This window comes from Salvia hispanica, chromosome 4, assembly GCF_023119035.1.
Source record: "Salvia hispanica cultivar TCC Black 2014 chromosome 4, UniMelb_Shisp_WGS_1.0, whole genome shotgun sequence".
NCBI lineage: Eukaryota > Viridiplantae > Streptophyta > Magnoliopsida > Lamiales > Lamiaceae > Salvia > Salvia hispanica.
This window is the reverse complement of record NC_062968.1, coordinates 56642512-56757323: the sequence shown is the minus strand read 5'-3', so window position 1 is coordinate 56757323 and position 114812 is coordinate 56642512. Positions and strand designations below refer to the sequence as shown.

The 114812-nt window shown below is 35.3% G+C and overlaps 19 protein-coding genes across 23 annotated transcripts; 9 read left to right on the top strand and 10 right to left on the bottom strand.

Annotated features, from left to right (window-relative positions):
- The first annotated feature begins 8710 nt into the window (after positions 1-8710).
- LOC125218779 (8-hydroxygeraniol dehydrogenase-like) lies at positions 8711-9970 on the top strand. Its single transcript, XM_048120537.1, has one exon. It carries the CDS (start codon positions 8732-8734, stop codon positions 9797-9799), a length of 1068 nt encoding a protein of 355 aa, XP_047976494.1. The 5' UTR covers positions 8711-8731; the 3' UTR covers positions 9800-9970.
- Positions 9971-13265: 3295 nt separating this feature from the next.
- Positions 13266-15454, top strand: LOC125221498 (coatomer subunit gamma-like). The gene is made up of 10 exons (XM_048123617.1): positions 13266-13314; positions 13402-13496; positions 13582-13632; positions 13847-13960; positions 14045-14245; positions 14340-14444; positions 14578-14745; positions 14832-15056; positions 15146-15238; positions 15311-15454. The coding sequence occupies exons 1-10, from the start codon at positions 13266-13268 to the stop codon at positions 15419-15421; spliced, it is 1212 nt and encodes a 403-aa protein (XP_047979574.1). The 3' UTR covers positions 15422-15454.
- An 8176-nt stretch (positions 15455-23630) lies between these two features.
- Positions 23631-24151, bottom strand: LOC125217948 (E3 ubiquitin-protein ligase ATL23-like). The gene has a single exon (XM_048119529.1). It carries the CDS (start codon positions 24077-24079, stop codon positions 23684-23686), a length of 396 nt encoding a protein of 131 aa, XP_047975486.1. The 5' UTR covers positions 24080-24151; the 3' UTR covers positions 23631-23683.
- A 2117-nt stretch (positions 24152-26268) lies between these two features.
- LOC125219424 lies at positions 26269-27965 on the top strand. The gene is made up of 4 exons (XM_048121399.1): positions 26269-26744; positions 27203-27305; positions 27455-27619; positions 27709-27965. The coding sequence occupies exons 1-4, from the start codon at positions 26479-26481 to the stop codon at positions 27871-27873; spliced, it is 699 nt and encodes a 232-aa protein (XP_047977356.1). The 5' UTR covers positions 26269-26478; the 3' UTR covers positions 27874-27965.
- Positions 27966-30151: 2186 nt separating this feature from the next.
- Positions 30152-33193, top strand: LOC125222670 (ribonuclease P protein subunit p25-like protein). 2 transcript variants are annotated; one of them, XM_048125410.1, is made up of 9 exons: positions 30152-30267; positions 30453-30578; positions 31234-31314; positions 31409-31497; positions 31622-31696; positions 32265-32329; positions 32414-32482; positions 32560-32742; positions 32842-33193. In XM_048125410.1, the coding sequence occupies exons 2-9, from the start codon at positions 30456-30458 to the stop codon at positions 32916-32918; spliced, it is 762 nt and encodes a 253-aa protein (XP_047981367.1). In that variant the 5' UTR covers positions 30152-30267; positions 30453-30455; the 3' UTR covers positions 32919-33193. The 2 variants fall into 2 exon arrangements, with proteins under 2 accessions (XP_047981367.1, XP_047981368.1); XM_048125411.1 differs by having other exon boundaries at positions 30196-30346.
- A 2944-nt stretch (positions 33194-36137) lies between these two features.
- LOC125222669 (expansin-A11-like) lies at positions 36138-37662 on the top strand. Its single transcript, XM_048125409.1, has 3 exons — positions 36138-36331; positions 36420-36741; positions 37046-37662. Exons 1-3 carry the CDS (start codon positions 36190-36192, stop codon positions 37350-37352), a joined length of 771 nt encoding a protein of 256 aa, XP_047981366.1. The 5' UTR covers positions 36138-36189; the 3' UTR covers positions 37353-37662.
- Positions 37663-38646: 984 nt separating this feature from the next.
- Positions 38647-40859, top strand: LOC125223381 (protein Abitram). The gene is made up of 6 exons (XM_048126506.1): positions 38647-38948; positions 39036-39084; positions 39183-39309; positions 40122-40192; positions 40272-40344; positions 40577-40859. Exons 1-6 carry the CDS (start codon positions 38708-38710, stop codon positions 40688-40690), a joined length of 675 nt encoding a protein of 224 aa, XP_047982463.1. The 5' UTR covers positions 38647-38707; the 3' UTR covers positions 40691-40859.
- A 234-nt stretch (positions 40860-41093) lies between these two features.
- On the bottom strand, positions 41094-42566 carry LOC125221497 (UPF0496 protein At1g20180-like). Its single transcript, XM_048123616.1, has 2 exons — positions 42509-42566; positions 41094-42112 (listed from the first exon to the last, which is right to left on the bottom strand). The coding sequence occupies exons 1-2, from the start codon at positions 42564-42566 to the stop codon at positions 41094-41096; spliced, it is 1077 nt and encodes a 358-aa protein (XP_047979573.1).
- Positions 42567-44082: 1516 nt separating this feature from the next.
- LOC125217846 (probable cinnamyl alcohol dehydrogenase 6) lies at positions 44083-46701 on the bottom strand. Its single transcript, XM_048119404.1, has 6 exons — positions 46493-46701; positions 46118-46231; positions 45741-45968; positions 44858-45146; positions 44622-44775; positions 44083-44496 (listed from the first exon to the last, which is right to left on the bottom strand). The coding sequence occupies exons 1-6, from the start codon at positions 46585-46587 to the stop codon at positions 44288-44290; spliced, it is 1089 nt and encodes a 362-aa protein (XP_047975361.1). The 5' UTR covers positions 46588-46701; the 3' UTR covers positions 44083-44287.
- A 4829-nt stretch (positions 46702-51530) lies between these two features.
- On the top strand, positions 51531-55160 carry LOC125218048 (CO(2)-response secreted protease-like). 2 transcript variants are annotated; one of them, XM_048119644.1, is made up of 8 exons: positions 51531-51727; positions 52277-52518; positions 52584-52695; positions 52921-53455; positions 53572-53675; positions 53799-54156; positions 54233-54443; positions 54527-55160. In XM_048119644.1, exons 1-8 carry the CDS (start codon positions 51561-51563, stop codon positions 55084-55086), a joined length of 2289 nt encoding a protein of 762 aa, XP_047975601.1. In that variant the 5' UTR covers positions 51531-51560; the 3' UTR covers positions 55087-55160. The 2 variants fall into 2 exon arrangements, with proteins under 2 accessions (XP_047975601.1, XP_047975602.1); XM_048119645.1 differs by lacking the exon at positions 51531-51727 and adding an exon at positions 51935-51970.
- Positions 55161-55243: 83 nt separating this feature from the next.
- LOC125218051 (SKP1-like protein 1) lies at positions 55244-57147 on the bottom strand. The gene is made up of 2 exons (XM_048119647.1): positions 56064-57147; positions 55244-55550 (listed from the first exon to the last, which is right to left on the bottom strand). Exons 1-2 carry the CDS (start codon positions 56376-56378, stop codon positions 55377-55379), a joined length of 489 nt encoding a protein of 162 aa, XP_047975604.1. The 5' UTR covers positions 56379-57147; the 3' UTR covers positions 55244-55376.
- A 328-nt stretch (positions 57148-57475) lies between these two features.
- LOC125218050 (protein MID1-COMPLEMENTING ACTIVITY 1-like) lies at positions 57476-59887 on the bottom strand. The gene is made up of 7 exons (XM_048119646.1): positions 59343-59887; positions 58560-58933; positions 58369-58475; positions 58167-58238; positions 57959-58065; positions 57795-57879; positions 57476-57697 (listed from the first exon to the last, which is right to left on the bottom strand). Exons 1-7 carry the CDS (start codon positions 59748-59750, stop codon positions 57642-57644), a joined length of 1209 nt encoding a protein of 402 aa, XP_047975603.1. The 5' UTR covers positions 59751-59887; the 3' UTR covers positions 57476-57641.
- Positions 59888-75118: 15231 nt separating this feature from the next.
- On the bottom strand, positions 75119-77160 carry LOC125219932 (GDSL esterase/lipase EXL1-like). Its single transcript, XM_048122027.1, has 5 exons — positions 76836-77160; positions 76454-76584; positions 75779-76012; positions 75445-75700; positions 75119-75372 (listed from the first exon to the last, which is right to left on the bottom strand). Exons 1-5 carry the CDS (start codon positions 77092-77094, stop codon positions 75188-75190), a joined length of 1065 nt encoding a protein of 354 aa, XP_047977984.1. The 5' UTR covers positions 77095-77160; the 3' UTR covers positions 75119-75187.
- A 2772-nt stretch (positions 77161-79932) lies between these two features.
- On the bottom strand, positions 79933-81891 carry LOC125217547 (8-hydroxygeraniol oxidoreductase-like). Its single transcript, XM_048119064.1, has 7 exons — positions 81817-81891; positions 81600-81742; positions 81455-81492; positions 80986-81379; positions 80600-80836; positions 80278-80436; positions 79933-80216 (listed from the first exon to the last, which is right to left on the bottom strand). The coding sequence occupies exons 1-7, from the start codon at positions 81854-81856 to the stop codon at positions 80103-80105; spliced, it is 1125 nt and encodes a 374-aa protein (XP_047975021.1). The 5' UTR covers positions 81857-81891; the 3' UTR covers positions 79933-80102.
- A 3245-nt stretch (positions 81892-85136) lies between these two features.
- LOC125217546 (8-hydroxygeraniol oxidoreductase-like) lies at positions 85137-87585 on the bottom strand. Its single transcript, XM_048119063.1, has 7 exons — positions 87474-87585; positions 87254-87399; positions 87137-87174; positions 86669-87062; positions 86315-86551; positions 85440-85598; positions 85137-85376 (listed from the first exon to the last, which is right to left on the bottom strand). Exons 1-7 carry the CDS (start codon positions 87511-87513, stop codon positions 85263-85265), a joined length of 1128 nt encoding a protein of 375 aa, XP_047975020.1. The 5' UTR covers positions 87514-87585; the 3' UTR covers positions 85137-85262.
- A 2397-nt stretch (positions 87586-89982) lies between these two features.
- LOC125217545 (8-hydroxygeraniol oxidoreductase-like) lies at positions 89983-91915 on the bottom strand. Its single transcript, XM_048119062.1, has 7 exons — positions 91727-91915; positions 91519-91664; positions 91388-91425; positions 90918-91311; positions 90541-90777; positions 90305-90463; positions 89983-90241 (listed from the first exon to the last, which is right to left on the bottom strand). The coding sequence occupies exons 1-7, from the start codon at positions 91764-91766 to the stop codon at positions 90128-90130; spliced, it is 1128 nt and encodes a 375-aa protein (XP_047975019.1). The 5' UTR covers positions 91767-91915; the 3' UTR covers positions 89983-90127.
- Positions 91916-95633: 3718 nt separating this feature from the next.
- LOC125221842 (ATP-dependent RNA helicase dbp-3-like) lies at positions 95634-98541 on the top strand. Of its 2 annotated transcripts, XM_048124134.1 has the most exons (4): positions 95634-95910; positions 97264-97591; positions 97675-97857; positions 97972-98541. In XM_048124134.1, exons 1-4 carry the CDS (start codon positions 95830-95832, stop codon positions 98343-98345), a joined length of 966 nt encoding a protein of 321 aa, XP_047980091.1. In that variant the 5' UTR covers positions 95634-95829; the 3' UTR covers positions 98346-98541. The 2 variants fall into 2 exon arrangements, with proteins under 2 accessions (XP_047980091.1, XP_047980090.1); XM_048124133.1 differs by having other exon boundaries at positions 97675-98541.
- Positions 98542-99113: 572 nt separating this feature from the next.
- On the top strand, positions 99114-108587 carry LOC125221718 (vacuolar protein sorting-associated protein 35B-like). 2 transcript variants are annotated; one of them, XM_048123932.1, is made up of 22 exons: positions 99114-99279; positions 99397-99493; positions 99622-99745; positions 100325-100510; positions 101429-101516; positions 101690-101746; positions 101842-101931; positions 102014-102136; positions 102965-103039; positions 103109-103168; positions 103276-103392; positions 103723-103962; positions 104036-104101; positions 104256-104345; positions 104948-105037; positions 105799-105888; positions 106342-106410; positions 107275-107355; positions 107463-107570; positions 107648-107751; positions 107859-107972; positions 108083-108587. In XM_048123932.1, the coding sequence occupies exons 1-22, from the start codon at positions 99184-99186 to the stop codon at positions 108297-108299; spliced, it is 2382 nt and encodes a 793-aa protein (XP_047979889.1). In that variant the 5' UTR covers positions 99114-99183; the 3' UTR covers positions 108300-108587. The 2 variants fall into 2 exon arrangements, with proteins under 2 accessions (XP_047979889.1, XP_047979890.1); XM_048123933.1 differs by lacking the exon at positions 99114-99279 and having other exon boundaries at positions 99397-99518.
- A 31-nt stretch (positions 108588-108618) lies between these two features.
- Positions 108619-112522, bottom strand: LOC125221720 (sialyltransferase-like protein 2). Its single transcript, XM_048123934.1, has 12 exons — positions 112361-112522; positions 112207-112280; positions 111526-111615; positions 111282-111359; positions 110965-111065; positions 110297-110489; positions 110131-110221; positions 109996-110060; positions 109588-109742; positions 109424-109505; positions 109173-109282; positions 108619-109049 (listed from the first exon to the last, which is right to left on the bottom strand). Exons 1-12 carry the CDS (start codon positions 112446-112448, stop codon positions 108854-108856), a joined length of 1323 nt encoding a protein of 440 aa, XP_047979891.1. The 5' UTR covers positions 112449-112522; the 3' UTR covers positions 108619-108853.
- Positions 112523-114812: the final 2290 nt, after the last annotated feature.

Here is a 114812-nt window from a genome sequence, read left to right as displayed (position 1 = left end):
TTAACATCCATTAAATGTAAAACATAACAACATTATGACAAAAATAATCTGTTTTATTCATTGGAAAATAAAATAAGAGTTTTACAGTATTCAATCACTCGAAACGTGATTTCTAGTATACAAACTCTAACAAGTAATACTATGACCAAGAACGGGAAACAGAACCATAGCGAACCCTATCTTTCATAGGGGGCGAATTCCCATGTCTCTGATTTCTTAACAAAGCATGGTGTGGCGCTGCATCCGACGCCGCCGTTTCATTGCTAATTGATTCCCTTGTTTTTTTATTTCTTATTTCCCTTGTACTATTAGATAGTAAGTAGTAGTACTTTATTAATTTTGTTTAAACTTCTTCTTAACGTAGATCTACTTTATTAATTTTGTGAAGTTCTAATGCCTTTGGACAACGTGAAGCTGCATAAAGCGGAGCTTCATCAACATGCTTTGTGTTAGGTATGGGTTGGTGTTGATGTGGTAACGTTTTCTATTGATGCAACATCATCATTCATCCAACTCTGTGTTTTGTAATCTGCTTCTTGGTTTTGGATGTTGATGAATGATGATGCTGCATCAATAGAAAACGTTAACACATCAACACCAACACCAACACATACCTAACACAAAGCATGTTGATGAATCTCCACTTTAGGCAGCTTCACGATGAAGAAAAGTGAGAGTCTCATTCATGGACGACACGGGTTTCAACCTTGCTGAGCATTTGTATAAGGTTGAAGTGGTTGAGGATGAGAACGACATGAATGTCAGCCATGTGGTGCATCGGGGCTGTGACCTGGTTGTACGTCTTCTCGAGCATGTGCTGATTTAATTCTAGGTGCATTTATGTTTCTTGTCTTTCTTAGCTAGCTAGTTAGTAAGTACTCCCTCTGTCCGCAATTAGGAGTTCCATTCATGGACGACACGGGTTTCCACCTTGTTGAGCATCTGTATAAGGTTGAAGTGGTTGAGGATGAGAACGACATGAATGTCAGCCATGTGGTGCATCGGGGCTGTGACCTGGTTGTACGTCTTCTCGAGCATGTGCTGATTTAATTCTAGGTGCATTTATGTTTCTTGTCTTTCTTAGCTAGCTAGTTAGTAAGTACTCCCTCTGTCCGCCATTAGGAGTCCCATTCATGGACGGCACGGGTTTCAAACACAAAGTTGGATGAATGATGATGTTGCATCAATAGAAAACGTTACCACATCAACACCAACCAAATACCTAACACAAAGCATGTTGATGAAGCTCCACTTTAGGCATTCTTCATTACGTTGATCTAATTTTTTTATTTTATGATTTTCTTATGCTTTTCTTTATTGCAGCGAACGACCCTTTGGACAAAGTGAAGCTGCACACCCTCCATGATCAAGATAACTTGGAAGACCTCAGGCGCAGCTTCGACGGCATGGATGCCCGGCAGGGTGGCCCGCATATGAGCAGTATCATAACCACCGTTAGAGACGCGGTCAACCACCGCGTCGTCGGTTGTGGAGTAAACGCGGAGAAGGTCGCTCTGTATTCCGTGTCCAAGCTGGACGATGCTGACGTCAGTGTCGTCGTTCCCAGTGCTGGGCTGACAACTGTGAAGGCCAACTTTACGATCGCCGCTACTGCTGCCGCCGCGGTCAACAAGAACGCCCGCGGGAACATCACTTACTACCGCCGATTCAGGTATTGGAGCGCACGGCTTCTTTCTCGTGCTGCTGTCTCTGCTCACCTGGATCGTGCTAGCCAACTCCAGCGGTACGTGGAAGGAGATTACCGCCGCCTTCTTCCCTCAGCTCTACATGCTCGTCTTCAACCTCATTGAGCTTCTCTACAAGGTTCAAGTCGCAGAGCACGAGAAAGACCTGAGCGTTAGCAATGTGGTGCATCGCGGTTGTAATTTGGTGTTGCGTCTCCTCGAGCATGCGTTTCCTTAGTTCTAACTTCCTTTGTTATGTCTTTCTTTAGCTGGCTAGGTAGTAGGTGGAGTCGTACTTTCTGCTAGGGTTTGATTAGGGTTTCCTTAGGTTTCGGTTTGTGTTGCTCTGGTTCCTTTTTATATTGATGCAGCATCAAACCTAATATGATTCTTGTCTGTACTCATCTTCCATGAATACATTTCGATGCACGAAGCATTTCTATAATTTTGTGTTTGCTGTGTTTCTTATTTTTGGACTCTGCTAACACATCAACACCAACCCATACCTAACACAAAGCATGTTGATGAAGCTCCACTCTAGACAGCTTCACGATAAAGAAAAGTGGGAGTCCCATTCATGGACGACACGGGTTTCAACCTTTTTGAGCATTTGTATAAGGTTGAAGTGGTTGAGGATGAGAACGACATGAATGTCAGCCATGTGGTGCATCGGGGCTGTGACCTGGTTGTACGTCTTCTCGAGCATGTGCTGATTTAATTTTAGGTGCATTTATGTTTCTTGTCTTTCTTATCTAGCTAGTTAGTAAGTACTCCCTTTGTCCGCAATTAGGAGTTCCATTCATCGACGACACGGGTTTCCACCTTGTTGAGCATCTGTATAAGGTTGAAGTGGTTGAGGATGAGAACGACATGAATGTCAGCCATGTGGTGCATCGGGGCTGTGACCTGGTTGTACGTCTTCTCGAGCATGTGCTGATTTAATTCTAGGTGCATTTATGTTTCTTGTCTTTCTTAGCTAGCTAGTTAGTAAGTACTCCCTCTGTCCGCCATTAGGAGTCCCATTCATGGACGACACGGGTTTCAAACACAAAGTTGGATGAATGATGATGTTGCATCAATAGAAAACGTTACCACATCAACACCAACCAAATACCTAACACAAAGCATGTTGATGAAGCTCCACTTTAGGAATTCTTCATTACGTTGATCTAATTTTTTTTATTTTATGATTTTCTTGTGCTTTTCTTTATTGCAGCGAACGACCCTTTGGACAAAGTGAAGCTGCACACCCTCCACGATCAAGATAACTTGGAAGACCTCAGGCGCAGCTTCGACGGCATGGATGCCCGGCAGCGTGGCCCGTATATGAGCAGTATCATAACCACCGTCAGAGACGCGGTCAACCACCGCGTCGTCGGTTTTGGAGTAAACGCGGAGAAGGTCGCTCTGTATTCCGTGTCCAAGCTGGAGGATGCTGACGTCAGTGTCGTCGTTCCCAGTGCTGGGCTGACAACTGTGAGGGCCAACCTTACGATCGCCGCTACTGCTGCCGCCGCGGTCAACAAGAACGCCCGCGGGAACATCACTTACTACCGCCGATTCAGGTATGGAGCGCACGGCTTCTTTCTCGTGCTGCTGTCTCTGCTCACCTAGATCGTGCTAGCCAACTCCAGCGGTACGTGGAAGGAGATTACCGCCGCCTTCTTCCCTCAGCTCTACATGCTCGTCTTCAACCTCACTGAGCTTCTCTACAAGGTTCAAGTCGCAGAGCACGAGAAGGACCTGGGCGTTAGCAATGTGGTGCATCGCGGTTGTGATTTGGTGCTGCGTCTCCTCGAGCATGCGTTTCCTTAGTTCCAGCTTCCTTTGTTATGTCTTTCTTTAGCTGGCTAGGTAGTAGGTGGAGTCGTACTTTCTGCTAGGGTTTGATTAGGGTTTCCTTAGGTTTCGGTTTGTGTTGCTCTGGTTCCTTTTTATATTGATGCAGCATCAAACCTAATATGATTCTTGTCTGTACTCATCTTCCATGAATACATTTCAATGCACGAAGCATTTCTATAATTTTGTGTTTGCTGTGTTTCTTATTTTTGGACTCTGTTAACACATCAACACCAACCCATACCTAACACAAAGCATGTTGATGAAGCTCCACTCTAGACAGCTTCACGATGAAGAAAAGTGGGAGTCCCATTCATGGACGACACGGGTTTCAACCTTGTTGAGCATTTGTATAAGGTTGAAGTGGTTGAGGATGAGAACGACATGAATGTCAGCCATGTGGTGCATCGGGGCTGTGACCTGGTTGTACGTCTTCTCGAGCATGTGCTGATTTAATTCTAGGTGCTTTTATGTTTCTTGTCTTTGTTAGCTTGCTAGTTAGTAAGTACTCCTTCTGTCTGCCATTAGGAGTGAATGGACGACACGGGTTTCAACCTTGTTGAGCATCTGTATAAGGTTGAAGTGGTCGAGGATGAGAACGACATGAATGTCAGCCATGTGGTGCATCGGGGCTGTACGCTGTTGAAGTGGAACAGCATGAGAACGACCTGGCTGTTAGCAATGTGGTCAATCGCGGCTGTGACATGGTGGTGCGTCTTCTCGGGGCTGTGCTGGGTTGATTCAAGCTTCCTTTGTTATGTTTCTGGTCTTTCTTTAGCTGGCTAGGTAGTAAGTGGAGTAGTACTTTCTGCTAGGGTTTAATTAGGGTTTCTTTTCTTGTACATGGGTTCGGTTTCCTTAGGTATGGGTTGGTGTTGATGTGGTAACGTTTTCTATTGATGCAACATCATCATTCATTCAACTCTGTGTTTTGTAATCTGCTTCTTGTTTTTGGATGTTGATGAATGATGATGTTGCATCACTAGAAAACGTTAACACATCAACACCAACCCATACCATCGGAAACCGCTTGTTCAGAACTGAAACCGGTGGTTTAGGAATCAGAACCTCGAAATACTCTTGCGGTTTGGTTCCGGTTCAAAAATTTCCATAACAAGAATGGGCGGTTTCGAACTTTAAACCCCGGTTCCGGAATCGTGAGCACCTCTACTTATTACAAAAGGTGACAAATCGTGCGTGTTGTGTCGTTATCGTGTCGACACGATAACGACACGACACGATAACAACAAACACGAACACGACCAGTTAAGAAAACTCCAAACATGAACACGAACACGAACGGCTACCCTCAGACACTAACACGACACGAACCACTTCGGGTCAACACGACACGATAACAACACATATATGACACGACACAATAACGATACTATAAAAAATAATTATTCAGGGTTTAGGGTTTAGAAAAGATTAATTTCTCATAATCAATATTTAAGTCTTTCATTAACAAAAATGAGGATTTTTCTTCTCCTTTTTTATAAATATTTAAACTCTCCCCTACAAAATAGCTAGATTCATATGGTTCATGATTTCATAATCTTCGGATGAATATTTTTATTAGGAAAAAATTAAAATAAATTTAATTATAAATTTACAATGCGTTTAGTAAGATATTTTAGATTCACTTAAAACTTTCTAAATAATAAAACGATTTGAGTTGAATGTTTCATTTCTAAGAGTATGGATGGAGTATAAAATTAGCTTGTTTTTGTTGAAATAAAATTAGTTTGTAGTAGTAATACTATGAATTGGTTTGGCAAGAATGGGAAACAGAACCATAGCAAACCCTATGTACACGTATCGCTTTCATAGGGGGCGAATTCCCATGTCTCTGATTTCTTAACAAAGCATGGTGTGGCGCTTCATCCGCCGCCGCCGTTTTATTGCTAATTGATTCTCTTGTTTTTTTTTTATTTCTTATTTCCCTTGTACTATTAGATAGTATAGTACTTTGATTTGTGTTAATTGCCCTGTATTTCCTTCGTCCGCTGTTAAGAGTCTCGTTTTTTGTGACACAAGTTTTAAGAAATGTTAAGAAAAATGAGTTGAAAAAAAATGAGTGTAATATGAGTCTCACTTGTACATAATATTAGTGTTAAATTTAATGAGAGTAAATGAGCTGGTTAAATGTGAGACCTTATTACCATTTATAGTAAAATTGAATCGGGACTCATATTTACGGACATACTAAAATTTAAAACAGGACTCCTTTTCGCGAACAGATGGAGAATTTTGTTTATCTTTCTGTTTTCTGCGTGCAATTAAATACTTCGGTGGTTCGGAACCGTGAAAACCACCGGAAACAGCTAGTTCAGAACTAAAACCGGTGGTTTAGGAATCAGAACCTCGAAATACTCTTGCGGTTTGGTTCCGGTTCGAAAATTTCCAAAACAAGAATGGGCGGTTTCGAACTGTAACCCTCGGTTCCGGAATCGTGAGCACCTCTACTTATTACAAAAGGTGACAAATCGTGCGTGTTGTGTCGTTATCGTATCGACACGATAACGACACGACACGAACACGACCAGTTAAGAAAACTCCAAACATGAACACGAACGGCTACCCTCAGACACGAACACGACACGAACCACTTCGGGTCAACACAACACGATAACAACACATATATGACACGACACAATAACGATACTATAAAAAATAATAATATTATAGTATCTTAACATTATTTCTAATATTAAATTTTAAATTTTAATTTAAAATAAATAAAAATATAAAATATTATAATATATTAATATTATTTCTTAACGTGAAACAAGAACACGACACGAAGTTTTCGTGTCGTTATCGTGTCGACACGAACCCAATAATTTCGTGCGGATTCATGTCGTGTTATCGTGTCGTGCCAAAAATTGTCAGCCCACTTATTATTCCCTCCGTTTCTTCATAGTTGAGTCATTTTTCCATTTCGGGAAGTTTATTCATAGTTGAGTTATTTCCATTTAATAATTTTATATAGAAAATAATATGTGTTTTACACTTTATATTTAAATTTGATAATCAATTCCCACTTCATTACATTAGTGGTTGATTTTATTTATAGTATGGCAAAAAATGAAAATATTCTGGCGTAGTGGATTAAGAAAGTATGGATTAACTTACAAGCTTTAGTAAACTTTCCTAATATGCGCACTTAGTTGAATTAAGAAAGTATAATACAAAGAATATAAAAGAACGAACCAACGGCATTAGTCTCCACTTTTTGTAACATTCTGTGTACCATTTTCATTATTTGTGTATTTTTTATTTTTTAAGTTGATAGTAGAGCTTATAATTTTTTAAATTTCTAGTTTTTCAAATAAATTTTAATTATAATTTCAAATAATTAACCAAGCTTAATATTGATCCTTAAAAAATCACTCATTGAGGTATAACGTTTCACCTAAAATCCATTTTTAACAAAAAAGGCTAACATAGATATAATACTCCACCAAATTAATTAATTAATAGCTTATATATACTCTGTCGAACTAGCTTACGAATATATTAACAAATTTATTCAACCTTATAAGTCAATCATTATCAACGCATATGCCAGAATATTATTCCTCGAGTCTCCCAATAGTGTACAACAATTACTAGATTTTGTGTACGTCCACTAAAAATAGTACTAATACATTTTTTATATTTTATGATATGATCTCATACTCTAATTTATATTTCTCATAAATACCTCTGACCAACCAAAAATCAGGAGTACTTATTTACATAATGCATGTAATCATTAGTAAAATATTATATATACACTCAAAGCAAATCAAATGCTGTACAAACTCTTGGGGAACAGGTGTTTAAACAATCCATCGGTATTAATTTAAGTGACACCAAACTATGGAAAAACTTTGCATTTTTATTCGAATCAAATTTTTTGAACACCTAAAAATAGTATCGCTAGAATTTAATATGTCAAAGAATTTAAAGAATTGTTAACGTGGGCTAGCCGCTATTAGAGATGCTCTAATAGACTCAACAGTAAATAAATGTAGTTGAGAATAATCAGATCAGAAGACTCATACTCATTAACTTTATCAAGTTTGTTTTGAGCTTAATCGAGATTAAAATTCTCTATAAATATAAAATTAAAATTTACTAAAATTAAATTCATAGATTTTGGGTCATATTGGGCCAAGCATATATTGGGTATCATGAACAGGCCTACACCCTTTCAAAATGGGCCCGATCTTGTTTCTTCTTCCGTGCCATAGATTTAGTTTGCCCAACAATTTTAAGACTTGGGTGAATCTAAAAATTTTGGACAATCATAAAATTCAAATCTTGATACTAAAGTCTAAACTCACACGGCAAAAAGGGTAGCACATTCTCCGGTAAATCCTTAAACGACATTCTCGTACGTTCAAAATTGCCATTATTTAGGTTCTATCCCTGTTTATATCAAATTCAAACTCAAACGTCACATATGAAATATTGATTTTACTCAACTATTTATACACTCTCTTTCTTCCATTAAGAAATATAAAAGAAAATGAATAGAAAAAATGGAGTAGTAAAAAAATATTTTTCTTCCACTTACTTTTTATAGTATCATTAGAACTATTTTACTTCTACTACTCTATTTTTTTTAATTTAAAACATCGCATATTTGCAATGTGAAAAGTTTAATATCATTTCTATATACAATTATACAGAGACAAAAATATTGGACCCGTAAAATGACACGAAAATGAAACCGACCAAATCATTTGTAAATATTGGACCCAAAAAAGGACACGAAAATGAAGCACACCAAATCTCAGCAGTGACGTGTCCATACACCAAGATCTCATCGCTGACGTCACAAACGACATTCTCCTACCTTCTTCTACTCTCTCGTCTAGAATAATTTGTCCCAGTTTTTTAATTTCGATCTCCCACTTAATTTGTCTCATTTCACTTTTTACCATTATTTTTTAATGTACCACATATTTTACTAATTCATTCATACTTACATTTTATTATAAAATTAATATATAAAAGTAGTACTTATATTCCATTAACTTTTTCAACTCACTTTTTATTACATTTCATAAAATTCATTCTGATCAAAGTAGGACGAATTATACGGAACAGAGGGAGGGAGTATAATCTATACACCCCCACTCCTATCTATATATAGCTCACCATATTCCACACATTTCTCCACCACATTCCACTCATTTCTCTACTCCGCTACCATGTCGAAATCCGTGAACGCAATCGGCTGGGCCGCCCGCGACCCCTCCGGCGTCCTCTCCCCCTTCAAATTCTCCCGCCCCGCGGCCGCCGCCCGCGACGTCCACTTCAAGGTCCTCTACTGCGGCATCTGTCACTCCGACCTCCACACCGTCAGGAACGAGTGGGGCAACACCCGCTACCCCGTCGTCCCCGGCCACGAGATCGTCGGCGTCGTCACCGCCGTCGGCCCCTCCGTCACCAAATTCTCCCCCGGCGACAAGGTCGGCGCCGGCTGCCTCGTCAACTCCTGCCGCAGCTGCGACCAATGCGCCGCCAATCTCGAGAATTACTGCCCTGATTTAGTCCTCACCTACAACTCCCTCCTCCCCGGCTCCGCCTTCGTCACCTACGGCGGCTACTCGGACGTCATGGCCGCGGACGAGGACTTCCTCGTCCGCTGGCCCGACAGCCTCCCCATGGATAAAGGCGCCCCGCTATTATGCGCCGGGATCACCACGTACAGCCCGCTCCGCTACTTCGAGCTGGACCAACCCGGCCAAAAATTAGGCGTGGTCGGGTTGGGCGGGCTGGGACACGTGGCGGTCAAGCTGGCGAAGGCCTTCGGCCTCCGCGTGACCGTCGTCAGCACCTCGTCCGGGAAGCGGGACGAGGCGCTGGGGCGGCTCGGCGCCGACGCGTTCCTGGTCAGCGGGGACGCGGCGGGGATGGCGGCGGCGGCGGGGACGCTGGACGGGATCATCGACACCGTCTCGGCGCAGCACGCGCTGCCGCCGCTGCTGGGCCTGCTGAAGCCGCACGGGAAGCTGATTCTGGTCGGCGCGCCGGAGAAGCCGCTGGAGCTGGCGGCGTTCCCGCTCATCATGGGGCGGAAGACGGTGGCGGGGAGCATGATCGGCGGGATCAGGGAGACGCAGGAGATGATCGATTTCGCGGCGGAGCATGGGATTGTGGCGGATGTGGAGGTTATCCCGATTGATTACGTGAACGCGGCGATGGAGCGGCTCGCGAGAGCCGACGTCAAGTATCGGTTCGTGATCGATGTCGGGAATACGCTCAAAGCCGAGTGATTCGGCTCGGCTCGGCTCGGTTCGGTTCTAAAAAAATATTTGCCGATTGCGAGAGGATTCTATGTGATTTCGAATTTTTAATTCCGTATTTGGGAAACAGAAGCTCTTGTAATTTATGATTTTGGTATGATTAATCATTAAGCTTTATAATAAAGTATGATTCGCAATGCATATATTATTCCTTTTCTGGCCTGTGGGAGTGTATCTCTGATTCATTGCAATTATCTAAAAATACTATAGAAGCTGGCAATTTTTATAGCCTAATAATTGTAGTACTAATAAACTCTGAAAATCGAATAATCTACTTTCCGTAAATCTTTGCGATATAGTGGGAATATATATCATTTAAATTCATTGCTGGACCACAAAATTAAACTAAATCTGACTTTTGATTAACTTTTCTTTTCATTGAGTCTCACGAGTGTGAGACGAACTAGCGGCCAAGCGTACCACAACGTGGGAGGTTAAAGGTAACAAATTTCATCAGATCTGTTATTTGGGAAGAAGCTAGTATATTCGAGACATTTTAGGATTACAAAATTTAATAAATACCCCTAGTAATTAAAATTGGTACTTATTATAATTATAGTCAAAACATAATTCCGTACTAAAGATTTTGAAATTATATTTTTGCAAGTTTTTCAATTAACAATATTCCCCCTTTTCCCATATTTCCTTCTTTCATTTCTTAACAACGACCGAGGATCTGGCATGCGTATTTTGGGGTAGTCGGGTCGAACAACGACATCAACGTCCTCAACTTGTCACCCCTCTTCAACGAGCAGTGTCAGGGCATCGGTTCACCCGTCAGTTTTGTGGCCAATAGCAACCGGCATGATATGAGCTACTATTTGGCGGATGAGATATACCCTAGGTGGCCCGTCTTTGTGAAGACGATCAGGCACGCAAATGATGACAAGAAGGCCTACTTTGCGGAACAGCAGGAGTTGGCGCGCAAGGACGTGGCGCGCATTTGGTGTGCTCCAGTCTCGATGGGCGACAATTAGGGGTCCAACGCGATTGTGGCATTGATATAATGTACACTTGCATTATCATGCACAACATGATCGTCGAAGACGAAGGCGTAAAACTGACTAATTGGGCCAATGACGATACTGATGCAGCCGGTCCAAGCCACAGAATGGCCACCCTTAACGTACGACGTGGGGTACCTTACGATGAAGCCAACCGTCTCCAGGCACATGCCGACATGCGCCAAGTGGATGCTCATATTCAACTCCAAAAGGATTTAATTGAAGAGTTGTGGGCACGGAAGACTGCACGGCGATAGTTTTTTTCGTTATCATGTAATTTTTTTTAATGAATGTAATTTTTTTAAAATGAAATTAATGAATTTTCCCGTATATGTCTCGTAAATTTAATTCCGTAAATATTTAGTAGTTTTTTGAATTATTTTTATTACAGCTAGCCTATTTAATTAAAATGATGATGTGGCTGGTGGATAGTGCTGATGACGTGGCAGGCTGGCCTGTCTCTCTTGCAATTATGTTCAAGGAAAACCATCTTTCTCTGCCGATTTCATCGGAGGGTTTGTGATCGGAGAACTCAGGTAAACTTATCAGCTTCAGTGCTACATTCATGTGATAATCACAATGCCAGCTCTTTCTGGTTTCCCTTCTACCCTAACAATGGTTTAAATACAAGATAATGTAGTTGGTTGTATTTATTTAATTATTATTTTACTAATATTACATTTTGTATTAATAAAATAAAATATAAACATATTTTAAAGCGAGTTTTAGAAATTTAAATATTTTTTTTGAATTTGAAGACTCTAATTTATTTATTTATTTATTATTTTACTAAAAAACTTAACATATAATGTCTATTTAATATAAAAACTGAAAGTTATGTTTTTAAGTTATTTATAGTACTGTATAAAATTAATTAATAGAGTTTTGAATTAGAAATCATATAAAGAGAATAATAAAGAGTTTATTCGTACTGGATCCAGCGGCGCCGCCACCTTCCACCTCAATACCGCCGGCCGTTTATATCTCACTGGTAGCGGTAATTGAGGATAATTTGAGCTATATGTTTATGGCATCTATAATACCTTTTGTGTTTATAGTATCTATAAATCTTTTGCATTAGGTTATGAATTCATGAATTGATTGAAACCGTTGTGATGTAGTTCATTTTTGTGTTCTTCCTTGGTTTCTGTTAATCCATTTAAATTTTATCACTCATTATTTGCTTATGTTTGGATCTTTTATTGGATGGAGGATTGTGCATGTGTTTAGTGCTCTACGATTTCTCATCTGTGTGAACTACTACGTTTCTTGAAGTGTGTGGACATAAATTAGTTATTTTATTGTTTCTGTTTACTCATGCGGAAATTTATGTTTGTACCGTGGCAGGTGGTCTCTAGGCAAACCAAAGGAGGTATGTACAACATTTTATAATGCCTTGATCACTTTATTTCTTATGGAAAAAATGCAAGAATTGCAAGGAGAGGTGTAGTGATACTTACCCAAACACCAATTCTATATGTGGAATTATGGATGATGATTTTTGGATCATGCTACCATCTGATCTCTCTTGCTCTTTTGTTTATATGTACTCCGAGTCCCGTTTTTCCATTTTAGTTCGTCCGCGAATAGGAGTCCCGGTTTACTTTTACCATAAATGGTAATAGAGTCTCACCTTCACCTAACTCATTCCACTCACATTTCATTTAAAACTAGTATATACAAGTGGGACCACTGTTCCACTAACTTTTTTCCACTCACTTTTCTTAACATTTCTTAAAACTCGTGCCGTCAAGAAATGGGACTCCTAATGGCGGACGGAGGGAGTATCTATGTATTATGTCCTGAATCATTTTGTTTCTTGACATCTTGTTTTGAGGGGGAAATTTAACTTAGGGAACATGTCTTCCTGCTACACAGATAGCTTCTTAGTCCTGCCTATATTTCCTTAGTCAAAATTTGTGGTTTTTTCCTAATAGTCTAATTGTTTTGATGTTAAACATGTAGAATGTCATTATCTGTTATTTAGGTTTTATCTTTTGAGTTTCTTGTATAATCAGATTCCTTGTGTTTATTTCCTCAAGCTGTTGTGTTTATATCCTTAAGATATAAGGCTTTAAAGTTTTAGTTGAGTTTATGTAGGACGCAATCATTTTGATTTATTGTGTTTATCTCATCAAAATATCATGCAAGTTTATCTTCCTATGAGATTAAGCTCTAATTGAGTTTCTTGTGTTTATCTCCTCAATGTATTAGTATTTACTAGTTATCAAGTTGTGTTTTTGTAGGATTTGATCAATATCCTGTGAATAGGTGGAGGGTTGTTCAAATTTTGAATCAATTTACTTTCTTTGATCCGTTTCAACCCTCGAAAAGTTTCAGACGTGCCCTCGGAGAGAAGTGACAGATTGTGCCCATACTTGGATGTATGTTTTGGCCTTGTTTTCTGTGAGCGTCAGTATACGTTGAATACAATGCAGTGGCAGTGTGTGAAGAGAGATCATGATCTCTCTACTAACAAAGGTCGAATAATTCCATATATTGTTTTGATTTTGTTCATTTTATATTGAAATAGAAATACTAAATTTTGAACTTGTTAATATTTCCCAGATTGCTCTTGGTTTGTGGTGATTGAGAAACATGCTGTTTTAACTGAAGTGAGGGGTTTTAGTGATCCACATATTGATAAAACAAGATGTTTGGAAGTACTTTTTTCTGCAACGTCAAATATAACTACAACAGTTTTTAGCTAAAATATTATATAATTATTTCGGTTTATGTCTTCTTTAGATCATTAAAAGGCTTCTGTATCTTCTCAATCAAGGTGAAATATTCACAAAGGTCACTCTCTCAACTTTGGTATTTGAGTTAGTTCCATTTTATTGGGCAATTGATATTTATGAACCTCGGTAACTATTTATAACAGTGGTACATATCTATTTGCACACGATATTCCAATCGAGTAGAGGTTTACAATTTTCTTATATATTCGTAAGAAAGTGGCATGTGTTAGGACTTGGATAGTATTGGACATTTAGTGTAATATGTTTTGTAGAGTGAAGCTGCAGCTATACTTTCTTCCGCGGTTAATCTGTATCGGTTTCAAGATGCTCATTTGAGAAGAATGTTTCATCAAATTGCAAGGGATCTTTGCCCTATTGCAGATGAGGTTTACATTTCTTCTATTTTTACATTTACATGTTTCTCTTGTACCTATTGGGGGCTAATTTTTTTTTAATTTTTTGCTAACAAGGTTTCTCTAGTTACTAGTGCCTTACTTAAAGACGTCAACACCGGTAATGTTGCATATCGGGCGAATGCTATTCGTTTGCTTTGTCATATTACAAATGACGCATCCTTAAACAAAGTTGTGAAATTCCTCTATGAGGATCTTTGTGATGACAATCCTACTCTTCAAATTGCTTCCCTTGTGTGTTCAATCAATCTGGTAAAGGTATTACTATTACATCATATTTGAAGAATTACAAAAGTATTACTACCTAGCCAGTTGAAGTATTTATAATTTTTATAATTGTATATTCTTATAGAGAGATCCAAGGATGGCCATCACACTCAATCAAGTATACCCTGAGACCTCTTTTTTCGATAAAGGAAAACACGTTCAGTTCCATGCCATATATCTAGAATTTGTGGTAAGAAAAGATGTTTTCCATGGGGTGTTAGATGATGACACTTGTTGTTCATTTTCATGTCTATATACACAAATACATCATGCATCACATATGATGTATGGCGGTTGGATTTACAAGTTACAAGAGCATGCAGATGGGAGAAGTACGTCATGCGGGAGAAGTACGTCATACGGGAGAAGTAAATCCTACGGCAGAAGTACGCCGTTATCATTTCGGCGAATTATTGGAAAAATTATATAGGCTTTGCTCTTGGTGTTCTTCGCCATTGGGGACTTACATCCTGATTCGCGGTATTCATCAGGTATTGCATCGTTGGTAGTCTAAAAATAATGTGTATGGTTGGGATGGTTGTCTCAAGTGCTGATATATATAGATTGAGATATGTAGGCTACACGAGGTCGGTCTTGCTACGGGGTTGGTGGTATCGCCGAACTCATATGGTCTTGTATCAATGGTAAAGATAAAATGTTGGCAATAGAAGGATTCTGGTCACTAGAAGGGGTGGACCTCCAGCCTGGTTGTAAACTGAAAGATGGCATAGATGTTATGCGCCGAATTCTTCGTTCTCACAAGCCTGTGGTGAGGTTTAGTGCTTACAGGGCATTGCAGAAGGTTATTGCTATATTCTTAAGGCATACTATACTTTGATCTACTAAATCTTTGTTTAGTACTAATGGATTATTTAATATTTGATGTAGCAGGCGAGGATTGTGCACAATGTGGAATGGATTACTCCAGAGGATCATAGATTAATGGGTTCCTCTAAGTTATATATGGAGGAATTCAACCATCGTGTAAGTCATCTCATATCTGCATATTTATTTACAACCATAAGCCTAAGCCTTGTTTATTTTTGTAACATGCAGGATGATGAGCTTGAAGCTGAACATGTACCTCAAATTATTAAATCTCAATCATTTGCAGTCAAGGAAGCTTCAACTCATCACTGCAACCTCATGCCTAGGCACAATGTATAATTAATTAATTATGGTTTCTATTTCACACTTTGTTTTGAGCAATATAAAAAGCCATGATTGAGACGATTAGAAAATTAATTAGTGAATAGATTTTAGAGCATGACACATATTTTTACTAATATTTTATGATATGTTTTTATACTCCTAGTATTTATCAAATCAAAGAGTTATTATCAGCTATTATTGATTTTTTATAATAATGGGCATCACATAAAAATTAATTTTATTAATATCATATGGTTATATTTTATAATATTTATAAAACCAAAGAATTATTTGATAATATTAAGTTATAAAAATCATTCTTTTATGATTATAAATTAAAATGATTTATGTAAAAAATTACTAGTGAAAAATTAATGTGAGAAAATTCATAACACATAAATGAATATGAAGAAACTAACAAAAGTTACTAATTTCATAAAATAAAAACGTCACAAATGAATTATGTGTATAGATTTTAAAATGAAATTTACTAATATTATAGTCCTACATAGTATTTATTATGATAAGTAAATATTATTTATACAAATTACTAACATATAAACCTAATTTGAATACAAACAGAAGAAATAGAGTCCACTACCTCACTTAGAGTTGTCAACTGGGCCGGGCCAGCCCGGCCCAGCTCAGGCCAGTCCCGGTATGGGCCGGTCCACCAGTGAAACGAAGTGGGCCTGGGCTGGGCTCATTAGTTGTGATGGGCTCCAATTGGCCATTTTGTAAACCCAGACCCAAGACTATCTGAAGCCAGGCCCAGGACCAGCCCAGGCCGGGCCCATCAGAGGCCCACCTTCTATAATTAGTGTTTTTTAATATAATTAGGTGATTAATTACTAATAATAGTATATTTCCCTATTTATGCATGTCATCTTGTGCACGAGACATGTTAATTTTGTCTATTATTCCAATTTTTTTGGTGTCTCCGAATGGATTCAAACAGTAATAGTTTAATATCAACAAAAGTTTCCTACTAAATCATGATTGCGACATTCAATTTTGACTATATCTAATTTTTTTCTTATATTTTTTTTTATCTAATAGGTAAAAAAGATGGTTTTAATTTGAAGTTTAACTTTAAGAATATTATTTAAATTTAGATTTAGTTAATGGGATATAAATACAAATTATATCTTTTATTTTTGCATATAATACATTTAAGATATTTTAAAAATGACTACATGATTTCAAATTTTTAATTCCGTAGTTGGAAACAGAAACTCTTGTTATTTATGATTTTCGTATAATTAATCATTAAGCTTTATAATAAAAATATGATTTGCTATGCATATATTATTCCTTTTCTGGCCATACTAACTATATGTGGGACTGTATCTCCTGATTCATTGCAATTATCTAAAAATACTATAGAAGCTGGCAATTTTTTTGGATGTATCATGAAATTTCAAAATTCAAATTGACATGGTATATTTGCAAAGAATTTCAAATAATTCTTTCAATAGCCAAATAACTTTGAAAATCGAATAATCTTATCCGTAAATCTTTGCAATATTGGGGAAATTTATTTCATTTCATGAATTCATCGCTGGACCACAAAATTAAATTAAATCTTTCTTTGATTAACGTTTCTTTTAAGGAAAATGTTTTGGAGACATAATGTCTCCAAGCCATAATGCTTAAAATGGTAAGTATATATTATATCATATTTTTAATTAAATTTATATTTTGTATATGTACTTTATTACCCCTACATTAATTTGTTTACTAAATACACCTATTTAAGGATATAAATTTTGATTATGCATAGATGATGCATGCATTTAATAACATGTTGCAATCATCTAATTGTTTAAAACATGATTTGATAACTTTTTTTATATATGCCCATTTTAATGCATTTACTTAAAGATATTTCTTTAAAATTTTAAATATTAATTTTATTAGCTTTATATATTTAGTGTACATTTTGTCTACAAATAAAATAAGATTTATCAGCAAACAAATAATTTCAGACTTCTTAATGAATTAGTCTTTATAAATGTGAATTTAAATAATTTTTAACAAATAATTAGCGCTATAAAATATAAATAATTAGTTATCTAATATTTTTTAACTGTAAATACTTAGAGTTACTATAACATGTGACAAAAAATAATTACTTTGTAATTATAATACTATAATCTTCAATATTGATAAACTTATTCTTTTAATCACTTTTTATTCACAATAATCTTTAAAAAATAATAAATTTTTTAGCTCACTTTAATATAACACCCAACACATTAAAATTTGATAATACTATATTATATATTAATACTACTAATTAAGTGAGTATATGGTTTTGATTTTAAGAATTCTCTAGTTCTAATTTTTTATTTTTTAATTTTGATTTTTTTAAATTCTTAAATCTTGGACCATTATAGTTGAACCTCGATAAAATCATATGTTCTTATATCATTTATTTCATATTTTAAATATATTAAAATATTTAACTATAACATGCAATAAATTAAATTTGATACATGGTGTACGAATGCTAATTGAGTCTAGTGTTTATGATTTTAAGTTTAATTCTTTATTTTACAAAATTATAATTTCTTTAATTTATAATTTTTGAAAGATTATGTTTAACAGTGATCAATAAATAATCGCATGTTCTTAACTTATATATTTAACATTTTAAAGCTACATATTTAATATTCCCTCACTCTTTTTTTTGCAAATATTAGAATTCCTAACTCTAAACAAATAATACTCCGCACTATCTTATAATATTAGCAGAGTTTATGATTTTTATTACTTTTAATTAGTAATCAATTAGTAGTAGTTGACATGTGGTATATTAAAATAATCTAAAATGAGAAAAGTAGATTCATCCAATTATTTTTGTATTAAATTAATAATTTCTTTGATTTTTAACATTTAAAACGATAGATTTGAATCTGAATAAAAATTAATTGTATTTTCTTAACTCATCTATTTAGTATTTTAAAACTAAATAGTTATATTAAAACATTAGACGCCCTAGCTTAATTAAATAAAAAATATTAAATTTAGTTAAAGCAAAGAAAAATAACAAAAAAATTGAAAAGATAATGAAAAAATAGTATATTATTTTATTATATAAACCAATTTGAATAAGATAAATGTTTAATTTTTTACATATTTTTTCATATACTATTAAATGAATGATTTCATTGTTACTATATTGACAAAATGTTTCAGAAAATTTAAGGAAAAAAATAAGTTATGAAAGAATAGCACAACGTAAAATCTATTTGAAAAAGCATATGATGCTATTTAAGTAATCAAATTATTTTACAATTAAATATAATAATTTAGTTATGTAGTGTGTTAATTAATACTGGTAATCTAAATTACTGATTTTTTAATTAATTGTTTTAAAAATTTACACGACAAGAATGGTTTTGATTGAAAAAATTTTAAATTCATTACTCTAGTTGCATGATTAAGTTTATCTCCAATTAACATATATGCATTTAGATAAGAATAATTAATTTGGTTAAATTTTCCTTAATTAGGTATATATCTATTTAATACTTTAATGTTAGGGTAAATTAGTCACAATGTTATTATGGCTTGGAGACATTATATCTCTAAATCACTACTCTTCTTTTAATTGATGTCACGAGTGTTATTTGTGGAAGAAGCTGTTAGTATGTTCGAGATATTACAGGATAATAAAATTTAATTAATACCCCTAGTAATTAGAATTGGTACTTATGATAATTATAGTCAAAACATAATTCCATTTTAGTTCTAGTACTCTGTTTTAGTTCTAGTATATTTAAAGCGAAAGTTCTAGAACTAGAACGCACACACATCGAAGCTAATAAAAACCGAACACAAGCAAAATAGTCGGTTGATTAGACATAAAAACCAATATAAAGCAAAAGAGGTGGAAAAACATTTCTAGAACACGCCGCCATTGAAACTAATAAAACACGAAAAATGGGGGTTGATTAAACACAAAAATCGAGGGAAAATATGATTACGGAACACGCTCGGATGAAAAGGAGCAAAAACAGTGTTGAATTTACACGAAAATTCTCTAAAACGAAGAAAAGTAGAAGGGTTTAACCGGAATACGAGGCTCCGGAGAAGTGCCAGTATGCATTTTGAACAGTGCTTGAAGAATTAAGAAGAACAATTGAATTTATATGAGTGTAGTCAGCGCACGTTAGTGAAAAAATAGGGAATAATAGTGCCAGGCGCAAATTAACAGAGAGCTCACATATTGTTAGTTGTTGTGCGCAGGTTAACAAAGAGCTGGGTGATTTTTTGTGTTGAGCGCATTTTAACAGGAAAATCACCCTCAAAATAACGCGGTAATGTGCGTCAAGGAACACAAAACAATTGTTAGTGCACAAAATAAACAAAAACCGAAATTAGTGATGCACAAGATAAAAGATTTTTAAATAATAAAGATATATTAATTTAAAATGAATAATATAGAGTAAAAAAGTATAAAAATATATTTGTAGATAAGAACTAATTAAATAATAATCTGTAATATTATTAACAACAACAAAAGAATATTTATACAATTGTACTTCTCTCAACCCACTCTCAACAACATTTCATATTTTCGTAGATGGTTGTATAATATTTTAATATTTGACATGAGTGCAGTATAAAATAAAAGAAATAACAAAAGATAAGATGTGTGGATGAAATAGAATACCTCGCAGATTTCACGCCCACTAAACATTAGTCTCCCCACCGCTGCAAGGCACAATACCTCGCTCGCTGCCCCGCCTGCACAGCCATGTCGCCTACTCTTCTATCTATCTCTTTCCTCTCTTCTTCTCATCTCTCTCTCTCTCTCTTTCTTACGCAGCAGCCGCTACTGCCGTCCGCTTCCACGCCGGCGGGTAAAAATTGGATCTTTGGATGAATTTGTAGATGGGCGAAGTGGCGGCTGGAAATGCCATGATAGGGAGATGGAGGTGGTGTCGTCGCCGCCGGGCTTCTCTCTTCTTCCTTCCTATTCTTTTTCAGCAAGCACAATTAATAGTGCTTTATTATGTGTAATAATTTTACAAAATGCAGATTCTAACCTTTCTATTTAAAAGTGTTTTAAATCTTCGTCAAGAAGTTTGCATTTGATTGGACTCATTTTCCTTCAATAGGAGTTGCCTTTTTTCTATCCAATGGTAGAAATTTCTCAAAATAGCCAAAAGGTAAAAAAAATAGCTTCATATTTTCCCTCCAAAAAGGATAAAATTGTCTTTTCATCAAACTGTCACTTTTAGGGATGTCAATATAGCCCGTAACCCGTGGGTTGGCCCGAATAGCCCGCCAAATTTATAGGGTTAGGGCCGTAAATTTCTAGCCCGATAAAATCAAAATCGGATTAGCCCACACCCGATTAACCCGCAACCTGTTAGGGCCAGACTCGAAAACCTGATAAAATTTCTATTATTCTATTTTTTTACTCCTAATTCGACACTTCATTAATTAATTTTAACTAAAAAAATAACTTTCAATTTTATAATTAAATATACAAATTATATATTGAATTTTTATTAAATAATAATTGATAAATAAATTAAAAACTTCAAATTAACTACAAAAATATTTAAATTTCTAAAACATGCATTAAAATTCCACGAAATATCTACGAAATATCTCAAATATTAGTAACTTTGATCATGTTTATGATTGAGTTTAAGCATATATCTCAAACATATCATAATTAAATGTTCTACATTGTATGAATATTAGTAATTTTAATCATTAATTATTGGATTGATCGCATGTTAATATTATCGGTAGCAACCCGATTAACCCGTTGGGCTAGCCCGAAACCCGAGCTTTTAGGGTTAGGGTTGAACTTTTATAACCCAAAAGAAATCACAACCCGATTAGCCCGCAACCCGAGTAGGGTTGGCTCGAAACCCGACGAACCGGCCCTATTGACATCTCTAGGCACTTTAGATTAGTAAGATAAAATAAGATAATATTCCAATGGGAGCCGTTTATGGTTTGAACTTATTGGGCTTTCCTCTATGATGGCTCACTCCCTTGATCCATATATAATGGAGTAGTATGTCAGACTATCAGTACATGGCCATCTTAAAACAAAAAAAAATAAATTAATTGAGAGGCCAGCCCATTATAAGTCCATTTAAAAAAATATCAATTGTATCCCTTAGAATTTAGATAGTAGTAGTAACAATAGTAGAAATAAAAAAATGGAAATAATTGATGACCGAACATTTGTCTAATAAGAGATGGTTGTGGCTTTACTACAGAGTTTCAGTTGGAAACAGTGTTCAGAGTTCTGCAATTATTTTTTTATCATTCTTTTAAGCGATTACATATTTCAACTTTCAAAATTATGCGAATCTTTTTGGGTTTTTCCTATCGAATATTCCGGCACCGACTAAACCTCTCCGTCCATAGGATGGCTAGGTGGAATTATAACGACAGAGAGTCAAAACTCAAAATCTTTGTTAATTTTAAATTTTAATAAATGAGATACAAAAAAAAATAGAATAAGATCTTTGAAAATATTTTATGTATTTAATTTGAGATTGTCATCATCATAAACATTAATATGCAATGGTATACTATGTGACAACAATAACCTGCGCCAAACAACCGCTCAACACCAAAAGATTTATTCCCAAATAAATTTATACATTTTAAAATAAAATACTAGAAGAAATCCCAAACCATCATCATAGTTCTTAATTTCGACTTTTTTTTATAATCGATCAGTTACACAATTGATAGCGATGAATTAGAAAGTTTCTTCCTCTTTGAATTACAGTAGTTGCTATAATTTTGCTCCTATTTGAATTTGATTTTAGTATGTGACATTTCTCCCACATAGATAGCTAATAAATATATTGAATTATTTGCCGTTTAAGACGTAATACTCCCTCCGTTTCGCCATAATTGAGTCATTTTACCATTTCGGAAAGTTTCTTCATAGTTGAGTCAATTCCATATTTGGTCACTTTTTTCTCTCTCTTACCTTTTTATCTACTCCCTCCGTCCTAGATAATTCGTCTCAGTTTTCCATTTCGGTCCGTCCCACATAATTTGTCCGATTTCACTTTTACCATTTTTGATAGTGGACCTCATTTTCCACTAACTCATTACTACTCACATTTTATTATAAAACTAATATATAAATGTAGGACCCATATTCCACTAACTTTTTCAACCCACTTTTCATTACAATTCTTAAAACCCGTGTCCGGTCAAAGTGACCCGAATTATCTGGGACGGGGGAAGTATTTATTTAACATATTCAATATTTATTTCTAAAACTCCGTGCCGCTCAAAAGTTCCGCCTCAACTATAGCGAAACGGAGGGAGTATTAGATTACATTTATGATTTCCCAAAAAAATGCTGGTTAAATGAACATGAATTTTCACTTATTCAAGCATGCCACTCCACTTACAGCTGGTTTACATTAATTTAATTGCAGTTATGATTTCTCCTCAAAATTATCATCAATTTTAGTTTAAAGAGGGAACATCATTTTTGGTCCACGAACTTTGCCAAAGTATCATTTTAGGTCCGTGAACTTTGAAAATATCATTTGAGGTCCATCAACTATGAAGTAATATCATTTGAAGTACTTTTTTACTATTTCCAAAAAAATTTAGACGAAAATACCCTCAATATTTTTAAGGGTATATATTTTTAATAAACTTATGATATACTCATATTTTTTATAAATATCTTTACTATATATTTTTGATGAAATTTCTAAATATAATTTGACCTTCAATATTATCACTTAATTTTGTGACATGCAAGAAATAATCCTTATTCAATTTTTTTATTATTAAAGAAGTTCTATATTCAATTTTAAAATTCTTTAATACAAATAATTGAAGAAGCAATTTAACTTGCATGTCACAAAATTAAGTGATAATATTGAAGGTCAAATTATATTAGAAAATTCGTCAAAAATATATTGTAAAGATATTTATAAAAAATATGTGTATATGATAAGTTTATTAAAAATATATACCCTTTAAGGTATTGAGGGTATTTTCGTCCAGAAAAACTTGGAAATAGTAAAAGAGTACTTCAAATGATATTATCTCATAGTTGATGGACCTCAAATGATATTTTCAAAGTTCACGGACCTAAAATGATACTTTGGCAAAGTTCGTAGACCAAAAAAGAAGTTCCCTCTAGTTTAAAACAGGATACTCAAATTTTTACTATGTGATAATTGAAAATAAATCTGAATTTACCAAAAAAAAATCTATACATGATCATCTAAAATGAGATACAAAATTGTGAAAATATCAGCATTGAGTGATTTGAGAGGGATTGGAATCGAATAGGCGAGGGGCGATTTTGGCTCTGCAGAGAGGGCAGATGGGGTTTTTGGAGAGCCAGGCGTCGGCGCATTTTAGATGGAAGCCGTGATTGCAACCGGGAACCATCCTGGCCGGTTGCTCGGGCTCGATTTCGTCCAGGCAGATGGCGCAGTCGGTGGCCAGCACCAGGTCTCTGCCGGTCACCGCCGCCAGCTTCTGGAGATCGGAGGCGGAGAGGCCCCGCTTCTGCCACGGCTTCGCCGGCGCAGCCTCGTCGATGCCTGCACGCGCAGAATAGCACAGCAGGCACATGTACACCACGAAAATGGCGCTCATTCCGGCGCATGGTAGAAATAGAGCAATAAATATTGACACCTGCATCTTTTTTTTTTTGTTTTTTTTTTGGTGAATTATAGTGATTTTGGAGTGTATGTTTTTGGGTGGGATTTATAAATGGGGTGTTGTGTGGGAAAACGAGATGTCATTAATTTTGAGCAAGTTTAGTTTGGGTTAATTGTCAATAAAAACATGGAACTTAGTCAGATTTTAGTTTGTCTAGTACGGAGGAGTGAAGACGTTTCTTTTCGGCACACGATTTAAGAAAAAATGTTAAGTAAAGGAAGAATAAAGTAGGAAATGAAATAGATAGAAAGATGAAAAAAAATACACTAACTAACAAAGGGAGAGTAAAGTAAGTGAGAAAAAATATGTTTATAGACTTTTACCGTAAAAGAAAATGACTCAACTATTATGAAACGCACCAAAATGACTCCATTTATATGAAACGGAGGGAATAATTTTTTAAATTTTAATAACAATTTTTTAAAAAATTTCAATTGTCTTATTTGACAAAATTTATTTTATTTTATTCTTTTCGTATATGTTAATTTATTAGTCTCTAAATGACATAGCTTAGTTGTCCACTTCATAACATTAATACAGTATGCACTTTACTACTCTGTTAACATTAACTTTTTTTGCATGTGTTCATCGATTTAGTATTGAATTTACTTGGAAATTATCGTGGGACAGTTGAGAGTTATTTAAATTTCATGATTTGTTTCTTAAATTTTAAAAGGTGCGGGACAGCTAAGAATTAAGCAAAAATTCATACGTTTACATACATTTAACCATTTTATTTTTAATATTATATTGATATTAATTCATTCGTGTGTGTGAAATTTTTTTTAACATATATTCCCTCGATGGTTAGTACTATATTTTATAATGGACCACACATATTTTAATATAAAATATAATTAACTTTTTTTATAAATGAGAGATTTTTACATAGTACTATTACTAATAAAGTTTGGGGGAAGTTGTTTCGTGAAAATCAAGAAAGAGTTACGAATTAGAAGCTCAAATTTTTAAATCTAAGTCACGCCATGTGAATGGAATATTTATTTACTCGGTGCTCAAGCATGAAATACTAATTATAGGAATAATAAAAAAATAAGGACTCCAAAGAGGCATGGAAAATTGGAATTTGGACAACTCTCAAAAATCACACCCCAACTATTATTTGATTTATGTAGAAGTTTAACTTTAATAAATTTTCGAGGCCGACGTAATTAATTTGAATTATATATAATCTTGGCCATTCTTCACTATATGGAGTATCAATTACGGATCTCCCCACCGGCGTGCCTTTATTTTTTAAACTAATATTTTTATTTATCGTTATTATTTTATTAAAATAATAACTACATCCTTTTTATATGTTATTATACTCTAATTTAGAATTTTAATTTCAACTCTAATTGATTTTAATATAGTTTATTCAAAATTAATACCAAATTCACTAATAATTTCTGCATGACAACAGAAATTAGTCGTTTGTATTAACGACACTATCACGCCTAAAATATGGATATTAAATGAATTTAAAGTGGTACAATTATATGAGGACGATTTAGGACCAAAGAATCAAATTCCGGATATACATTTACATGAAATGCATGTCACATGCAATTGGTGTCGTTCAAGGTGTAGACGAATAGGAGAGAATTAATCATACAGTAAAATTTATTGATTGAATACTTTATTATTGAATGATGAAATGGCAAGTAATTTACATTACTAATCAACAAAAAAGAATTTGCAAAAAAATGTAGTATTAACTATAATTCAACGTATTAATTAGAACTTTAGAATCATGCCAAGCACTCAATTTTGTTTAAATGAAGTATACATTGTATGCAATTTTTTTTATACAGAACTCTGTGAATAAATCTAAATATTATTCGTATGATCTGTCAGTTTCACTCCTCACAAAATTATAACCAAATGAAATCGGCTAAAATTATGTATATGGATTAATAATAAAAGATATAGTACCAAATTTAGCATGAAGCAAAAATAATGAGATTAATTCCTTTTACAACCCCCGATTATATTTTATTTTAATATTCAAACATTTATATACTAAACTTTTTTAATTAAATATATATAGCATATAATTAAATTGCTAATATTAGCAAACTCATAAATAACGATTTCTGGAAACATCATTCCTTTATCAGCATTCAGCTCTGCACAGTTACTGAGGCAAAATCAGCACCCAAAATCGGAGTGCTAAATGCTGATTCTCTGCATCTGGACGCATTGCTGGATCATCTACCATCGTCACATCTCCTGACATCAATTCCAGTATGGATTTTGTGCGCCAATTTCGGATAAACACCACGCCGATTAAATCGACGCATATACATAGCTGCTCCGCACGCCTCTCCCCTGCATCACCACCGCGATCCTCCAGCAAAATCCAAATCTGAGAGATGGATTTCAAGTCAGTATTTCTCCGATTTGTGACGCTGTTGTGTTTGCTGCGCCCGATCGCGAGCCAGCTCTCGATTCCGCCGCTGCTGGACGGGTTCCGCTACGGCGAGGCGGCGACGGCGGGAAAGGAGGAGAAGAAGGTGCTGATTGAGGCGTTTTTCGACCCTGTTTGCCCCGATAGCCGCGATTCGTGGCCGCCGCTCAAGCAAGCCGTGGAGGAGCTCGCCTCGCGCGTTAGGCTCGTCGTCCACACCTTCCCGCTACCGTGAGTGATTAAACCCTCTCAATTTTCAATTCGTTATCCTGCTACTGTGAATTTCTCATTCAGCTGTAGAATTGATTGAATTCGTTGCAATTTCAAACGATTAGGTCATTCGATCGAGGTTTGCGTTGTGCTGGTAGATTCCTTTAGTTTTTGATTGCTTGTGTTACGTGTGTGATTTGCATAAGTTGAGAGATGTTTCGTACATTCATCCATTGATAAATCTGATTGGATTGCAGTTTCAATTCGTTATCCTGCTACGGTGAATTTTTCATTTAGCTGTAGAATTGATTGAATTCGTTGCAATTTCAAACGATTAGGTCATTCGATTGTGTATTTTGTCACGAGGTTTGTGTTTTGCTGGTAGATTCCTTTAGTTTCTGATTGCTTGTGTGTGTAATTTGCATAATTTGAGAGATGTTTCATACATTCATCCATTGATATATCTGATTGAATTGCAGTTACCATGACAATTCATTTGCCACTTCTAAGGCTTTGCACATAGCTAATAAGATCGACTCTACAAAAACATTCCATGTATTGGAAGCCTTCTTCCACCATCAGGTACGTTGTGAATTTCCTGTATCACTTCTTAATCTTACTGTTATTCATGAAATCTTGCATATATAAAGCTCGAATTACTTAGTTGAAGATTGGAATGAAGCATAACATGTTAATTGCACTTGAGATTGATTGATGGAAAATTGAAACAGGAACTATTTTATGGGAAGGTGACATTCAACAAGTCTAAAGCAGCTGTCAGGGTGCGTATAGTGGACTTCACAGCAAAGGCGCTTGGATCGTCATCGTATCGTTCTGCAGTCAAATCCGGCTTCAACAACACCAGCATCGATAGTGAAAACAGATATGCTTTCAAGGTAAACCTGGTTTGCACGGACGAAATAACATAGAACACGAGATGAAATAGAGGATTCGAATTGATCTAGTGGTTTCTTCGTGTGTGCAGTATGGCTGCATACGAGGTGTATATGCGACGCCTTTTTTCTTCGTGAACGGGTTTCCGTTGGCCGACACAGGATCGGCGCTGGACTATGAAGGATGGAGAAGTGTGCTGGATCCTTTAATTAGCAAAGAGAGTAGATACAGGCAGCGGCACGCACATTTCTTATAAATCTATGCCTTTTGGAATGGTTCTTATTTTGCTCATGTAATAATCTATGACTACAAATATAATTATCAAATAAATCATTATGTTTGGTCAAATTTGGGTTGGTCTCACGCTTTTTAAAATTGAATAAGAAATCATCATATTTGAAGATTTTGCAATCATTCCATACATTAATTTGGGTGAAACTGATATTGATGCGTAATCGAAATATCTATGTAGTTAAAACAGGGATATGACAAAATGACATCAACCGACAATGTTTTGTCAAATAAATCATCAAAGTTTCATTAAACTCTAATGAATCTCAATTATTTCGATTATTTCATGTATATCTTCACTCGGGCAAAATCGAGATTGATGCGTCAAATAAAAATATTTGTGCAGACAAAACTAGATAGCTCGATAATACACTAATGCTAAAAAAGTACTCCCTCCGTCCGCGAATAGGAGTCCCAGTTGAGTTGGGTGCGGGTTTTAAGAAAATTTTGAGTGTAATAATTTAAGTATGTGATAGTGGAATATGGTACCCATTTATATTATTATTTGCAATCAAAGTGGATTAAAATTAATTACGGCTTCTAAATTAAGGGAAAAGTGGGGTCATTTTTTATACTTCCAAGATAAAATGTCTAACCGGGACTCCTAATGGCGGACGGATGAAAATGGCCAACCGGGACTCCTATTCGCGGACGGAGGGAGTAAGTTTTTTCCCCTTTTCTTTTCTTTTCTTTTCTTTTTCACTTCATATCTCTTGCATCTTTACTCTCACCCTCACTTCCTTTTATTCTTTGTCGATTAATTGACAGAGAGCAGAGTATTTACGGTGAATGAGAAAATATGAGGTGGAAAGAGATAGTACTAGTATTAGTTAATACAATTAATATGTGATTTAAGTGATTAATGTTAGTTAGTATGCATATACGTCATATCGTTTAAATCAGTACACATATGTAATGCTATTCAAATATGTAAACATAGTCAACTAGAAAAATTTGGATAGTATATTTGAGAATTTTTCAAACCTAATGATTTATTATTCCATTTTTGAATACTATGAGATCGATTCAAATTGATCAAACTTTATAAAATTTACTACTCATGTACCCAAAATGTAAAGAGGCGGGTTTGTAGAGCCAAAACTGCCCACCACGGCACCACCTATTAAATCCCCTCTACAAATCGTGTATGCTGAAATAATTATAGCTATTTTCCATTTTTGAGTGAACTAGTAGATGATAATGTATGAATTAATGACCAAACACATAATTTAAATTCATCTCATTATTTGGTAAGTTTACTTTATAGAGGTGGCCCAAACCTAAGTATGTCGACAAGTTGCAAAATATCTGATATTTTCCACATTAAAATGTTCCATTTAATATCCATATGGTCTGCAAGAAAAATGTGAAAGAACCTTTTGGGAAACTATGATTTTTTTTTCGCAAAATAAGCCATTTCTATCTAATTAGATAGATCCCAATTTTCATTAACATAATACACTAACATTTTCTTAATATAATACAATAATTCTTTTTTGATTTATATTATGCATGAACACTCGTATAATTCTAAAGTTTTTCATTTTTTTAAAGACAAAGGGTACTAGGGATGTATTAAGAATCATAACCTAAATAGTGTTCAAAGTCAAAACACTTTGTAGTCCATTGGATCTTGTGATCTAACGGTTAGATTAATGTCACGTATCATCTAATAATGTAACTTAGTTAATAATGTACTGTTTTAGTAAAATAATGTATCAATTTAGTCTAATAATACAACTCGGCTAGTAATGTACCATCTTAGGCTAATAATGGACCTTATCACAACCATTCAATCCAAGAATCTAAGGGTTGTGATTTATGTTATGTTTGATACTCCCTCCGTCCCGGCTAAGATGATACATTGCTTAGCCGGCACGGGGTTTTAAGAGTTATTGGTTAAAGTGTTTAATTGGAGAGAGAGAAAGTGGGTGTAAGTATTAAAGTAGAGAGATAAAGAAAGATGAATATTTTAATAGGAGAGAGAAAAAGTGGTTGAGTGTATTAATTGAAAAGAGAAAGTTACCAAAAAAGGAGATGTGTCATCTTAGTTGAGACAAACTAAAAAGAAAAACGTGTCATTTTAAGCAGGACGGAGGGATTACTAAAGAACAGTAAGGACTCTATCCTAATACAGATAAGTACTATATAAATATAAAAAAAAAAAAAACATAAAATTAGGAAGAAAACAACAGCCGGTCGGACCGGGTAAGATAAACTAGGTCAGAAAGAGGAACCGGACCAATAAATAGCTGCGGAGGGCGCAGAAATTAAGGTTAGGGCGTAACGAAGATACGAAGCCGGAGAAGAGGGCTGGAGCCTTTAATCTTATCTTTACTTGCAATTGCACTGCACCAACGTAATTCACTGCCTAAATTTCCCAATTCGATTCAGCAATTTCAGATCCGTAGCTCTTCCGTTTCACCTCCAAAACCCTAGTTATTTCCCCCTTTCATTAGTTAATCAATCGTGTTTGCAATGTTGCTTTGATTCCTTGTTTATGCAATCGATTCGCTGCGCTAATTGCGTTTTTCGATTTCGCAGAGCATGGATCGGTACCAGAAAGTGGAGAAGCCGAAGGTCGAGACTCCGATTGATGAGAATGAGATTCGGATTACGAGCCAAGGCAGGATGCGGAGCTACATTACTTACGCCATGACGCTGCTTCAGGTATTTCTGCATCTATTTTGGTATTTTCTTGTTTCATTTTGCTGGAATTGTTTCACGCATTAAATAGATTGCTTTGTCCTTTGCATTTATTTCGTTGTTTAGGATTTTATATTATTCAGGGGCACTTTATGAGTGTGCTAATTAATTGCAGTTGATTGAGTTTAATACGCAGCAAATTCTGAATAAATTTAATGTTGGAATTTAGAAACTGTTGTGCTCATATTTCCTCTTGCTCTGAGGCTCATGGTAGGAATGATTTACTAGATATCTACTAATTTTCTTCTCAAACGACGCCGACTTTGCTCGAGTGCCAAATATTAGTATGAGGCTATGAGCTGATGATTGTCTTGTATATTTGCATGTTGATTATGTATTAGGCGTCTGGAAAATGCTTATGTGATGTGCGCTTTTTATCGATACTTACCGTAAATTTGGGACCTTTTTTTACCTGTTAGTTGTTTCCAGGTTCTGTACCATGGAGAGATACATCTAAACTAGAGTTTTCTGTTTGTATTGTTTGCTATTCGACGTTATGAGATTATGATCGACTGTACTGCATTCTTCATGTGCATGTTTATATATGTGTAAACAGTGATTAATATGTTTTATAATGTGGGATACTTGTCGGCGAGTCTAATTATTCAATGCCTTGTAGGAGAAAGGTTCGGATGATATAGTGTTTAAGGCAATGGGCAGAGCCATTAACAAAACTGTGACGATCGTGGAGCTGATCAAGGTTTTTTATCTAGTGGCTATTTTTGGTTTGATTTCAGAAGTTGATTTTTTTATGGTTCTCTTCTCTGAAGATATTGCAATTGTCTTTTGTTCAGAGGAGAATTGTTGGTCTTCACCAGATTACTGTTATTCAATCTACTGACATAACAGACACATGGGAACCCCTGGAGGAAGGGCTTCAAATGTAAGGACCAAATTTGATGGAAAAAAGAAAACATTTTTGAAGTTGTAAATTTATACATCTTTTTTTTGTCTGAGATATTGAAGAACAACTGGATTCCTTATAAATTGTGTTCTCTCTTTCTCAGTCTGGAAACCACTAGGAAAGTTTCAATGGTTACAATAACACTCTCAAAAAAGGAGCTGGATACGAAAAACGTCGGGTAAGTTATTGAATCTTTCTGCTGTGTGAGAGTTTTGTTTCTTTTATGTAGTCTGTGCTGTATCTTTGATAGGCTGTTTGTTTTTCGTCTTGCATGATGCATATGGCATGTTTGTGTAGACTTTATTCAGGATGAGTCTATATTCAAGTGCTGCTGTTTTTATTTTAGTGTCGAATAAAAAATTACGCCAGGTGTCAAGTCTATATACTTTTCATTAGGTTGGAACTTGAACTCAATAAATTTTTAATTATTTTTCTTATCCTTTGGTAAGAGAGGTAGGTTTATTGTGAACTATTTCTATGAAAGTATTTTGTTTTGTTTGAGTTCGAGACAAGTACACTTTTGATATCAATTCAAAATTTTCTTTATTTGGTAAATCAAACGAGAAAATTCTTTTTCAATTTATTTTCTAGTAAATTAAAAGGTGGAAGTGGAAAAATATGATAGGTAGCAAGGAACAAAATAGAGATATAGCTTTATAAAAAATAAGCCATTATTTGGTGTTTCTCTAGAGCGATATAATTATCCAGACATTTATGCAACGATACTGACTTGCCATCATGTTTAGGTACCAACAGCCAATACCAGAAGATCAGGTGAAGGTGTTGTCTCCAGATGTAGACTATGATGGAGGTGGTGTCACATTCTACTTCCTGTGTTCTTTAGAATTACAACTAAATTTTTTGTTGTTTTGACGTCTTTCTTTTTTGGGTCCAGAGGGATCGCCTCCTACCCGTGGAAGAGGCCGAGGTGGCAGAGGGAGGGGAAGACCTAGATTCCAGTCTGGTATACATTTTGTTGAGCTCCAGCGTTCTGCAAGTTTGTCAATTTTTCCTATACTAAACGAGCTGTTGTTTCTATAGGGAATGGCTTTGCTTATGCTGAGTACGATGACGGAGGCTATGAAAGGAACCGTGGCTACCCCAGAGGTAGGGGACGAGGCAGAGGCCGTGGCTTCCGTGGCCGTGGAAGGGGTGGTGGCTACAATGGTCCTCAGGGGGATGCTCAGCATGACGCTGGAAGCTACAATCAAGAAGCACCACGAGGTACAGTTATTGTTATAGCTTCCATTTAGAAAAGAGTTAAGTACTACTCGTGCCTCGCTGCTTCGTCTTATTTATGGAAGTGAATTTGTTGTGGTGCAGGTCGTGGGCGTGGGAGGGGAATTCGGGGAAGGGGTCGTGGGTTCAGAGCAAATGTGCCGGTCCAAGCAGCTGCTTGAGATGCGTAGGTGTCGAAAACTGGGGTTTATTATTGTATGAGGACAGTATGGTTCTATAAGCTTGATATGTATCCAACCCCATCTCTATGTTTGTTTTTAGTTTTATTGATATTTATTATTTTTCCACCAATTCTAGTTGTAATTTTAGGGTGTAATCATTTTAGACTTGCTTGAGCCGCTCTAGCGTGCTGAGTCGTTTTTGTTCTCTTTGTCACGCATATTTTTCATTTGGACATCCATATTTCTTTAATGCAACGTGATTGGTCAGGACCACATTCTTTTATTCTTATATTTTTGATAATTTGCTACTATTTGCTTATGTTTGTGTAATGATAGAGTATTGTTATTGTTATTTTTGTGTAATGATAGAGTATTAGTTCCTAAATTTTGTGTTTTTTTGTTCAAGTTCAGTACCATCACTCATCACTAATCTCAACACTTAAATGGGCACTAGATTGTTAAATAGGAGTAATATAAATAGTATTGACCAAAATTGGTCTTGAACATATGTCCATTTTATGATTTTGGTCCTATACTCTTATCTTTTGAATTTTTGCATTCTGAACATTTCAACTCAGATCACAATTGGTCTGACACTAACAATTTTGTCAATTTTTAAACGGTTTTAAACCGAATAGAATTGTTAAAACCAATTGGTCAAAATCGAGTTAAAATCGTTTAAAAATTGACAGAATTGTTGGTGCCTAATGTGATCCGACTTGAATTGTCCAGGATGCAAAAATTCAAAAGATAAAGTATATGACTAAAATCATAAAATGGGCGTATGTTCAGAACTAATTTTGGCATTTACTCTAATATAAAATGTGAAGTTATCTTGGTTTGGAATTTACTCTATGCTAGACCTAGACCTTGAATAAGTTCATCAAGAATCCAACTGTTAAATATTTTAATGAGTAGAGACTTTGTTGTCTTATTTTGATGCATTTTCTTTGCCACTAGCAATTGCATGAGTCTTTGTTACACCATTAAACAATTTTTTCAAATACAAGTTGGATGAAGTGAATTAGTTTGCAACACAACAATGCCATCATTCTAATTCCATGTGTTAGCTGTAATTTTATAACTAAATACTTATCTAACAAATTATTCTTCCAACCGTTATATATGCAACAGTTTATATTAATCTATAATTTAAATACATTGTTTGATTACATATAAGTACGTATACATATACTTGTACGACTTAGACAGCGTCAATTAGTAACTACATTAACCTTAACTAATTCAAGAATCATGATATTCCAATGATTGGATTTATAACTTATTGAGTCGGTTGATTTATAATTATAGGTCAATTATATAGAATTCCTCCTTATTTTCGTTTATATGATAAAGTCACCATATAGTATATAATTAATATATTCGACTTTGCTTAAAAACTGGTTTTAGCACATGGCAATGATCATCATTAATGGCGTACGAATTGTACATGTTATTATGTACAATTTCTTTCTATTTTACGCGTCGCCAAAATAATTACAAAATAGGAAATTATATAGAAATGTCACCTCTTTTAGTCAACCATAATTGCCAATAATAAAAAATTTACAGGTGCATCAGATTTCAATTCAACATATATGTGAACATCTTGAAACCAGGCGCTTCATCCGGCATAATTGAATTATGACTTAAGTGGTCACAATTGAAATAAAATAAAATAAAAACATTAGGTATTATTAGTTTCTAGACGTATTACTTCACAATTGATAATTGATGATTCGGTTATCTTATTTTTTGCTAGTATTTTGGATTCTCTAGTTCCCTATCCCAACACAAAATTAATCTCTATTTTTGCAATGTTAAAATCTTTAAAATGTTGCAATAATGTCATTAATTAATTTTCGATTTGTTACAATATTTCAGAAGTTTTGTTGAAATAACAAAATGGGTAAATTATCGTGCATTACTAAATTAAAGATCATCCCAAAAATAAAATAATAAAAATTGACAATGGTAATTGTATACTATCACTGTGAACCTCTCAATTTCTTTAGTCGATTTTAAGAAAAATTATTCGAGTAATTATAATGTGTTTCTTATCAAATATCTTAAGAAAAAATTGACCTTTTAATTTGAACTACTTATGCATCTAGTTAAATTTACAGATGAGATTAGCTAGCTTCGCCAACTATTATTAATTTATTAGGTTTCAAGTCAAACCATAAAGTTGGAACAAAAACTTAGTCTTGATAGATAATTAATATGACTGATCATCAATCAATCATATTTCTATAGTTATATGTTTACTAACTTAATTCTTAAGGTGAATGAAATGATTCCAGCTTAATATATTAGAGACATGCATTAATGGTAACAACAGAACTGAACCTAAGTAATTAATTTACTAATTCGATTAGGCAGAGAAATTAACAACACCAAGCAATGTTAATGCCAATGACATGTGCGTAACACATGAGAATAAATATGGTGGTAAATAAATATGGTCGAAACAATGCACATGACATGTTGCAATACGTACACATAAAAGGCATAAATCATACGGGCTTGGTAATTATATGATCGATTTGATAACGCTTCAATCCGATAAAGTCTAATCCGACCTCGATCTGTTAAGAAAGCTCTCAACCTTATACAAACTCGACTTACTATCTTCAAACCCAAACAAGACATATACATGATACAAAGCTGTTAATGATATAATTTGGATTGGCACGACACGATAACAACACGATAACGAGACAGAACTAATTTACATCATTAAAATATGTTATTTAAACATGATTTGCATGATCTTAATAAAACTAAAGTATAATTTTTTTTAAATGAATAAAAATAAATTAAATAACTGATCATCAAGAGTACTTGACCAGACCCATTAATTTCATGCATATTCGTGTTAGATTTTCGTGTCGTGTGGAAAATTGTCAGACCTATGTACGCGTCTTACTCTGCCAAAAATAATATACAAGTCATTGAAACTAAAATAGGGATATATATATGATTTTCCTTAAAAGAATGTGATGTGAGAAATGAAATTATTTTGGGGTGGGAAATTGGATGCACTGATGGCTGATCCATGTGGGAGGAGAACGTGGGAAATTATTGATTGAGATTCAAAGATAATCCAAAATTCATAAAATATTGAGTTTTCATGGCTACTTGCACCTCTGTTACATGTGGTGCCTACCTATATAATTCCCCCTAAATCTTGTGATTCTCATCATTAAATCTCACAAACAATTTTAATCTATTCTTCTTCTCATTTGTCTCTTTACTCCAACTACAAAACATGGTGAAAAGTGGAGTCTTGATGCTTGTGTTTGCAGTTGGATTTTGTAGCCTTTTCTTGAATGCCAATGCCCTCACAGCTTCTAGATGGTATAAGGCTTTTGCAACCTTCTATGGAGGCAGTGATGCTTCTGGAACAATGGGTATAAATTTATAACAATTAGTATATGTCAAAAATTGATTTCTTGATTTTTTGTTGAAATTAATGTTGTACTATTTTGGTTGGTGTAGGTGGTGCTTGTGGATATGGGAATTTGTACACAACTGGATATGGTACTAGAACTGCAGCATTGAGCACAGCATTGTTCAATGATGGGGGATCATGTGGGCAGTGTTACAAGATTATTTGTGACTACCTAACCAACCCTCAATTTTGCAAGAAGGGCTACTCGGTGACCGTCACCGCCACCAACTTCTGCCCCCCGAACTACGCCCTCCCCAGCAACAACGGGGGGTGGTGCAACCCTCCCCGCCAGCATTTCGACATGGCTCAGCCCGCTTGGGAGAAGATCGGCATCTATCGAGGCGGCATCATCCCCGTCATCTACCAAAGGTACTTAATCGTTACATGTTACAACGATCATATACATTTAGCCTATTCTGTTATGGAGTCTCTAGACATTGCACTAATATCATCTGCGGTTCCTATTCTTTATAAATATCACTAGATGTGTCTGGACATTGATATAATATCGCTGAAAAGACTTTTACATTTTTTTATTTCAACATGTTTGTAACATACCTCAACATTTGAGACTACTTACTTAAATGACTATACTCAACATTTAAGCCACATAAACAAACAAATAAAATTATCTATATATACACTTGACGTATAATCGTATATGATGCTGCAGGGTGCCTTGCAAGAAGCACGGGGGAGTGCGATTCACGATCAACGGGAGGGACTACTTCGAGCTAGTGACGATCACCAACGTGGGCAACGCGGGTTCGATCCGATCGGTCCAAGTGAAGGGGTCCAAGACGAATTGGATGGGCATGTCAAGAAATTGGGGTGCAAATTGGCAATCAGCAGCATATCTAAATGGCCAATCCCTATCATTCATGGTCACAACAACTGATGGCATAACAAAGCAATTCCTCAACATAGTCCCATCCAACTGGGCTTTCGGCCAGACATATTCAAGCCCGACCCAGTTTTGAGGCCCAATGGGCCCTCCTATTCTGGCTGGTTTCGGGCTTTCAGTGCTCAAAGGCCGCGGCGTGCTTTTCTATTTTATACTGAAAGCAGCCCGCCGGAATATAATAAGAGGACTTTTTTTCACACTGTAATTTTACAAAATCATCTTTCTTTTTTCAATTTTATAATTTCAATTACACATTTGATGATATAGAAAGTGAAATAAGAAGTTGGATGAAAAATGCAGCTTCGGAATGTATCGGATTTGTTCACGTTGACAGCTTGTAATTATGATTTGATATATAAATTAAAGTTATGATTGTTTGTGTTTTAGCAATGCTTCATGTGCTCTTTAATCTATAGACTAAAAAGGCCATTTGTGGGCATAATCATATGACGATTTTATGATTTTGGTCCAAAACATTATCTTTTGAATTATTACATTCTGAACAAATGAAAAAAAAGGCCATTTGTGGGCATAATCATATGACGATTTTATGATTTTGGTCCAAAACATTATCTTTTGAATTATTACATTCTGAACAAATGAAAACTGTCCGGATTTAGTCCATTTTGGATGGAGCCGTCAAATTTTTAACGGCCAACAACAATTATGTAAATTTTAGCTGGTTTAACAACTTTTAATTAGAATATGAAGTAAGAGAATCCTCAATTTTCTTTTAATACTATAACCTAACATTTGTTATTATTTTGTTATAAAAAGACTAAAGACCATTTGTGGTCCTAAATATTCTAATTAAAAGTTGTTAATCTAGTCAAAATTCACTTAATTACCGCTGACCGTTAAAAATTTGACGGCTCCATCCAAAATGGACTAAATCCGAACCATTTTCATTTGTTCAGGATGCAATAATTCAAAATATAATGTTCTAGACCAAAATCGTAAAATCGTCGTATGTTTATGACTACAAATGACCTTTAGTCTAATATATGGTATGATGGAATAGAATGGGGGTGGAATGGAAGGAGATTGGAATGGAATGAAGATAGGAATGAAATGTCAATTTCCTTGGATTTCCTTTGCATTTTCATCCACTCCACTCTTTCATTCCATCACACCAAGCAAATGAATAGAATGGAAGTAGGAATCACATTCCATTCCATCATTCAAATCGTACCAAGAAGCCCCTAAAACTTTTTGCATGTTTGTAACTGTGATATTATGGCCCATAAATTCGGCCCACTCTCTATTTAAGTATTATTGGGCCAAAATTGATTGGGCTTTACTAACAGAAGCCCAAGCCCAATCTAATGTTCTCCACCCTGAAGGCTGAAATCATTCCTTCAACAGTAGCTTCGATTCTGAATTGCAAACCGAAGAAGTTTCACTGCAAAAGTGCAAAAATTCAAACATTCAATGACAGCAGCAGCTGGAGAAGATGAGCAACGCCATCCCGATCAAAATCTCAGAATTTGTAGCGTGATTCGCAACTCTACAAGCGAAGATTCTGAGATTGAGCAAAAGCAACTGATAAAAGGAGAAGAAGATGAAGCAGAAGAAGAAGAATTGCGGCGCCTCTTGTTGCCTAATGTGGATGAGTTGCCGCAAGTTCCCCCTTCCTCTATTGAAGCCAATTTCACGACCTATTTCGCTCCAGGTATAGTCGATGCTGCTCTGTTATTTGTAGAAAAGGGGGAAAATAGGTTGTTTTTTATATAATTGTTTAACCTATTTTATTTGTCAGATTTTATGAAGCCTGGGCATGATCAGTATGTTCATCGTCATGCCAATGGGTATGTTCTTCCTATAAGCCATGTGCTTATTGATATCATTGTGGAATGTGTGATATTTATGTATGTGATTTCGATTTTATTCTGATTGAATTTGGCAGGCTGTGTGTAATTGGTTTGGCTCCGCATCATGTGGCATTGAAGGAGAACGGGGGAATCGTTTCTGTCGATTTTAATGTAGGGAAATCCGACCGGAGCGGAATTAAAGTAACCGGAAAGCGAAAAAAGGTGAAATCTTCACCTTTTTCTGTGTTCGTTGTGCAATTGTTTTGGATCATGATTGAAATCATTTCACTTTCTCATGTAGTGGAATGAGGATTAAATGCAACTGTACTGACTCCGTAGGTTAAGTGTTATCGAACTAGTTATAGGAGATGTTCTGTTTCGTGCTTATCGTGTGCTTGATTTTGCTTCAACTGTGCTAAATATATGAGTTTCTGTAGCTCCTATTGATCAGTTGTCAATTGTTCGTAAGGCACTTGGTTCTTCCGATGAAGTTCTGTGCGCAGATTGTTATCTGAGATTGGCTGACTATGGCGAACTATGGCTGTCAGATATGGTTACATAAATTTGATTAACCTTGACAAATATGTTGCTTGTCATGTTCAATGATGGAAGTCTTTCTTTGGCTGCATAACTACTAAGAATATGAAGTGTGTGGAAAGTTTGTTGTTTTGTTGTCAAAGAAGTTCAGTTTTAGCCATAATAAACAGATTACAAACTTAGATATTCAGTAAAGAACAATATACAAAATCTAGAGAACTTTAGAAGGCCTCAAATTACGCATATCAGTAAGCTTTAAACGTCTCTTTCACGTAAGGATCTGTAGTTATCGATTTTTTTTATCATTGGCAAGGTGGCTTCGTTCCTAGAACTTAAGTCATTCCCTTTTAGTGTAGATATATTTTGTTTGCCTCTTTGGACGGGTTACAGAAATAAATGACATGGTACTTATACGCAAGAAGAGCAATATCACAATTGAAGGTCGAGTCTCACTATATGTATTTGACAGATTGGAGTTTATGTTTCTGTTTTTTCAGAATGCACAGCATTTTGAATCCAACACGGCATTATGTAAAGTCTTCACTGCTGAGAGTTCTTACATAGTGAGGTCGAAATTGTTGTATTCCTACCTTTAAATTATGCTGGTCTTGATTGATCATTGACTAACATATTATTCACTCTTTCAGATGTTGTGTAAAAGGGTCTCTATTGGAAGTAAATGAAAGGCTAATCAAGCAACCAGAATTGCTTAACACAATGGTAGGTGTCATATTTAATGGCTTTCCGTTCTCTGCTCGTGTTTGTGATCACCCCTGTTAAAGTATCTTCTGAAAGCTTTTAACAACGTAACGCAGGCATTCTTAATAAGTGCTATGACTTTTATTCCCCAAATAGGAAATGGAACGAAATATGTAAAGTTGTGCTTATTTTATAGTCCATCCATGCTTTCCTGATCATCATCGAAAAGTAACACTATCGTATGTGATTGTAGCCAGAGAGAGAGGGATACATTGCGATTATGATGCCAAGACCTGCAGATTGGCTCAAAGCAAAGGCTTCTCTGCTGGACTTTGAAAGCTATCGAAAGCTGAGAACGGAGCAGTGACTTGGTTTATCCCCGCCAATGCTTTCTTGTGTTGCGGTGAGTTTTGAGCGCTTGTTGCAACAAACTGCATTCTAAACTTATTGAAATGTGGATGAAACTTGTTAACTTATTTTATTACTTGATATAAAAATAGTGATCCAACTTGATCTTATATATTCACTTCTGTCAATTATTCTGTTTTTTGTAGTAGTATTTTATTGTTCTTGAAACCAAGATCACTGCAACAACATCCAAGTTCAAGCTCAAGTAAACAAGAACTATATACTTGAAATATTATTTATATAAAAGATACAACTACAATTGATTTGAAGATCACAACGTGTATATCTGTAGTACAAAAAGAATGAATTCAATAAAACATAGCTACTCATGATTGATGTATACTCTGATATTTGCCATCCGATCACTTATCCAGTTCTTGTATAAGCAGCTTTCTCGATCGATTTATGTCGAGAAAACACAAATATATCTGTTTCTCGAGCTCCTCCAACTGTTCGAGAAACCCTAACTCATCCCGAACCACCTCCTTCAACGCCTCCTTCTTCCCCTTCCTCACACAAACCCCGGCCGCGAACTTCCTATGCTCCATTTCATCGCGCAACCTCTGCACCAGCCGGCTCATCATGTCAAAATCGTTGATCAGTATATACACACCTCTCGCTGCAGCATCGAGCTGCGCCTCCACCCCTCCCTGCTGTTTCCCCTTCGCCTCTTCCTTCCCCCGCCTGTCGAAGAGCACCAAACTCGACACCACCAGCACGGGCGCTGCCACCACGCCCGCCGCCCCGTGCACCACGAGGAGCAAAAGAGCGAGGGCCAGTGCTCCGCACCCTGTGATCGCCAGTGCCCTCTTGATGAACTTAGTGAGCTTCTTGCGTTTCTTCGTTTTTGCGCGTTTTGATGTGAGCCGATGGAGAAAGCGTTGGTGGTTTTCGTGGAGGTTGTTGAATTTCTGCGGTGTCATGGAGGCGAAGGGGTCTCCGTGGAGGGCGAACGAGGCTAGGGTTTTCAAGAGTCGGGAGTGGGTATTGTTGTCTGGTTCTGGCTCGATCGAGCTCCGTATGGCGTGATAATCGACGCGAACTTGGTAGATTTTCTCGAGGATCGATTCACAGATTCTGCCTGCTTCTAGGCTCGTGTCGAAGTAATCGGTGAGGAGATGGTGGTATTTGGAGATCGAAACTAGGGTTTCGCGGCGGGGCTCCACCAAATACTCCGATAAATGGAGGTGCTCCGGTGGCGACGACGACGAAGAGGACGAGAGAGAGGTGGCGCCGGCTTCAAGAACTGCTCTTGATTCGAGTTGGCTTTGAATCTTGTCAAAAAATTCTGTGTAAGACTTTGTCCTAAACGCTTCTTTGTATTCTTCGTTGATTGCTGTCTTAACCCTTAAGTTACTTGTATTGCCTTTCCCATTTCCACCTGAAAAAAATACCAAATTTAGAAAATTCTAACATCATAATTAGATAATGTATTTGTACATAGAATTAGCAATTAATTAACCTTCTTGGTGATCACAACATGAACAAGAACCCTAACTCCAACAAAAACCTAAATCAGCCACTCGCATAAATCATGTAAATTTGAGAAATTAGAGACTGAAAAAAAGGAAAAAGTAAAGGAAACACATATCATAAATACATGTCAATAGCATGCATATATATTTACTAACACTACAAAAAAAAAAGCGCGGTTTATCGAGGGAAATTCCGATGACATTATATCGACGGAAATGCCATTGGTAACTGCAATTTTTTTTGTAGTGCCAACAAAATATATACTAATAACAAAAATGGAATAGCTAGATTGGTAACACACCTTCCTTTTCGAAGGAGGATTTGAGCTTTTTCATCAAGATTTTTCTGAGAGACAACATTGAAACTAATCACAACAAATAGATGAATGTATAACTAAAATGTAGTATTTCACAAAACCACAACACGATATATATAAATTTCAGATATGAGATGTAATTAATGTGATACAAAACCAAAATAAATCTAAACAGAGAGAATTAATTAATCAAATATGAATATGAACTGCACCGACTAATGCATGATATATATATAGCTGTGGATTTCTGTTCATCTCTTCATCCAATTCACATAGTAACGTTGCTTGCACGCCAAAGACTACGTGTAAATCGCCTAGAAAAAATGCCACATGAAAAAGAGGCAATTAATTAAATTTGGGAAAAGGGTTTTAGGCCATTTAATTAAGAGAAAAGGCCACTTTTGCTAAATTCTAGCATTATCTTACTTATATTACACCCTCGTTTTTTTGGATTAATTTGCGAGTTGAAGGGGAAATCATGTATGTGGCGAATGAAAAGCGAAGTTAGTTATGTTGCTTTCGATTTGATCGTTTTACGATACGTGTACAAAAATACAAAAATGATCTTGCAATAGAGGATAAAGTGGTTTTTTGTATAGGAAAATATTGCTTTTTTTATACATACTTTACCTATTTTTTAAACTTGTTTGGTGTGTTTGTTGAATCCTTGTAATCGAATTTGGTTACTACTTACTTGATTACAATGAGATAGTTTTAAATTTTTAATGAAATCTCGAGACAATTACAGCTCAATCTTTAATTTCTGTCCCTTTTAAAAGAATGGGTAAAAAATTTACGTGTAATGAAAGTAAAAGTCTTAACATGTAAGTAAGTTTTAGTACTCACCCCGTTCCACTGTAGTAATTGGGTTTCACTTTGAACACTCGTTTTGAAAAAGTAAAAATATATAATTAAAATGAAGAGGGAGTAAAGCATGAGAGATAATAATATAGAGAAGAAACGCCTAGAGAATATTATTATAGTATATCTTTTGGACGAGCAATAAAATAAATAAATAATTAAGGAATCATACTTCACTTTTTATTTCAAAAAATGAAGTTAAATTTAGGGGGGAATTGAAGTTTTTGGCCCAAGTATCCTAACAGAATAGCGTAGTCGAGAGAAAGAAAATGGATATTATTAGAATTGATTTAATCGATGATGAGTTATGCTCAATTACATGTATCATTTTAGGAATATATGTTGGAAATATCACTTTAATTGTAATCAGAATTATATGCCATAGAAGTCTTTACCAAAGACACCACATAAGTTGTAGACTGGTCGCAAGACTAATTTCAGACATCTCAAAATGTAGGAATATCCAGGACGACGTACTATAAAGAATTAACTCCCTCGTTGCGACGTACCAAAGACACCATGATCATTGTGATCTCATCTGAGCCCTCAATTTAAAATACTCCATTTATTATTAGAATTGATAAATCAAAACGATTTAGAGGGAACACTTTCTCTCAATTTTTGTTTTATAAAAATAAATAACTAAATGATTCGAGTAGCTTTAGATGTACGTCTAGGGCAATAAAAGTCAATCCACATGAAGATAGAAAATTGAAGCCACTATAACTATTTAAATGAGGGTAGTCTTTTCCCAACACCAACATAAGAACATCAATTACAACGATTGAGTGGTTAATGCCCGAGTACAAAGGTCTCGAGTTCGAATCTATCGAGACGCTCCAACAATAGAAAACAACGACTAATGATAAAAATTCAAAGAAACATCATATGCTTTGAAGAATTCTAGAGCTTTGATGGGGAAAATGCATCGGCAATATCGATCACGAAACGATACTTAACGTCGTTCTTGGCCAAACGATCAAAAGCTTCATTGATACTATCGGTTCGAACAACCTCAACGTCGCATGTTATGTTGTGTTTCCCACACAAGTCCATCATATCTTGTGTCTCCTTGATGCTCCCTATCATGCTCCCCTTCACCACTCTCTTCCCTATTGTTTTCCCACACCAAAACACACATTTAAATTCAACTAATAAGCTTCACTTCAAATAAATATTTGAACTTGAAATAAGTAGACAAAAAAAATATAAGAATTGAAGAACATTTAATTATTACCAAAAATCAATGGAAAAGATGGTAGGTCAATAGGCTTATCTGGAGCACCCACAATCACTAAAGTCCCATTCACTTTCAACAACTCAAGAGTTGGCCCAAGAGAGTGATGGGCTGAGACAGTGTCCAAAATAAAATCTAGACTCCTTTTCTTTAACTGTCCAAAAAAAATCCAACCACCATGTGTTAATAGCATTCATTCACAAAAAGACAACTTTAAAATGAATGAACAAACAAACCTTCATTTGGTCATCATTAGTGCTCAAGATGAAATCATCTGCCCCAAGTCTTTCCTTAGCTTCCTTCTCTTTAGAGGGAGAGGTGCTAATGATAGTCACATGGTGATTGAAGGCCTTAGCGAATTTCACGGCAATGTGGCCGAGGCCTCCTAGCCCGACTATGCCTACACGCTTCCCCTTCGTCTCCAACAAGTTGTTGTCTTTCATAGGAGAAAACACCGTGATCCCCGCGCATAGGAGGGGAGCGGCTGCATCCATTGCTAAGTTTTCCGGGACACGAACAACGTACCTGAAGAGTTTTCACACAACCCATCACCTACCTAAATCCTAATATTACTACACTTGATTTATGTAATGAATTCTCATTAATCATAGTACTCTTTGGACCACCTATTTTTTAATTTTGATTAGTGGCTATAGCTTACCAATTTTCATTAGTGGATATAGCTTACCAATATTAGTCAAGAGAAGTAATGCAGCAATGGAAAAATAGTTAATGCATTTATATAATTGCGGTGCAATTAAATGGGGTAGGTTGATCCAACAACATATTATCAATTAGAAATAGTAGTATCATAGATATAATTAATTAGCACATGTACGTCTTGTGAATGTGTCACCTAGATTGCATATGTTACTTGACAAAGCTATAAATGTTGGTGATCCTAATTTAAATAGTGAAAATACTAGTACTACCTATGTTAGTCTACTAATGACCAAGATATATGGAGCTAGAAACTTGAGATACTATTATTGATTAGATAATTTCTAAATGTAAAAACAACTTGTTTGATTCATGATCATGTTAAAAGAGCTAGGATATAAAACAAAATATTATCAATCATGAATAGTAAACGCGATCTAAGTAGTAGTAGCACGTTACCTATGATCCATGACGAGAAACTCAGAGTAACCGCCATAAGTGATGCTACCATCCCAGAAAATGCCATTGTACACAAATTGGACCTGATCACAGTAATTCTCCTGGCCTTCTTGGCAAAACTCGCATTTCAAGCATGTCGCGGCTAGGCATCCCACTCCCGCCCGATCCCCCTCTTTGAAATTCGTCACGTTGCTTCCTACCTTGGTGATTATGCCAACGATTTCGTGCCTAATTATCACATGATTCAACCAAATAATACATATTTTAGTCTAATTACAATTGAAACGTAGTAGGATGAGTGATTTATACAAATTAAAAAACAGACTAAAGTAACTTGGGACAACTTAAAATGAAATACGACAAGTATATAATCTTACCCGGGAACACAAGGGTACATCGTTATGCCCCAATCATTCTTGGCATGGTGAAGATCAGTGTGACATATACCACAGTAGAGGATTTTGATGGTTACATCGTCTGCCCCATTTTCTCTACATCAATATCACAAAATATTTCATTAATTTTGAGACAATAATCTTCCCAAAATTATTGCACTATTTGCAAGCACAAAATAAATAGACCATGCTTAAGTAAGTGTCATATCTATACCTCGGCTGGAATTGAAATAATTGTAACATAGTTTTATTTTTTTTTTCATAGTTGTTGAATATTTAGTAATCAAAACAACTTTCAACTATTTATGTACATAGAAATAGGAAAAAATTATGAAGAAATAAGTGTAGATTTATTACCTGCGCTTGAAGGTGTATGGAGTGATCTTGCCCGATTTGTCATGAGCTGCCCAACCAGAAACTGTCTGTGTGTGGTTTGGTGTTGTTTGAGCCATCACACACAGTGAGAGTCTATGTGTGTGTGTGTTATTGTGTGTGTATGTGTGTGTGAGATATAGAGAGAGAGAGGTGAGGTGCAAAGACTAGTGGGAGAGCAAATGCTTATTTATTGGAAGAGAGGGATAATGGGAGAGAGAATAGTTGTTGTTTGTTTAGTGGGAATGGAGATTTTTCACATTAGAAAAATCAAGATTTATTTGTATACATGTGATCAGAAAAACATGTGTGTAGCACAAAAAGATTCTTAGGATTTAGAGGTTTCTAACTAATTACATTTGATTGTTCCTTCGTAGCAAAATAATGAAATTACTTAATTATTTTAATGAGAAATTGAGATTTCCAGACAATAAAGGTTTTGTTCTAAACATTGCAGTAAAATGTATGGAGGTGCGGTCAATGTTGTCTGCCATCAAAGTTCATTGGTCGAAATAAGATCATATACTATTAAGCAAATTATAATGAAATTGAAGAATTATGTGTTTCATGAATTATAATGAGATTGAAGAATATGTGTTTCATGAACTTTATTTATTTTTCTTTGTTTATTGGAATTTTTTACGACAAAATGTCTTTGCAATTATGTCTTATCTACCAATTAAATAATTTGCTTCGTCGGTAGGAAAAGCCTGTATTAACCTCTGTCCCCATTGCATTTTAAATGATTGACAAGCTTTCACATAAAAATTTCTGTATTATGGGACCATATTAGTCGCATGAGTAAGGATTATTCTTTGTAGTCGATAAGTTTCTACTTAAATTACTAGCTATTTCTTTTTAAAATCGAAGCATAAAGACAAATTTAGACCTCAATTTACAGGAATCTTTGGGTTTAATAATCGTCAGTATTTAACAATTAATTTCTCTCTCCCGTGACAGTGAAACACCTATTATCATTAAAGAAGAGCGTTACGAGTGCCACTGATATTTAATCCATATATTCAATACATATGAATATGACAACAAAATCAAGACAAAATTGATAAAATAAAAAAGGAAGAGAATGGTATGGTAAAGTAAGAGAATAGTGGACAATGAGATCTGCATTATCAAATTGATATAAGTTTTTTAAAATGGAATGCACATATTTTTGTGGGACGGACGAAAAGGAAATGTGCACATATTTTTATGGGACGAACGGAGTATTATTTAATTAGGATAGTGACAAAATGCAAACTTATATATTGTACAAACTCAAAACTCCTCAACACTCAAAACTCCTCAACACAGTTTCAATATAATATCAACACGGTGTAAAATTTCAAGATTTTAATGTCAACACAGTATCAACACAGCTTCAACACAGCATCAATCGTTGACTACCGTTGAAATTCTGTTGATATTTTCCCGTTGATGCTTTATTGTGATCTTGACATTTTTCAACGGTCAAAATCATAGTTTTGAGTTTGTACAATATTTAGAGTTTTCATTTGATCACATCCCTATTTAATTATCTCTTCATTACTATTTCACTGTAATTAAATTTAATTAGCTAGGTACAAATTCTCTAGGAGAACGAAATTTCTTCTTCGCCAAATACTTCCTGTTCCCAACCAACAATACCTCTTTCAATCATTCATAACACCTTCACTTTACACTAACAAGCCAAAACCACAAAATCGTCGTTCTAAAGTAGAGGGCCCCAAATATTTTTTTTAATAATACAAATAATATTATGTGAAGCTTTAAATAGGAGTAAAATTAGATATATCGACACATAACTGTACTGTCTTTATAGCTGGAAATCAGTCAAAACTAATTTCCAACTAATATATAGTGTACATTAGTCTTTGCTTGGGATAAGTTGTGAAATTTCAAGATTATAATTTTTTGGGATTTGTTGTTTACTTTTTTTTTGTATTTGTCAATATTCAATGGAAACTCCTGATTAAGTCATTACAGTCCCACTTGTCCAAAAAAGAAGTGGATACAAATTACAACCCCACTTTATTAAATTTGGTATGCATTACATATGTAGTTTCTTAAACATTGACTACACGAATTCTTCCTCTCAAGAATTTCCATTGAATTTCCTTGGAAACTCACTTAAATAGGAGTATCAATTTTAAAAAATCAATATTTTCTCTACTATCGATATTGACAACTGCATTATTTTAAACGAAATTACGGTTCTGGGAAATTAAGCTTTGTATATACTTCAAAGTTGAAACTTATTATATAATTCTCTATGTGATCATATCGAAACTGAATCTTGTAATTATTGAAAACAATTAAAATTCTAATTTTAAAAATTGTGTCACGTACTGAACAATTCATAAACAAATTCACTCTTTTCGTATTGAATTCAAAATTAAATCACATTTGTTATGATTGGTATCTCATCAAATATGGTCACGTACTTATACGTGGATATGTTCATCTCGATCCAACAATAGCATTGTAGTAGTAATAATCTTGATTAGTTTATTTATAATTTTATTATTTTGAAGTTTGATAATATACATAGTACTCCTTATTATACCCCCTATTAATTCGGAGCGGATTACCTGCTCCAACAATGGTACACCATTCCTACTCCACGTTTGAAAAAAAAAATTGGATCCACCATCACTTATTAAAATTGTTCATGTTTATAAGATTATTTTATTTTATTGTGAGTGTGGAGTAAGAATGGTGCATCATTATTGGAGTTTTTAATGACCCATAGAAGATAATTGGAGCTTTAAAAAGCTATGCGACGCTCGTGTTTGAATTCGGTCTAGAGTTGTCAAATGAGTTAGCACGGCCCTAACCCGTTTCGAGCTGAGTAGCTTGGGGCCCGGCTTGGCCTAGGCCCACGACTTAATCGGACAAGGTTGAGTTTTTTTCTTTAAATATGTACTCCATAGTCCAAGCTCACTTGGTAAGCGGGTTGAACTGGGTTTCATATAAATTAGTAATTTTTAATACATTTTTTTAAAAAAAAATTGTATATTTTTAATTGTACAATACTCCCTCCGTCCGTGAATAGGAGACTCGTTTTTCCATTTTAGTTCATCTGCGAATAAGAATCTCAGTTCACTTTCACCATAAATGATTATAGAGTCTCACATTTCACTAACTCGTTCCACTCATACTTTATTTAAAAGTAATATATACAAGTGAGACTCGACTCCTAATGGCGGACAAAGGGAGTATCATTTTATAATTACATGAAATATTATACTATAAATTTATTATGTGTATACAAATTATTTGTCCAATTATCTTATAAAAATTTCAACTACAAGGAGAAATTTTGAATAATACTATAAATTAATAGTACAACAATTTAGGATAAATATACTTAAAAATAATGTTAAAATCATTTAAGTATATGAATAGTAATTGTAAGATTATATGGGCAAATTTGAAAAATGACTCTATTAGATCCCTCTTTAACCAACAAGTTCTTCATTTCAATAGTGGGCCATGTCTGGATCGAGCCATGTTTTTCGTGGGCCGTGTTGGGCTGGGCCTGAACGGCCCAATTGACAATTGTAGCACTAACTTTAAATTTAATGCTTACATTCTTCTCTTTGCTATTGGCTATGGTAATAAATAGAAGAATATCAAGCAAATCCCACTGGGTGTAGAAACAGCCAAATTTAGGTCCATCATTAGCATAAATTGAGACCAATATTGAAATAACAATCACAATGGATCTATCCTAACTAGCCTTATCTAACACTATTAATAGTATATAACTACATATATACCACAAGCACTAAAACTGGTGGAGCACTAAGAGCTCCAATAAAAACTTTATTTCCTTTTCCATCCCAATTTATTCTACTCACCAATAAGTTGATGCCACCCTCTATTTCTAACTTCCTAAACCCAATCTTCTTCCCAAATGCCACTAACTACCAATGTCAAAAAGGGTTTCATTTTCACATCCTTCCTCTCTTTCAGCCTAATTAAGATATCGAAGACAAATGTTATGTGATGAAAAATGAAATATATCGATAAATATCAAAGCCGGCCTATCAAAAAAAATATTTATAAACTTAGATAAGAGATCAAAAATCCTACAAAAATAACAAAAATACTAAAAGGGATGAATAAGACATACAATATGATGTGTGTGTTTTGGATTTTGTCGATCGATGGTTATTAGTCATCAAATACGCATCAACTAATTATTTCAGCTCAAATCCTCTATTCCGATATTTGAAAGAGTCGAGAATAGGACGTAGTGTTGGTGTGCTACTGCTAGTTGAGTCGTTATCCGGTCAACATAATATAACCCAAAAAATTGTGTTAAGGAAACTCTCAACCTGAACATGAACCCGTCCTGTTAACCTCATGATAAAATTTAGATTGACACAACTTGAACTTAATTTACACGATTAAAACCTCATTTTTATACATGATTTAAAGATTAAAACTTGTTTTACAAACATAAAAATTAAAACTAAAAGTAAAATTTCTAAAAACAATAACAAATTATCGGACTCCAACAAGTCGACCCGATAAGAACACGAACCCAATCAGGTTTGACCGAAACTCAACGACTCCATGCGTACTCGTGACAGATTTTTATGCCGTGCCGAAAATTGCCAGCCCGAGTAAGACAGTAGTAGTTGGTGGGAGGGAAATTATAGTGTTTGAGTCATCTCCGCATGTGAAGAAGATGCAAAAAGAGTGCGGTTCTCAAAATGAAGTCATGCCTAAAGAGCATCCCCATATTTCTACAACTGTAACATCTCCAAGAAAAGCATAACAACTGCAACCTTGCATATCACAGCATGTAACTTAATCATATTTTCAGGATTTAATTTGTTACTAAGTTGCGTGCACAAAATGGGACGCACTTTGTGTGGTTGTGGAACACCTTCATTCCTCCATTGAAAAAATATTTTGATTTGGAGTCAGTGTGAACACGCACCATTCCATTAATTACCACTAAAACCACAAGCATTTTGAACTATATATATATATAGCGTGATCACTTGTTCAATTCAAAGTGTGCATCTTCAACACCATCATCATGAGAGCTTATTATTCTACCTTCTGCCTCGTCGTCGTCGCCCTTTTCATGGCGACGTCGTTTCTCACCGTGGAGAGTGGCAACGAGGGGGTTTATATCGTCTACATGGGCGCCGCGTCGCCTCCCACCGCTGATCATGCTCAGATCCTCACCTCTTTGTTAACGAGGTTGGTTTGTTTTTTTTTTTTTAAATAAACAGAGAAAAGTACTTTCCTATGTACCATTAAAAATGAAATTTTTTCCTTTTTTTGTTTGCCCCATTAAAAATGAAACGTTTTCTAAAATAAAAACAACACTCTCTCTACTTTTTCATCTCTGTTGCTTTACTCTCTCTTCATTAACTCACAAAACAACATTACGTAAAATTGCACCGCTGATCATGCTCAGATCCTCACCTCTTTGTTAACGAGGTTGGTTTTTTTTTATTGGTAAATAAACAGAGAAAAGTATTCTTATGTCCCATTAAAAATGAAACGTTAACCTTTTTTGTTTGTTCCATTAAAAAATGAAACATTTTCTAAAATAGAAACAACACTCTCTCTACTTTTTCATTTCTCTTGTTTTACTATCTCTTCATTAACTTACAAAACAACATTATATAAAATTATACTGCTGATCAAGCTCAGATCCTCACCTGAACGAGGTTAAAAAAAAAAAAGCATAAAAAGTTTATTATTAATGAGATTGGAATGTTTTGCATGATTGAATTATTTCAGAAAGGGGAAGTCCGTGATAGCGACGTACAGCAAAGGGTTCTCGGGTTTCGCCGCTCGTTTGACGGCGGAGGAGGCCGAGGCGATGGCGAAACGAGAAGGAGTGGTGTCGGTCTTCCCCGACCCGCTCCTGCAGCTTCACACCACTCGCTCTTGGGATTTCTTGAAGTATCAAACGGATTTGAAGATCGACTCTGTTTCTTCCGAGGCCGGGGATGACGTCATCGTTGGAATCTTGGATACTGGTCAGTGAATCTCTTTTGGTAGAAAAAGATTCCTTTTCAACTTACTTCTGTTTTGATTGTTTAAGGAATCTGGCCGGAATCGGAGAGCTTCAGTGATAAGGGAATGGGCCCCATCCCATCTCGTTGGAAGGGGAAATGCATGGAAGGCCAAAATTTCACTAAATCAAACTGCAATCGGTAATTAATCAATTCTGTGTATTAAAATTATCAACGCAAAGATATAATGTTATCAATATAACATGTAAATTAATTTTTTCAATGCAGCATGTAAATTTAAATATAATACAAACTTACAAAGATATAAGTTTATCAACACAAGAAGATTGATAAAGTTATGTCTTTATGTTGATATTTTTAACGTACAAAATTGAAATTAGTTATTACGTGGATAATTATGTGTAGGAAGCTGATTGGAGCGAGGTATTACGAGGACGACGACGGCGGTGGCGACGGCGATGATAGTCCTAGACCATCGGGGACTCCGCGGGACGAGAGCGGGCATGGCACCCACGTGGCGTCCACGGTGGCCGGGACTGCGGTCCCCGGGGCGTCGTACTACGGCCTGGCGGCGGGGAGCGCGGCCGGGGGCTCCCCGCGGTCGAGGATCGCCATGTACCGCGTGTGCACGGCCGGCGGGGGGTGCTTCGGTTCGGCCATACTCAAGGCGTTCGACGACGCGGTGGCCGACGGCGTCGACGTGCTGTCCCTGTCCCTAGGAGGCTCCCCCGGCAATCCCGATTTCGACAGCGACCCCATCGCCATCGGGGCGTTTCACGCTGTGGAGAAAGGGATAGTCGTCGTCTGCTCCGCCGGAAACAGCGGCCCTTCCGCTTCGTCCGTCGTCAACGTTGCGCCGTGGATCCTCACCGTCGCCGCCACCTCCATCGACCGTGATTTCGAGGCCAGGGTCTTTTTTGGTGGTACCACTATCATCAAGGTAAGATCACTTCATTACCTAAAACAATAGTGTTACCGACTGATGATCAGTCGGTAACATTATTTGTTGACGGATTCCTGTGGATTACCGACGGAATTTTCCATCGATAAATACAGGGTGGAGGCATCAACTTTTCCACTCTGAACAAAACAAGCGTCTATCCCTTGACAGATGGGTTCTCTGCAATGGGTAACTCTAGTTACGACCACGACGATGCCAAGTATATATCGTTAAAACTTCATATCATCATCTAATGATACGCAACAAAAATTACAAACAAGAATCACATCTAAACTAGTGGTTATTAAGAGATATCCTAATAAAAAAACTCATCCTCTTCCAGAAACTGCATACCGGGATCACTCGACGCGGAGAGAGTGAGGGGGAAGATCGTTTTGTGCATGAATGAGGACAAAAACTACCTAGCCCTAGAGAAGTTTAGCTCGATGAAGGCGATAGGGGCGGTTGGGATGATCGTGGTCGATAACAACCTCAGACAAGTAGCATCCAAATTTGGAGTCAATCCCATTGCTTCTGTCAATGAAGATGATGGGCATGAGATACAAACATACATAAACTCTGAATCCCATCCGGTCGCAACGATTCTCCCTACCAGGGTGATCGCGAACTACAAGCCGGCTCCCGTTGTCGGATACTTCTCCTCAAGAGGCCCCACTTATGGGATTCCAAATCTTATCAAGGTACAACATTTTTCTGCCTCTGGCCTCAGTATTAGTATTCTACAACAGAGAGCTGAAAACGGAAAATGTGGTGCAGCCGGACATTGCAGCACCCGGGGTGTCGATCCTGGCAGCATGGCCTTCACGCGACAAGGGGGAGGCCCTCCCGGGGAAAGATCCCCCCCTCTTCGACATACTCTCGGGCACCTCCATGGCCTGCCCTCATGTCTCCGGCCTAGCTGCCAATGTCAAGTCTCTGCATCCTACATGGCCGGAGTCTGTTATCAGATCAGCCATAATGACATCAGGTTCGGCTTAATCTCATTCTCAACCAACCAAACAAACACATCAACAGTAAGACTTGTAATTATGTCATGATCTCAATTTTCAGCAATTCAGACAAACAACCTGCACACCCCAATCACATCGAACGATGGATCCGTAGCCACCCCATACGACATCGGAGCAGGGGAAATAAGTGTGACCGGCCCGTTGCAGCCAGGGCTTGTCTACGAGACTCAAACCATGGACTACATCATGTTCCTCTGCAACATCGGGTACAGCACAGCCATGATCAAGAGAATTACATCAAGTCTTCCTAGTAACTTTTCATGCCCGAGCAGTGCCAAAACCGACGCCATCTCCAACATGAATTATCCGTCCATAGCAATATTGGGCCCAACTAAAGGCGCAGTCAAGACAGTGACCAGACAAGTGACCAATGTTGGCGACCAAGACGAGACCTACTCATGTGTCGTGGAGGCACCCGCTAGTTTGGATGTGGAAGTGGTGCCAAACACACTCAAGTTCAGCAAGAATGTAAACAGGATAAGCTTCCAAGTGAAGTTTAAAGTGACTGCAAGTTCAAAGGAGGACTTGTTCGGGTCGATAACATGGTCGAATGAGAAGTATAAGGTTAGGAGTCCATTTGTTGTGAGCAACAGTTATTAGACCAAGTGTGAATGGAGCCTAATGTTGCTATAAGATGATAAATTATACAATCGATATTTGGGGAATACATTAAATCAAAGTGTTGCAATAATGATGTTTATCTCCACCACAACACACATATGAATGCCAAACAAAACAAAATATACTATCAAGAGAGTTTAAATCCAAAAATTGGGCAATTTAATATATTGATATTCTGAGTAAATCCAACAATCTTTCAAAAGATAAAGTTAAAGAAACAAGAAAAATATCCAAAAACAGCCTAGATAAAGCATCTATATGCACTTGCTCTATTCAAAAGCCCACTGGTTCTCTCGCCGGACCTCTGCCTCCTCCTCCGGTGTGAAATCATTCTTGATGTTGAATGTCTTCCTGATCTCCTCCGGAGTTTTTCCCTTGATCATGTCAGCAACTGTCTGGCAAGTCAGATCCAAAAGGTTCTTGATGTTCAAGTAATTAGCAGCCTGATGTGATCACAAGGAAAAAAAAACAGTTATATTCGGGTAGCACGAAAGAGGCGATAAAACAAATTAAACACCAATACTCAAAACAAGACTTTATTTTTTAAAGCAATGATCAGAAAGAAGTTGGTAATTGTACATAAAGAATTTCAATTTTATGTTTACAGGAAATCTTCAATTTCAGGGATGATATAAGTAATTATACATTACAATTCAGTCTTGATGCAATTATTCAAAACAAGTCATTCTCAATTCAATTTTTAGAACTATATCTTGTATCCAAACCCTAGACTTAGTCATCATCAATCATAACCATCACTACAAAACAGATTTTAAAATTTTAATCAAATTAAAGCAATCACCATCACTAAATCAGCATAATCCAGTCAAAAACCAACAAAATACGCAATTACCGAATTGCAGCCACAGAATAGAGGACTAAACCCTAACGCACAATTCGCAACAAAAATCGAAACTAACACAGCACCAAAATCAAATTGAAACTCAGAATCATACCAAGATAAGGTCGAACAGCGTGGCCTGATCGACTTTGACGAAATCGGTGTCGAACGCCTTGAGTTCCTCAGTGGCGGCGGCGGCGGAGGCGAGCTTGTCCTCGTCCTTGATGTCGGCAGCGGCGGCGGCTTCGACGTGGCGCTTGCAGTACTCGATGACTTTGGAGAGGATTTTTCCGGTGACGTTGGGGATAGGGATGCCGTTGTCGGTGCAATTATCCTCGATCAAGTACTTGATCGTCTGCGACTCCAGCGCCACCTTCTCGTCCACATCAAACACCTCGTTGTCGGAGCTGCGCAGCGTGATCTTCGACATCTTCTGGAAATTGAATGATCGAAATATATGGTGTCTACCTCTCTTAAATATACGCTTTCCGTGATATAGATATGTATCAAATTCGATTTATACCAAATTTTATTTTCTTTACCATATACCAAATTGTATTTTCATATATTTTCTTTCCTTGATTGGATTAAATTAATCTAACATGATTTACCATATCATGTTTTAATTAGTCAAACATAATTTTACCTTATACAAAATTATATTTTCATGAATCAAATTACTTAAATATGATTTACCATATCACTTTTTAATAATTTATATATATATTTCGGCATGAGGATCTTAATTAAGTTAATATCGTGAAACATGCTACATGTTTATTATACTTATTTATGCATTATAATTACGTCATTGTTTATAATAAACATATCATCATATCTAATTAAGTTAATTTAACATATTATTAGACTTTTATTAAATCGATTTTGACATTCATATATCGATAAATTATTTATTTTTTTTGGCTTCTAAATTGATTTTGTTAATATCTTATTCAAGATTTCACTCATTGATGATCGGATGTTTAAATTCTTCTATTATAATTGTGTCATCGTTTCATTATCCCATTATATAATGTATTATGAATTTATGATACATATTTAGAGTGAATTATAAAAATGGTCTAGGACTATAGGTTTATCTTGTCCAATCCATAGTCTCTGGATTTTTAAAATATCGTCAGTAGTCTTGGATTTGGGCAATTTCATCTTTTCATTTTAACTATTTCAGTATGATATTATTTCAATGATGTACTAAACATGATATTATTCAAAATTATCTTCTTCTTTCCTTTGCCACCCTTCATTTGTTTTTTAATTTCAATATTAAATTTAATTAAAATTATTAATTTATATATTATTTCTCATCTCATAAGTCATAACTATAACTATATATATAGAATTAAAACTATGCAGCCAACTCACACAAATTTATTAGTATTTAAAAATTAAAATTTTAAATTTAACTTTATGACTAAAAACTCACGCAGTGTGAAATTCGCCCGGTATATGTAGGAGTAATTTTTATTGTAGACTTCACAGCACTGAATATTCTTATCCATCCTAAAATTAATCATTAACTACAGAGATTTTATAAAAAAAAGTTGGTACAAAGTAAATATTCATATTTATCAACGAGTAGCTTCTGTTTTTTAGCATGTTAAATTAGTGGCTTAACTACCTGAACAAGTTCAAATTAATCTGCAGAATTTCGACTCATATGAACACTGATCATTCAGTAGTCCTCCATCTGCTGAGACGGCGGAGGGCTCGTCCTCGTCTTCTTCGCACCTGTCCAAACAACTCACACAGTTCACAATCACAAGTCGTCGCGGTGCTTGTGGTGGTGGCTTGGTAAAGAAATAGGTTCTTGCAAAACAAGTCTTACCGCGTATCTCTACTTCTCTCCATTCTTGGACGAGCGCGCAGCAACAACACATGAAATGCGACAAGCAATCGTCAAACAAACCACCCTGCAAGGAGTTAGATCTTGATGTCTCCATTATCTTGCATAGACATAACATAGAACTTAACAATGAGCGAGATACGCACCCTGATGTTCAGAGCCCGTCGAAGCTTTCTTCTTAGACAACATGTGTAGCAACAGCATGATAGTATCAGGGAATAGGCCATTATCTCATTACAAGCATCTCCTGAGGCTGTCAAATGATAAAAATCCTTACTTGATACTTTCCTTATGCAATTGCAATTATCAGAAGAATGCTACCGCAATCGTTTAAAATGTCGTAGATGTACTCACATATATCCTCATTAGTTGCCACGGATGCTATCTTTGAAATCGTATCGCAAGGATAAACAAAGGTCTTTACACCTGCCATCACATTTTCAAAATATCATCTCATATACTACGATAACAAGCACTACCGGAACAAAGATACATTCTGCTCTATTCGTGCACAATTTCTATGACAAGATAATGCGATGATGAGGAGAGAACATACACAAGGAAGGCTCTGAACAGCAGCCGAGTAGATCTGCATGCCATTCGTCTTGCCAAACTGGTACCTTGGCTGAAATTATGTTATCCCCCGAGGATAACGCAGCTTCTCTACAATCAGAAATGTCGAAACAAATGACTCAAGTCAAGCAACAGGGATATACAAAATGGCATATGCAATGGTGCAAGACGAACCTTGAGCTCTTTGAAGTATCGTATTTTCTTGAATCATCCTCATCGGCAAGATGCTCCTGGTCTGAGGCCGACATCTCGGAAACTTTATGTGACGAGTTTTTCTCTGCCACAGCTGCAGTTTGAGTTACCTCGAGCAGACGCTCGATCACATGACAGTGGCTCACATCCATATTAGACTGCGAATGATGAAGCTCTGCTTCGAGCTTCTCATGCTCCTTCTGTAGTGCCTTGTCGAAAGGCAAATTCGGATAAGAACAAGAAATGCTCTTCTTCAAGACTATCATGTCGTTTTCAGAAATCGCAACTTGCACTTTTCTGTCGTCTTCGTCCAATGTGTACTCGCGCTGATCCATCTGGATTTCTTCAATCCTCTCCTGTGTATGTTAAGATGATTGAATCTCCAATGCCATGAAGTAATACTCTACCTTAATCAAATAATGATTGATCATAACAAGAATATGCTTCAACATAAATAGCAGCCTTCTTCCAAACATCAAACTCAGCCTTCACCTCTTCACAAAGGTAAAGTAAAACCAAAAAAAAATGTGATTTCCCCTAAATTAACAGATTCATATTCATATCTAATTAAAAGATGATTGCAATTTACAAATTACAACCATCTGAAAATTCCAAAAAAAGTGTAAAGTTATGACTCAATCAATCAATTCAACCAAAAGTTACAAGGCCCCATCCCCTTTTGACTTCAATTCATGATGTAAACAACATTAATTCAATCATAAATTCAAAATCCCCAAATCACAATCATGAATTTTGCCCAATTACCTTAACCCTAGTATTGTCAAGGAGGGCAATTAGGGGGATAATCCTCAAATAGCGATCAATTTCTTCCTGAGCCCTGCGAAATTGGTAGACGATGTTCCAGCCCATGGCCATCAAATAGAGGTAGCTCCGCTCCTGGCAGCTGTTGACGAGCAGATAGGCCCGGCGCAGAGCGTCCTCGAGCTGCTCCAGCGGCTCCCGCGTCTCCGGGTACCGCTTCAGCTCGGAAATCTTCAGCTGCTCCAGCAGATTCCCGATCAGCTTCACGTGCTGCGCGAATTCCCTGCAGTTCTTCTTGTGCATTCGCGCTCTGTTCGCCGCCTTCACTATCAGGCCCACCAGCGCCACGCCGTTCAGCCCCGTCAGCTGTATGATGTTGGCGGCCTCGCCGAAGTGATCCCACGCCGACATTTTTGTGAAAGTGGAGGAGGAAAAGAGGCTCAGAGATTTATGGATTTTGAGGGGGGAATGGAGAAGCAGAGGATGGAAGTGAGAGGCAGTGCCATGTGAAAACAGCAACTCCTCTTTTTCAACTGTTTTACAAAGGTAGGAGGGAAATTGGATAAATACTCAAATAGTATATCCAACGATTATCGAGACCATCTCCGGCCATACATCCAAAAATGAATTTTGGCATAGAAATCTTTTTTAATCATACACCAAAATCAAACTCTTTTTGGGTTTATTTGTGAATGGTATAAATGATTGGAGTAAAATTATTTTTCGATATAACATATGTTTGAGTTTGGTGTAAATGATTAGAGAGAGCCTACTAATAGTACATTTTTTAGATAAATACTCTAATATATCCAAAAACGAGCCAAAAACACCATATCTCATGAGGTCATCTCTAACCATTTACGCCAAACTCAAACTCATTTTTGAGTATACGTCACACCAAAAAGTAGTTTTACTCCAACCATTTACACCATATTTAAGTTTACACCAACTTTTTAGTATTCCATTAAAAACCCAGGGTTTGAGTTTGTTTATGGTTGGAGAAATTATCTACACTGAAAATAAGTTTTAATGTAAGATTGGAGATGGTCTGATAACTAGAAATAAGCATAGTGTTATAATAATTTGAAATTTGTCATGTATAAGACCATCTCCAACCAACCGTACACCAAAACTCATTTTTGGTTTAGATAATTTCTCAAACCTATTTTTGGGTTTTTCAATGGAATAACACCAAATATGGTGTTTACTCCAAAATTTTGTTAAAGAAATACACAAAAATGGTGTAAATTTAAAGATGGTGTAAATAGTTGGAATAAAACTACTTTTTGGTGTGACAAATACTCAAAAATGAATTTGAGTTTGGCGTAAATGGTTGGAAATGGCCTGGCTTGAAATTCGCAAAGACTTGAAACACCATTTAAAACTATCCAAAAACGAGCTAGAAACGCCACGTCTCATAATAACTTAGAAATTTGTACATTATCATAATAACTTGAAATTGGCCCATACTTAGTTAAAACGCCATTTAAAATTCTCCGGTGTAACCATTTTCTATTTTGAGCTTCATCTCGAATGAGTTATAAAACAAATTCACACCACCATTATACACATTGAAAGAGAAATTAATTGAAAGGAAATATTAAAATAAATTAGTAGCAGCAGTGATTTCTGGAACTTCAGCTTTAGTGAAAAGTACCTTTTGTACATGCCTATATTCTAATAATAGATGGATTTGGTGGATGATTCTACTAGTATGATAATGTTTCTCGATAGTAGAAAGTGGGGATTAATTTAATGTGGCCACTTTTATATCCTCATTATATAGTTGTTTTCACGTGGCCACCCATGAATTTACTTAGTTTGTGAATGTGACAAATCAAATGAAATTCCACTCACATTTGAGGATGCCAACATGAGATTAGTTGAAAAAAAATCTTAGTTAGCAACTCTTTATGAAGTTAGGTCATCATTATCATTTTCTCTTTAGTGAATAATTGGGAATTGGATTTTTTATTTGGAATATCATATCCATAGCCTGACCTCCAATATAAGTAATTTCTTGAAGCCATAGTCATCTTCAAAGGATTTAACCATCATCAATAACAACAAAAAGTCTTCTCTAGTGGTCCTCATTTTGTGGTTTGGAACCTAAAATGGACACACATTTCCCATCCCTTCATTGTGCCTTTGTGGATGAGGCATGAAAACAGACACAAGAGATAATGATTTATCCATGTTACACATAGTGTGCATCATTTAATATTTCAAACATATCCATCTTCACATTTCACTATAAATTAGTGAAATCACAATTTATTCATTTCTCGGCAAAACTCATCTTCAAGTCCTTGCCTAAATCTTCAACCGCATAATATCAAATGAACTTAAATTTATAAGTAGTAATTAAGTTTCAATGCATCACATGGAACATAGTATTAGGCAGTCTAATGCGTAAAAAGATTGTCTTATTTAGATGTCGGGCACGTTGGAGAATACCAAAAAGATCGGAGGGAACTTTTCCGTTTGAAAATCGGCCGGAGGGGTTCCCTCCCATGAAATCTTGGTGGGAGTTGCATTTAGCAATGTTGTTGTAGTAATTATTGTTGCCGGTGTCGACAATGGAAGTTCACATGGAGTCGTTTTTGATAAATTATAGCAATAAATTGCAATTGCCAATATTTAGCTCAAACTTTGATTAATATTTTCCTACATTTCTTGCGCTATTATTTTTGATTGATTGATTTATTGCTCGAGTATAAACAATTCTAATCAGATTTTTGAGCCCCTAATTAGTACCCTCAGAAACGAGATTAGAGGGAAGAAGAATATTTTTCATAACATATTTTCTAGAATTAGATAACTGTTGTTTCAATATGATTCGAAACCCTGAATATTATAATTGGAGCTTACAATCTTGCATTGAATAGGAAATTGGGGATAAAAACTTGTTTGGGGAGAACTTACATTGAAAAATATTTACACTAAATGACATATGTAATTTTAATTGTATACTTTTACTCTTCGCTATTTTGATGCCACGAGTTTTAAATCTTAATTTCTAAAATAAAAGACAGGTTAAAAAAAATTAGAGTAACATAACATTTACTTGTTGTAAAATAGGAGAAATAACGGTTGGTTGGTCATATAGGAAACTAAGTTAAAAATAAAAATAATGTAGCTTGCTCAGTGGGCCCATTAGGTTGAAAGTCAAGTACACCCGACCACGTGGAATGCATTACATCCCATCGAAAAGTCTTTTTATTTGTTTCTACTTTTTCCTTTCTAAAATATTAGACTCATATGCCATTTTGGAATATTCCAATATATTTGACTCATTTCTATTTATGGTAAAAGTTTACTTTACTACAAACTCCACTTACACCACTAAACAACACCTCCTAAATTCATGTGCCCAAAAGAAATGTGTCTAATATCTTGGGACATAGGGAGTACTATTTAAAAATGTATGTATACTAGAAATGAAACATTTGTTTTTCAACACGAAATTTTATATAGTACTCTTATTGTTTTGTAAGTTAATGAAGTGAAAATAAAGTGTAAGAGATATAAAAAATAGGATGATGTTATTTTCAATTTACCAACTGTTTATTTTTAATCGAACAATCCAAAAGGACAACGTTTTATTTTTAATGGGACAGAGAGAATAATTACTATGGTTTAGCCTTTTGTCTCAAAGCAAACATTGGCGATTGTAGGAACGACAATTTGGTTTACAATAATGGTTGGCAAAATCGATGTCTGCTTTGCAACCAACACTTCAATTTTGATAGCATCGGACTGGTGATCGGGTAGACATGTGCAAAGCCCTTCGGAACAGTATGGCTTATCGTGGGCGTCATTGCATGGTGGGCACTCCTTGTCCAAATGATACATTGGTTCATAATCTGAAAATTTATTAGGATGGAAAATTTATTAAGTAATCTACTTTATCAAACAGGCTAGTACATACTCGTATAGAGAGGATGAAAAGAGATTCAACTTGATTTAACTTTGCGATGTCCAAACAAGTGCACATCAGCACATCCCATCCAGACATAGTGGCTCATCAATTTTGCACGGTGGACAGACCTCGGTCGTATCACACCCTCTTCCACCTGAAAATTCATTCATTAATTTAATTTATTAATTAAATAAATGCATATTTTGATAGAGAGAGAGATTCAACCATGACAACCAACATCAACTGCAAGTAGAAGAGCAACCAAGAAAATCATCCTCTGAGAAACCATTTTACTGAGTTTTATTTGTAAGAAATGATTTTGTTAGTGTTGAGTGAGTTTTATGATTTTCAACTAATGGTTCTCTCCTTAGGTGACATTAAGTGTAATATTACAAGTGTGGTAAACTGGTAATAGATCTAATTTAATGAAAATTGTTATTAGTAATTGTACATCATTATATTGGAGTAATTTTTTGTAACTGTTTATTCTCTTCATATATATAACAACAATCTGCAATAATATTATTAGGTATATAGCATTGATTTATTTTTTTCCTCTAATATATAATGTACTAGCAATTTGGATTGATTTGTTTTTTCTTCTAAAAAAATAATTTAAATCGAGAAAGTTATGTAAATTTAAAGTTTGAAGATGATTTTAATGAGATGGAATTGACATTAATATCCCTTATTTTTATTTAATAATTTTCTTAATTAAAAATACAATCCATGTGGCATTATTTCAACCAATAGATCTCCTAATCTAATGGTTAAGATTTAGTCTTAATTTGGGATTGCTAATTAGTTAGCAAATGATCACTCCCATGTGGGAGAGAACCATTGGTTGGCAATCATCAACTCAATCAATACTAACTAAATCATTTCATACTATAATATTCATAAATCTCATAGAAATGGCTTCTCATAGAGTAATTTTCTTGGTCACCCTTCTGCTTGCTTGCAGTTGCTCTTGGTGGCCATGGTTGAACATCTCTCTCTCTTTCTCTCAATATGCACATTTAGAGTGTATTTAATGGTTCAATCTAGTGTTTGATTTGTTAGTTAAATTTTCTATGTGGCTCGCTTAATGGCCTAATGAATGAACTTTCAGGTGGAAAAGTGTGTAGTTTGAACAAGGACTGCACACCATGCAAAGTTGGCCACGCGCTTTGTTTCGATGGGTCGTGCACTTGTTTGGGCATCAAGGCCCATGTTAACGCAGGTTGAATCTCTTTCTATCCCCTCTAAATAAATAATTTCATACAATAAAATTCATAAATTTCGTAGAAATGGCTTCCCATGGAATGATTTTCTTGGTCCCTATCTCTTTCTTTCTCTCTATGTACATTTATTTAATTAACAAAACTAATGAATTAACATTTAGGTGGAAAAGTGTGTAGTTTGAACAAGGATTGCTCACCGCAAAATGGGCCAGACGCTTTGTCTGGATGGGCTGTGCACTTGTTTGGGCATAAAGGCCCACTTATTTTAGATTCTATAATAAAAATAAAATTTTATAATTAAACTCACACGTACAATGCGCCCACAACACACATTATACACACACGTGTATATACACACATATTAATTGTTCATATTTCATTCAATTTGCAGTTACCAAATTGCACATGCATTTTTCGCTGTCTCTCTAAACCCTAGAATTGCGGTGGTCACGAGTTGCGGGATGGATCTCCCGAGATTGGCTCTGATCCTGCAGGACGCACTCAGCGCCAATCGTGACCAACGGAGGACAGCTGAACTGGGTCTCAATCAGGTTCGTTTTGTTACACATATTTTGGATTAGTCTGCCGAGAGTGATTTGAATGATTGATGCTCGTGTAGCTGGAATCGAGTGAGATTTGACTCGTATATTTTACAGTTTTAATTGATTCTGCTTCAGTTTTGATCGATTGTGCTATTTTGATTTTGCAATCATGATTGATTATGTTTCAGTTTTGCCATTTTAATTGATTCTGCTTCAGTTTCGATTGATTGTGCTATTTTGATTGCAATCTTGATTGATTCTCCTTCAGTTTTGCAGTTTTAATTTACTCGTGTATGGTGTACCTTCTGTAGATTCAGTTTGAACCCCCGCATTTGGTGAGATTGTTGCAGATAGTAGTTGAAGCTAGTTATGATTTAGCAATTAGACAACTCGCTAGCATTACCTTAAAGAATATCATTGCTGAAGACTGGGCAAGTAGGCTATACAATCAAGAGAATATCATTACTATTTACTAGTTTTGTTATTTTTGATGAAGAGAGAACTCATACTTTTTGATAATATCTAATTGTTTCACGGGATATAGGCGTACAATCAAGGATTTTGCCCGAGGACAAGCATGTTGTGAGACAGAACATACCAGACCTTATTGGTCAGGTTCTGCCAATTCTAAGGTATCTAATGTGAATCTTAGGGATTCAAGACACATATGTTTGCCCCGGACTTGCTCTTGTAAATATTTCAACAACCCAATAAACCCAACAAGAAATGAAACAATAAAAATGGTGGAAAAGGAAGAGGATGAAAGTGTTATGATTTAGATAGATGCTTGGAACCTATGGACCTTCTACAAAACAATGAAGACAACCCAAGCAACTTTCACCGAAGCAAAAATCTAATGGCTCCACAAAACTAGCTACACAAGAACTAGAATTGCATACCTTAACATTCAATCTAAGCCCGACAATAGATTAAAGTGCAACCACACGGGATTTTGGATAAATCTTCAAAAGTTGAAGAGGAATGCTCACAATGGAGTCTTTGGTGTTTACAAAATGTTCAAAGCTGCCAGCAAAAACCCTAGACATGAGTATTTATACTAGATGTTAAAAGTGCAAAACAAAAGAATCACAAAAAGTTCAACATCGCAAGTCGCATAAAACACCCGGTCGGGTGTTTATACTCATACAAAAACACCAGGTCAGATGAACTCTCTGGAATTCGCGATCAAAAAACAGTCAAAACACCTGGTCGGGTCTTTTCACCTTGAAAATCACCCGGTCGGGTCTTTTCTGTGGAATCCTCCAATTGCATTGTCTTCGTCTTCGAAAGGGCTTCGCGTGAGTATCTTAAACGCCCCAATCGAAGTCCAGATGAGAGAGATATAAAAAGTAGGATAATATTATTTCCAATTTAGCAAATGTTTCATTTTTAATTGGACAACCCAAAAGGACAACGTTTTATTTTTAATGGGACGAAGAGAATAACTACTATGGTTTAGTCTTTGGTCTCAAAGCAAACACTGACGATACAATTGTAGGAACGACAATTTGGTTTACAATAATGATTGGCAAAATCGATGTCCGCTTTGCAACCAATACTTCAATTTTGATAGCATCGGACTAGTGATCGGGTAGACATGTGCAAAGCCCTTCAGGGTGATGGTGACAGAATGCGAAAAAGAGGATATTCAAAAGTTGGTATTCTTTATTTTTGAGGTTTTAGAGAGGTATTCTCTATTCTTTATTCCTAATATTAATTGATTGATACGAGTTTTATTTGATCGATTGTATTGGTTTATTCTTAAACTAAGAAATGCTTGGACAGTACCAGAAAACAAAAACTACAGAGAAATAGATGGTGCTTTTCTTGCTATCGGTGCTATGAGTATGTGCTAGAGAAAATTCTTGAACAACATGTTTTTCCTCATTTATGCAGTCATGTTGGGCATGTTCAAGCAAAGGTAAATTAACTTTTATTTTGTTTGTGCAAGCTATTGTAGATTATGACGGTGTTCACTTTGGAAATGTGTTGTTGTAGGTTGCATGGGTTGCAGGATTGTATGCAACTTTCGATTTCTCGGACCAACACAACTTCTATATTGCATTGCACAGTATTATTTCTGAATTGCGTCACACGGAACTTACGGTGTACGCTAATTCTGTCTTTGCATTGAAAGCGTTCGTGAATGCCTGCAAAGGTATACTTTTTTTGTTGTTTTATACTCCATCTGTTCCATTAAAAATGAAACGTTTTCCTTTTTTGGTTGTCCCATTAAAAATGAAACGTTTCCTAATATGGAAATAACTCTATCTCTACTTTTTCATCTCTCTTACTTTACTCTCTCTTCATTAACTCATAAAACAACATTACATAAAATCTCGTGCTAATTTCCAAATGTTTCATTTTAAGTTGGACGGAGGGAGTATTTATTTACTTTTTAATAGTTTTTATGTTTTTTTATATTTAAGTGACAAGTACTGACTTATATTTGTGTTTTAAAATTTACAAGTATGAACAAATCAACGGCGAAGGAATGAAAACAATAATTCAAGGTCATGTTTCATTTTCTTTTTGATATACACTTTCATTTTCTTTTTTTTAATGCTCTTCTTGAAAACTCTTTGCAGAATCTGACAGGTATAATAGTCGTGGTAACAATAGAGACCTTATGTTTACTCGTAAAGAAATGAATAAAATTCACAACCGATGATCAGTTCTTTTTCTTGCTACCGTGGAAGCAAGGAAAATATGTAGTGGGGAGGTCGTTTGGCTGAAGCCGGATTAGATGAATTTACGTGACGTTGATTTTGATGGTAAATGGTTTAAACTAATAGAAATAATTGAGCGTCGACAGTTATGATCTTTCTTACCTCAACGTCCTTATGTTGCTGATCAACAATCAAGTGTTGGTTCATAAATTTTTGTTCTGGTTATTGGGTATCAGCGGTACTCCAAGATCGACACAACAACGAAATTTTATTGAACCCGTCAACGGTGTACGAAACACCGATACACAACACAGTGGTGTACACAACACCAACACAACACTACAACACTTTTTAGGACACACCCCAAAATACACTCTTGGAGGACACACCTCACAAGACGCCCGAGGACACACCTCTAGCTCTACGAGGACACACCTCGCACACTAACTCTCGTACATACTCCATGCACACTTGCTACTCGTGTACTCACTCTATTTTTGTGTACACTAACAAAATAGGCCTAGTGCCTTTATATAGATGACTAAGTCGGTTTATGTAACCGACATTACTAATCTAGAGAACTCTAGATAATCTATTCTACAAAATATCAAATCTATTCCAATATTGGTGGAACTCTCTAGATGTTAAGTAATCATTTCATTTGTTAATAGCTAATCTATTCTACAAAATATCTAATCTATTCCAATGTCGGTGGAACTCTCTAGATGTTAAGTAATCATTTCATTTGTTTTGATTAATCCATCTCTCTCGGCTCTTCGTGAAGTCGGTGGAGCCTTATGCTCAAGCTCAATACTGGTTTCATCAATCCTGTTCTTTTATATACTGCCATTTTTGTTCAGTATTGAAACATACCGCTTTTGTTCAGCCTTCCTTAGCCGAAAGAGGAAAAGGATGGGTATTATACTCCTTCCGTTTCAGATAATTCGGGACACTTTGACCCGGCACGAGTTTTAAGAAATCTAATGAAAAGTGAGTTGAAAAAGTTGGTGAGATATGAGTCCTACTTTTAAAATATTAGTTTTATAATAAAATGTGAGTAGGAATGAGTTAGTGGAATATGAGGTCCACTACCAAAAATAGTAAAAGTGAAGTGGGACAAATTATGTGGGACGACCCGAAATGGAATATTAGGTCGAATTATCTGGGACGGAGGGAGTAAGATTTAACCAATAAATAATGAGTATTAGTATGTGACCATGGATTCGTTAACAATAAAATACAAATACTAGTATATGATACTAGTAGTTCACTATAAGATGTAGCTAATAAAGTAAAATGACATAAGCTTTGTTTAAAATTTAATTTGAATACATTAAATTTGTCTAAGTACTTATGAATTGAATAATGTCGCATTTGAACTGAGATAATGCCATTTAGGATGATCATGCCATGCTAGAAATGAAAAATACTTTTACCTCCTTCAATTAAAATAAAATTATTTATATAAAGTGACCGAATCCAACCTCTATTTGTATGACCTCCATGTTTTCATTGAAGGATTAAATTTAGAAATTATTAAAATACTTACTTTTGATAGAAAATCAATAGTTTAAAGATTATTAATGAAATTTATTCTTATTAAAAATGTAATAAGATACTCCCTCCGTCCTGGATAATTCGGGTCACTTTGACCGGGCACGGGTTTTAAGAATTGTAATGAAAATTTGGTTGAAAAAGTTAGTGGAATGTGGGTCCTACCTTTATATATTAGTTTTATAATAAAATGTGAGTAGGAATGAGTTAGTGGAATATGAGGGTCCACTACCAAAAATGGTAAAAGTGAAGTGGGACAAATTATGTGGGACGGACCGAAATGGAAAACTGGGACGAATTATCCGGGACGGAGGGAGTAGTAAATTATCATTTTATCTTTTGTAAGTTAATCTATTCATAATTTTTTCAGGCATTTTAGGAAATCAATCATTTAATCTTTTATCCCTCATATTTTATTTTACATTATTTTATTATTGTTTTATGTATTTTAGTATTTTTTTTATGTACTCCACTATCAATTTATTCTTGAGTTTTCCATAATATATTGAAAAAAATCGTCTCAATAATATTGGCCTCTTCTACTGCCGCTTAAAGCTCGAAATTCTTTAGCGAAATGGAAATTGAAACGTGAAAGAGCTGTGTCATTGATCATATCAATCGCAGCTGCATGGAACACAGTACCTCCCACACCATCTATACACAACTCTCATTCCAGTCCTAAGTTTGATGGATGGCACCAATGAGTTATGTTGAAAAAAGAAGAGATTGAGGGGTGATGGGTGGGGAAAGGGATATGTTGTACTACTAGGATATGTGTATGCAATAATTAAGAGTGGGGAATGAGAATTCAAACACGATAACAAGGTGGATTGGTGTCTAGGAGGCTCATAGGTGATGAAGTGAGGTGGTTATATACATTAAACTTTAGTTAGTTTAGTTTGATACTTTTGATCATTGATCATTGATGAAGTGAGGGGTGATGCATACTTGTATTTTCATAACATATTTTCTAGAATTAGATAACTCTTATTTCAATATGATTCGGAACCCTGAATATTATAATTGGAGCTATAATCTTGCATTTAATAGGAAATTTGGGATAAAAACTTGTTTGGGGAGAACTTGCATTGAAAAATATTTACAGCAAATGACATATGTAATTTTAATTGTATACTTTTACTCTTCACTATTTTGATGACACAAGTTTTAAATCTAAAATTTCTAAAATAAAAAACAGGTTAAAAAAACAAGAGTAACATAACATTTACTTCTTGTAAAATAGGAGAAGTAATGGTTGGTTGGTCCTACGGGAAACTAAGTTAAAAATCAAAATAATGTAGCGTGCCTAGTGGACCCATTAGGTTGAAAGTCAAGTATATCCGACCAATGGGAAGATCCCACGTGGAATGCATTACATCCCATCGAAAAGTCTGTTTATTTGTTTCTACTATTTAAAAATGTAATGTATAGTAAAAATGAAATTGTTTTTCGGCATGAGATTTTATATAGTATTGTTTTGTGAGTCAATGAAGTGAGAATAAATTATAAGAGATATAAAAAGTAGGATGGTATTGTTTCCATTTTAGCAAATATTTTTAATTGAACAACCTAAAAGTACAACGTTTTATTTTTAATGGGACATAGAGAATAATTACTATGGTTTAATTATCCTTTTGTCTCAAAGCAAACACTGGCTATACAATTGTAAGAACGACAATTTGGTTTACAATAATGGTTGGCAAATCGATGTATGCTTTTCAACCAACACTTCAATTTTGATAGCATCAGACTAGTGATCGGGTAGACATGTGCAAAGCCCTTCGGAACAGTACGGCTTATCGCCGGCGTCATTGCATGGTGGGCACTCCTTGTCCAAATGACACATTGGTTCATAATCTGAAAATTTATTAGGGGTCGGTTGATAAAGAAGATCGCAAATATTAAGTAATCTACCCTATCAAACAGGTTAATACATACTCGTATAGAAGGGTTGGAAAGAGATTCAACCTGATTTAACTTTGCCTTGGATGTCCAAACAAGTGCACGTCCCATCCAGACATAGTGGCTCACCAATTTTGCACGGTGGACAACCCTCGGTCGGATCACACACTCTTCCACCTAAAAATTCATTCATTAATTTAATTAATTAATTAAATAAATGCATATTGAGATAGAGAGAGATTCAACCATGACAACCAACAACAACTGCAAGTAGAAGAGCAACCAAGAAAATTATCCTATGAGAAACCATTTTACTGAGTTTTATTTATAAGAACTGATTTTGTTAGTGTTGAGTGAGTTTTATGATTTTCAACTAATGGTTCTCTCCTTATATATAGGTGACATTAAGTGTAATATCAAAAATGTGGTAAACTGGTAATAGATCTGATTTAATGAAAATTGTTATTAGAAATTGTACATCGTTATATTGGAGTAATTTTTATAACTGTTTCTTCTTTTAATATATATAACAACAATTTGCAATAATATTATTAGGTATATAGCATTGATTTATTTTTTCCTCTAATATATACTCCTATGTACTAGCAATTTGGATTGATTTGTTTTTTCTCTTAATATATGTAGCTGCAATTGGCAATAATATTTTCACTAATAATAAATTTACTTGAATTTTTCATTATTGAAGATATTAATTCATTTTGTATATACTCCACAATTTATGTAAATTATAAGCCGATATGATTTTCTTATTCATGATTATTTTACTAAATTATCTTCTGTGAGATTGGTAAAGACAAATTGCAAGCCAGAAGCGATCACCTAATACATTGTATGCTACATTTCCTAATACACTATTATAAAGTGGACTGGATCTCTATTTATGGAAAGAAAAGAATTATGTTAACTTTTTACAAAAATATAATTATGTCAAATTTTTATGTATTCCAAATAAAAGGATCTAACTTTTACTTATTCCAAAATTTATAAAATCATCAAAAAAAAAAATTTTACTGCTTTTTAATATGACCAAAAGATATCTACACAATTGTTCAATTGGGTGATGAGTTGATGATCTTCATAGATATCTTACACAATTCCTCTGGATTTCATTCAAAACCCACAAAAATATGGTATGTTCAAATTTTCTACTACAATTTAACAATAATATAATAATTATGATTTAATCTCAAAATTTTGACCATAGGGGTAAAGGTGTGAGCATATGTTACCGAGCACTTTCTCGATCACCCTACAATATTTCCGAGCACCTAGCAAAAAATCGGATATATTTTTATCTAAATAATTGCTTTAGAAATTTAGCACACAAGTGTTTGGAACTATTTTTAATTTCATTTGACTTTTTTTTTTTTGAAGAATCTTCAACGACAATTAAGATTTAATGCACAAGGAACAATTTCGGGGTTGATTGATTTACCTTAGTTTATGAGATTTCCATAATTTTACAAATTGTATACAAAAATTAGATCTACATATTTCCATATATAAAAGACACCCTTTTATTGTACTGATCTTCCCTATTTCCATGCTTCCATATATATATCATCCTCCCAAACGCAATAAGTATTTTGAGTTTTGGAGAATATTCTTTTTAAGTTTGAGTTTGTATAAATAATTGAAGTTAAATCAATATTTATTGTGATATTTACAATAAAATAAGTTTAAATTTTTGTAAATAGTTAAAGATTGTTCTAATTATATTATTAAAAATTGTTGTTACATATATTAATAGAAGAAACAATCAAAGCATGTCAAACAAATTAATGTTATACGGAGTATTATTGCAAATTGAAATTACATATATTAGGAGAAGAAACAAATAATGCAAATTATGGTTACATATATTAGTAGAAGAAACAAATAAATGTAATTCCCTGAATAATGCCAATTAGTCAAATGATGCCAATTAATGGGAGGGAGAATCAATTTCCTAAATCAGTGCCAAAAAAAAAAAACACATCCATTATGATATTACACGTCATGTCACACATATATATAAGAGAGAACCATTGGTTTGCATTCATCAACTCACTCAATACTTACTAAATCATTTCATACAATAATATTCTATCTCTCATACAAATGGCTACTAATAGAATGATTTTCTTGGTCTCCCTTCTGCTTGCAGTTGCTCTTGGTTGCCATGGTAGAACATCTCTATATCTCTCTTTCTTTCTCTCAATGTACATTTATTTAATTATCAAAACTAAGGAATTAACTTTTAGGTGGAAGTGTGTGTAGTATGAACAAGGACTGCCCACCATGCAAAGTTGGTCACGCGCTTTGTTTTGATGGATCGTGTACTTGTTTGGACTTAAAGGCCCATGTTAAATCAGGTTGAATGTCTTTCCGTCTCCTCTAACTAAATCATTTCATACAATAAAATTCATAAATCTCATACAAATGGCTTCCGAATGATTTTCTTGGTCACTCTTCTCTCAATATACATTTATTTAATCAACAAAACTAATGAATTAACTTTCAGGTGGAAGAGTGTGTAGTTTGAACAAGGACTGCTCACCATGCAAAGTTGGTCACGCGCTTTGTTTCAATGGGTTGTGCACTTGTTTGGGCATCAAGGCCCATGTTAACTCAGGTTGAATCTCTTTCTATCCCCTCTAAATAAAGTGCGTGACCAACTTTGCTTGGTCACCATCTCTCTCTTTCTCTCAATATACATTTATTTAATCAACAAAACTAATGAATTAACTTTCAGGTGGGAAAGTGTGTAGTTTGAACAAGGATTGCTCACCGTGCAAAGTTGGTCACGCGACTTGTTTCGATGGGACTTGCACTTGTTTGGACATGAAGGCCCATGTTAAATCAGGTCGAATATTCTCTTTCCCTCCCCTCTATACAAGTACAATTATCTTGGAGTTATCTGACTTAAAATGTAAATTTGCAGATGAAACACTATGTAATAAAGACAAGGAGTGCCCGCCATGCAAAGCCGGTAGGCGGTTTTGTTCCGAAGGGTTTTGCACTTGTCTGCCCAACTAGCTAGTCTTGTGTTTTCAAAAGTGAACTTGTAGTTGCAATGCAGACATGGACTGTGTTAGCCATTGTAAACCAAATGTTTGCTTTTGTTTTTTTTGATGAATTTTTTTCTAAATCCTAGTAATGTTATGATGTTTATTGTGGGGACGTGTTGCTTTTTTTATTCTCTTCCTCTATATAAAATGGAGTCATGAACTGTATATGCCCAAATAATGGAAAAATGAAAGGAACATTAAAAACAAGAAATTGTTTAATTAGGAAAAAAATACTATATTATTTTAATTTTTTAATGATGAAAATTATGGATATAATTTATCTTTGTAATTTTCGCGGATAAAATAAATATCAATTGAGATAGCTTCGACAGTAATAAAGATTTTCTCCAAAATCAGACCTCATGAATACCAAATAAATACTACTTCCAATTAGCGCACGTATCACTTGTCAATCTTGTAAATTATCATTTTTCATTAATTATCGTATTAATGATTCATCCCCACTAAAATTGAATTCTTGTGTTTCATTATAGTAAATCAATCTATTTGATATAGAAAATTAGGGGCTTACATGCAATTATCGAAACTTATTTTAAAAATAGAATTAGTACTACTAATTATTCAATCAAGAATTTATCAAATAGTCTTTCTTACTGACATACTCGATCAAAAATTTGTAACTTCAACAAAATATTTGGAACTTAAATACTCACTTAAAAATTTATAACTTCAACAAAAATATTTGGATCTTCAAAGCCCACTTTTTTTGGGCCTTTATTTGCTTAGCCCAGCCCAACTCTGCTCATCAAGCCATATCATCATGCTTCTTTATTTATACAGCAATATATTTCTATATTGAAATTGTAGACCATACAATAACAACATTGATCAATCAAAAGCTAGATAAATTGATGAAAAAGTTACATTTCCAATAATGAAAGAAAAATGATAACAATAAGTTTATTTTTTTATGATACAATTAACAATAATTTGATAATAGTGTGTCACAGTCTTTTAATGACTTGATCTATAACATTATTTACAAGAATTCTATAGGCTTTCTCTGTGGGATGAAAACTGTCCCAAAACACATAGTCACCTACATTTTCACATGTTTTCATATCCTTACAAATATAAGTAACTTCTATAGTTCCTGATCCACAGCATCCTCTGTCTCCCACCTTGAACCCTATTTCAAAAAAAAATTCATATTAAATAAAAAATAGTATTATTGTTACATTGTTGAAAAAATTGAACATACCATATTTTTGTGGTTTTTGAATGAAATCCAAAGGAAGTGTATAGATATCTATGAAGACGATCAATGCATCACTCAATTGATCATTGAGTGAGGCCAATTCGGCCGAGAGCTTCCGATTAAACAGCTCTGCAGCTTCATTATACTCGTCCACGCACTTCCTTTGTAGTCCGCCCATCAAGGTTCGTTGCGAGGGCAGGCATCCCACGGGTGGAAGACTAGTAACGCCAATTCTGCGTACCCCTAGTCGATATAGGTCCTTTCAAAATGTCACTATAGTGTAAGTTCGCGTTTAAATCAATTGCCTCCAAATTAAAATTTTATGGAAAAAATTTACCTGCACGAAGCTCGAGGCATAGCTGACAAGTAGGTCGGTGTACGAGGGGACATCGTAGTGGAGGCGCCTGAATGGTGTGATGAAGTACGTGTTGGAGATGTCGTTGCTGCCTGTCACGACCGCCACTAGACTTTCGCTAAGTAATTTGGAGAGCGTTTGCTCTCCACCAATCTTCTTCACCTTCTCTATGTAGCCTTTGAACAATTCTAACTGATCCGATAACGACTTGACTGACTGAAATCATGACAACCATAAATCTACATGTGTTGATTATAATTTTTAATAAAAGGTATAATAATATCAATTAAAAAAATATCACATAATGGTATGATTTTAATATAAATTTGTTAAATATGTGAGAAAATTATTAGCTAAAGTTTGATGAATATAATATAGACGTAGAAGTGTATTCAAGTCAGAACGTTCTGACGGTCAGAATGACAAATAATATACAGTTTATGTACAAGTAATGTACCAGCCCATATGTACATTATGGGGATGGTACATTACTTGTGCATAAATTGTACATTATTTGCAGTTCTTACCGTCAGAACGTTCTGACCGTAACGCACCCGTATAGATGTATTATCAAAAATGGTAAACCACTATTTAATTTTATTGGCCGGATAAAAAAAATAATAACTATTGATCGTGAACGAATGAAGTATATAATACCGAGAGCTCAGCTGTGAGCGGGTCCCACCCTGCAGCTCCGGCTGCAAAATTGACACCAGTCAAAAGATCTTGATCGTTCAAAGATGGATCCAAATATGGCGGCAAAAGATCCTTAATGCCTAATTCTTCAACTGCAAACATATCAAATAAATATAAATTTAACAATAATTAATTAAATTAAACCTAATATTGGTTTTAGTCGAATTTCAACAAGATTAAAAAAAAAAAAAAAAAACTTTGCATGTACATAGACTATTATAGCTGTCTAACACGTAAAAACATCAAACAAGTGAAATTAAGCACAAGTAAGGAGTAAGTATTAAATAAAAGAAAAATGCAAACGTATATATTGTGTTTCGATGTTGGGAACAATAGAGGATACCAATAAGGTCGGAGGGAACTTTGCCGTTGGAAAATCGGCCGGTGGCCTTCCCTCCCATGAAATCTTGGCCATAAGGGGGAAAGTTGCACTTGGCAATAGTGGTGTAGTAATTATTGTTTCCGGTGTCGACGATGGAGTCTCCGAACATTAGAACGGCCGGAACAGTGATGTTTCTTGGTAATTTTACGACTGCTCCGGCCGTCCTTGCCGCAACTAGGAAAACCAAAAAAGGAAATAATTTGGGGTTTAACAACTGCATTTTTGTGCTTGGTGTTCAACATATGTGCTAATAAGCATTGAATTTATAGGGCCATTTGTATCTCTTTTTAAAACTAGGTGACGTGTAATGTTATTGAAGATGTTTCTTGAAATTTGATTGTGAGATCGAAATCGATACTCATATTAATTGATTTGAGTAGTTGAGGAAACCAATCAAATCAATCTTAGTACTATTCGTTATTTGATTAGTAGAGAAGATAACTAAAGTAGCTTAAAGTAGCTTGAAGTGCATGGTAGATTATTTGGTTGCATTTAAAACTGTGTGATGATATGCTTGAATTGTTCAAAATAATAATAAATGAGGTAAAAAAAATTGGGAATCAAGACATAATTATAATCAACCAAATCAAGAAATTTCAATAAATCAAATCATGTAATTTAATTATTAGGTAGAGTATCTATTTCTTTCTACATTACTTGTATATTCATCCCTACAAAAGGGCATGCATTTCTTCCTACATAATACTCCATATCAAGCAAATCCAAAATACTTGTTCTTTAAAAATGATTTTGATTTCCTAAATTAATTGTGTATAATAAATAAGCAAAGCAAAAGAAAAAGACATATATTCTAAATCATACTAGTATTAAAAGCAAATTATCATAAGGCTAAATTTCATTTGGACATATATTTTCGAGTTCAATACAGTAAGGACACATATACATAAGAAATATTAATATCCATTCATTTATATGAGTAGGTTATAGTTATATATTAATATCATGCTACGTGTGTGATGTGCCTGATCAATAGCATCCCAATTTTTTTTTTAATGTTATAAGATTATTAACTACTGTATTTATTAAAAATCAAATTCTGTGGTCCTAATTTTAATTTAAAAGGTCATTATCATCAACCTTTTAATCATCTGATACTCATGATCCATAACCAAACTATCAACAATCCATTTATATCCAATATCATACACCAAATTTGGGTTTTTTTCTCACCCCTAATATATATTGATAATTTTATTTTAATTTTTCGGGTTTTTTGAAAAAATTCGGTTTTTTCGGTTTTGTTTGGTTTTTGATGTTCGATTTTCGATTTTTCGGTTTCGGTTTTTCGGATTCGGTTCGATTTGGATTTTGAACTAGTCGTTCGGTTTTGGCAAATAACCGAACCGAAACCCAAATGCTCACCCCTACACGAGAGACGCCAATGGATCGTTTGGTTACTATGTTTACTTTTGACTTAAGGTGTCAAATTTTATCTTACTCGATTTTTTTTTTATTTTCTCAAAAACTCATCCGTGACAATAAATCTTGATCGTCTCCACGATGCCAAGATTACATTGTATCTCATGTTTAATCATCTCATCTCCACTATCGTGTCTAATTTACTTCTAGCCGAATCCTATTTTGATTTATCCCATATTATGTCTCACGATTATCTTATCCAACCAGGAGTTTGAAAGTAAACATAACAAAATCTACAAGAGAATCAATCTATATGCAATAAAATTGATCAATCAAATGCTAAATAAAGTGAATTGCAATATTAATGAAGTTCCATTTTCCAATTATAAAAGTAATGTAAGAAAAATAAGTTGAGAAAGTGAGATGATCATGAGACAAAATTGTTGATGGAGGAGGTGAGGATGTTGTGTACAAGAAGGCGGTAGGCATTTTGTGTGAGATGAAAGCTGTCCCAAAACACATACTCAGATGCATTCCCACATGTGTATTTGCATAGGAATGCTACTTCTATTGTCCCTGTTCCACAACATCCCTTGTCTGAAACTTGGAATCCTGTCATTTCTCAAATCCACATTATTACACAGATTCATTCATTTGTATAAAAGAAATCGTTGATGAAATCATGAAATTTTGTCAGTCCATCTTGCAACTTTAATAATCAGTCGAAAACATCATGAAGTTTGGATTTGATTGCACGTTGTTTTCTTTAAAAAATAAACAATGTTGTTTAAGTTAGCATCAGTGACGTACACATGTGATTTATCGATTGTCATGTCATATATATAGTATTGCATTTTCACCAAAAAATGAAAAAAAAAATAAACAAACTTATTAGTTTTCAACTTATTTTATAAAATGATAATTTATAATTCACTAAGTTTGGTCATATAGTGATCAGTCACTTTACATTTAAAAATAAAATCCTAAATCGAAGTTTTAATTTTTTTTTTCCGGGCCTACAGATTACGGGCTGCATTGACATCCCTAGACATACCATGACGTAGTATTTAATTTTTTTTTTCCTTTTTTCTCTTTGAACTTTGTTATTGTTATAGAAAATGGGCATGTTACCTTGAATTGCCATAGCTATTGTATTGAAATTTATTGGGTTAATTATCTAAGAAGTTTATCACATTATTGTTTGTCATACATCTTTTATTATTTGATTAACTTATAAAAGTTCTACTACATTATTTGATTGAATATGTTTTATTTTACTCTTTTGTCTACAAAATAGTCACTCGTTTTGTTATTTTAGATGCCCATGATTTGAGTAATCAGTTACTACCTTTTTTGGTATTTCTAATATGCGAGATTATATTTAAACTATATTTTCAATTACTTTATTTCACAAAAGTAAACAAATTTTTAAATTTGTGCCAAATCGAAATGTATCTTTATATAATAAATACAAAGTAATTTTTATGTTTTTTGTTTCTTAGGCTCGAAGTCATTAAGTCGTCTATGTAATTACATTAATACACACTTATGTCACTATTTATAGTCCCTCCAAAAATTTATTGTGTGCGTCAATTTAACATCGGATTTGCTTCAAAAAGTTAGTATCTTGGAAGAATTGAAATTTTCAAATATTAAAAAAATATGAGACCTACCAAAATTGGAGCAAACTTTTTTATTTTAAAGGCAATAAAATGGCATCAACTACGTTAACATGTTTGGCTTACAAAATAAATCACTCTATACTATTTTTGCTTTATTCAGCATTATTCATCCATAAATTAACATTCTAACCAAAATAAATCAGCATTCAATTCCACTGAATTCTTCTCAGAACTTGATAATGACCTTGACACAATCAGGCTGCTTCATATACTCTATAAATCCTTTATTGACATCGGCAAGTGAAATCTCATGAGTTATGAGATCACCAAGATTGATTTCCTGCTCAAAAAAATTACAATGATTTCACACCAATGATTTGAAACATGAAATTATTTCTTACCTTGTTGATGCATTTCTCAACAATTTTAGGAATATCAGAGTGGATTTTCACACCACCAAAGGCTATTCCCTTAATAGTCCTCCCGAGGATCACCGGAATGTAGTTAAGCTCCCCCTTCTCCTCCGGTGGGGCGCCTATCAACGCTGTCTCCCCGACTCCCTGATTGCATACCAATGTGTGCGAGAAACAATAAGCCTCGATCGGAAACTAGCTTCTAATAAGTTTCACCAACAATAACAGTAATAGTAGTAGTAGTAGTAGTAGTAGTAGTAGTAGTAGTAGTAGTAGTAGTAGTAGTAGTAGTCGTTCAAGGTCGACATACCATTTTTGTGCTTGCAATGGCTTCGTTGAGGAGGGCTGCAACACCGGTGCATTCAACGCAATAATCCACGCCTTGTCCACTAGTAGCCTCTTGTATCAGTTGTGATATAGGTTTATCAGAATGCTTAGGATTTATAAAGTCAGTAACCCCGAACGCTATTGCTATGTCGCGTTTCATATCATTGACATCGATCCCAAATATCCTTGAGGCTCCTAAGATTTGTGATGCCTTTACTGCCTGCATTTACCAGCCCCCCGTCAAATTAGCCCGAATGAAAAACAGAGGAAAGCAGAGCAAAAACAGAGGAAAACAGAGAAAAAAACAGAGGAAAACAGAGATTATTCTATAGCAAAAAACAGAGGAAAACAGAGAGAGATCATTCTTACTCCAAGTCCTACAGCACCAAGGCCTAAAACAGCAACAGTTGAATCCTTTTCAACTTTGAGTCCTTTCCACACTCCGCCATAACCTGTTGTGAAACCACAGGTAAGGAGACAGGCGTGGGACATCGACATCCTCGGATCTACCTTAACCACGTAGTTGGACTCAACAACCGCGTACTCAGCCCAGGTCGAGCTGCTAAACATTCGATGGATCCTCTGCCCTTTAGCATAAACTCTTGATGTTCCATCATCAGTGACTATCACAGGATACCGTAAGCATAAATTCGTCTTCCCCGACCCGCAGTTTGCACATTCCCCACACTCTCCAACATAGAATAGCATCACATTGTCTCCCACCTTGAGGTCTTTCACTTCTCCCCCAACACTCTCAATCACACTGCATTTTTTTTTCTCATTTAAGTTGATATATATTTTGGATCTCATCTTGAAATGAATATGGATAGCTACTTACCCCGCCCCTTCGTGTCCAAGGATCCGAGGGAACGCAGGCTTGAACACGAACACGAACACGAACAGATGCATAAACAAGATTATCAAGGCATGAAATAGTAAGTTCCACAAAAGTTTGTGTCATTACAAAAAAGTGAGTTTCTTACAAAGAAGGACCCATTCCAATATGTGATGTCTGTGTGGCACATGCTGGCATACACCATCTTGATCCTAACTTGAGTTGAGTTTGGTGGATCCACTTCAACCTCTTCAACCTTCAGTGGTTCCGATTGCTTCCATGCGACGGCGGCTGCAGCAAAGATCCATCAGAGTAGGTATAAGCATGTATACAAACATAGTAAAAAGGAAATGAAAAAGGTTCACCTTTGCAAGTTATAGCTCTTGGAGTGGTGTTATCAGCCATTGTTGGTTTACTTTGCTAATGCTATTTGGGAGAAGGCCATCATATATCACATGTATATATATACATGTGCGCAGTAACAGTATACTCATGGCCCCCAACAATTATTGGCCCCAAGCAATTATTGAAAAGATATTTTACTAGTAAATTTATTACTTCATATATCCATGAAAATAATCTCATTATGGATGGCAGAGTTTCGATACGCAAATAGTATAGTAGGTGAGAGAAAAAATGGTGAGAAAAATTACATAAATAAAAATGAAACTAATATGGATAAACGAGCAAAAACAGAAAAATTAGACTATTTTTCCGTAAATGGGGAGTATTTTCTTTAATTATTTTAAGTTGTGTTTTTGTCTCTTTGAGTCTCTTTTCGAATTATAATTGGTCTGGATACCGAAGTTCATACAGCTCTCGCTTTCTAACAATAATGTGTCACCTGCCACTCGATCTCATGTGATACCCTCGTCAAAATCATGGCTTTGTTACCGTGTATATATCATGATGCAATATGGTTCATTGGTCATTAACCAATGCAAATGAGTCACATCGTTATCCAATATTGACCATCACCAATCTAGTCTACAATTACAACGAGAGGCAGTCAAGAATTATATCCCCCTATAGTTTTTCAAATTAATTATGCCCACCTATCTTTGTTGAAAAAATATGGGATACTAATTATGTGCATATGTGTATGTATTATTACAATTTTTTAGTTATGCGCACGATTGGGCGTGATCAATTGCTAACTTTTTTAAGTTGTTAATTTGTTAACTCATCAACGCAATGTATTAAAAATGTTAGCATGATGGCATTAAAATGTCGACACATAATTTTGTTGAACTTCAATATAATGGCTTGATATTATGGGTTGACATTTTAATGTCACTGTGTTGATATTTTTAATACACTGCATTGATAAATTAGCAGAGTTAGCAACTTAAATAGTTAGCAATATAGCGCACCCCCGCGCACAATATCTCTACTTATTTAAATTTGTAGGATTATATTAAAATGTAATATTTGAATCCAAATATGCGCACAACCCAATTAGTGATGTCAAATATAGGACACTGTCATTAATTAGTCCTTTAGTTTTAATCAATTTTTACAGGTTTTAATTTTTCTTTTTACAAGAGTTTATTTTTATATATTTCCAAAATACATTAAAGAGCTCTACCGTTTATAGACTATAGTTGTGGGCTGGTATATATTAGGGTTAGTTTAGCTTCCTACCTTTAATAGGAAAAAAATCTTTATTATAAGCTTAAAAAATATAGTTATAAATCTACACTATATTATCTTATCTTATCATATTAAGCCAAATAAACCAAATTGACTTGTTAATGTACTATTCAAATTTTGAAGGTATTCCATTCAAATACAAATATATTTACCAATTTCGTGAAAATTGACTAATATCTAATTTGCTGCCTCAAATTAGATGCCTTCATTTTCTCAATAAAGGCTTCATTAAATACTCACATTGTACAAAGGGTTGGGGAATACATAGGTCATAATCAAATTAAATGCAATCGAATTATCGCTTCAAAAGTTTGGCATGCTAATATTAATATCATATAGGTTCATAAAATACAAATGAATAATGAGAAAGTCGAGATATGTATGCGATGGATTTGTTTTGCAAATGGTGTGTATTAGATAAAGTTATGATATAATGTGTTATGAATGGAAAAATGTGCCACATATTAGTATGTAGAGTATGGCCAATATATAGGGATGTCAATCGGGCGAATCGTTCGAGTTCGGGCCAACTCACTCGGATTGTCAGGCTATTCAGGTTGTGAATTTTTCGGGTCATAAATTTTCAATCATAACCCTAACCCGCCGAGTTTCGGGCTAATCCATCAGGCCATTCGAGCCTAATAACTTTTCAAAATAAACTCTTGTATCAAAAAATTTCTCTTTAAAATGATTCTAAATTTTAAAGATTTTTTCTTTCATAGTTTTGGAACCATATAAAATCTTCAAATTTTCACAGTTTTATTCCATAGTTATTGGAGAGAAGTCTTTCATCTCAATCAACTATAACATAAACAAAAATAAATCAAAATTAAATCAATCAATTTGAATTAAAGCTTGTGTTCGTGTCACTGGCATTTTTCATAATTAATTCTTTATGAAAATTAAAAATCATATATTACATGAATCATTACTAAAATGATAAATATGTTGAGATTTTGATGGATTTGTTCTTAATTTTGTCTTGATTGACTTTGGTGGTGGAAAGGCAATAGTGGCAAATGATGGGACGAAGGAATAATGAGTCGAGATGGAATTTGAAAGTTGACGGTGTGGGATCGAGTGAAAAAGTGTAGAATGAAGATTGAAGAAGACTAATGATTGTGCCACATGAAATTAAAAAATACAACCCCCCCCCCCAAAAAAAAAAAAACTTAATATTTTTAAATTAAAAGTTGCAACCCGCCAAGTCGACCCACAACCCGTTTAACCCGCCAACCCATTCGGGCTAACCCATTTAGCCCATTTTGTATTCGGGCTATAAAATTATAGTCCTAATCCATTAATTTTATTGGGCTATTCGGCCGATCTACGGGTTTCGGGCCCTTATTTGAGTCCAATTCATGAACTTGAGTACTTCATTAACGAAGCATATTTTATACTCCCTTCCTTCGTCTCCAATAAGTAATTTCATTTTTCACTTTAAATCATCCAACTAAACTAATCAATTTCTCCAAGAATAATATTATAACCATTTTTTTCACAACTCCCTTTTTCATAATAAAAGATGATTCGAACTCCTAACATAATGGTTGAAGAAGAAGAGAAATGATAATTTCATAGGATAACCAAGAGAAATGATAGATGCAGCACGAGTTTCTTTGTGCTTTGCCTAACGCGACGTTATCCATTATTTGATTGAATTTATTTTATGTCTATAAAATTATCACCCACTTTACTATTTTTTAATGTCCATAATTTTAATATTCATTCTCTTTTTTCATTTCTGGCATTGGAATCCATATTTTACTAGATTTTTTTCACTCAATTTTCTTACAAACAACCTTTTAAAATACAAAGTCAAAATGTATTTTTAAATTGTGAATGGAAGGAGTCTTTTTATATTTTTAGTTTCTAGACTCAAAATCATTAAGTCGTCTACGTTATTACGCTAATACACATTTATGTCACTATTTATTGTCAAATTTTAAACGTGTTCACCAATTTAAAAAGTGTAAGACCAACCAAAATTCGATCAAACTTTTTGATTTTATAGGCAAATAACCCAAACATATTTCCAACAAAATAGCATCAACTTCATTAACATGTTTTGCTTACAATGTTGAGCACTGTTTTTGGCTTTATTCAACATTTCACATCCATAAATTAACATTCAAACCAAAATTCCACTAAATTTCCCTCAAAACTTGATAATGACCTTGACACAGTTAGGCTGCTTCATGTACTCCATAAATCCTTTGTTAATATCAGCAAGTGAAACCTCATGAGTTATGAGATCACCAAGATTAATCTCCTGCTCAAAAAGAAGCACAATTATTTCACAGCCCATGATTTGAAACATGAAGTTATATACTACCTTGTTGATGCATTTCTCAACGATTTTAGGAAGATCGGAGTGGATTTTCACACCACCAAAGTTTGTTCCCTTCAGGGTCCTCCCGAAGATCATTGGAACGAGGTTAAGCTCCACCTTCCTCTCCGGTGGGAAGCCTATCAACAATGTCTCCCCGACTCCCTGATTGCATACCAATGTGTGCAAAAACAGTAAGCCTCAACAAAAGCAGAAGCAACAATAGTAGTAATAGCAGTAGTAGTAGTAGTTCAAGGTCTGACATTAGGGACGTCTACTCAACCAAAACTTAATGGACTGGTCCAATTAGCCCGCAGGGCTAACCCAAAACCAAATCCCGAGTGTTTATGGTAGGGTTATAAAATTTTGACATGATTAGGCCGTAACCTACTAGAAGGGCCCAATTGACATTCCTATCTGACATACTCCCTCATTCCCTAATAATTTGTTACTATTTGACCCGGCACGGGTTTTAAGAAATTTACTCCCTCCGTCCGCCATTAAATATCTAATTTTTCCATTTTCGTCCGTCCGCTAATAAATGTCTCATTTCATTTTTACCATATTTGTTAAGTGGACCCTACATTCCACTAATTAATTTCACTCACATTTTATTATAAAACCAATATATAAAGTAGACCACACATTTCACTCACTTTACTTCATAAAGTCAAACAATTTTTTAAAATCCGTGCCGGTCAAATATGAGACATTTAATGGCGGACGGATGGAGTAATTAGTTTTATAATAAAATATGAGTATAAATGAGTTAATAGAATGTGAGATCCACTACCAAAAATGATATAAGTGAAATGTGACAAATATTAAGGGATAAACGAAAATGGAAATAAGTGACAAATTTCCAGAGACGGAAGGCGTACCATTTTTGTGCTTGCAGTGGCTTCGTTTATGACGGAAGCAACACCGGTGCATTCAAAGCAGTAATCCACGCCCAGCCCATCAGTGGCCTCTAGGATCAGTTGTGATATAGGTTTACCAGAATGCTTAGGATTTACAAAGTCAGTAACCCCGAACGCTATTGCCTTGTCGCGTTTCATATCATTGACATCGATCCCAAATATCTTCGAGGCTCCTATGATTTGTGATGCCTTCACAGCCTGCATTCATCAGCCCACATGTCGAGTAAGCATGTATGACCAAAAAAACAGAGGAAAAACAGAGGAAAACATAGCAAAACAGAGGAAAAAACAGAGGAAAACAGAGATCATTCTTACTCCAAGTCCAACTGCACCAAGGCCTAATACAGCAACACTTGAACCCTTTTCAACTTTGAGTCCTTTCCACACTCCACCATAACCTGTTGTGAAACCACAGGTAAGGAGACAGGCATGGGACAGCGGCATCCTCGGGTCTACCTTAACCACGTAGTTGGACTCCATAACGGCATACTCAGCCCAGGTCGAGCTGCCAAACATTCGATAAATCCTCTGCCCTTTAGAATAAATTCTTGATGTCCCATCATCGGTTGCTAATAGAGGATACCGGGAGCATAAATTCGTCTTCTCCGATGCGCAGTTCGAGCACTCCCCACACTCTCCAACATAGAGTAGCATCACATTGTCTCCCACCTTGAGGTCCTTCACTTCTCCCCCAACACTCTCAATCACACTGCATTTAATTTCTCAATTATGTTCATCTATATTTTGGATTTTATCTTGAAATGAATATGGATGGCTTCTTACCCCGCCCCTTCGTGTCCAAGGATCCTGGGGAACAGAGGCTTCAACACGAACACAAACACGAACATGATAAGACATGAAATAGTAATTTGTATCATTGCAAAAAAATGAGTTTCTTACAGCATAGTTGTGGCCATTCCAATATGTGATGTCTGTGTGGCACATGCTGGCATACAACATCTTGACCCTAACTTGAGTTGAGTTTGGTGGGTCCACTTGAACCTCTTCAACCTTCAACGGCTCCGATGGATTCCACACGACAGCGGCTGCAGCAAAGATCCATCAGACTTAGTATAAGCATGTACACAAACATGGTGTAAAGGAAATGAAAAGGGTGCACCTTTGCAAGTTATGGCTCTTGGAGTGGTGTTATCAGCCATTGTTGGTTTACCTTGCTAATGCTATTTGGGAGAAGGCCAACAATTTTAGTCAATTCACTATTTATTAACAAAACTGAGCACTTTCTTAGTCCATGTAAAAGTTTGGTCGTGGAGGGTACGATTTTTAATACGCAATTAATAAAGTATTTGAGATAAAAAAGAAAAAGCGGGTTAAGTGGACATATAAATATAAAAGAAGAACAGGGAAAATAATTTCATAGTTCAAAATGAGACTAATTTTCGCAAACGGATCAAGGTGGAGAAATGAAGCTATTTTTTCATTTTTTTTAGCTATCATGATATCTCCATTTTTAAGTAGTGTTTTCTCTCTTTACGAATTATAATTGGTTCGAATATCTAAATTCCTATAGCACTCTATTTCTAACAATATCTTTGTCGCCTCTAGTGTGATCAATCTCAATTTATCTTTAATTTCTAACAATAGTCATATGTATCTTTAATTTAATTTTTTATAATTATTTATCTCTTATTGCTCAAATTTTCCGATGTCCATTGCGACCAACACCACATGTACTTTTTGGCGCCGACATTATCATTAACGAATGTAAATTATTCACATTGTTATCCAAGGTTCTGGTCTATAATTACAACGAGAGATAGTCAAGAATTATATCTGTCTATGAATTTTCAATTTAATTCTGCCTCTCCTATCTAAGTTGAAAAATTTATGGGTGGACTTGAATCTAAATTTGCGCCGTAACTAGCATCAATTAGTGTTGTTAAATATAGGAGTTAGGGCGCCGTCATTAATAAATTAATAAATCCTTTAATTGAAACATTTTTATATCTGTTTTAGACATTATAGTAGTATAAGTTATTAAAGAGCTGTTATTTTTCATTTTTTTAACGATACATTATGGAACTCTGCCTTCTCCTCGTAGTCTACAAATAAATCTAAATATTAAAGTGTTTAGAATTGTGGGCTGGTACGTACTACTAATATTCAATTATTGAAGGCTTTTCCACTAAAATATAAATATATTTACCAAATTTCATGAAAAATGACCAATATTTTATTTATTTGTTATCTCAAAATTAGATGCTTTCATTTTCTCATCGAAAGCTCATTAAATAAGTACATTGTTGAAAGAAGGGTTCGTGAACATATATAGGTTCCAGGCCATAATCAAATTAAATGCATTTTAATTATTAGGTCAAAAGTTTGAGGTAAATCGTAGTCATATTATGAATGGCCAAATTTGAAAAAAAGGATAATAAATTAATAATTCTCTTTAATGTTAATGTGCTTTTATATAATACTACTACCTCTCTACCAATAAAATTAAGAGATATTGACCATTTAAATTACGAACTTTAGTCATATTTTGGTATGTCTCATGAACTTTATAATTAAAGTATTAAATCACGAAGTTTCGATTTTTCTTAATTATCTCATCCATGCACAAATCGATTCGTTTTGTGATGTTAAAAATGACAATATTTCAATAAAATAAGAAAATAAAGGAATTTAAAAAAAAAAACTGAAACACATTGATTTGAATATCGTTAACAGCTAACATTTTGTACATGAATGTGACAGTTGGGAAAAAATAGAACTTCTTGATTTATATTCCAATTTCAAAGTTCATGGGATAGGTCAGAATTTGAACAGTCTTCATGATTCACACTTCACGATTTTTGTAATAACGTTTTAAAACAAGATTGTGTTTACTATTTTGCTTAACAATTGGCATCATCTTATTAAATACTACCATTATTTGATTTGAGTCTTTATGTTGGAATTGAATTGCCTAAAGATATGATAAATTTAAATATCGAAACTTATACCGCCTTAAATTATAATAATTGAGCTTATTCCATAATCCCAATCATCTGAATTGGGCCTACAATTATGGATCTTGATTGAAAAATACTACCTCCCTTCGTTCCCTGAAAATTTATCACTTAATTCTATTTTCGTCCGTCATTAAAAATTTGTCATCTTTCACTTTTATCATTTTTGTAGTGGGTCACACATTTCACTAACTCATTCTCACTTACATTTTATTATAAAACTAATATATAAAAATAGAACTTACACGCCACAGACTTTTTTAATACATTTTCTATTACATTTTTTAAAACACATGTCGAGTTAAGTGATGACAAATTATTATGAACGGAGTACATTTTTTCACTCCCTTTTTTACACTAACAACTTTCTAAAACGTGTCAAGAAAAAATGAATTTTTAAAATGTGAATGAAGAGAGTACTTTCATGTTTTAAGTTTTAAGTTTTTAGTTTTTAGGCTCAAAATCGTCCAGTCGTCTACGTTGTTACACTAATACACATTTACGTCACGATCCATTGTCAAAATTTACACGAGTTCGCTAATTTAGATCGGATTTACACAAAAAATTTATCATGAGACAATTGAGAATTTCAAATTTTTAAAAGTCAACCAAAATTCGACCAAACTTTTTGATTTTTCATGCAATTTACCCAAACATGTTTCCAATAAAATGGCATCAACTTCATTAACATGTTTTCCTCACAACGTTGAGCACTATTTTTGGCTTTATTCAACATTCCACGTCCATAAATTAACATTCAAACCAAATAAATCAGAATTCAATTGAACTAAATTTCCCTTTAGAACTTGATAATGACCTTGACACAGTCAGGTTGCTTCATGTACTCAAACAATCCTTTGTTAATATCGGCAAGTGAAATCTCATGAGTTATGAGATCACCAAGATTGATCTCCTGCTCAAAAAGAAGCACAATTATTTCACAACCCATGATTGAAAACATGAAATTATATATTACCTTATTGATGCATCTCTCAACAATTTTAGGAATATCAGAGTGGATTTTCACACCACCAAAATTTGATCCCTTAAGGGTCCTCCCGAGAATCATCGGAATATAGTTAAGCACCCCTTTCTCCTCCGGTGGGATGCTTATCAACACTGTCTCCCCGACTCCCTAAATGCACAACGGTGTTTGCAAGAAACAGTAAGCCTCAGATGAAAAAGTGTAGTAGTAGTTCAAGGTCGACATACCATTTTTGTGCATCCAATGGCTTCGTTGAGGAGGGATGCTACACCGGTGCATTCAACGCAGTAATCCACGCCTTGTCCACCGGTAGCCTCTTGTATCACTTGTGATATAGGTTTATCAAAGTGCTTAGGATTTATAAAGTCAGTGGCCCCGAAAGCTTTTGCTATGTCGCGTTTCATATCATTGACATCGATCCCAAATATCCTCGAGGCTCCTAAGATTTGTGATGCCTTTACAGCCTGCATTTACCATCAAATTAGCCCAGATGAAAAACAGAGGAAACAGAGCAAAAACAGAGGAAAACAGAGCAAAAAACAGAGGAAAACATAGATTATTCTAAAGCAAAAAACAGAGGAAAACAGAGAGAGATCATTCTTACTCCAAGTCCAACAGCACCAAGGCCTAAAACAGCAACAGTTGAACCCTTTTCAAATTTGAATCCTTTCCACACTCCACCATAACCTGTTGTGAAACCACAGGTAAGGAGACAGGCGTGGGAAAGCGGCATCCTCGGATCTACCTTAACCACGTAGTTGGACTCAACAACCGCGTACTCAGCCCAGGTCGAGGTGCTAAACATTCGGTACATCCTCTGCCCTTTAGAATAAATTTTTGATGTCATATCATCACATACTATTTGAGGATACCGGGAGCATAAATTCGTCTTCCCCGACACGCAGTTTGCACATTCCCCACACTCTCCAACATAGAATATCATCACATTGTCTCCCACCTTGAGGTCTTTCACTTCTTCCCCAACACTCTCAATCACACTGCATTTTTTTTTTCTCATTTAAGTTCATGTATGTTTTTGATCTCATCTTGAAATGAATACGGATGGATACTTACCCCGCCCCTTCGTGTCCAAGGATCCAGGGGAACATAGGCTTCGACACGAACATGATAAGACACATAGACAAGATGATCAAGACATGAAATAGTAAACTTTGTATTATTACAAAAAAAAAAGATTTTCTTACAAAGAGGGTTCCGCCCTTCAAACATGTGAAGTCTGTGTGGCACATGCTGGCATACACCATCTTGATCCTAACTTGAGTTGAGTTTGGTGGATCCACTTCAACCTCTTCAATCTTCAACGGCTCCATCACTTTCCACGCAACGGCGGCTGCAGCAAAGATTCATCAGATTTGGTATAAGCATGTATTCAGACATAGTTGAAAGGTGTACCTTTGCAAGTTATGGCTCTTGGAGTGGTGTTATCAGCCATTGTTGGTTTACCTTGCTAATGCTATTTGGGGGAAGGCCATCATATATCACATATATATAGGAAATAGTATATTAGGTGAGACAAAAGAAAGAGTTGTTAGAAAGTTTCTATAAAGAAAATGAAACTAATTTTGATAAACATGCAAAAATGTGAAAATTAGACTATTTTTCGTGGACAGGTAGTATTTTCTGTAACTATCGCGGCTTCCCCTTTTTTAAGTTGTGTTACGTCTTTGAGTTGAGACTTCTCTCTTTTTATATTAAAACTGGTTATGGAAAAAATATACTATAAACTTAAAATATAGTCTGATATTAAGTCAAATAAACCAAATTGAGTTGTTAATGTACTATAGTCACTTTTGAATGTTTTCCATTCAAATACAAATGTATTGACCAAATTTCATGAAAATTGACCAATATTTTATTTGTTTGTTTTTTAAAAAATAGATTCTTTTATTTTCTCATTAAAAGCTCAATAAATACATGGTTGATAGAAGGGTCGTGGAACACATATAGGTTCCAGGCCATAATTAAATTAAATCCAATCAAGTTATCGGATCAAAAGTTTGGCATGCTAACACTAATAGTCTTGCCATAAGTTAATTAAAATACAATCGAATTATCGATCAAAAGTTTGGCATGCTAATGCTAATATATGTGCATAAAATTATAACTAATGAGAGATGCATTAAGGGTTGATGGTCACACTCACGCGGATAGTATTTTGGAGTATTGATGACGAATTCAAGTGGGATCGGTTAGAGGCAACTGACTTTACCATAGAGGCATCGACCCATGACCATGAGTATTGTTGGATACTCAATTAATCTATCGTTGACCCCACAAAAGCCGTCCTTATCTCAAAAAGAAATAGTTTTAGTAGAGACTAGAGGGGTTGAGGTCGATATCTAAGCACGAGCATGTATTCCCTTCGTTCGCGAATAGGAGTCTCATTTTTCCATTTTAGTCCGTCCACGAATAGGAGTCTCGGTTTACTTTTATCGTAAATGGTAATGGGGTCCCATATTCCACTAACTCTTTCTTCTCACATTCATTTAAAACTAATACTGTATATACAAGTGAAATCCATATTTCACTAACTTTTCTTTTCTTAACATTTCTTACAATTCGTGTCGCCAAGAAATGTGACTCCTAATAGCAGATGAAGGGAGTCCTTAATTAAGGACGGTCTAGGGGATCAAAGTCGGTACGACATTCATATACTACCAAAAGCTTTATTAAAGCCAATGTCGATGAGAATGTGGATTAGTAAATGATAATGTATTGTGACTGAAAAATGTGCCCCAACATTATAAGGTGGGGTGTGTTTTAAGTGGAGAAATAATGTGGCGAATGTGATAAAATAGTAAATAAGTGAAAATATAAATAAAAGATAAAGAAATTGTGTAAAATATTAATGGTTAAGAAAGAAATGTGCACTTATTTAGAGCATTAGCAATAAGGGCCCTTCTCCGGAGCCTATCTCAGAGTCTATCTCCATTTTTTCCTGTCACGTCAGCAGGCCCATCCCAGAGCCTATCTCTCTGCAATGGAGAGCCCATTTCAAAGCCTATCTCATTTTATTTCAAATACTAACAAAAACATAAATATCTAAATAATATAAATAAAATTACATAATAAATTCATTATTCGATGTATTACAATATTAGAAAACATAATACAACGAGAATCGGAATCCGAATCCGAATTGTGGGTGAAATTAAACATTTCTAGTGAGAAAAATTTTGAAGCGAGAAAAATTGTGAATTTAGCATGTGAGTGTGTGAAATGAAGAGGATTGAGATTTGAGGTATTTATATAGGAGAATAAATTTTATTTTATTTTTTTAAAAAAAGGAAAATCAGCTCTGCCATCGGCCCGAGCCTCCGCAATGGAGGCCTATCGCGGGCCGATGCGGAGCCGGTAGGGGAAGGGAGATGGGCTCCCTCCCCACAATGGTAACCCATGGAAGGCGATGGAGTGACCGATCTATCGGCTCTGAGGATCGGCCGCCCCGATTGCTAATGCCCTCACGTGAATATCCAAATGACAAAGTGTACATTATTTTATGAGACAACTAGAATAATAAGTACTATATGATATGGCATAACAGTATACTAGTACCATTTATACTGAATACCCTAAACTAAAGTGTCATTTCTTGAATGAAAGTTTCATTTATATGTGAGTATACTAAGATAAAAATTGTCATTTACGTATATAGATCGTGTCGATAATACCCTAATTTTCTCAGTAGATTTTAGAATAATTATTGAGCTTAGAATTTAGTCGACTCACACCCAGGATAATTTATTTAACTTTGATGCTTGGCAATTGGCATAATCTAGTTAAAAACCATTATTTGATTTGAGTCTTGGAATTGAATTTGCTAAGATATGGTAAATATAAATTGATGTCACACAAAGATGAACTGGGCCAAATTAAATGAATAGCAGTTCTTACTTCTTAGAAGTTTAATTCCTTTAGCACTTATGGAGGTTTTCTGTTTATTAATTTGCCAGGTTTCAAATCTCATTTTTAAATAAGCTATGGGCTAAAGGCATTTTTTAGCTGGGCCATTAAATTAGTTAGTTAATTTATTATTTCAGACCCTTAATTTGAGTCCAACTAATATACCATTAACTAAGCATAATAATTTACACTCCCTTAATTCATCTCACATAAACGGTCTTTTCTTTTTTTCATTTTGAATTATTTGGATGGGCCATTATATGTTTGTTAATTTATTAGTTAAGACCCTTAATTTGAGTCCAACCAATATACCATTAACTAAGCATAATATTTTGCACTTTCCCTTAATCTCACATAAGCTATTGGGCTAAATGCATTTTTTAGTTGGGCCATTAAATTAGTTTGGTAATTTATTATTTCAGACCCTTAATTAGAGCCCAACTAATATACCATTAACTAAGCATAATAATTTACATTCCCTTAATTCATCTCATATAAACGTTTTTTTTTTCTTTTCTCTTTTTTCGTTTTGAATTATTCAGATGGGCCATTATATTAGTTCAGATCCTTAATTTGAGTCCAACCAAAATACCATTAACTAAGCATAATATTTTGCACTCTCCCTTCATCTCACAGTTGTTTTTTCGTTTAATTTTTTATTTTGAACTGTTCACAAATAATAATTAGTTTCTACTTTTAGTAATTATTTAATAAAATAGATCCCATTCTCCATAAATAATAGAATTTAGAACCTAATACTTCCTCCGTCCACAAAAAATAGAACAATTGGTGTATGACACGGGTTTTAATGTAGAATTGGTAATATAAGAGAGAAGGGAAAAAAGTAAGATAGAACGAGAAGTAGTGTTAGTGGAATGATGTGTAGGATTATTATTTGTTGAAAATTTTTCATAAATAAATATGCTCTATTTTTTGTGGACGACCAAAAATGGTAAATGTGTCATATTTTTTGTGGACGGATGGAGTATTACGAAGCTTTATAAAAAATTATTTTTTTCTATAAACTTTAAAAAGTAAAAGAGAGAAAAAAAATAGAAAGAATTAAGTAGAAAATGATTAAAGTAAGAGAGATTAAAATAGTGAAAAAAAATATTATTCATGACTTAATAATAATTAATTAGGAAACTTAATAAAAATTCATGATCAATTTATGGAATATCGAAAATCCAATGTTGGCTCCCGCGTTACGAAATTGGTGAGTTAAAATTTCCAATTTTGGCTCCCGCGTTAAGAAACCCAAGCACGGGGTCAAAATCATAATAAGAGAAAAGTACAGGGGCCAAAGTGCTACTTTCAAAAACCCGTCAAAGTCGGTCACGCCTCGACTATAAAAGGACCCCTTACACCCACAAAAACGATTACGATACATATTTTGGGAATTTCTCTGCCTCTTTCGCTCTCGAAACCCTAACCCTAGGTCAAGCAGAGATCTGCGCCTCTCCGTCGCCCTGATTCATTATTAGGCTCCACTTTTTATCGGATCTTTACAAGAACCCCAATTTCCCCTGCCTTTAGTGGGATTTGTCTTTTGTTTTACGGGTAAATCTTCGATTCAATCTCAGATTCGAAATATGTCTCGGTGCTTTCCGTACCCACCTCCGGGGTATGCTCTGAGCAGCGCCAGAAACGATGCCTTGATTGAATCGATTAAGGTTGGTTGAACCGAGGTCTTTGATTAATTTATTCATGAGCTTGAGTACTCATCGATCTAAATTAAACGAGTTGTGGTGGTTTGTTCTGTACGGGTCAGACGCGTGAATTTCTGAACAAATCGTAATAGTCCCAGTTTCGATCCGTTGTTTGATTTCCGACTACCCATCCAATTCTAAAAATGTTTTTATTCGTGCACCGTGATTTTTGTGTTGAGGTTCAGTCAGATTTGTTGGGAATTTATTTTAAATTATATTGATAATTGGGCATGGGACCTCTTTGTCCTTTACAAGATTTTCAAAAGGAGGGTTGAAAAATATTAAATGGATTGGTAATATAGGAAGTAATTATCTGGAGTGACTATCTGTAATACGTGATTTATGTGTATCAAGTTTGTCTTAATTTTAGGTCTGCTACTGATGAATTTTAATTGGATTAGTAGCTTATTTTGGTGCTTATAATTGTGAAGTTTGTGGTGTCATAATTTGCGGAGTCTGAACCAACAAGTGTTGTTTTAGTTGGATGTATTTTAGTGTTCGAGTCTAAGGTGTCTAGATATTCTTTGGGGAAGCTGTTGGGGTGCATTAAAGTATTGTATTGTGGAGTTTAGAGTAATTGGTTAGGAATCGGTTATTCAAGATTGTGATATAGATGTGTTTTTGGTCTGTGTAGATCTTTCTACGCTAGCTTGATCAAATATCAAGATTATTTGAAGTATTATCAGTAAATAAAAACTTGAAACCTGTCAAGTTGTATACCTATGAGAATTTAGAAGGCAAAAATATGCTCTTCTCTGTTTAGTGACGCATGATTCTCAAGTTCAAACTATACATATTTTATTAACATGTTTTTTGAGTTGCTATGGTGGTTAGTGTTGCAGTATTTTTATGCATTTGGCTTTAAAATACACTAATTTTGTTTTATAGACCTTTTGAAAACAAAATTACAAGCTGCTTGGTGCAGTTTAGCTCTTCCTTTTGGACTAATGTCCATAAATTGGTTGTCAGATTTGCTTTGACGGAATTATGTGCTCTAAGTCTTGTGTCTTTCATTTTGTTTTTTTGCTCTGATGCTTGCTTGGCCTATTCTCCTAGAATCTGTTTGAACTTCCCTTTTTTATCGTAAGATATCTTGTTCACTCAGAGATGTCTTTTAGGGAGTTGTGGAAAGTAGTTATCAAATGTTAGGTTTGCAGTCACTGGTATAGCTTGAGATGTGTGATCATCTCGTGTGTTATGTTTGGTTTGTACTGATTGCATAAGAAGTGAAATTATGCTGTGTAAACTTCTCGGCCATGTCGCATCTCCTCTTCCCTGGCATCAATTCTAAATTTGTGTGATTTTGGTGCTTTAAAGCTCCAAAAGCATAAGGTTCAAGCTGAGGAACTGAGGAAGAAAGAGAAGAAAAGGGAGAAGAAAGAGAAGAAAGACAAGAAAGAAAAGAAAGACAAGAGAAGTCAGAATAAGGGCAATTCTGATAGTGTCTATGGTAATTTTGGTGAAAAATTCAGTACAGATGGTAAAGAAGGAAAAAATGATTCTGTACAATTGGAACGGAGCAGTCTGACTGAGGAGCATGCAGAACCTGTTTGCTTGCGTGGTCCAAGCTCGTCCTCTGATAGCACCGAGAATAGTAATAAGAGGAAGAGGCTGCCTTCCCCTGTTGATGTTAGCCGTGGCCATGGTTAGTCATACATATTTGACATTTTGTGATGCTATATTACATAATTGACTCTTTGCTCATGCACATTTTGATGTTTGATTCAGGCAAGATTATCCGGATAAGGCTGTCTACAAAGAAGCAAACCCAATCTGATTCTTCAACAATTGAAGAGCAGAAACATTGCTCTACATCCAGTAGTATACATGCCCCTCCCCAAATAAAAAATGATGCTTCTCTCAGTCAGAGAAGTGCAGGCTTTTGTTCCACATCGGGGTCAATCAGCAACGGTAAGCAATGCCTTGTTCTCAAGACTGGTGGAGAGCGGATTCATGTTGCCTCCAACCATAAAACAGTGCTTCCCCTCAATCCGTCCCCCTTTGAAACCAAAGCATTTTCTGCAGCCTCTAAGCAGATCAAGAATGTCGTGGAATCTAGAGTGCTGCCTGTAGCCTCTGATCCGATCAAGGCTACTTCGCCCTTTGGATCCAAAGCTTTGCCTGTATCAAATACAGTTTCGACTGCAATGCTTAAAGAGGGACTACTCTACCAGAATCTAATGGAGAACTGGGTTCCACTCCAAATGTGCGGCAGTGGTGATGATAATCAAGATGAAGATTGGCTCTTTGGTAGCAAGAGTAAATTGGAAGTATCTGAAAAGAAACTGGTCTGCAGAGAGGATAGCATACCGTTCTCCAACACTTCATCGTTTTGGCCACGCGCACAATACATACCGGAGGTTGACTTGTTCGCCCTGCCGTTCACGGTCCCTTTTTGATTTTTAGTGATGCAGATAAAAATAGATCAAAATGTATTATTTTCTTTTGCCCGAAGATTTTTGTAGTGGTTTCTCTTTGGGCAAGTTGGAGACAACAATGTATTGGTGCCACATTGAGAATTTGTAACTGTATATAAATTATGAATTTGTACTGTATATATGTTTTGATAGTCTGTATTGTTTCATTGCTTGTTCATTAGCTTCTTCCTATTGTTTCATTGCTTGTTTCATCCTTTTCTTTCTCTCTTTTTACAATATATCATTCTTGTTTTTACACTTTAATTTACTGAAAAACATTATAAAATGAGTCCTATAAAATATAAGTATCATTCATAAAATAAAATATTTATCTCAAAAGTATGTTATTTTAAAACTGATATGGTTTTGGAACCGTAACCGCGAAACACCCTCGCGGTTCGGTTCCGGTTCTACAATATCCAAAACTGGAATCGGTGGTTCCGAACCGTAACCGCCGGTTCCTGAACCGTGGGCACCTCTAGTTAAATGTAGTTATCAGTTTTGAAATAACATACTTTTGAGATAAATATTTTATTTTATGAATGATACTTATATTTATAGAACTCATTTTATGAGGTTTTTCAGTAAATTAAAGTGTAAAAACAAGAATTGATATATTGTAAAAAGAGAGAAAGAAATTAAAATAAGGGAATGAAAAAGGAGGCTGCGTTTTGTTCCTTAACTTTTGCGTATTAAGCACAGCATTCTGTGCTGTGATTTAAATATATTTATTTCAATTATGAAAGGATTTTTTTAATTTCGACGTTCAAATCGATTCAAGCCTGGCGATTGCATCTGATTCCTGTTTGGGAGAGGCGAAATGATGATATCAAACGGAATCGAAGACGAGGAGAAATGGCTCGCCGAAGGCATCGCCGGAATTCAGCACAACGCCTTCTACTTGCATCGAGCTTTGGTAAATCTCAATATGATTATTGTCAGTTTTTCAATTCCAAAAAAAAATCTGAGGGAAAGGGATGTACAGCCCTAAATTCTCATAACTGGAGCAACTGAATTGTGATTTGGATTTTAGGATTCCAATAATCTACGGGAAGCACTCAAATACTCTGCGCAATTGTTATCTGAGCTAAGAACTTCGAGGCTGTCGCCGCACAAATATTATGAGCTCTGTAAAGTTCTTCGTTCCATTTATAAGTAATTCATCGCTACATGTTAACTGTTGTGTATGAAAACTGAGGCTTTCCCTTCCTTTTGTGATATTCTCTTTGATCTTATGGAATTTCCATTCCGGTGTTAGATATGCGGGCTTTTGACGAATTGAGGAGATTGGAGATTTTCTTCAAAGAAGAAGATCGGCATGGCTGTCCAGTGATTGATCTATACGAGCTTGTTCAGCACGCAGGGAACATCTTGCCTAGACTGTAAGTTCTGTGTGATCAACTCTTTGTTTGCTTATTTGGTTATATCAGAAGTTTGTTTCTGATATTCTGCCCGATTTGATGTCCTTTTGTGTATTGTCTATGGTCTCATTATGTGAGAAGAATTTAATGTGAGTCAGAATTGGTTCTTGCTATACTATGCATTTCTCTAATATGAGTGCTACGTGTTGATATAGTTTTACTGGTATCAACATATGATGTCTAATAGATGAGAAGGCAGACAAAAGCCGGATAAACCATGCTCTTTGTTTCAATTTAAAATAAATGTTGTAACAAATTTGCTTTTATTTATTCCTACATGTCCGTGCATATCTTGTGACCCCTGAAAAAGAAATATGTGCCATTCTTCTGTTGGCATATTTTTAGTACGGAGTTTTATCTTAAGATATTGTTACTATCTTGGACTGAACACAGCTGAAGAAAATCGCTGCAAGAATTTCAAAGTTACCGTAGTGATTTATATGAAATATTGTATGGAATCTTCTTTTTGCTTACTGACGATAAACAACTAGATCTTATAGGCTCAGTTGATGCATTCTAGTTGGTTTTTTGAATATGTAGGTATCTTCTATGCACAGTTGGATCTGTTTATATAAAATCAAAAGAGGCTCCGGCTAAGGATATTCTCAGGGATCTTGTTGAAATGTGCCGTGCTGTTCAGCATCCCGTCCGTGGGCTTTTCCTAAGAAGTTATCTTGCTCAAGTTAGTAGAGATAAGCTACCAGATATTGGTTCAGAGTATGAAGGGTAAGGCCAATAATCTCCTATTTCATCTTGCAAATTTGCAACAATTATGATTTTTGCAAGACTTTGAATTTACATTAACAGTTTTGATCCAACTTCTCTTCCCAAATCCAATCCTGCAACTGTTGAAATATTGCTGTTTGCATCCTGTCATCAATTACTTCTTCCATCTTTAAAGTTCCACCTTCTTTGTCTTTCATGCTATAAAGGCCTCTGGTACTGCCTCTTGTGTTTGTTCTTTGTTATATGTAAAATCAATGGCTCACTCATTTATCTTGAGAAGCTATGTTGTTAATAACTTATGCTATTGGTTTTCTGGTATTGTGGAACTAGAGTTCCATGTATTTAAACACAACACTTTTGTGCTACAGCACACTCAGATGATCTGACCTTGTGAATATACTCAAAGTGTTTATTTGTAACAATCGTAACGCTCTCTGCAGTGGGAGCATGATTATTTGAATTTTGATGTATGTAACGACTAACGTTCGTCTAACGTATCTGCTAGTATACATCCATGCTAATTATAAACTTGCATTCTTGCTTGCTTGCACGCTTATGAACAATAAATTAATCCCTTTGTACCAACGACTCTTCCAAATTTACAAGGCACAGTTTAGTAATGCAAAGAAATTGAAAGCTATTTCACATAGTCATTAATTGGAGTGGCTGAGAGTTGGTGGTTCAATTGAGAAGTTCATTGCTGCAACAGTATTTTCAATCAGACACTAGAGTCTTTGTTTAGAAAACCTGCAAAAAACAGATAGGAGTAGTAGATTTGCAAGGATTTGCTATTAAGTTGCAGTAGTAAGTCATCAGTTGTTGTTCTTCTAAATATATTAATAAGTCAGTTTCTGTGTTTTGATATTTGCTTTCTCTAGGAAGTAAGCCGTCCACTTTCATTTTCTATTTTATGTACAGCGAAGGTGATACTGTCATGGATGCTGTGGAGTTTGTGCTACAGAATTTCACAGAGATGAATAAGCTCTGGGTCCGGATGCAGCACCAGGTTTGTGGAAATTCTCTCAAATTTCTTGTTTAGCTCGTAGTTTTAACATACATGGCATATGAGCAGTTCTGTGCACAATAGGTGAAATATCACATAAGGGCATATTTTATGATGCACATATCAGCTTTGGTGATCCTGAGTCGAGACCTTCTTTTGGGGTTTCTGGCTTGCAGGGACCTCACAGGGAGAAAGAGAAACTCGAAAAGGAACGGAACGAACTGCGCGATCTGGTAATGTCAATGCTGCCTAGTAGTTATCAAATCCAAACATATATCTTAAGCTTCTAATTCATTGAGTGTCTTTCCATCCACCTCTCTGTGTTTAGGTGGGCAAGAATTTACATGTCCTGAGTCAGATAGAAGGTATTGACCTTGAAATGTACAGAGACACTGTTCTTCCTAGTGTATTGGAGCAGGTTGGTCATACTTATCTATTCATGCAGACCTTACTTGTTATATGCTTTCCTCTGCCAAATGGTTTACAATTTTTTATCGCAGATTGTGAATTGTAAGGATGAACTTGCCCAATATTATTTGATGGACTGCATAATTCAAGTATTTCCAGATGAATACCACTTGCAGACTCTTGAGACGTTATTGAGTGCCTGCCCCCAACTTCAAGTGAGTTATAAACCTTGCAATGTACTATATAAAATAGTAAACTAGAAGAGTATTTGGGTCCCTGCCCCAACCACAGGCTTAAAGAGTATGCTAGAAAGTAGAAAACTGAGAAAAAGAAACACCATAGATTCAGAGATGTTTAAAGAAAAAGTGCATCAATGTACAAGGCTTGTAAGAAATTATTTTTGCCGTCAAGACTAAATTTGGGAAAGAAGCTTGAGCTTGTCTTGTTTGCACTTCCCGGCCACCACCCGCTTATAGTCTTTGTTTGAAAATCTCAATGAAAGGAAAATTGCTCTGAGGACCCTTTTAATCAAATGGAGATGCTTACTTGCCAGACCAGTAGAAGATCTTACAGTGGTAAAGTGGTGGCCTGTGGCCATCATGATGGCTGTGTAGTATAAGAAGGTAGTATAGGCTTGTTGTTTGTGAAGGAAATCAAAATGTTTACTTTGTTTAGTTGCAACAACTTGAAGTAAAAGAGGATTATAGCCTTGAAACTACCAAGGATAAGAAAGGACCTTGACAAAGTGAATCTGATATACCTACATGAGTACAATTGTTAAAAAGGTTACTGGGCTTTACTCTTCTTCTGATCATGAATATTTGATGGTATCGTGTTCGGCCATAGGGCTGAAATTCATTTACTGCAAATTTCTGTTTTGACTTGAACACCTGAAGCTTGGGGTTGATGGGCTTGTTATATCTGCTAGGTATTTACTTATTAATGTTGGGGAGTACTATTTTACTTTGCAATCATTTGCTGCAACAAAATATCTGCATTGAACTTTTCCTGATAATTTTTTATATCTTTGATTTCACTTGCAGCCTACGGTTGACCTGAAAACAGTTTTATCTCAACTGATGGAGAGGTTATCAAACTATGCTTCCTTGAATCCTGAAGTGAGTTATTGACACTGCAGTCGAACTTAAACAAATTATATCATTTACATATTGTTGACCCTCTTATAGTTGTTACCAGAATTTTTACAAGTTGAAGCATTTTCGAAGCTGAGCAATGCAATTGGAAAGGTGAAGTTATGATTCTTAAATTATATTTAGCTATCGAAAAGTGATTTTGGGTTTAAGATGCAATTGGAAAAACAATGCAATTATTGCTTGAATGATATCTTATGCAGGTCATGGAAGCACAAGTTGATATGCCTGTTGTTGGAGCAATTTCTTTATATGTTTCTCTTCTGACTTTCACTCTCCGTGTACATCCTGATAGGCTGGATTATGTGGATCAAGTGCTGGTATACTTCTTTATTTGAGCTGCTGATGCTGATACAGATTCATGTCAGCATTTAGCCAATTCTGTATATGCTTGTAATTTGTCGATTCCTTCTCCAAAACCCCACATTTTTTGGTATTCATGAAAAATATTATGTCTTACTAACTGGAAAAAGGTAGAATTGGTCCATTCACATTGTTCACAAGCCTTGTATCTTAGTGATATTCGTCCCCTTTGTAAGATTGGGGTCCACACTATGAATATCAGAACATGGTCCATTTACTTCCATAAGCAAAAGGGATAATCTGAAAACTAACACCTTGACTACTTTCTGTCATCTGATCTTTGAAAGGGAGCATGTGTCAAAATATTATCTGGAAAACCGAAGCTTGAAGACAGTAAAGCAACAAAACAAGTTGTCGCCCTTCTGAGTGCTCCGCTTGATAAATATGATGATATTGTCACAGCTCTCACACTTTCTAATTATCCTCGTGTGATGGATCATCTTGATGCTGGAACAAATAAAGTCATGGCGATGGTTATCATCCGAAGCATTATGAAAAACAAAAGTTGGGTTTCAACTTCTGACAAGGTATACTGAGGCTCAATTTCTGTTGCAATTTTGTTTGGACTTATCGTAAATCGGAAATAAATTTATTTGGCAGGTTGAGGTACTATTTGAACTTATCAAAGGGCTTATAAAGGATTTGGAAGCAATTTCTACAGATGAGGTACATCAGAAACCTGTCTCGAATTGCATGATTTTTCTATGACGTATATGTCTCTGCGAAATCTGATTTTTATTTTTAGTCCTTGCTCGTGTTCATATTTTTCTTCAAATTTTGCACTCATGTATATTATCTTGTTTTATGTTTTTACCAATAGCTTGATGAAGAGGACTTCAACGAGGAGCAAAACTCTGTTGCATGCCTAATGCACATGTTGTATAATGATGAACCAGAGGAGATGTTAAAGGTAATTCATGATGATTCTACTGGTAGTTATGCTAAGATCATATGTTCTTACATGGTGAAGATGCAAGAAATCTTTATACAAGTGGCTGCATACTTTAAAGCCTCAATCTTTTGCAATTAAAATTGGTTATCCAAATGGAACTTTGAGGGATTGATCCTTAAATGGAGGATGACTAGTTTTGCTTCATCTCCATGATACCATCTTATTTCTGGAGAAATCCATCTTGTTTCTTCCGGAAAATAATCTTGTTTCCTGAGTAAAGTGCAGGTAGGGAATCTACATTAGATTTTCATAAAGAATGATAAGGCTAGCCGGGGGGGGGGGGGTAGTGAATCGTCCTGAGTGCTAGGTACACTATATAAGGTGGCTAAGGAGAAGACTCAAAATCAAATGTGGCCCATCATAACAATGAGCTGGTGTGCTGCAAGTGTTGAGTGTATGTGTATGTGGGCTGGACATTCATGATCTTAAATAACCTTTGCTTTAAACAGTGTATAGCACACATCAAATTTTTGGCTTATGCCTCTTCTAGCTTTCTTCTATCAAGCTATACCTGATTATGTACTTATGCTGCAAGTTGTAATTTTTTATGTTTTGATCAGATAATATGTACTGTGTGGAAGCATGTAATGTCTGGAGGTCCAAAACGCCTACCCTTCACAGTCCCATCTCTTGTTTTCTCTGCTCTCAAGGTACCTTGTTTCCTGTTGCAAATTATTTGCATGATATTTTAGAACATGATAGATCCTTGGGAAAAGCTGTGATAAGTACATTTAATCTTGTAATGTACTTCTCTGGAGACTCCTGAAAGCAGCGTATCGGGAAGGTGCAAAGTGTTTTGTTGGAAAGCACGAAACAAATACTAGTGTCTTCTGATGCCAAAATGAACAAATTCTTAGTATACCACTTTTCTCTCAGTTATATTAGATTCAGTAGTCAGATATCAGCTACAAGCTTAACAATTAACATGCTACACTATTTTTCTAGCCTTTACTCTGGTTACATAGCTCAATGTTTCTAGTACATTGCCCTGTGTGGCTGTGTCCAAATAGTCCGTTTTTGGAATTATCTGGCTATTGGGTGAAACTAATTACTTCTATGGTATCATTTATTGCTTATGTACTATGTTGTCATCTAAAATGTTTTTCAACAAAAAAATCCAACCAACTTCCCATGTGACACATTTAGGCTTCAAATCTCTCAATTTGATTATTGTACATTGATTACACTGCTGACATGTAAGTCATGTTAGTGTGTAAGTCATTCTAACATGTCTTATTGGAATATAGTGACAATGGTCATACTGCCTGTTTTGAGTATTCAGTAATACTTATCTGCATAGAAGTAATCATGGACATGGCAGTCACTTTAAGCATCAACCTGCTGCAATATCTCATTTTACCATGAGAGACAAGAAGAAAATTCATACTTCTGATGTGCGTTTCTGGTTCAGTTGGTGAGGAGACTACAAGGCCAAGATGGAGATGTAGGTGGAGAGGAAGTTCCAGCCACCCCAAAGAAGATATTTCAGCTCCTTAATCAGGTAAAAGAGCTTCACCTTTCAAACCTCCAAACTCTTTGAATGCGAGTCATCTTGGTTCAGAAACTGAACACTAATATCCTGATTTCATGAGTACATTTTTCAAGAGCTTTTGCTGTGTATTCCTAATGCGTAAAGTTTATTCATCCAAGTATATCGCAACCATCTGTGGATATAGCATATTGATGCAGTAATGGATAAAATTTCTAAGAAAGATTGCCATGGACAAAATTGTCCCTCTTTGATGTCAATAACTGCATTATATGTTGAAAACTGTTTATTCATATTCTCCATGTTGCACAGTCATAAAACCAAGCACAAAATAATCAGTATTTTACAACTTCCAAGTTTGATACTTCTCTTGCTGTGTGCTTGACAATATCTATTTGCTATACTCCCCATCAATTGTTTAATATTTATTGATGAGCAGAAGTATATTTGTATTTTTTGTTGTAGATCATTGAGACTCTTTCCGTAGTTCCTGCACCTGAGCTGGCATTAAGGCTGTACTTGCAATGTGCAGAGGTAAAACTTTTTACAGCACTGCTGAAAACTTTATGGTGGATAAGTGATTCTGGGTATTAGCATATTCTCAAGAGTTAAAATAGAAAACACTATGAATTGGAGTATGTTTGTTTTCCTTCCGCAAAACTGGATAATTGTCTATTAAAACATACCAAGGAAATGGAGATATCTAGTTCTAACTAATTATTGCATTAAACCTCTCCTAGTTATGAGTATAAGTTAAGGTTCCAGTATACACATATGTATGTACAAGTGACTAATCAATGTGGTTAAACTGTCTTATATAATTTGATGAATAACTCCAATAAAATAAGTATAAGTTTATAGTGGTTAAATAACTTCCCAAGTTTCTGAATTAAGGTATAGAAAATCCATGTTCTGTAACTTCTGAGTTTTGATCAATTAATTAAAAAGAAACTCCTCCCTCGATCCTTTTCTTGTCCAGCTATCTTATCCTTTTCCCCCAGTTTCTCCTAACCATATAGGAAAAATTACAGTTTAGCACCCGAACTATTGACCTGATAATAGAAATGTCACAAACTACACATAATCACAGTTCAATGCAAGGTACAATTACATTGTAACAAAGAGGTCTTGAACTATACATAATAATAATAATAAAATATCCTAACTATTACTTGCACAAAACTAACAAAAATGTCCCAAGATTCAATTTCCATTCATGAAACGGTGAGACATTGAAAAATTCATTCTTGCACAAATGTAATACTAGGAATCAGTAACATTGTTTTTGGAAGGGTATGAATGGCATTCCATTTTCATTTCTTTTGTTTAAGGATGATGAGGCAACTACGGCTAATAAGAGTTCTTTCTTTGCATTCCTTCGAACATCTGTATTTACAGGCAGCTAATGATTGCGACCTTGAGCCGGTGGCTTATGATTTTTTCACACAGGCCTTTGTCTTATACGAGGAAGAAGTAGCGGTATGTATCCAATATCCGTTGAGCTCATAAAACATTACATTGCTTTCTTCAGAGCAAGCAATTGATTTTTTTAAGTAACTTGTGTTATGTTATGCTATAATTTCTAGGATTCTAAAGCCCAGGTGACAGCTATACACCTAATAATAGGGACTCTACAAAGGGTGAATGTCTTCGGTGTCGAGAACAGAGATACCTTGACTCATAAAGCCACAGGGGTAATGTCATTGTCTTTCCGTGCAATGTTTTATTAATCTTTTGGCTAAAGCCCAGGCTCATTATCTTTTACTTTCAGTACTCAGCGAAACTTCTAAAGAAGCCAGATCAGTGCAGAGCAGTTTATGCGTGTTCACATCTTTTCTGGGTTGACGATCAGGATGGCATTAAAGATGGAGAAAGGTATAATGTATTTTGTTAAAAAAAATTGTTTAGTCGCAAGCCATGCCATCTACTGCAGTATGCATCGAGCCAACACCCCATGACTTGCTGATCTTCCTATTTGATAGGGTTCTGCTCTGCTTGAAGCGTTCATTAAGGATTGCCAACGCTGCTCAGCAGATGACAAATGTTACCAGGGGTAGCAGTGGACCTGTAACTCTCTTCGTTGAAATACTTAACAAGTTAGTCAGTCAAACTCTTTAGTCTTGCACTATAAACGTTAAATATGATGCCCGTTTCTTCCTGAAGACGCTTTTTTTTCATTTTATTTTTTGTTCACCATATGCTTCAGGTATCTATATTTCTTCGAGAAGGGAAATCCTCAGATTACAGCTTCTGTGATTCAAGGCCTAATAGAGTTGATTAAAACCGAGATGCAGAGTGACAATGCAGTTGTGAATCCTGTATCAGATGCATTCTTCACAAGCACGTTGCGTTATATTCAATTCCAGAAAGAAAAAGGAGGCGCTATGGGTGAAAAGTATGATTCTATTAAGTTGGGAGGATAAAGATCGAGGAACTGAACCGTTTATCTGTAAGGGCTATGAAGAGTTCTCCTTTGTTATTTTGGATCTCGACACGAACAGCGAAGCCGAGAAACTGCACATCCACTGTATTATTCTGTTAGCTGGTGTTCTTCATAATTTGTACTATGCATTAATGAGTTCCTAGAATAGTAGACTGATTCTTGAATCATGTTGGACGTGGCCAATAATAATGGTCCAAATCGGCTCTATTGTGTATAAGAAACTAATGTATATTGATTTGTTTCTAAACAATAAACTTGTTTCTGTAAACTTGGAATCATAAACTTACAGGTAAAATAGATAAGTATGTTAATATGGGATTAATAAATCTTTAATTTAATCGTTACCTTAATCAAATATGAAGGTCAAAATTAAAATTACAACGCCATGAATGAAATGACTATTCTACAATACAGACATGAATTACTCTTCCATTACAGAACAAAGGATCATTCTAAAAGCTAAAAGAAGGATGGCCTTTTTTTCTATCTCAATCAACAATGTTGAAAAGTGTTGTGCAATTTCTCTTCTAAGTACTACCTGGATGGAACGGTGCAGAGCTGTCCGTGCCTAGGATGGTGTTCCAGAGGATACATTCTCGTATTTTTCACATATTTTTGATGCTCGACAGCAGCTTTTCTTGAGCTCAATACTTGGTTCGACTTGCCCCTTATTTGCTTTGCAATGATGGAGCATTTGGCTAAGGGATCTGAAGATCCGGCTCCAACTCTCCTATGAAACAAACATAGTTCTAATATAACACCAATAATTTTATGTCACACAGCACAAATTATTTACATGAACGTAAGAAACTAGAGATATTCATAGTGCCATAATAAGGTAACAAGCAAATACCTCAACAACTTCTCTGATGCAATGCGGGCTGCTGTAATTAAGCTGCGGCTCGGTACTGACTTCACTATCCGATTTGGATCAGACCGCATTGGAGAGTGGATTTTGATAAGCTGTCAAAGCATAGAAGTACAGCATTTAGTACTGAAACTAAGTGAGGGAATATTTGTAAAGTATGTATTTTTGATGAGTAATATATTTAGTTACAAGATGATAAATCTGATAGTCATTCATTGCATATCGACACGACTTACACCAAGACATTCCATCATTTGATAGTATGCGCGACCGTGCAGAGGGGTATGCCCTTGTCGAGATTCTGAAAAATACCTAGTCCTGAGATGAACAATAGGCCCATTACTAGGTAAAGCATTATATAAAAATGTGACTCGTTCAGCACATATTCCAATATACGTACCATTCTTTATAACCAGGATCAACAGTAAAGCCATACATATCAACAGTGTCACAAATGGAGAGAGCAAATTCAAGAGCCTTTAGCCCGGTTCCTTTTGCAGCTGAGCCAAATGATGCTCCTAGCATCAGATAAACTGGATTTAGTATGGGAACTTCCTACAAAAAAACAAAAAAGGTAAACTTAAAAATAAGAGTATTGCATGTTTATTTGTCTATATTTCCAAATTGAATTCTATTTGAAGGAAACACAAATGGCTAATTATAGAAATAGTCGGACAAGAGATCTGAGGGAAACAACAAGGACTTGCAACTGGAAGGGGAAAACTATTCTTTAGTCAGAGAAAGGAAAATGCTGATCTCATAGAACGTAAGTAACACACAAGAAGGAAAAACTCAAAAAAGTACACACCCGGATCATCTTGTTCATGATATCATGAATTGTTGTTTTGACGATCAAGACCTCCTTTCCCTTGTCTGTGGATTTTTTATCATTAATATGATTGCTGATGAGATTAAGTTCACAAGATGTGAAATGTGTACATACCATACAACTCAGCGACTTTATCAAGAGCTTTTGCAGAACCCCTGTTGAGGAGGCGAAATGTGCTTTTCGTACCAACATATTCTGTGAAATTCTGCACAAAAGAGAAATTTGTAGGCAAGAGAAAGGCTTGTTTAGGTAAGATAAGACTGTTACACAGTATACAAACCTCTATAGGCGCTCCATTCTCTCTGAAAACAGCATCATAGCTATCTATTTCATCTCCAAACTTGTTTCTTAGAAGATCACCTGAATTACCAATGACAGCACATCGGCTAAATTGCCTTGGCGTATAAGGAGGATTATCCGGAAGCACCAGTGAGAGTTTCTCCATGCACAGAGTTTTATTCTCGCATTGATTCCTGCAGCAAAGAAAATCAAAATTTGGTCCATATAGCCCTATCTTGAGAAAAAGAAGATCCAGAAGTTTCTCCAAAATAAATTTTTACAGCTTCACTAAATAAGTATATACAAGGATAGACCAAAAAAGCCTTCTATATTGCATGATCTATAAGTTGAGAGTGGCTATAACATACATTGAAGTTTTAGTTATAGATTATAAGGTATATACAAAAGGGGTAAGGTAAACAAAACATACAAACAAGCTTGCTGTAAAAGAGAACAGGGATGGTTTATTTCAGCATTTTGGAGGTTTCAAAGTTCAATCTGGTCTTCCAAGCCATCAGTCACTACAAACATCATAATCAATACCTAAGAAAATATTAAATTGCTACCACATATGAGCTTGCAACAGTAGTAATAACTTGGGCCTCATATGTGGGACTGCAGCTTGTATAAGGAATCCTTATGCAGGACTTATGTATCAAAGCTACTTACAGTAGGGCTCCCTTATTGATCCTCCGCCAAGCATAATCTCTCCATCCATTTGGCAAAGCATCAATGTATTCTCGAGTCAGAACAGTAGTACTATTCCGCACCTGCAAAAGTCCCTCACTGAACATAAATCAACTATGGTACAAGATAGTTCCCAAAGTTTATTGCAGAATGCAGATACAAGATTATTTTTCGTAATGATGGAATGATATTAAAGTTACACAAGCTGCGTATTCAGAGACAAGTAGTTGCTTCATTCTGTAACCCCAATAGAAGAGGAGTATTTAATATAAATCTTGCACGGTACCAATAACACTAACCTGCTCCCATGTAGCCACTGCTTCGCAAAGATTGAAATCAAAAGTCAAGCCTTCAAGTTCTCCCGATTTGGGATCTTTCTGTTCAAAAAGTTAACAACATCATTGGGGAAGCACGACAAAATGCATCCAGGAGCTGAAAATATTCACTCTCACACTTTTAAAATTTGTAGTTGGGAAACAATAAATTTAAAAGTAATTTGAAGCAAACAATGACTACAAGATACAGCAATCACTAAGAGAGTACCCATTTCGGGACAGTCTCACTGGGGAACTGCAGCGAAACCTCACAATCATCTCTACCCCTTACAGCTTGTAAACCTAAACCATTTGCACTCTGCAAGGCATCAAATGCACCAGATGAACTACATAACATACCAAGTAAAAGCTCAAACATTATTCTTGTAGGAATTCAATGAGGGATTCTCAAATGGAAAACACATCTAATAATCCAGGATAAAATAACCAACCGCGCCAGACAATTATCAAAACAATTACTACTAAATGTAGATCTTAGCTGAAGAATCTCAATCATATTGGTGATTCCATGGGATCTTTTATCACCAGAAAATCAGTACCTAGTTGGAATCTATCACCACTAGGGAAATTATGCAAGGAAAGGCATTATCCATCATTTGTTCCACTTTCAAATGAACACATTCTAACCCTTGTTTATACAGCATCCTCTTAACCTATCTGGAATTACAATCTAAAAACTGATAATTTCAGTAAAATTCAGTTTGGATTCGAAACATTTCAAGTATTTCAAACTCAAACAAAGTTTTGACACAAACAATAGCATTCAATTTTGATGCATACATTCACACTCCAACAAAAAAAAACCTAGAATTAAACAGAATAACGACTACGCAAACTCATTCACTCACTTCAGATATAAATTAAAGAGCAAAAACAACTCGGAACTGACCACACACTTGCCGAAATGACTCTGTAAAGATCTCAATGCCTCCAGATCATCACTGGAAAGACCAGGCGGCCGATCTGCACGCACATTCCCACACTCAATTGCAAACAGATCGAAAATTTGAAAACGCGCAGAGTGAAACAAACAAGTTGATTACCGAAATTGGAAACGCCGGTGATGTAAACGAGAAGAGCTCCAATTCCAGAGGTTAAAGCAACCAGAAATGCTAGCTGCAACAGCCTCATCTAAACTCTGCAAATTCTTCAATAATTATTTCTCCCAATTAGTTTGAGAGTGAAACGAGTTTGTTTTTCTTTACTTATTTGGATCTGGATTAAGGGAATAAATAATTTCTTTAAGATTGTTTAAGCAGATTAATACAACTTTATACGAAAAATCAACTATTATTTCATTTTTAGGACACTACTATTTTACTTTAATTTTAATATTTTCCCATCTAATTAATTAATGTTTAGATAATTATTTTATGAAATTTTCATTGTAGTATTTTTTAGCATGCATACTACCTTCGTCCCTGAAAATTTGATACAGTTTACTATTTCGGTTCGTCCCTGAAAATTTGATACACTTCACTTTTACCATTTTTGGTAGTGGACCTCATATTCCACCAACTCATTTTTACTCATTTTATTATAAATCTAATACTTTAAAAGTAGGATCCACATCCCACCAACTTTTTCAACTCACTTTCCATTACATTTTAAAACCCGTGTCGGGTCAAAGTGTAGCAAATTTTGGGGGACGGAGGCAGTAGATAATTCTATTTCTTTATTATTGGGTTTTACTCCCTCTATCCCAATTAAGTTGAGTATTCCACCATTCACTTTACTGTCTCTTTATCTTTCCTACTTTATTAATATCTCCTACTTTTTAGAAAAAATTCTTAATCTTTGTGTCCAAAAGTTATGTACTGTGTCAACTTAGTTGGGATGGAAGGAGTATTATTTTTTTATTTTACTTTTACTTTTAATATTTTTTACGGCACTTCCAGTCCACGCAGTCCGCCGGGACGATACATGGAGTCTCGAATAAAGTCGGCAAATGAACATGCATCGAGGGAACAAAATGAACTCTGTGATCCGACGAAATTGTCTTAAAAGTGATTTTTTTGCTAGATTTCTCACCTTTTGAAGTCCTACCTCTTTTCAAATTATAAGTAAAGCCTTAGGACTATATTATACCGATGTCATTAGTTTCATTATGTAAGAAAAACTTTCGGACTAATATGCAACCTTTTACGATAGGTAAAGCAAAAACATATCTAAGTTGTAAAATTATTCTACAATTGTAATGAACTGAGTATGGCACCTACTGTAATGACATATTTCACTACTCAGTCTACAATACTGAAGACTTAGACTGGTTTTACTTAAATGTATTTTTATTTATGAAATGAATATATATCGATAAGTAAAATACACGGTCTAATAAAACAATTCTCTTCATTGATGGATAAAAATTGATGTTTGGTTTTACATACACATAGCACTAGAAACCACTGGCGGAACCACACGGGGACAAGCCCCCGCGCCAGCGTGGGCTTGACCGGAACCAAACCCCGACCCCTCCTTATACTGCCCAACTCCGACCAGTCTCCGCCCCAGAGCGAGCCCTGAACTCCAACCGTAGTTTCCAGAATCCAGCGTTGCCGCTGCAGCCGCTGTTCATTGAAATCGAAATTGAATTAGGTAGGAGAAGATTAAGAATAGGGCTTTATTTGTTTTGGGTCATTTATATTGTTGTTGGGTTGCTATATTTTTGGCATTTTGGGTTATAATAAACTAAATTAACTAATGATGCTCTTGGCTTAATTAGCCCATTTCCAAACCAATAATAACGCCTGGAGTTCTAACAACTTCTCTTGAGAGAATATTTTCTTTTAATGAAACTTATTAAAACAGATTTGTTGCAAATAGTAAAGGAGACAATGGATAAATGATTAGTTGTATACGTTGAAAGAGAACTCTTAAAAAAATTGGAAACGAGACTATTTTTTAACAATTTCAAAACATGGTTACCTATTGGAAAATATTTACTCCTATCATCTAGTGAGTCGTAAAAAGTGTACAGACATTACATGTAAGATTAAATATGTTACTAATATTTTTTTGAAGAAAATTCAGCCCTGGCTTAACATAAATCTTGGTTCCGTCACTGCTTGAAACATGTATTCCAGTATAAACCCAACAACGCCTTTACGTTGTCGCCTCCGAACCCCTTGAGAAATAGTTGTGCAAAGAGATTGTGTGAGGAAAGGAAGGAAAATGTGCACTAGTAATACACATATATAAATATTTTAGCAATGTTTGCAACAATAAGCTTAGGAAAACGACAACCACACTGGCAGCAAGGCGCCAACACAACACGAAGGCGATCACAAACGCCATGACAATGAGCGTCGTGTTTTGAACTAGTGTGGAAATGCAATCGCGGCGAGGGTGCAACTGTTGTTTTCATCCTGTCGAACCATGCCACCTCGTTCGATAAAATGGATGAGAACATAAGCATACAAACTCGCACAATGAGACACTCTCTTATTAGTCCGTAGAAATAGTGTTGCACTAGATATAAGAAAGCCAGAGGCCCTA

Excerpts from the sequence above, each read along its gene's own strand:
- LOC125221842 (XM_048124133.1), top strand. The coding sequence starts at position 95,830 with ATGTCTCGGTGCTTTCCGTACCCACCTCCGGGGTATGCTCTGAGCAGC. Across the intron at positions 95,911-97,263 it reads CCTTGATTGAATCGATTAAG|CTCCAAAAGCATAAGGTTCA; the intron begins GTTGGTTGAACC and ends GGTGCTTTAAAG. Across the intron at positions 97,592-97,674 it reads TGATGTTAGCCGTGGCCATG|GCAAGATTATCCGGATAAGG; the intron begins GTTAGTCATACA and ends TGTTTGATTCAG.
- LOC125222669 (XM_048125409.1), top strand. The coding sequence starts at position 36,190 with ATGGTGAAAAGTGGAGTCTTGATGCTTGTGTTTGCAGTTGGATTTTGT. Across the intron at positions 36,332-36,419 it reads TGATGCTTCTGGAACAATGG|GTGGTGCTTGTGGATATGGG; the intron begins GTATAAATTTAT and ends TGGTTGGTGTAG. Across the intron at positions 36,742-37,045 it reads ATCCCCGTCATCTACCAAAG|GGTGCCTTGCAAGAAGCACG; the intron begins GTACTTAATCGT and ends ATGATGCTGCAG.
- LOC125218051 (XM_048119647.1), bottom strand. The coding sequence starts at position 56,378 with ATGTCGAAGATCACGCTGCGCAGCTCCGACAACGAGGTGTTTGATGTG. Across the intron at positions 55,551-56,063 it reads CGCTGTTCGACCTTATCTTG|GCTGCTAATTACTTGAACAT; the intron begins GTATGATTCTGA and ends TGATCACATCAG.
- LOC125222670 (XM_048125410.1), top strand. The coding sequence starts at position 30,456 with ATGGATCGGTACCAGAAAGTGGAGAAGCCGAAGGTCGAGACTCCGATT. Across the intron at positions 32,330-32,413 it reads AGATGTAGACTATGATGGAG|AGGGATCGCCTCCTACCCGT; the intron begins GTGGTGTCACAT and ends TTTTGGGTCCAG. Across the intron at positions 32,483-32,559 it reads AAGACCTAGATTCCAGTCTG|GGAATGGCTTTGCTTATGCT; the intron begins GTATACATTTTG and ends TTGTTTCTATAG.
- LOC125217545 (XM_048119062.1), bottom strand. The coding sequence starts at position 91,766 with ATGGCTGATAACACCACTCCAAGAGCCATAACTTGCAAAG. Across the intron at positions 91,665-91,726 it reads AAGAGCCATAACTTGCAAAG|CCGCCGTTGCGTGGAAAGTG; the intron begins GTACACCTTTCA and ends TCTTTGCTGCAG. Across the intron at positions 90,464-90,540 it reads CCATTGGATGCACAAAAATG|GGAGTCGGGGAGACAGTGTT; the intron begins GTATGTCGACCT and ends TTGTGCATTTAG.
- LOC125219424 (XM_048121399.1), top strand. The coding sequence starts at position 26,479 with ATGGATTTCAAGTCAGTATTTCTCCGATTTGTGACGCTGTTGTGTTTG. Across the intron at positions 26,745-27,202 it reads GTCCACACCTTCCCGCTACC|TTACCATGACAATTCATTTG; the intron begins GTGAGTGATTAA and ends ATTGAATTGCAG. Across the intron at positions 27,620-27,708 it reads AAAACAGATATGCTTTCAAG|TATGGCTGCATACGAGGTGT; the intron begins GTAAACCTGGTT and ends TCGTGTGTGCAG.
- LOC125221718 (XM_048123932.1), top strand. The coding sequence starts at position 99,184 with ATGATGATATCAAACGGAATCGAAGACGAGGAGAAATGGCTCGCCGAA. Across the intron at positions 99,494-99,621 it reads GCACAAATATTATGAGCTCT|ATATGCGGGCTTTTGACGAA; the intron begins GTAAAGTTCTTC and ends TTCCGGTGTTAG. Across the intron at positions 103,169-103,275 it reads TGAGCAATGCAATTGGAAAG|GTCATGGAAGCACAAGTTGA; the intron begins GTGAAGTTATGA and ends TATCTTATGCAG.
- LOC125219932 (XM_048122027.1), bottom strand. The coding sequence starts at position 77,094 with ATGCAGTTGTTAAACCCCAAATTATTTCCTTTTTTGGTTTTCCTAGTT. Across the intron at positions 76,013-76,453 it reads CGCTCACAGCTGAGCTCTCG|TCAGTCAAGTCGTTATCGGA; the intron begins GTATTATATACT and ends TCATGATTTCAG. Across the intron at positions 75,373-75,444 it reads TCAAAAACCACAAAAATATG|GGTTCAAGGTGGGAGACAGA; the intron begins GTATGTTCAATT and ends TTTTTGAAATAG.
- LOC125217547 (XM_048119064.1), bottom strand. The coding sequence starts at position 81,856 with ATGGCTGATAACACCACTCCAAGAGCTATAACTTGCAAAG. Across the intron at positions 81,743-81,816 it reads AAGAGCTATAACTTGCAAAG|CCGCCGTCGCATGGAAGCAA; the intron begins GTGAACCTTTTT and ends TCTTTGCTGCAG. Across the intron at positions 80,217-80,277 it reads TTGAGAAATGCATCAACAAG|GAAATCAATCTTGGTGATCT; the intron begins GTAAGAAATAAT and ends TTTTTTGAGCAG.
- LOC125217546 (XM_048119063.1), bottom strand. The coding sequence starts at position 87,513 with ATGGCTGATAACACCACTCCAAGAGCCATAACTTGCAAAG. Across the intron at positions 86,552-86,668 it reads TTGGTGCAGTTGGACTTGGA|GCTGTGAAGGCATCACAAAT; the intron begins GTAAGAATGATC and ends TGATGAATGCAG. Across the intron at positions 85,599-86,314 it reads CCACTGCAAGCACAAAAATG|GGAGTCGGGGAGACATTGTT; the intron begins GTACGCCTTCCG and ends GTATGCAATCAG.
- LOC125221498 (XM_048123617.1), top strand. The coding sequence starts at position 13,266 with ATGCAGTGGCAGTGTGTGAAGAGAGATCATGATCTCTCTACTAACAAA. Across the intron at positions 14,445-14,577 it reads CCATATATCTAGAATTTGTG|ATGGGAGAAGTACGTCATGC; the intron begins GTAAGAAAAGAT and ends AAGAGCATGCAG. Across the intron at positions 14,746-14,831 it reads TGATTCGCGGTATTCATCAG|GCTACACGAGGTCGGTCTTG; the intron begins GTATTGCATCGT and ends TGAGATATGTAG.
- LOC125217846 (XM_048119404.1), bottom strand. The coding sequence starts at position 46,587 with ATGGCTCAAACAACACCAAACCACACACAGACAGTTTCTGGTTGGGCA. Across the intron at positions 45,969-46,117 it reads ATGTACCCTTGTGTTCCCGG|GCACGAAATCGTTGGCATAA; the intron begins GTAAGATTATAT and ends TGTGATAATTAG. Across the intron at positions 45,147-45,740 it reads TTTCTCGTCATGGATCATAG|GTACGTTGTTCGTGTCCCGG; the intron begins GTAACGTGCTAC and ends AAAACTCTTCAG.
- LOC125221720 (XM_048123934.1), bottom strand. The coding sequence starts at position 112,448 with ATGAGGCTGTTGCAGCTAGCATTTCTGGTTGCTTTAACCTCTGGAATT. Across the intron at positions 112,281-112,360 it reads CACCGGCGTTTCCAATTTCG|ATCGGCCGCCTGGTCTTTCC; the intron begins GTAATCAACTTG and ends ATGTGCGTGCAG. Across the intron at positions 110,222-110,296 it reads AGAATGGAGCGCCTATAGAG|AATTTCACAGAATATGTTGG; the intron begins GTTTGTATACTG and ends TCTTTTGTGCAG.
- LOC125217948 (XM_048119529.1), bottom strand. The coding sequence starts at position 24,079 with ATGCAGGTGTCAATATTTATTGCTCTATTTCTACCATGCGCCGGAATG.
- LOC125218779 (XM_048120537.1), top strand. The coding sequence starts at position 8,732 with ATGTCGAAATCCGTGAACGCAATCGGCTGGGCCGCCCGCGACCCCTCC.
- LOC125218048 (XM_048119644.1), top strand. The coding sequence starts at position 51,561 with ATGAGAGCTTATTATTCTACCTTCTGCCTCGTCGTCGTCGCCCTTTTC. Across the intron at positions 51,728-52,276 it reads CTCACCTCTTTGTTAACGAG|AAAGGGGAAGTCCGTGATAG; the intron begins GTTGGTTTGTTT and ends GAATTATTTCAG. Across the intron at positions 53,676-53,798 it reads TACGACCACGACGATGCCAA|AAACTGCATACCGGGATCAC; the intron begins GTATATATCGTT and ends ATCCTCTTCCAG.
- LOC125223381 (XM_048126506.1), top strand. The coding sequence starts at position 38,708 with ATGACAGCAGCAGCTGGAGAAGATGAGCAACGCCATCCCGATCAAAAT. Across the intron at positions 38,949-39,035 it reads CACGACCTATTTCGCTCCAG|ATTTTATGAAGCCTGGGCAT; the intron begins GTATAGTCGATG and ends TTTATTTGTCAG. Across the intron at positions 40,193-40,271 it reads GAGAGTTCTTACATAGTGAG|ATGTTGTGTAAAAGGGTCTC; the intron begins GTCGAAATTGTT and ends TCACTCTTTCAG.
- LOC125218050 (XM_048119646.1), bottom strand. The coding sequence starts at position 59,750 with ATGTCGGCGTGGGATCACTTCGGCGAGGCCGCCAACATCATACAGCTG. Across the intron at positions 58,934-59,342 it reads TTGACAATACTAGGGTTAAG|GAGAGGATTGAAGAAATCCA; the intron begins GTAATTGGGCAA and ends TAACATACACAG. Across the intron at positions 58,066-58,166 it reads GGCAACTAATGAGGATATAT|CCTCAGGAGATGCTTGTAAT; the intron begins GTGAGTACATCT and ends ATCATTTGACAG.
- LOC125221497 (XM_048123616.1), bottom strand. The coding sequence starts at position 42,566 with ATGTTGTCTCTCAGAAAAATCTTGATGAAAAAGCTCAAATCCTCCTTC. Across the intron at positions 42,113-42,508 it reads ATCCTCCTTCGAAAAGGAAG|GTGGAAATGGGAAAGGCAAT; the intron begins GTGTGTTACCAA and ends TATTTTTTTCAG.